General features: G+C 36.2%; 3 protein-coding genes across 3 annotated transcripts; 1 reads left to right on the top strand and 2 right to left on the bottom strand.

Annotated features, from left to right (window-relative positions):
• Window positions 1-22,422: 22,422 nt before the first annotated feature.
• On the bottom strand, window positions 22,423-25,629 carry LOC141906245 (uncharacterized). Its single transcript, XM_074795488.1, has one exon. The coding sequence runs from the start codon at window positions 25,627-25,629 to the stop codon at window positions 22,423-22,425; it is 3,207 nt and encodes a 1,068-aa protein (XP_074651589.1).
• Window positions 25,630-25,727: 98 nt separating this feature from the next.
• LOC141906246 (uncharacterized) lies at window positions 25,728-27,335 on the bottom strand. The gene has a single exon (XM_074795490.1). It carries the CDS (start codon window positions 27,333-27,335, stop codon window positions 25,728-25,730), a length of 1,608 nt encoding a protein of 535 aa, XP_074651591.1.
• A 3,499-nt stretch (window positions 27,336-30,834) lies between these two features.
• Window positions 30,835-116,675, top strand: LOC141905684 (coatomer subunit epsilon-like). Its single transcript, XM_074794658.1, has 9 exons — window positions 30,835-30,965; window positions 63,964-64,127; window positions 71,887-71,989; window positions 100,672-100,721; window positions 113,159-113,212; window positions 113,327-113,408; window positions 115,716-115,940; window positions 116,266-116,340; window positions 116,420-116,675. Exons 1-9 carry the CDS (start codon window positions 30,867-30,869, stop codon window positions 116,474-116,476), a joined length of 909 nt encoding a protein of 302 aa, XP_074650759.1. The 5' UTR covers window positions 30,835-30,866; the 3' UTR covers window positions 116,477-116,675.
• The last annotated feature ends 27,504 nt before the right edge of the window (window positions 116,676-144,179 follow it).

The raw sequence follows: 144,179 nt of genomic DNA on the forward strand, positions 1-144,179 counted from the left end.
TACAAGTATATAACACACTCCTATCCGTATGTTGGACTCACACTTGACATTCGGAGTAAGCGTTCGCTGTGGGGGAAAGGAGATCGTTCGCTGTGTCGCTTGAAGTGTTTATCGAGCTTTACGCGACCTTAAGGCTTTAGTATGGTGGCTGATAAGATAAAAAAATACGAATATGCAAATGAGGGCGACATTACGACAAAACGACAAAACTAAAATAATGCGAGAAAACAATGATTTTGATTTTGTCGCGACAATTCATTATTTTGGTTTTGACACACGCGACAATTCAATATTTTGGTTTTATCGCCCGCGACAATTCATTATTTTGGTTTTATCGCCCGCGACAATTCATTATTTTGGTTTTATCGCCCGCGACAATTCATTATTTTGGTTTTGTCGCCCGCGAAAATTCAATATTTTGGTTTTATCGCCCACGACAATTCACTACTTTGGTTTTATCGCCAGCGACAATTCATTATTTTGGTTTTGTCGCCCGCGACAATTCTTCTTTTTGGTTTTGCCGGCCGCGACAATTCATTATTTTGGTTTTATATTTTGTTTTTGTCGCCCGCGACAATTTTTTTTTTTTGGTTTTCTCGCCCGCGACAATTCAATATTTTGGTTTTATCGCCTGCGACAATTCAATATTTTGGTTTAATCGCCTGCGATAATTCATTATTTTGGTTTTGTCGCCCGAGACAATTCATTATTTTGGTTTTGTCGCCGGCGACAATTCATTATTACGGTTTTATCGCCCGCGACAATTCATTATTTTGGTTTTGTCACCCGCGACAATTCACCATTTTGGTTTTGTCACCTGCGACAATTCATTATTTTGGTTTTATCGCCCGCGACAATTCATTATTTTGATTTTATCGCCCGCGACAATTCTTTTTTTGGTTTTGTCGCCCGCCACAATTTTTTTTTTTGGTTTTGTCGCCCGCGACAATTCAATATTTTGGTTTTATCGCCTGCGACAATTCAATATTTTGATTTTATCGCCCGCGATAATTCATTATTTTGGTTTTGTCGCCCGAGACAAAATGTTGATAGATTTGATATAAATGATATTTTAAAATTAACATTAGCAGTTACTTTATCTAATTTAACTATTGATTATTTGGAAAAACAAAAATATATTCTTCCTATATACATGCATAATTGTTTTGCTAAATAAATGGCTTCTGCAATTATAACTATTATAGGATCGGCAATTGTTTACGCTTTAGCATTTACAGGTGGTGGTTATTTATTCAAGCATATTGATAAAAATGGATTATTATCAGAACAAAAAAGACATAACTTAGCATTAGAGAAATACAATAAAGCAGCAGAAGAATACAGAAAAAAAGAGGCAAAACTACATGGATTATATCAATAAAGAATTATATGATCAGAAGATTTCGCATAGAGATTTTCAATCAGTCGATGATGATGCAATAAGTTTATATAACGCGGTAACAAATAAAGAAAAATTACATCTACATAAACCTAAATTATCAGATTATTATACCCGAAGTAAAGAACAACAGAAATATGAAATAATTTGGATTTTAGGCGGAACAGTTATTGTTATATTTGTAGCATATAAATTTACTAAGTAATTTTTTTTGCTAAATAAATGGATGATAAAGTTGATAATATTGATATTATTCCTCATGATATAAATGAAACTAAATTAGAATTATATTTAGAAAAACAAATATTAGAATTTGGAAGTGACTTAAAGATAAAAAAGAAAAAATATTTAAAAAGTAAAATTATATATTATTTTATTATCAGTCGTTCAGTTACAATTAGTTCTGTAATAACATTTCTAGCAATATTCAGTCCATTAACACCTTAAGCTATATCAATTGGTGTGTTAGGTTTTAGTTCAAGTGTTTTAACTGGTATAAGTTCAAAATTAAATATAAAAAGTAATAAAGAAAAAATTAAAACTAATATGAAAGAAATTAATAAATTAAAAAATACACTAGATTATATAATAAGTTTAAATGGTTATATCACAGTTGAAGAACAAGATAAATTATTAAAAGAATTAATTAATTATTAATTTTTTAATTATATAAATGGGGTTTCCAAAAGCTTTCCAATATAATAGATCAATTAAATATAATATTCCTGCAATAGATTTTAACAAAAATATTACATATAAAAATTAAGTTTTAAATTCATTAACTAATTTAGAAATTTATGTTACTGAAACACAGTTCTTTATTTCTAAAATGGAAAATATATTTAATACATATGAAGTCACTTTTACTCGAGATGAATATCATATGTATAAAGTAAAATCTAATATGAAATATTGGCAGAATCAATTAAATTTTGCTGTTTATTGTGCAACAACTGGTTGTGGTATAAGTTGGAATGATCATTTAAATAACTTAGATAAAAATTTGAATTATTCTGATTTAAAATTAATTCGCACAATATTTAGATTTCACACGTATTTTCAAATCAGAATAATATTAAATGAATTAGAATGTCCTTTGCCCGGATCTAAATATTTTAAAGAATTGGACAATAATATTAATCTATCTAAGTTCTATAAAATATGTAATGAATTTAATATAAATATTAATTCCGATTTTAGAGCGCATGGTAAATTGCAAGGTATTGGTGAACAGTATGAAATAAAAAGAATTGATTATATGCATAGAATTGGAGCTTATCATAATTATAAAATTGATAATAATAATGGTTGGATTAATTTCATTTTAGAAAATAGTGAAGGTTTTACAAAATCAGACATACAAAGAATAAATCATTCAATTAGAACTTATTTAATTTGTATTCTAGGTGCACAGGATGAAACAAGATCACCAATAGTTGGAAATGATAACACTTCATTCGATGCGCAGAAACAGTTCAAAGTATTATTTGAAGATTCCATTCATAATGATAAAAATAGATCGATTCCAGAAAACATTGTAAGATATCAAAATTATTTAGATAAATCACATATTAGATTAAATTATTGTATAGGCCCTAATCTATTAATTATTTCTAATGATTTAGTATAAAAGATGGGAAATATAATTGGTTATAATAATCTAATTAAGACTGCAACAATAAATAATTTATTTGGATTGAATGATATAAATAAAAAGATTATTACTGCTCCAAATTAATGGAAGGTGAAAAAAAATAAAAAACACATTCAATCAACAGAAACTAAAACTAAGAATATAATATTAAATAATGATTCTAAAATAAAAGATTACAATACTACAGCAGATATAAAAAACTGATAATATTCAACATGACATAATTAAACTAAATGATGATAATAAATCCTAATGAAAATGCTAAATAAGCTATAACTTGTATAGGAATTGTAATCGGAGGAATATTATATTTTAAATTTTAATTTTTTATTATATAAATGGAAGAAGATATTCCAATGGATACTTTTGGTGACGCCCCCGGTATAAGTGATGAACCACAACCTGATTTTAATGAAACTAATATTGATAATGATGATGGATCAGAATATAATACTTATTTTGGTGAAGATGATTCTAGTGGGCCTATATTATATGATTATGATGAATTTAAATATGATACTGTAACAAGTGAAAAATTAATAGATTAATTAAGAACCCGCGATGAGATAATAATTAAAACTAGACCAGAAAGAAAAGATTTAATTAATAGATTAGAAAGAAAAGAAAACCCTGTATTGAAAAAAGAATTATTATACATAAAACATGGTGTAACAAATACAGTTATTGAAGAACTATTACCAAAAAATGTAACATATAACATTGAACCAGAAGATATTTCAGAACAAATTAGAAAAGATGATCCACATTTCATGAATAACTTAGAATTTAAAAATGATTCATTGTTTTATAAAGTTGAATTAAATAACGAAACTGTATCAATTCAATTATCTAAAATGGGACAAGAAGATCTGTACCATCCTGAAATGCGAGCAAGATCTACAATTGAAGGTTCAAAAGGCGGTAGAGAATTTCTCAGAATTATATGGAATGCACTCGATAGAATAAATGAAGAAGAACCAATTCCTAATATTGATATTAACAAATAAATCCAAATCCAAATCCTACTGATGTTGATCCAGAAATGGAAGAGTATGCAGATCGATTAGATAGATTAAGATCTTCAACACCCGAAACATCGAGAAGAGATATTCAACCAATTGATAATGATTCAAGGCAATTACAATTAGTAAAACATTTTGATAGCATGTTAGATACAGTTCATTCATTTGAAGAAGAGATCAATAGTGTTTTAGATACACCCGGTACTGAAACTGGAATAAATCGAATACAATCTTTACTAGAAAAAGGATTATTTGATTTAACCGATGATGAATTAGAAGCATTTCCTAAACAAGCACGTAGAGAAATTAAAGGTATGCAGGAATCAGCTGATAAAATTGCGCATGAAAAAAGTAAAAGAGATATTAAAATTAGATTTTTAGAAAAAGAATTAACTGATAAAAATAAAGAAATAGAACAATTAAAGTCTGATTTAGATCATCAAGTAATTGATGAAATAGAATATAGGCAAAAAGAATTACGTTTAGAAAAATAAAAAAGATGATTTAAAATATAACAGAATTACAAAAAGAAGAAATTAAATTATTATTAAAATCATATGATTATAATATTAATAGATTAAAAATTATTTTCAAAGATTTGTTGATTAAACCAAATTCTGAAATATCGTTAAAAGATAGAATAAAATTATTATTTACGTTAGAAGGTATAACAATTCTTTCAATTCTAACAGCTGTAACTATCGTGTTTACAACAATTGGTTTAGCTATATCAAATTCACTGAAATCTACTCCTACTCCCAATAAACCGGATAAACCTCCGAGTAATAATTCTATACAAGATAAAGTTAAGGATGGTTTAAAAAAATTAGCAAAATATTTATGGGAACTATCTAAAAAATCTGCTGCAGCTTCACCCGGAGTCATTGCATCAATTGTTAGTTTTATATTGAAATCTGCAGGAAACATTATTAACTTTGCTGCTGAACATATTATTTTATTTTTAATTACAGTTGGAAGTGCAATTATTTTTGGGTGAGTGAATATGAAAAAAAAAAAATAATTTATCTAATACTAAGTTAGTATTAGATAAAACAACTGTTTTATAGTATAAACTGAGAATGAAAATAAACCTGTAAGCATAATAATTGATTTAATATTCTGTTGATTTTTATATATTAGATGTAATAAGTTTAATATATTTTCACTCATTTTTATAGTCAAAATATATGAAATTAAAAGATGCTGTTTTAATCCTCTAAATCATTTTCTAAATTAACTTTTTTATTCTTTTTATTTCTGTGATTGTTTCCATTTAACTTCTTTAATTTTTTACTCAATTTATTATTTTCATTCATCAAATCCTTACTAATATTCTCATAGTATAAATAAAGCGCAGCCAATATTAATCCTCCTGCTACAAGATAATGTTTCAAATCACTTTTCCCAGTTGGAATGAAACCATCCATTTATTTAAGAGAAAAATTAAACAGTTTATAAAATGTTAAATATTTATATGTTTCAATTCAAATAACAATTAAACTTACTACTAATTCTTTATGCCGCTGAGAATTATATTTTTGCTTGTGCGTAATCAATTTTATCACCTGATATTCTGTTATATTATTCTTGATCATTTCTTTATCGAAAAATTCATTTGATATGTAAATATTTTCATCATTATGAATTAAAATTAGATGGCGCAATTTATTTCTAAAATATCTAGGATTAATGAAATCAATATTATATTCAGAATTATCTTTCAATAGTTCTAAACGCTCGCATTGCTTAATTCTCATATTGTTAAGTTTCATTTTTCTTAAATAATCAGATTCTTTACGTATATCACATACATTTATGAAATCATTAGAATTTATCTTTAAATATTCAGTATATTTTTTCATCAATTCAAAATCCATTTTATCAATTATTTCAAAATGATCGTGTGTTATCTTCTTTACTTGGAAAATAGGTTTTTCTAATTTTGATAAAATAAAGTGTCTATCAGGGCTATGAACGCCTATTTTTAACTTTTTGATGATTTTTTCTATCAAAGACAATTCAAAATAATTATTATTTAATACGTCTAATTGTAATGTTTTTATCAATAATTCTCTTAAATCAGTAGTAGTTTCATAAAAACCTTGATCTGTTAAAAGATAACTGAAATAAAGATCTGTTATACATTTACATTGAGTTGAAAAACCTCTAATTTCAAAAATTGTATTATTGTCAATTCCAGATATTTTAGGAGTATAATCATTTAATTTTACTTCAGGAATTATTTCAAGTTTTTTAAATTCTGTCTCAAACAATTCATTATCAATATCTAATTGTTGCTTTAATTCATTACAAATTTTATTTCTATTTTCATCTATATCTTCTTGTAATTGTTTAAGTTCTTTCATTTCTTCTAACTTTTTAAATTCACTTTTAGATAATAATTTTAAATCAAAATCTTCTTCAATATCAAGTGCATCTAATTTATAAAAAGCTTTAGATTTTATATTGTATCTCTTTTTTAAAGTTGTAAAACTAATTCCTGTTTCACGTAATTTAAATCTAAATATAAATTTATTCAATACTGTAAACATTGAATTAGTTGAAGATATAACAGTTGCTCCTTCAGTTTTAATATATTTTTTTGCTTCAATAATGAATTCTGATTTATCATCATTTTGATTAATTGTTAGGTATAAACATGGGATATTCTTAATTGTAAACATTGATAAAATAAGTAAAAAGGAGGACTCTTCAATATTTTTACTTATCCTAGATTTATATCCTATAAATTTCCTTGCTAATAAATCACCATAATAACAGAAATAAAAGCATTTTTCAATCAAATCATAAATACATACAGTCTGTTGAACCTCATCAAATAATGATTTAAGTTGTAAATATGTAGGTGAATAGTAAATATTTTCTTTTTTTAAGTATTGTTTTATTTTTTCCATCACTTTTAATCCTCTTTTAAATGAAATACTTGTTATTTCAATTCTAATCAATCCTGTTTCAATTGATTTTTCAAATGATTCTTTTAACCTCTCTTGATAGCAATTTATGTAACTCATTAAATTTGAACCGAAATTTATATTTACACCAGGAGATTTGAATTGACATGCTGTTTTATTATAGATCTTTATTTTATCATCCTTATGTAATGCTGAAACACAACTATTGGAAAATTCTTTTAGAACTTTATATTTTCTATTTTCGAACATTGATTTTATTTCATCTGAATTAAATGATCCTTTAAAATCTTGTGTCACATCTACATCTAATATATTGTAATTTTTTTCATTTAATAATTTTTCAATATTATCCATTTTCTGTATTAATTCATTTAAATTTTGATTGCATAATGAAATTTTAAATACAGCAATATAATCTGTTAATTTTAATTCTTGATTAATTCTACTTAATATATATGATTTTGAATTATCATCATGAATTGTTAAAACACGTGTAATTTTTATAGCTAAGTTATCCAATATAATATCTCCTTGATTAAAACATTCTTTAATTTCATAATGTGTTATCTTTCTCTGATTAATGTTTAGAAAAGTTGTTCTATTTTCTTTTATAATTTCTTTTTCTAACATGATTTTATATAGCATTATATTATCGCAAAATATATCTGATGTTTCAATTAATTCATTATTTTCAGATTTATAATACTTATTTATATTTACTCTTGAAATATCTGCTAAATTATTGTTAACAGTTAAATAATATAATATTGAATTTATATATTTATTACTCATGTCTTTCGCGGGAACTTTAATTAATCTTGTGCACATTTATATATCAAATTTTTATCAAAATAGGTTAAAATTCAAAAAGAGTTAGAGTTCGCTGAAACCTTACGCTTTAAAATATTTTTTTACCCTTATTGGGGATTTATCTATATCGATATTACATGTTGGGCAGTAGTACTTATTTGCTTCCATTTTAATACTATATTTTTTATTAAAATTGATTTTAAAAGTTCAATGATTTAAATGTTATTCATATATATGAATATTTTAAGAGTAATAGGGGTAATAGGCTTTCGGGTTAAAGGTTGAACGGGCGGGTGAGTAAAAAATGAAAAACATAAAAATAATAACAATTTCTACTTGAATTAGGAGTGAAACTCATAAAAATGAAAAATAAATTCGAGCGTGTGAGAATTTATTTTTCATTTTTATGAGTTTCGCGAGTAATTCAAGTAGAAATTGTTATTATTTTTATGTTTTTCATTTTTTACGAGCTCGACCGTTCGACCTTTGATCTGAAAGCCTATTACCCCTATTACTCTTGTGGATTTGATATGTTGGTTGATTTTGTAACCATAATTTTAACTCACTATATTTTATATCACCATTTTCTTTATCAGATTTAATTTCATCCCATAATTCTGAAACACTAGGATATGATACTTCACTTTCTGAGTTGTAATATAAATCTCTTAAATAGTGTTCTTTTTTCATCTTATTTTAATCCATTAATAATAATTTAGATTTAGTTTCAATGACTTTATGATTTGACTTATTTTCTGGTATAATAGGTTTATTATCATTGGAATCATCTTTATCATCAGATTTGAATTTTGATTTATATATTACACCAGAGAATATAATAATTGTGATTAACCCAATTGTAATATATAAGTAATTATGAGATTCAGCACAGCTGAATCTATCAGATGAATTATTATTTGAATTAATATCAGATAAAGTCTGTGACTCATGTATATCAGTTAATTTCTTTTTCTTAGCTTTTTTTAATTCTGCAGATCTTTTACCTAATTCTCTTGCCCATTTAATTTGTTTCTCGGATCTCGGATCTTCTTCTTAACGCCATCACTCATTTATTTTAGTTAATTTTTGTTCTGATTCATTTTCTGTTTCACCGTTTGGGTGTCGTACGGCGCCATCTGTTTCATTCTTACCTGATTTATATTCCATAGGCTTGATATTCGAAAATGTTATGACACCAGTAGAAATTAATGTCATAACCGATCCTAATTGGAATGAAGCATAACCAACCCATTTTTGTAATTCAGTCATAACTAAGTAGTCATTTTTCAAATCACTATATAATTTATTTTCATCATCAATTGACATTAACCGGTTACATAATTTAGAATAACATTTGACAATACCATCTGAAATAGAATCATTTATTCTAGCTAATCTTGACTCATCATAAATCTTAAAATATTTTATTACTTTATCTGGTTTCATAGAGTCTAATTCTTGAAAAGTAATGATCTTAGTTAAAAATTGTTTACACTTTCCGCTAGCAATTAATAATTCAAGATGGTGATTACAATATAAGTAGTATTCATAATCAATATTACAATTAATATTATTTTCAATTTTGGTCGGAATATCCTTATTGATCCGCAGCAAGATTTCGTAGTAGCTAAAAAAATGTTTGTAATGTTGATTTCCTGAATGCGTTGGTGGTTATTAATGGTTTCAGACAACAAACGAAGTAAGATGTAGTAAGCAGGTTGTTGTTTGATGCTTTGATCTATCAGCGCTGACCATAAATCAGCCTGGTGTAAAAATAATTCTTTCTCGGTTCTTCTGCTGCGTTATCTGGCAAACATTCAGAAATCTTTTTATAAACTTAAGAATAGACGGAACCGTATTTGGTCGGAACAATGGGTTGCATTAGTTATGCGGCTGGTGGAAGAATCACGCTGTTACTTCATGATACTCCCGACTACTTTCTATAAAAAGAAAAACGGAAGTATGGGGAGACATTTTTGCTTTATCCCGTATCGTAATCAAATTTATTTAGTATAATAGTTATAGTATGATTTTAAGAAAGATAATGGATCATAATGAAGTTCCGAATCAAAAGTATTTATAATGATTCAAAAAGAAATAATCAGTGGTACCGTAATTTGAGATAAATACTAAGTTTCGAAAATATATTTAATTTGAATATCCCAGATGTTAATTGAGAACAAAGTCTCTATAATCGCTAAAGTTTTAAGAAAATTAATTTGTGTTAAATGATAATACTAGCTCTCTAAAGTTTCTCTTGTTGTATACGTCTGTTGATAACTCGCAGAGAATAGCTGTTTTCTCAACGATGATAAGCAAGGAGTGAGTAAATCATTCCGCGTCATGACAGGAGGGTTGGAAGGAAAAAGTTAGTTCAGCAAATCAGTTTTGAAAATAATTTTAGATCAGCGAATCATTACAGCTAAATTCTATATGACAAAAAACAGTCATGACCGTTACGTTGCTGCTCCTTGCCAAAAGTCGAGTGGGAGAGTCGGTATTTTAAGAATGCCGATTCTTTCTATAAAAGGGACCCGCATCTTGAGAGAGCAGACACTCGGTAGACACTCGGGAGACACTCAAAAGACACTCGTAGATACTTGTTAAAAGCTGGTCTTGGACTTGATTCAGGATGGGTTACCAACAGTAGATTGCAATAGGAGGTTAGAGCTAGGATCTGGATTGTGTTAAACTGGAGAGCTGTGTTTAAAAATATTAAGGTAAATAAATTCATCTTGTATTGTTATATCCATTCAAAATTTCCGGTATTCTAGTTTTACTTGGGTTTGTGCGCGGACACGTTCTCTCGCCAGGGACCGATTATTGCTTTTATTAATTAACGACTAAGGAGAGGATTGTGACCGGCGTATCATTATTATCACTAATGCCAAAATCATCTAATGTTTTTTCAATGTCGGTATTATTCTTATTCGATTTCTTTGACATTTATATTAGAGAAAAAAGCGAGAAAAAAAATATTATAAGTATTATAAAATGATACTAGATAGTTAAGGTTAAAGAATTCTAGTATTAGTTATTGTTTTTTTAGTATTTTTTATTTGTGATATAAAGTATTCTCCTTTTGAAAAGAAATGCAAAAGAAAATATTAGAAATTAAAATACATGTAGAAATAATGGATAGTTGAAGGTATGTAATTTTTATTATATTTTATTTGAGATATATTAATCTTTAACCACTTCTTAAAGACTCAACGTATTGTTCATTATTTGGATCATTATTCCATTGATTAATAAATTTCTTTGCCTTTGTTAACTGGTCTAAATATAACTGTAAATCTAGTTTGTCATGTTTGATTTTATTTTCTTTCTTTTCAAGAGGTCTTAGATTCTTCCAATTCCAAATTAGTTTTTTATTGTATTCATCCTTCATGTTAAATTTAGATAAAGGCAGCACATGATCAATATGAAAATAACTGCCATAATTATTTATATTCATTTTATCATCGAATTGAAATATTATCCATGATTTTAGAAATTCATCTGAACAACCCAATAAACTAGATAGTGTTTCTGAGTGTTTGCCTTTACTAAATAAATTTGATAATCTAATTCTCAAACATTTTTTCAATTTAAAATTAAAATCTGTTTGATATCTGTCTTTATGATATTTATTTTGATACTCATTATAATGTTTTCTATTATTTTCTCGATATTGTTTATCTTTTTCTTTACATTTTTCAGTATTATTTATATAATATTTTTTACTATGTTGCTTTTGACAGCTTTTACAACTAACTTGCTTACCATCTTTAGAATATTTATCTTTATAATATTCTGATAATGATTTATTTATTTTACACTTCAAACATTTCTTATTGTTTATATTGATAGTTTGTGTACTTTTCATTTATATATCAAATTTTTATTAAAATTGATTAACATTTTAGAATCCTCTTCCATTTCTTCGACTAACGTCATCCTTTTTCATTCCTCGCTGCTTTGATAAGTCGTTTCGATTCCTTGATATCTAAATCATACCAGTTACAATATCCGTGTCGCATGCGGATATCAATGTCCGATTTTGCTTAATACGCATGCGCTAATCATAATTATATATTTATTATGCAAATAGAAACAACCGAACACAGAAAATTCAAACGCATTCGTATTAAGCAAATGCAGACATCAATGTCCGGTTTTGCTTAATACGCATGCGCAATTCATAATTATATATTTATTATGCAAATAGAAACAACCGAACACAGAAAATTCACCAAGCAGATTTACAAAATACATTTACAAGTATGTTCGGTCGTTTCATCCAATACATCATTTGATTTCTATATATAAAATCTATAATTACAAACATTTTTTCAATTTCCGGTAAATATTTAACTACATCAACAAATTTTAAACTTAATCATTGGAATTTTTGGAGTAAGTCTAAATGTTTTTGAAATTCTTATATAGTTTCTTCGTCGATCTTTTGTTATTCTTGTGGTTCTACGCCAATTTCTATTGGTTCGATATCCATTGCTGTCGATTCCTCAGAAAGAGTATCTTGAGTTTCTCTATCGCTTCTTGATGCGTGTGACATTTTATTAATCTAAAAGATATTAGTGGTAACTCTAATTATCTAAAAGATATACTAAATACACTTAAATATATTTAAAGGTTTCATATTTAGTAGCCCCAATAACAACAAAAACAGTACTTACATTTAGATTTAGAACTGTAAACCTTAACTCCGAATTGTGTTTCGATAGATAAATCCTAAACGTTCTGTATACACCATCTATTCAGTCCGGGCGCGCCTTCCAGAATGATCTTATGCGTCTGCGGTTTTATATACTCAACAGGCGCCGTGTGTCACTATGGCAACTATAGCAACAGGTGTTTTTGTAAAAATAAGAGACATGTATTAGGCCTATATTATATTTATTTTACATGTTGAACAGTAGTACTTCTTATTTGCTTACATTTTAATATCAAATTTTTTATTAAAATTGATTTTAGAAGTTATTCATATATTTTATTCATATATATGAATATTTTAAGAGTAATAGGGATAATGGGGTTTCAGGTTAAAGGTTGACGGGGCGAATGAGTAAAAAATGAAAAATAAATTCGAGCGTGCGAGAATTTATTTTTCATTTTTTATGAGCTCGACCGTTCGACCTTTGGCCTGAACCCCCATTATCCCTATTACTACTACAAACACGCAGGAAATGGTTCGATGTTAAAGATAATATTTCTGTAGGCGACTTGGTGATAATCCTGGATGATAAGAGTCCATCGCTGTGAATGGCCAATGGCGCGTATCCTGGCAGTGTTCCCCGGAGCTGATGGGTTAGTCCGTCGCGTCAAAGTGAAAACTGGGAAAGGTGAATATGACCGAGCAATTAGTAAATACGTTCGCCTCGAATCAACTTAAAGCGTTCGTGCAATGGAAGTACGATTTAATCCGTAGGACATACCCCTAAATTTGTCCGCGTTTTAGTAGTTACCTTTCGTTTTCGTAGGATTTATAATTAAAATAATTCATTTGATTAAACGATATAGTTCTGTTTAAATTGGTGGGTAATGTAATGTGTGTATGTATAGTTTAGTTATTTCAGTTCTGATCTGAATTTTAAGTCGACTCGCCTTGTATACAGATTTAGAAATTCTGACGTATGTATTTTCACGCTTTGTGAGTTTAAAGCTTAGTTGAGGTACAAAAGTCGAAATGTGCGCTTTTTGGGTGTCAGTCCATTCTGTAAGTCGGCAGGACGAGTGTCGTTCGCTCTGGAATAAATCTTTGCAGGAATAATGTGTTGTTAATTTTGTAATGTATCTAGGCGTTTGTCGACTTTTTGTGTAAATTTCTGTCAAGATTCAAGGATTTGAAAGCTCGTAGTTTACATTTTTGCAGCCAATTTCAGGATAAGTTTCGACTTATTTCTCTTTATAATTTGTCAACATTTATTTGCTGTAAGAGCGCTTAAATTTATCGTCTTTTCCGCATACTTCATAAACTTGAAACTTGTTCATTTATATATGAATTTCGTAGCTAGTTTGCATATTAATTAAGCATGTTGATTATGGCTTGTAAGCCCTGGAGTATTTGCGTAAACTTAGTATGTTTACAATTTGTATTTTGTAGAAACCGTGTATCATCGTCGAATTAAAACTGAATATATCTAAACACGCGTTTACTCTGTTCCTTACGTCTCGTTTCGACCATCCAATATAGAGATAGTGATTTAATACTTTCTAAAAGTTACAATGATTTGATTAACTTAAGAATTGAAAACAGACAATTATATTATTTAAATTTTGATAATAAACAAATTATCTATAATGAAAATTCATCAAATATTGGTATTCAATGTGATTTAGATAGTGAAAAATCATTTAAAGATATTGCAGTTCAATGTAATTTAGATGGTGAATTTAGAAAATTCAATCCTAATGAAAATGTATTGTTATTGCGGGGGCAAATATTTAAAATCACATAAATCAAAGCATTATCAGACAATTAAACATACCAATTATGAAAGGAATAATAATTCTATATTGAAATAAGATTAAGCTGTATGAGTAATTCAATATAAGATATTTCAAATTACTTATTGGAATGGTTATACATACATTTATATCAACTGCTCACTAGAGCAGTAACATGTTCAGCAGTAACGTGTATTCAACTGTGTTTAACTGTATTAAACTGTATTTAATTGCATTACATCTGTACGTCATGCTCAGTACACATCATGTGATATTTCACTATACATATCGATATGTAAAGGGTAGAGGGGAGTCACTTTGAGAACTACTTAAATGTCAACACCGAGTCCTACTGCTAGTCACTTCTTTCTGGAGAAAAGGTATTGACATAATGGTCCCTCGAGCCGAGAAAGAGATCAAAACTTCTTAGAAGAAGCCAGAGAATCAGAGAACAATGGCGGAGAATTCAGCTACCGAAAAATCAGGAGCTGGTGTACAACTTTCGACGTTCAGCAAACAGAAGAGTTGTGAACGCTCTTACCTCTGCATGTGATACAGCTATCAGGGAACACGACTTACTAAAGGCTAGTATTAATTTGAACAATCTCAAACGCAAATTCAGCCAGTTAGAGATAATTGATGCCCATTTATTAGACGAGATCCATTCTGATAATGAAATAGAACAATTTATTTTGGAAGCTGAAGATTATTTGAACAATTTGAATCCTCAGTGAATATAAAAGGCGCTGGAAAGGTGAATACTCGTTAAATTTGCGCGAATATCAGAAATGTAAGGGAGTACGGAATTAGTCAAAAAGGCTTTGGTTTCAGGTTTATTTTCATTTTCAGTTTACTCATTAAAACAGACGTTAGAATTCTATGATAACTGCAAAATTAGATACGCCGAATTAAAAGATAATATCAATTATATTTCAGATAGATTGAATAATATTAAATACTGTGAAATATGTAATAAGAAGTATAAAGATAAAAAATCATTAAGGAATCATTGGTATATTCACGAGCTAAATGAAAAATTATATAATTCAAATGAAGCAATAAGTTAAATAAGTAAGTATTAGATAAAGTAACTTATTGTTTTTTTATTTAAATCTTTTTGATTTCTATTCACGCTATTGGTTAAAAAGAATTGACTAGATTTAAAAAGAAATTAAATAAATTTAACTGCTAATATTATTCTTGTATTATCCTAGTCAAATGTAAAGAATTACAATATCATATTCGAATAAATTAAAAAAGGTTCTTAATTACTTCTGTGACTTAAATTTCAGAAATAAAGCATAATTTGTATTTAATACGTATCTTATACGTATTTGATACGTATTTAATACATTAATACCTAAAACCCTCCTTTTTAGTTAACTAATATTTTATATTTTCAGCCAATTTAATTCAATTCAGTCTATTGCTTAATTTGAATTATATAATTTATCAACCACTTAATGAAGATTCAATGTATTGTTCATTTTTTGGATCATTGTTAATGTTCCATAATTCAATAAATTTCTTTGCTTTATCCAGTTGATCCAAATACAGCTGTAAATCTAGTTTATTAAATCAAATATAATTTTCTACTTTTTCTAAAGGCCTTAGATTCTTCCAATTCCATATCAATTTATGGTTGTATTCATCATTCATGTTAAATTTAGATACCGGTAAAACATGATCTATTTGAAAATAATCTCCATAATTATCTATATTCATTTCATCATCGAATTGATAAACAATCCGGGATTTTAGAAATTCATCTGAACAACCCAACAAATTAGATAGTGTTTCCGAGTGTTTATCTTTACCGAACTTTTTTGATAATCTAGATCTTAAACGTTGTTTCAATTTGAAATAAAGATCTGTTCTACACCTTTCTTTATGATAATTATTTTGATACTCATTATAATGTTCTCTATTATTATCCCTCCATTCTGTCTTATATTCTGCTATATAATCTGGGTGATTTTCTCTCCATTGTTTATTCAATTCTTTACATTTTCTGGATTATTTGCTTGATATTGTTTAGTATTTAGTTTACTACAAGTTTTGCAATTATGTTGTAAACCATCTTTGCTAATATTACGTTTAAAATAATCTGTAAATGGCTTATTTATTTTATAATTAGAACATGTCTTCTGATATATATTAACAACAATATGCGTAATATTTATAGTTTGTGGCTGTTCCATTTATTATAGATATTTCTATTAAAATATCATTAAAAAACTTAATTTGAATTATATAATTTTTCATTTAGCTCGTGAATATATCTGTGATTCCATAATGATTTTTTATTTTTATACTTCTTATTGCATATTTCACAGCATTTAATATTATTCAATCTATCTGAAATATAATTGATATTATCTTTTAATTCGGCGTATCTAATTTTGCAGTTATCATAGAATTCTAACGTCTGTTTTAATGAGTAAACTGAAAATGAAAATAAACCTGAAACCATAATTATTAATTTCAGTTGCTCTTGATTTCTGTAAATAAGATGTAATAAATTTAATATATTTTCACTCATTTTTATAGTTTTAACTTTTTTATTCTTTTTATTTCTGTGATTGTTTCCATTGAATTGAATTGGATTGAATTTTCTAAATTCATCATCTAAATTACATTGAACTGCAATATCTTTAAATGATTTTTCATTATCTAAATCACATTGAATACCAATATTTGATGAATTTTCATTATGGATGATTTGTTTATTGTCAAAATTTAAATAATATAATTGTCTTTTTTCAATTCTTAAGTTAATCAAATCATTGTAACTTTTAGAAAGTATTAAATCACTATCTCTTTCATTTAAAGGAGTTTCAAGAATGTCAAGAAGAGTTTCATGTTTTCATCTAAATTACCTTTACAATTTAAAACTGTATTGAATATTTTAGGATTTTTAGCACCATTATCAAAAGTATCAATTAGTTCAGTAATTAAATATGTTTCATTTAATAATATTTGATCAATTATAGTAATATCATCAATTTTATATTGTCTTGCATACACCAAATTTGTTGCTGGGATATAATTTTTAATGTTAAACTGTGAAAAAAAGTTATTGGTTTCATTGATTTCGATTTTGAATTTGGGTTCTTCTTCTTCTTTCTTCATTTTTATAACAAGATTTTTATTAAAATGAATCTAACTCATTCAAATATAAATATTCAATGTTAAAATATGAATTATTTCTCACACTTTTATGTTTAAAAATTAAGAATCGTTAATTACTCGTTACTTTTAATATTTTTTTTAACTGTCCATTTATTTTACCTATTTTTTTATTCGAAATCAATGAAATTCATGTAAATAATATTCATTTATATGAAATTATTAGAAGTAATAGGGAATATGGGGGTTCAGGTCAAAGGTTGAAGGGGAGAGTAAGCTCGACCCTTCGACCTTTGGTATGAACCCCCATATTCCCTATTACTATTGTGGTTTGATGCCTTAGTGCAATTTAGGTAATGTTGAAACCATCCAGAAAAAGGAAGTGATATTGGAAAGATACAAAATGGCGACTTTTTGAATCGCAGAAGGGAGGGTTAGGGTTTAGGGTCTAGAGGGTCCAGGGGGTTAGGGGTAGGGTTAGGATGAGGCTATAAGTAGTTAGAAGTTGCGATTCCAGGCAACTTCAGCGATAGCGTTGGGGGTAAACGTTAAGCTAGCACTCTTGTGCTTGCGTGGTCGAATCCCAATTTTCGTAGATCTTAATTAATTTGTGGATGGTTTCAACATTACACAAATTACTAGGTTTGTAGTTCGAAGATGCGTCGTGCCGGACGGGACCCCAAAATAGCAAAGGGAACTTAAAGACCGAAGGAAAGGCATTAATTGTTGTAAGTATCGAATTAATCCGCTGATATTTACTCGGAATTCAAACAGCCTCTACGGAGTTGATACGGTACTTATCGACTTTTTAGGTAATTAGGGCTCAGCTTAGTCTGAATACCAGTCGTTGTTACCGGTTCCCTACAAACCAGTTGTTTGTTCAACGACGGCAAGGTACTAAACTAGGCTCGGCTGTTATAGTCATCCTGAAAGAACTTGGCCGAAGGGGGACATGCTTTCTTTATCAACCGTATGTGAAATATATTCAGTGAATTGTTGTGTTTATGATGATGTGAAAATGACTTAAGTCTGAATAAAGTTTATAAACTCCTTGTCAGTGTTTTGTGATATCAGATATTTGGATCCACCGCAGCATCTCTACTTATATTATCAATACAGATAGCAAGTTGAGACAAACTTGGGTAAGACCAGTAATTCAGATCAACTGGATATTCGCAATATTTTCCTCTCCTCATGAACCAGACATGATTTTTGCTTTTATTATACTAACAATAGAACCTGGATTGACTTTTCAATTCAAATCTCATCCGTTTTTCAAACTAACCATGATACAACAAATCATTCTGAGCATGTTGTGCTCATTCATTTTAATACGCATAACTTCTAATTCTTAAGAAATCCTCTGAGTTGTATCTCAGAAGAAAATCATCATCAGAACACACAAAATGACCTACAGTAGACAATCAACAGAATATTCGTAAATAGATAAGTATTTACTGTTCACAAGTTTTAAAAGACATTGAAGTGAAGTATTAGTGAAGTTACCTGTCGTATATTTTCACCACACTGAATTGACTGCTTATGTCCAGTATCACATTCACAATCATCAATCTTCTTAAGTGAACAAACAAATTGCCGTTGTCGTAGCCTCTGCAGGATGGATGGTGCTTGGTTTTTCCATCCCAGGTTCGTTGTTGTTGTTGTTGTCGATTGACGACAGTTCCTTTTGAGCAGGGTTGGTTTTGACGGGGTATGACTGCAGTTTAGGTGTCCCTAATAGTTGTACCTAAACTTACCATAACACTATTCTTTAATAACACTAGTGCCACCCAGTGGATAGGTGACCCAAACTGTAGTTAGACCCGGCATTCCTTTGCTTTAGAAGCGTTACTGGTAGTTTTAGTCGAGTTTCTTTCTTCATTGGTGTAAAAATCTACTTTAAAGAGGTCCACCATGGAAAGTAAATTGAGACACTCTAGAGGCGTCCATGTTACACGTTACGCGGAAGATGGCGAACGGGTTAAACCTGCTGATCTAATCTGACTGCGATTGCAGGTGGCGCACAATTGGACCTACGACAGTCTATCGCAGTCGTAGAGGCGTCGTAGAGACCGGCAACCAGTCTAATATGTTGGCGGTCTAATATGCTGTTTTGGAACTGACTATATCAGATGACTCAAAACCAGACCGTTCCGTCTACAGATAGTATAACGGATTAGCATTTTACATTAATATGTTGAATGACATATATATGGCACCCAGGATACAATTAAAGAGTATAGCATTAGGTATTGCAATAATTTGTTACCTGCAATATGTGGTTACATACTAGCGCCGTTCGTAAAAAATGTTTTTAGGACTGAATGTGTCTTAACATGTAGGCTTAATTGTCTCTGGTATTGATGCTTGAAAGTACCCTCTATATTAGTAATGTGACTATTGAATTCTGTTTATTATAATTACCGGTAAACAGTATATTTTAACTCACATTCAGACTGTAGAAATTATGATTCTAAGTAGTATTTTTTATTTAAACTTTTTGGTACGGTAGGGCCTACCCAGTGACTGTTGTTTGTCTGTTGTGCAAATCTATTTCACTGAAGCAAAAATAAATATATAAATAAATATATGCCAATATAGTTTTTCTTTTCTGTTTTCTCTTGTTTTTTCTTTCCCTAATTTACAAAGGCTTGCGTGGAATTTTGGGATTTGTAAGTCGCCTCCCTTCCCTCCAGGGAATGCCCTTTAAAAATCGGACCTTGTGTTCTATTGCCTCATTTTTTTGCAGTTGTTAGAAGATTGTCCCATTTCTTTTTTAACACTTTCTACATCTCTTTTTATATTGGGACTATGGTTGTTGATTGCAGCTGTTATTTTACACCATGCTTCCTTTTTATTTTGACTCGTCAGAATTGGTGACAACTTCCCTCTGATTATGCTTTTCACCTTTAAATACTCCTCCACAAGGATTTATTTCTCCTCATAGCTCCAATTAGGTAACCGTTTTTTCTGTGCCATGATTGCAACCCGTGCACTACAGCCGGTTTTTTTCTGGAATGATGGATATTTCTAACCCGGGTTTTTCCGAAACTAAGTCTGCAACAGTGTGTTTCATTGGCTATAACATTTTGCCACAAGTAGGCCAAGGATAAGAGTTATCCAAGAAGTTAGGATATCCTTAGCAAAGGAAATGCTTAAGATACTTTATGCATCATACTTAAAAGTCATCCTTAGGTAAGGAATTCCTTATCTATTTAAGGAAAGAATTTTCCTTAAGTTAAGGAAGTTTTATGCATACCGGGCCTGGTTTTCAGTCATCTGAAATAGCCAATTCCTTTTACATTAGCATGTTGAATGACATATGTATGGCGGACAATTCGACATTGTCTGCGCTGTCATCTACTGACTGTAGTGATTTTAAGGCCGCCGAGGATGCAATTAAAGAGTACAGCATTAGGTGTTGCAATAATTTGTTACCTGCAATATGTGGTGGTACATACTAGCGCCGTGCTTATCTCTAACAAATTGTTTTGAGGACTGAATGTCTCTTAACATGTAGGCCTAATTGTCTCTGGTATTGATGCTTGACTGTAGTAATTATGATTCTAAGTAGTATTTTTATTTAAACTTTTTGGTACGGTAGGGCCTACCCAGTGAAGCGGAATACCGGGATTCGGGGTAGCGTGCTCTGGCAAGTGACTACAAGAAATCTACTTCCGTTTCCGTAAAAATTCATAATGTCAAGTCTCAGGTCTCAACTCTCGGAATTTCCTCGACCAAGAGGGAATACAGGTAACTCTCGCTCTCTCTCTTCCCATAATCCTATACATTTAAAGAAAAAGTTGCATATAGGCGTCGCTTCTAGGGTTCGCTCACGTCACTAGCATCTGGGAGGTAGAGAAGCTAGAAGGGGAAAATTCTCTTGTTTCCTCCATGAGATTTAACGCGCAAAAATATATCAAGTCTTCCTCTGGTGAGTGAGAATACTTTATGGAGTCCCAATTCTCAATGATAAGACATAATGATAACACGGGTGACTGAATGTCTTCACAAATCACCCATGAAAAAGCGTTTGCATGAATGAAAAACTGTGACCAAAAGAATTAATAGGAGAATCATGAATAAGTCAAATAAAATAAAAATCCCCTAGCTTTCTCTCCGACTGAGGAGGAAATACAGGACTGCGTCCAGCGCTACAAGTATTTCCGGCCTCCTGTGGGCTGCACTGCCACTTATGAGGACCAGGTCCGTAAGAGAAGAAGAGAGTAAACCGGGAGAACACGTCTTTACTGTATCAGCATCATAAGACAACTAACTTTATTTCCTATAATGTAAACTAAACTAAAAAGAGTACATGTGGTCAAGTAATTACATAGATCCATCATCTTGACAGCTGCGGTTCAAAGACTACTTCAAAGAATACTTCGGCTGTTGCCGACACTGCCGGGGGGCAAAGGTGTGGTTTAGCATGTCAAGTCTGGTAGTAAAGTAAACAAAGTACATAAGTAAATCTAGCAAATACGAGGAAAATTAAAAAATTAAAAGTAATTAAAACGTTATACATGAATTCGAAGAAGGCAAATTTAAGTACAGTGAGTATAATGATAAGCGATCGTCTAATTTGAATTTCTAACAGGCATTGCGTTGTGTTTGTAACATATTTGATATAATTATGAATTCTAAAATCATATTAGTTTAATGTAATCATCATTTAAACATTAATCTACATTTCCTACATTTCCTACATTCATTGATAAACATAGTTCATAGAAATGTAATTTATGAAAGCATATTGAAGAAATTGATAAGCATTTAGATGTATGTAGCGGTATATATAATCATACGTAATTGAGAATTTCAGCAAATTAAGGTAACAGGCGTAAACAGTAAACATTTTAACGAGTCATTAATTACAGTCATTAGTTTCATAGATAAAATACCATTCTTCGTTAGATGATCCTCCAGCCGCGAAGGATGTAAAAATAAACACGCAGAAAGTTTTGTAACGGGAAATAGTTGTATATACGTACGCAAATAGTTTGTAACACGATAAAACGATAAAGTTCAGTTCAAAATATCGGCGGTCCATCGTTTCAAATTTTCTCTCGCAGCGACCGCGGAACGTCTTTTCGGGAGAGTGTCTTTATTTTGATCAGTAACTGGGTCGAAATCAGTTTCGGGTTGATCATCGGGTTGATGGTTTACTTCCAACGGATACAATTTGGTAATAGGCCGGTTCGTACGACCGTTTGCTGTTTTTATATCCGCAGCACGAATCAGTCCATCTTTTCCACGCAATAGTCTCTCGACGAGAGCCATTTTCCATTTAACGCGTTTGACATTATCCTCGTGAACTAGGACAATTTCACCGACTTTTATCTGGTTCGAGAGTTTCCCGGTGCCAGTGTGTCTTTCGCGTAATTGAACTAAATATTCATCGGACCATCTCTTCCGGAATCGTTCCAAAAGTGATGACAGGTATTTCGCGCGTTTTTGATGTTCAGACACCGCGGAAAGGTAGGTTGGATCATCGAGATCCACGGAAGTCCAAGTCGGCAATGTGGTAATCATGCGGCCATGTAGTAAATGAGCCGGCGTAAGAGGGGTCGGATCTAGCGGATTTTCGGTGCTATAGACATAGGTAATGGGTCTATCGTTGAGGCTAGCTTCGATTTCGACCACTGCGGTGCGGAGTTCATCTTCAGTGATGAACGCACGGCGTAGAACCTTCCTGAGGCACATTTTCGTGATGCCAACAAGACGTTCCCAAAATCCCCCGTACCAGGGAGCACGTTTCGGGGTGAAATCCCACTGGATACGGTTACCCGCGAAGTAACGTTGTACATCGGGAGAATTGAAGAGTTGCCGGATCTCCTTTGCGGCACATTCGAATGTACTTTGGTTGTCCGAAACGACTTGTTTAGGTGTCGAACGACGCGATACAAAGCGACGGAACGCGCGTAGAAAGGTTGCGGTGCCCATGTCCGTTACGATGTCCAGATGCACCGCACGAGTCGAAGCACACGTAAACAGAACGATGTAACACTTCGACTCGTTGTTTGAATGGCGATTTCTTACGAGAAGTTCACCGGTGAAGTCGATACCTGTCACCGTGAACGGCGGTGCATCTCGAACTCGTATTTCCCGTAACGGCGGCGCAACAGGTGATTGATAGGCTCGACCTTGCGCAAATTTGCACGTTGTGCATTTCCTAAGAATGCAATAAACATTTCTTCGAATGTTTAGTATCCAATAAACTTGACGAATTTGAGTCACGGTCACTGGTGTTCCGCAATGTTTCGCGCGACGGTGATAAAATTGGACAACCAGTCTGGTGAACCAATGATTTTTCGGTAACAGTACCGGAAACTTAGTACTGTCCGGAAGCAGAGCATTGTGGAGTCGGCCCCCACAGCGAATAATGCCAGACTCGTCAATAAACAATCGCAGTTGTTTTACTAGTGGCTCGTGCCTTTTGTTATTGTTTATTAGCTGATCCATTTCGATATGGAAACATTCGGACTGGATACTCTTGACCCATAGTATCTCTGCAGTATTAATCTCAGACGCGCTAATTTCTTCCGTTAGTCTAGACTGTTTATCAATTCTGAGATTGTTTACGTATCGACGTACGAGCGCAGTTTTCCGTAAGAGGCGTGTCAGCGAGCTGTGTTTCTCTATATCGATAACAGATCCAACGCCGTGTTTTTGCGCGCGTAGAATTTCCGGTTGTACGAGCACTTCCGCGCAAATTTCATCAGGCGCAGCGTTTAAGCGGGAAATTGGCCAGTCCCCATTTACCAACCACGACGGTCCACGCCACCAAATATCGGAGGTCTTCAGCTTATCGGTGGTGGTTCCCCTGGTTAGTAAATCAGCCGGGTTGTCCTGAGTAGGACAGTACTTGAATTTACTCACGGGCAGTGACAATATTTCACTGACTCGATTCGCAACAAAACACTGTAGTTTTTTGTCACTTTTCAACCACGAAAGAACTATTTCGCTATCGGACCAAAGTATCGCGTCGGTTATTTTGTAAGTGTTTCCCAGTGAATTAATTACGAACTTACACAGACGAGCACCGACAAGTGCCCCCATCAGTTCTAGGCGTGGTAGTGTTAACTGGCTGAGCGGCGCTACGCGAGACTTTGCCATGACTATAGACGATTTTCCGTGATGTAAATAAACGACGGCGCCATTGGCTTTCATACTAGCATCGGAAAAACAATTAATTTCATACGGTTCGGAACAATTACCTACGCATCCGGGAAAGAATTGACGGTCTATTTCGATTTCGCGCCTTACGCGATGTAAATCGGTTTCGAGGACTCTCCATTGTATTTCAAGTTCATCATTAAGCAGTTCGTCCCATTTAAGATCATTAAGCCACAATTGTTGAATAAATATTTTAGAACTTACATGAACGGGCGACAGATATCCTAGCGGATCGTATAAATTCGATACAGATTTAACCACTTCACGCTTTGTGGCGATATTCGCGGGTTTCTGGCCTTGTTTATATTTCAGAGTATCATCTGTTATGTTCCAAATCATACCGAGATTAACTTCTTCATTTCGATTTAGGGTATTGTTATTTTCCGCTAATTCGCGTAGAGCGGTGCTGTTGCTTGTCCATTCACATAAATTAAATCCACCATCGGACATAATTTTAACTGATTCGCGATAATAATCAAGAGCTTCGGATTCATTTTCAACGGAGGTTATAACATTATCCACATAGATTTTGGCCTTTAAATCTGAGGCGACGGGTGAATCATACTGTTCGAGGTGTGATTTCACAACGGCATTGAGAATAAAAGGAGAACACGCGGCTCCAAACAAAACAGATTTAAAACGGTATACGATGAAATCACTGTCGGGGTCGCTTGGATCACATAGCCAGAAAAACTTTGTGTAGTCGCGATCACGTGTATCAAGTTTGACCATCAGGAACGCCTTCTCGATATCGGACGATAAGGCCACGTGACCTGTACGTTGATGTAGTAGGATGGCCGCTAGATCATTCAGGAGGCGGGGTCCTGTTTCTATGCAGTCGTTGATGCTCGGATCAACGCTGGATTGGCGGCAACTACAATCGTAGACTATTCTAATCGGCGTGGTCTTCGAATCCTTTTTCACGGAATGATGGGGCAGATAGTGACCACGTGTTTCATCGTCGTCGTGTACGCGCTCTATGAAGTCGCGGGAAAGTTGATCCTCGATTATTCGGTTATAAACGTATCTGGTTTCGCTGTCTAGTCGTTTAACCATCGATCTGGTTCGCCTTTTAACAATGTTCAGATTCGTTGGGAGAGGATCGTGTTGAGATTTCCATGGTAGTTTAGCGATATAACTATTCTCTGATTTCGTCAGGTAGTTTTCACGGTAGTCGTCGAACGTGATTGTTTTTTCGGTGTTGTTTTCCGACGATTTAATACCCAGAGTCTCGATATCCCAGAACTTATTGAGTCCGCGCTTTCGCGTCGATAATCAGTTTTAACGAACATAGCTCGTTGCAAATTGTGTTTCGTTTGTCCGACGATCGGGCCAGATAACAGGTAGCCCAATTTCGAAGCAACGGCAGTCGGACCATTTCCGCGAACAGTTTCGTTTTCAACCAATTGCCAATAGTAATCAGCGCCAATCAAAATTGATAAATCGTAGGAGTAATCGGTGTAAGTGAGCGGGTTCGCTAATTGTAATCCACTCAAGTAATCGAGATTCTTCAGATTGTAACTATATGTTTGCATCGGAGACGAAATCGTATCGGTGACAAGAGCTTTTAAGTCCAGAATTGAGCCATTTTTTGTTTTCAATTTTACAGTGACCTGATCAAACAGTCTGCTACAAGGCGCGGTATCACCAAAGACGACGAGATTGATGTCTTCTGATGAGTCGATTTTCAGACATAGTTTATCAGCCATGTCACGGGTAATGAAAGTCTTGGTGGAACCTTCATCAAACAAGATGAACGCCTGTTCGAAATGGTCATCGTTACCATGGGCGACATCTGCTACTGCAGTTTTTAACAGTACAGGTCCAGCTGTTCGTATATTGGTGTTTCTTTCGGTCGGAATTGATTGATGACTCTCGGTTTTTCGGTCGGTTTCTCTCGGGTTGTTGAAAACCTCATGTAGAAGAGTATGATGTTTTTTACTTTGGCACTTCCTGCATGAGAAATTCGATCTGCACTCATTTAACTTGTGCATCCCAAAGCAATTAAAACATCTTCGCGCGGTTTTTATGATTTCGAGTCGTTTTGTAGGATCGGTAACGACGGTACAATCCCTGGCTTCGTGTGGTCTTCCGCAAAATAAGCATTTCCTTTCGCGCCGAAATTGTTGCCTGTTTCTAGGTTCGGTGCGATTTCGTTGATGACCACGGGTGAAGAGTGAAGTTTGATACGGTTGTAAATCGTGTGTTGCGTGGTCACCCATTCCAATTTCAAGTGCTTCAATTTCTCGACGGATAGAATTTCGTAGAGAAGTAAATTTCCAATCCTCTGACGGTGGTTGGTTTCGAGCGATTTGAGTTCGCACTTCGAGCGGAAGTTTGTTCATTATCATCGGTATGAGTAGCGAGCCGTACGATTCCTCGCTTGTCCCTAAAGCCTGAAGCCCGCGCACGTGACTTTCGATGGTATCGTAGAAGTTTCTCAAACTATCCACCTCGTAACGCGGTTGTTTCAATTCTAATAGTGCGGACATATAAGCATTCGTGATTTTTTGTTTTTGTCCGTACCTTTCCTTTAGTAAGTCCATAGCGTGTCCGTAGTTGTTGTTCGTGAGACTTAATCCTTCGATGGTTTTCAGAGCTCCGCCGTGCAATTGACACTGTAGATACTGGAACTTTTGGATCGGTGAAATGCTGTTATTTTGATCGACAGCGGAATTAAATGCATCAATGAAAGTTATCCAATTTAGTACATTCCCATTGAAATTCGGTAGTACTAATTTCGGTAAATTAGTACCTCTCATGTTCGTAGTTTGCGGCGGTGCGGGTGGCGCGTGATTTTCGTTCGTGTTGTCGTCTGAATCAGTCGGCGGAAGATTCTGAGTGACTGAAGCGCTGATCGGTTGAGCTACGGCTGAGATTGTCTCTTCTTTCGGATGTTTTGTGAGTTTTTTTGCGCCAGCATTCCATGATAAGTAATCTCTCTTCAGCTTGTTCCACGAAATCTTCAGCTTCCGCCATGGCAATTTCGAGTTCGTTTTCATCGGTCGAATCGATGATAGTTTGATCGAGTTCAATGATCGTTTGAATCTTAGTTTTTATTTTCGCTGTTTTCCGTTCGGCCAATGCCTGAAGTTCGTCACCTTGTAGTTTGGTTTCGATTTTGAGCTGTTCAAAACCGTTGAGTAATTTCACGAGTTGGCTCCGGTGCGAGCGTCTGCTTCTAATTGACCGATTCAGGTCTGGTCCAACCGAGTTATCTTGCGACATGATGTGATCTGTAGAATCCTGGTCACGGCACCAAATGTGGGCTGCACTGCCACTTATGAGGACCAGGTCCGTAAGAGAAGAAGAGAGTAAACCGGGAGAACACGTCTTTACTGTATCAGCATCATAAGACAACTAACTTTATTTCCTATAATGTAAACTAAACTAAAAAGAGTACATGTGGTCAAGTAATTACATAGATCCATCATCTTGACAGCTGCGGTTCAAAGACTACTTCAAAGAATACTTCGGCTGTTGCCGACACCTCCACAGCCGACTTGATCAGGCGTTTAGCTTCAAAAAGAATAATAGATACCAACTAAATTAAACGAGGAGCATTCACCAATATTTGGCCACTCCCACTAGAGGGTGCCCTCAATGCTTCCCCTTTTGGAAGACTTACATGATGCCCAAAACACTTCAACCCACAAGAGTATTTTTATGGTGTCACAGAATCCCAAAAATGCACACGCCAAAAATCCTTTCCTCAAATGATAGTAAATCCGACACCACAAATATAGTTTAGGGAAAAAGGCAAAGATTTAGAATTTTATGTATATGATAATATTCTCTTGAATACTATTTATTACTTCTTGGAAATATAATAACAATAAACAATATACACACAACCTCGAGGTTATCTCTTATTTACAACATTTTAAGTAGATAAGATGGCCAACCGGCCACCAAAGGAGGAGATTAACAGAGGCATATTGCCGCCCTTAATACAAGTGCACGACTCGCACCAGAAACCACTAGTATTAAGAATAAAGATTTCAGATAGTCTAACATTACGACTCAACAATAGTTACTTAAACCCTGCGCTCGTTTTACGCTAAAGAAAATGTAACTCTAAGTGCTCTTAATAAAGATAAGAATTTTCGCTATATTTAATCATAGTTCCAGTTAAGTATTTATTTAATTATCTTTCCTATTATGTTTATGTAAGAGATGGTCACTATTCCGAAAACTCAAAAGTTGAGGGAAAAATCAAGAGAGGAAATCGGAAAGAAGAATACTTTCGGGGAATAATTCAAAGGAGAAAGCCTCCTTGAACTCTGAAAGATTGTTTTCCGAAAACATCTTGGAAGAAAAACAACTTTGAGAATAAGGACCAAGAAATATTTTTACTAAAGAGAATCAGTGCTAAGTTAGTCAGTAACCTGTCTGTGGTTTAGTTTCACAATCGGATATTTTCACAAACCACAGTCAGGAATGGGAAGGTCATTTTTGTATGAAATCTTCGTCAGCCAGTTTGACTGACGAGTAATTTGCCTGGCATTTCATTGTCACTTAAGATATCCGTCTAATTTTTGTTGTAATCGACGCACAACAGATTCGTAGTTTGTCTGATACCTATAACACCTCACCTGACGATCTTAATCCATGTGCAAATCGGCCGTAAAGTGAGAGTAAATTTCCGTCGGGTCAACAGCTGCCATTTTGAAAATTACTGGCGGTGCTGGCACCTGTGGACTGAGGCCAGGACAACAGCACAAACTAAGGAACCAAAACGACGAAATTGAAAAAAATTAAGAAATCAACATTTATTCACATTTTTCTTTTACCAGAATTTATTATTTCATTATTTATTATGGAAAACACGAAGATTTGAAATATAAGTTGGAAAACCATCAAAAATAAAAATTGTCGTTTCGTCTTGGAAGTTTTATATAAATCCTTGTAGGTCCCCTTGTCTTATCAATATCATGCCACATGTGCAATACAGAGAAATGGCGGCCAATGGCGAAATTGGTGGAGAAATTAATTAATTTCTCAAAATAATGTTGATTAACCACTCGAAACATACATAAAATTGGATTATTTCGAAAGGTACCTGTGTTAGATTGTGAATTAAGCCATTAATTGTGGACTGAAGTGAATAGAAAGTATATTTTTGAAGTGTTACTTTTTTCAACCGTGTTTTGGTCCTTGTCATCCCTAACGTTGGTATAAGCCCATCCGATTATAAAAAGCTTAACACCAACGATTAGGTAACTAACTAGTGCTAAGTATGACTTACTAAGAAAATTAGATTAATCCCTCCCCCATAGTTCGAAATCTTAGTAATACACACCTAAGAATGTGCACCGAGACTAATTCATAAAGCACATTTTTGCCTTTTATGGAGCCCAGATTATGACATAACCCCATCTAATTGGCTAAAACAAAGCACCCCGAGCACGCAATGAACCGTATAGTGGCGCCATCTCAGGCACAGAGCACAGCATAGAAATATCGATTTAAGCACGGGAACATCGATTAAGGCATATTAACTTGAAAAATACAACCCGGGAGTGACCCGAACAGATAGATAAGGTCTTCAAGTACAGTTTTTGAATTCAAACTAAATCATACAATATTTCATTAAGATAGAAATAAAATAGTTTCTAATATGCCAGACCGAAGTCCATAGCATTTAACATTCTTGTTTCAGAATTACAAATACGTTATAAGGTTTTATTTTACATCATACAAACTTTTAATATGAATTTAATATGAATTTAATATGAATTTTAGACTGAACTGGGGAGGACTCTGCAGCTGGAAAATAAAAAGAACAGAACTAAGTGAAACGAATTTCTTTCCGCTACACCAGTGACTGTTGTTTGTTTGTTGTGCAAATTTATTTCACTGAAGCAAAAAATAAATATATAAGTAAATATATGCCAATAGGCCTATAGCTTTCTTTTCTGTTGTCTCTTGTTTTTTCTTTCTCTAATTTTAAAAAGGCTTGTGTGGAATTTTGGGATTTGTAAGTCGCCTCCCTTCCCTCCAAGGAAAGCCCTTTAAAAATCGGACCTAAAAATCAATCCAGAGTACACTGAGGTAGGCTAAGTGGGACATCGAATCCAATGAGATCTTCCATTTGTATATTATATTGATCAATAAAATTAAAGTTCAAGTTCATTTGTTGATGGTATAAAATCCGAACTACACGGACGAAACGAAAAATGGGAACCTAGTTTTGAGTCTCCTGAAAAAGCCAATTCCGATCCGGAGCCATCCAATATAGATAATTCCGCATTATAGCTGCTGTACAACAACGTTTTGCCAGCTTGGCACAAATGGCGTCTCAAGGCGAAGTTGACGAATTATTTGATGTGCGGAATGCATTTTACCTGGGAAACTTTCAGCAGTGTATCAACGAAGCCCAAAAACTAAAGGTAAGAAGCTTTTTTAATATGTAATATGTAATAGATGAAATGTAAGCAGTCAGGAACACTTTCCAAAAACGGCTTAATTCTGTTCTAGTTCTACTGTCTGTGAGACTGACAGTGTCAGTCTCACAGAGGGACTTGTCACGACTGATAATGGATGAGACCAATGATGGGGGTACCAGTATCCCTGCAACTGTATAATAAAATAACAAGGGTGGCAACAAATTTTCAATCTAACAATGACTTCTCCACTTCAATCGACTGTAATTCCAAAAATTCTCAACCGATTCACATGAAATAAGCTTTAGTACAACCTACTGTCTGTCACACCTACTCTCCGTGCGACGTTTTGGTCCGTAATTTCGTTAATAATCGGTTTATCTACCTTTATTATGCATCAATTTGTTCAGTGAGGAATTTGCATTCAGAAATAAACAACAATTTTCACTTAAGTTGTTTTTGTTTTCATTTATGAGCGATAGTTTACTCAGCATACGCTCGCGTAATGCTGAAAAATCCGCTCCGCGGACGCTCGGAAACGTTACAGTGACGTCATCACCTGCTCATTAGCATATCAAAATACAGTAGGTGGCGCCACGTGACGGGCCATAAAAGCCGTTTTTCAGCATTACGCGAGCGTATGCTAGGTAAACTATCGCTGATAGAAGAAAACACAAACAAATTTCTGCCAGTTCATGATTTATTTCTGAATGCAAATTCCTTACTGAACAAATTGATGCATAATATTTACAGATCAACCGATTATTAACGAAATTAAGGACAAAAACGTCGCACGAAGAGCATGTGTGACAGACAGTAGAAGACTTTCTGCTTCGAACGAGCCTTCAACCACCCTTCTCCGACAATTATCTCACAACGAAATCACCTTTTTTTGACGAGAGATAGCTCAAAATGGAGGTCTACCGATTATATGGTGGACAGCAAAATTCAACATTGCCGATATCGCCGTCGTTCGCTTTTTAGTAAGCGGCGCTGTAAGAGCGGTCTTGGTGTGTCTTCAACATTGCCGATATCGCCGTCGTTCGGTTTTTAGTACGCGGCGCTGTAAGAGCGGTCTCGGCGTGCCTTCAACATTGCCGATATCGCCGTCGTTCGCTTTTTTGTAGGCGGCGCTGTAAGAGCGGTCTCGGCGTGTCTTCAACATTGCCGATATCGCCGTTGTTCAGTTTTTAGTAGGCGGCGCTGTAAGAGTGGTCTCCGCGTGTCTTCAACATTGCCGATATCGCCGTTGTTCGGTTTTTAGTAGGCGGCGCTGTAAGAGTGGTCTCCGCGTGTCTTCAACATTGCCGATATCGCCGTCGTTCGGTTTTTAGTAGGCCGCGCTGTAAGAGCTGTTTCGGCGTGTCTTCAACATTGGCGATATCGCCGTCGTTCACTTTTTAGTAGGCGGCGCTGTAAGAGCGGTATCCGCGTGTCTTCTGTCGATATCGCCGTCGTTCGGGTAGCCAGTTGTAGCTTCGATGAACGTTGCTGAACATCACTGAATTTAAAACCATAAGTGAATCAACCGAAATTTTTGAGGAATGCTATGCAAAGCAATATTTTATTTATTGTATTACCCGTATTTCGTTATTTTATTTTTTAAAATGCAAAACATTGTTTAGAAAAAGTAATCAAGTTTCATTAAATGGAAAAAGATTAAGATATGTACAATGCGTGGTAAATAAATTAGAAAATTAAAAGATATTAACAAATATATCAACAGGAAGAGTTATACGAAGGTCGTTTTAATCTTCAGAGTCGTCGTGATCCTTTTTTCGGTGGTCGGCGGTCCTTTTTTCTCCTGCAGGGCCGAGATTGTCAACAAATGATTTGGTGGTAATAGCCAACGATTGCAATAATTTATCGATGTTAGCGCGCATTTCGTCGTCGACGGAGCGGTAATTAACTTTTCGAAAGAGAACGCTCACTCGTCCGCCGCGAGCCGGTCTCCGGTGCTCCAATGAACCCAAACCTAGATCTTTTAATCGTGAAAATTCGGCTTGCACTGTTTCACTAGGCATCCTCGTGCGGTTGACGATGAAGGACGCAGTAACTACTTCGCCTGGGGTGAGTAGTATTTTGGTAGCCAGGCGTGACGGCAATACATTTAAATCTTCCGCGATATTGTCAATCACTCCCGACAAAAACTGTTTATGCACAATGAAGTGATTCATCAACCGTAGTGCGCGTACAGCGGTTTCTTTAGTGATTACATGGATGAACGCCTGACATTTCTGTTCGGATTTTAAAACCGGGACGGCTTCATTATTTTAAATTTTCAGCAAATCCTGTACCTGTGCTACAAGAAGATCGTCCAAAGATTTGCCGGAATTTACTTGAAACAGTAACGTTGCGGCGTCGTTAATTGCTTGCAATACCATTGCTAATTGGTGCAACTGTCCTTTGGCTTTGCTATAAACGGCTGCTAGATACAGGTTTTTATAATGATTTTCTTCCAGGAATTCCTGCGTCTTTGCCCAATTATCTAACATAACTTCTTTGGCGCCGACGTCATATTCATATACGTGAAAACCATCAGCATGAGTGGCATGTACCGTATATGATAAGCTGAAAGGAAAAAGGCAATACCGTGGTTAAAGTATAATGGAACATTAGGCAGATACGTGAATTAATGGAGGGGTCTCGTCCACGTTTTTTTTAGATATTTTCTTATTGGTCAACGTTAAAGAATATCTTTCCGTTGCAAAGATGGAGTCTGCATGTTAATTTCTGTTATTGAATTGGGATTCTTCGGGAAAACAGGTTTCGGCAGGACCATCACAAAGCGGCTATATAATCTGTCGTCCTTGGCTACGCGTTCCTGATCGAGTAACTTGCACGTGGCATCTGGATGTGACATTCCGCATATGTTAAGAGTGGGTTTCTCTACGAGTATGGTAACTGGAAAACAAACGAGGAAAAAATTGAAGCTTAATTAATGGAATCTAATAAAATGTTAACGTATTAAATATCATATGAAATGAACGAAATAATATGTTTGATTTCAATCGAAATAACCATCCAATACAACCGTACGTACAACATGGTTCGAATTGTTTCATAAATTGCGATAATTTTGCTGAATGTGTAACAATGTTTGTGAATAGTTTTATAAGATATTTCGCAGTAGCGTCATATCTTTTTGCTTATAAATCATGATTTATATAAACTGTATTGCATCGAAAAAGAATCGTTATTGAAAAAACGGATATTTTCGGAATATTACTATCTTTGAACAAAAGAGTTTACCTTGGCAATTTTGTTTTTTCATCGAGGCCGGTCCATTGTACGCCGTACAATATATACTTCGGTCGTAATCGGCGGCCGCATTAGGTTTAAACAACCCTAGAGTCCCCGTCCAAGTGGTCATCTCATCCCAAAGCTGGATCAAATTTGGAGTCGTCTGCATCACCTTGAGGAGGGATTCGACTGTAGTTGCTTTAACGAAGGTTTCATCGATTAGTACGGAAATCTACCCAGAAATAGTGTGTTTATCTAAAAAGTACCCACCAAGATTGCTACATTGTAGGCAGTATATAAGTAAATTTCTTTTCATAATATTGCTATAAGTAATGCTTGTTCTATGTAGTAATTTAAATTCCCTATCGTTAATTGTTGTCTATGTTGGAAAAAACTGGTATTGAACTTACATTGGTTGATATGCGAATCTTCGAGTTTGATGTTTGTAACCGATTCAACTGCGATAACAGAATCTCGGACTAAATCCATAGCGCCGCTTTTATTTGTGCCGGACGATCCTATGGCCATGCAAAAGAGAATGTTGGGTTGCCAGTAAGATTTGAATGCATGGATCTCGGAACGATACATGAAGTGCGAAGCAGCAGTAATAGTCAGCATCAAAATGTATTCCAAAGGAAACGCGCGAGAGTTCGAATACTGTCTTAGGATATCCAGAGTCAAGTTGTCGGCTACATCATCGGGCAGCGGCAACTTGTAGCAGGCATCAACGCGGGCTGTGTACTTGGACTCCATGACTGGTTGGTATGATGATACCTTTGCGAGACTAAGTATTTATACCTATGGGAAAACGATGAACGTGCTTCAACGAATCAGTCAACAATTTTACAGAAAAATTGACAAACTCTAGTGGTAGTTCTTTATTTCATACATTTTTCGATTTGCCAGGGTCAAGATTGTAAACAGGCAACTTTGACAGGAAACGGTCATATCAAAATTGCGTAATAAGGAGAGTATTTTCGTGGTCGTTAGCATCCAGAGGAAGTTTTGACACTAATCTGAAGGTAGCCTTAATGGGTGCCAGATGACTGACACGAAAGTTGTGTTGATATAGTGCCAACAGGCAACCGCTGCGACCACTCATAACCTAATAATGGAAAAAGTTTCACAATGTGAACATTGTTCAGACAACGAATATCCACGAATAAAGAATATTTCAACGAATATAAAACTGCTTTCCTACACAAGAATATTCGCTATAAAAGTTTCAATATTATCCGAACGGCCATTATGATAACAATCAAAATTATAAAAACAATAATGATATGAAAACGATAACACGAGATATGAATATAAAAGAGGCGCTAAATGATATATGATATGTGATGAGATTGATACAATACATTTCTGTTCTACATCGCGTTCTGGGGATCAGCTGCGAGTTTCTCCTCATGATGAGAATCAAATCGAGTGCAAATTAATTTGTTACTACCAGTGATTTGGCTGCGGGTTTCAAGGAGTTAGTTTAACAATACCTATTTTTCTTTACCAAACTAACCGTGTATTTACTAAGATAAATCTTTAGTGTACCGGGGAGTCGTAGGCCTAAACGAAACACGCCGAAGAGATATAGCGGAGAAAAGCTGTTATGTCGACGAGGTATCAAAATAAAAAAATATATTACTTTATTCGGCTGCGGGCTTCAACCTCTATATCAATACCATCAATACTCTATATTTCCTACAGTACATACCGATCATTGTCAAATGCACAAGGTATTTACTAAATACAAGTATATAACACACTCCTATCCGTATGCTGGACTCACACTTGACATTCGGAGTAAGCGTTCGCTGTGGGGGAAAGGAGATCGTTCGCTGTGTCGCTTGAAGTGTTTATCGAGTTTTACGCGACCTTAAGGCTTTAGTATGGTGGCTGATAAGATAAAAAAACACGAATATGCAAATGAGGGCGACATTACGACAAAACGACAAAACAAATAACGCGAGAAAACAATGATTTTGATTTTGTCGCCCGCGACAATTCATTATTTTGGTTTTGTCACACGCGACAATTCAATATTTTCGTTTTATCGCCCGTGACAATTCATTATTTTGGTTTTATCGCTTGCGAAAATTCATTAGTTTGGTTTTGTCGCCCGCGACAATTCAATATTTTGGTTTTATCGCCAGCGACAATTCAATATTTTGGTTTTGTCGCCCGCGAAAATTCAATATTTTTGTTTTATCGCCCGCGACAATTCATTACTTTGGTTTTATCGCCAGCGACAATTCATTATTTTGGTTTTGTCGCCCGCGATAATTCTTCCTTTTTGGTTTTGTCGCCCGCGACAATTCATTATTTTAGTTTTATATTTTGTTTTTGTCGCCCGCGACAATTTTCTTTTTTGGTTTTGTCGCCCGCGACATTTCAATATTTTGGTTTTATCGCTTGCGACAATCCAATATTTTGGTTTTATCGCCCACGATAATTCATTATTTCGGTTTTGTCGCCCGAGACAATTCATTATTTTGGTTTTATCGCCCGCGACAATTCCTTATTTTGGTTTTGTCGCCCGAGACAATTCACCATTTTGGTTTTGTCGCCTGGATAATTCACCATTTTGGTTTTGTCGCCCGCGACAATTCATTAGTTTGGTTTCGTCGCCCGCGACAATTCAATATTTTGGTTTTATCGCCCACGACAATTCATTATTTTGGTTTTATCTCCAGCGACAATTCATTATTTTGGTTTTGTCGCCCGCCACAATTCTTCTTTTTGGTTTTGACGCCCGCGACAATTCAATATTTTGGTTTTGTCACCCGCGACAATTCATTATTTTGGTTTTATCGCCCGCCACAATTCAATATTTTGTTTTTATCGCCCGCGAGAATTCATTATTTTGGTTTTGTCGCCCGAGACAATTCATTATTTTGGTTTTATCGCCCGCGACAATTCATTATTTTGGTTTTGTCGCCCGAGACAATTCATTATTTTGGTTTTATCGCCCGCGACAATTCATTATTTTGGTTTTATCGCCCGCGACAATTCATTATTTTGGTTTTGTCGCACGTGACAATTCAATATTTGGTTTTTGTCGGTTGAGACAATTCATTATTTTGGTTTTGTCGCCCGCCACAATTCTTCTTTTTGGTTTTGACGCCCGCGACAATTCAATATTTTTGTTTTGTCACCCGCGACAATTCATTATTTTGGTTTTATCGCCCGCCACAATTCAATATTTTGTTTTTATCGCCCGCGACAATTCATTATTTTGGTTTTGTCGCCCGAGACAACTCATTATTTTGGTTTTATCGCCCGCGACAATTCATTATTTTGGTTTTATCGCCCGCGACAATTCATTATTTTGGTTTTGTCGCACGTGACAATTCAATATTTTGTTTTTGTCGGTTGAGACAATTCATTATTTTGGTTTTATCGCCCGCGACAATTCAATATTTTTGTTTTATCGCCCGCGACAATTCATTAGTTTGGTTTTATCGCCCGCGACAATTCATTAGTTTGGTTTTGTCGCCCGCGACAATTCAATATTTTGGTTTTATCACCCGCGACAATTCATTAGTTTGGTTTTGTTGCCCACGACAATTCTTTTTCAGTCCACTTGGGACTTTAGTCCCAGCGGGCTATTGCGTTCACTTTTCGTCCGTCTGTCCATAGACGGAATCCAGTTATTTTTGGAAGTTTTGAAGATGCTTCAAGGTAATGTCTTGATATTTGGTTTATACATGTATCTACCCTACACATCGTCAGCCCAAAAACCTGGCCCTGGCAGATTCAAGATGGCCGACTGGCAGCCATTGTTGTTTGCCAAAATCAGCACTTTTTAAACATTTTCGAAGTTTTCGTGGGAAATTTTGAAGACGCTTTGATCAATTACCTTGATCTTTCGGATGTATGTGAATCCCCCAGGGCCCATCAGCATAACAAAAATTGGGTCGATCGGACTCAAGATGACCGTCCCATGACCTTTTTTAGTGCCCAAAAATGTCAATTTTGGCCCGAATTCTGAGTCCTGTAGCTCCCTACTGGTTTGCCATTTCTCATTGCAATTTGTGATGGGTATTCTTTGGAAAGGGATGTTTTATACCTGAGACAGGTATTTTTGATCAGCCAATTATGACATGATTGGCGGCCATCTTGGTGTCATCAGTACTCATTCGTAGGTGGGAAAAAGTTCTTCCACATTATATTGATACCTAAAACACATTATTATTCGAAAATGGAATTATTAAATTCATGGAATCAGTTGTAAAGCTGAAAAAAGAAAAACGGTTATGCTTCGGTCAAAGGAATGATAGATAATTTGTTACCTAGCAGTGCGGGTTTGCGTAGAACGTGTGATTCAGCTGTTAGCACTGACCGAGGCTACAATATTGTAACCTAGGTCGGTTCACTGCACAACTTTTTTTGTAAACACTGACCGAGGCTACAATATTGTAGCCTAGGTTGGTTCACTGCATGACCTTTGCTTGCGATTACTGGCCCAACCCCAGTCGGTTGTTTTTACAGTATTTGAAGTACTGGCTAATTGGATGTAACCATATATAAATAGTATTTTGAAGATGTGGTGACAGAGAGAATCAGTTTTTTATTTCGTCTTGAGAAGGTCCTACAGTTCGCTATTCTGTGTCAAAATATGAATTGAAATATAAAGGATGGAGTTAGTTTGCTTTCCCGATACTGTATTTATCCTTTTAATCATGAAGGATAATTGTGTTATAGCAATTATAGTGATAACCTACGACAGTTTCAAATTCACGTATTAGAAAACGAAAATTATCTTTAAATTCCAAATTTCATTTGGAAAGCGGCGTTTCTGCGCACAATTCCTAAAATGTCAGAATTCCGAAAACTAGGGATTCACACGGTTAGAATGTTAACTAAATAAGTTTCGTCCGAGCAAATGTATACTATAAGAAACTAACGGCGAAACTTCACGGGTTGGTGCGGTCTGTGCGCTGCATGAACAGGTTTTTGGTATCAAATGTAAAATACCGGCCGTGTACATGTTCGGATTTGTACCGATACATTGAGTTTAGTTCAATTTTTGGATCATTATAGTTTAGGATCTCTGTGTGACGTCACTGAGCGCGCTGATCAAAAATAGTCTGCACACTGTGAGCATTACATGTTGCTTGGTTTTAAAGGACAGTGTGCTAATTGACTATATATGAAAATGGGCTTGACCAAAATTTTCTTCCTGACAGACGAATGTATAATCGCACTGATATAGCTGTCTTGCTAGGTTGAAGGGTGTTTGAAATTCAGTTAAAATTCAATTAAATATCATAATTAATAAAATCTTATTGACGGAAATTTACCGCTATATTTAGGTTATTTTTCAGTGCGTTTTAAAATTACATTGAATTCATCGTTCGAGGTTAATGATGGCGAAAAACAATTTAAATTGAGTCCAGTTGGGAGAATATTCCCTTACTTTAAGGGCAAGAAATTATTTACAATGGACTAATTTTCCGCTAGCAGCAAAACAACACACTGTTATCTGAACTGTTAATCATCACGTCATGTCTAGTTTAACAAGTAGATATATACTAAAAAATATGCGTGGTTTCCACGCGAGAACCAAAACAAGAGGGTTGTTAGTAGACATATTCAAGTTGGATGGTCATGATAATTTATAAAAACAGATGTAAGCAGTTGTAAACTTGTGAACAGAGGAAATATCAACATATATACACAATTGTGTCTAACTTTCTCCTGTCTGGTTTTATGTTAAATATATCCCGAACAAAGATTTTGTTTGAATAAATATTCAAATATCGATCCGGAAGAGCAATGCGGCCAACAACATTTTATTTTGAGTTAGAAAAAATGACCTGTTGACTCAGTAAGACGGCTTTTCGATTTACCGGGTGCGCACTACTATGTTTTAAATGGCTATGAAAACGGAGTCGAACCAAGAACAGCAATTAAGCTTGATGTATCGTTTCCCTCACAGATGACATATATCAGAATCAGTTTTCTCAAAATCTGTTTCTTACCGAAGTCCTTGACGTATCGGCCCCACTCCGCGTGGTTGCGCCACCTCGCGGGATTTACGCGAAGCAGCAAACACAAACATGGCCACTCTCTCAATTTTCAATGATAGAAATCGTGTGTGCATTTCAATTATTTCGGCTGTTAGGGTTTTAAGGCACAATATAAGTTGATGATGTGATATAGCGATGTTAATTAATGATAATTCCGCAGTGAAGCTAGTCACGAACGGTGCCGATTGAGTGTACAGCTGCCAAAAACACTGTAATGCGCGTAGTTGCGTAACTATTTGCAGTGAATTGCAGACGAAACATGAAGCCTTAACGGCCGTTTAAAAAAAAATTATACCAATCGCAATTGTAAAACAAGAAAATTAACTTTGACGCCTGCGAAAAAATGTTGAATTTCTGGTATAAGCTAATGTAGAATTGTAAATTTGAAATCGAAATTTCGGGAATTATGAGATTTGGCGATTGGGTAGATGGTACAGTCTTCGACTGGTCTAATTTTTAAAAAAATTGTCAACTTGTGACTTCGATTCACTTTTGCCTCTAAGCTGGTCTGCAACTTCATTGCCTCCATGGTTGAAGAAAGAGCTCTTCTGATGTCTGCTTCATCATGACTTTGAGCATATCGTGTAGCCAGCCAGCCCGGTCCTGGGGCCCGGTCTGGCTGTCACTTGATATCCTAGACTTGAGTCTGGGTTGAAGTAGACATTGTCATTTAAATAACTTATTCATGTTATTCTGTATGAATTACCCGTGTGTCTCGTATTTTCTTATTTTAAAATTTGTAAATGTATTGATTTTTGGAATTTTATCCCAGAATTTCAATGTAATAAGGATCAATAAAGTATTGAATTTAATTGTCACCTTATACACATGCCATCAGTGGACGCGGAGCCGTATATGACAGCTATACTATTATAAATTGCTAATCTCATGAAACGTCTCTGCATATGTCTAATATCGAACATATTTTCTAAAACATTTGAATATTGAAATTATTTTACACGTTTTTATATAGACCGCTTGTAGCCGCCGTTGAAATTCACGCCGGCCCAACTCAGATCGTAGATAGCTTCGTCATTCCACCGGCATCCCCATGTCAGGGTCTGACTTTTATATCAGACTTCCAAATCGTGTATACATCCGCCATTTAACCGAATAATCCGATTTACTTATCATTTCTATTTATCCCTGCCGCTCCTGATATAATCATACATCCTTTACTATTACAATACGTCTTCTCATGATATTCAATGCGATATAACATTTCGACGTTCAAATAGAGGTCATTATATAATCACAGGAAGCCATTCTACATCTTTATCAATAATATTTTGCCAAATAGCTTGTATGTGTACACATAAACCTGTGACGTTTTGCACATTGATTTACGGTTGTCGTTTGTAAAAGGACGCTGAATGGTTATCATTGTTTAGGTTTCATAATGGTAACGTTTTATAAGGCGTCAAATAAAAATGAGATAGAACCTAAGTTAAAATTCTGGCCATTTCTAAAATGTTATTACTAATTTTTAGTCAGTGCCGAACGTTTAGTTTTCCAACAATAATGAGGGGTGGTAGGTAGTCATGCAATTCAAGTCATCATTTATTACGCATTACTTCCGTGTTGTTGAAAATCTCGCGAGTCCTGGACCAAACCCCATTGAACAATGTGATCTGTGTGCTGGCCACAAATGCACACAGATTACACTACACTTCCCATTACACACTCCAGTACCCACAGCTTTCATATATCCATCCAAATATTTAGAGTGTCTTTCTTCCTGGATTCGTGCTTGAATATGTACATAAGATTTTACAAATGAACACAAAGAAATAACAAGAATTGAGGTCTCGGTTATTCGGTGACAAGTCGAATCGTTTGGAACTAAGAAAAATTCTCAGACTTAGAAAAGTCTGGCTTAATTTGAATTTCCGAAAAGTACGACTACTAATTGTTTCTGTTATCGGAAATTAAATCAACATCTACATCTAATGTATCTATTGATACGAAACGGTTTTATACATTTGTTGTCTAATACAAATTAATACAGGTCAGCAGAATTTAAGGGCTTTCACCGTTGAGTAGTATCTGTTATGAGGCCTGATCATGCACATGTGTTATATTAGAAATACAGACTTTTCAATTTTTTAGGCAAATGTTGCCTTAAATATATTCCCCGCGTCTTTATTTTCTTGAGGGATTTCTCTTGATTGTTAAAACAATATCAAATCATCTTGTCTCAAAAAGTATGAAATCTAGGCTGAAATATGTAGCCAATTTGGAATTGGATGAAATGTTCAAAATAAGCCATTCGACCCTGTTATCAAACATATCAGTGTTCTTTAAAACACATGTTAAATATCGGAGGATTTTTAAGCCGAGCTTCAAACATTTCGATTCCTGAACTAAAATAATTATGTGGCATGTGATTATCCAAGACTATATGACTATGAATATGTTTTAGGTGACTGTTTAAGGTGTTCCTTTTATCCGGGAAGGATTTGTTTCAATCTCACTTTTAAGATATCAACTATGAATAGTAACGGTATCGAGTGATCGCTGGCAGATTTAGCAGTTAAAATCGTCTCATTTTTTAAATGTTTGCGTTGATGAAGGCGATTAAAGGGACACATGACATCCACTGCATATAAAACAGTAGATAGTTTTCTGGAGAGTTTGGATGCTCTGATGAACTATCAGCTGTTGGTTGGTTAAAGCATAGCAGTGCTAAATGTCTATGGTTATAGTACATTGCAGGTGACCCAAATGATTCGCCTGCTGCCTGGATACTATAAACCTGGTACCTACGAGCATGGACTCTTTTAGATGGATGTCAGGACCTTATAGTACAGTGTTCATGACTATTAGACCCGGGTGACCCGAATTCCCCACCTGCCTGAAAATCTCATAGTGGAGGTAATGCGTATATCTTTTCTGCACACCGATCTCCTTGAAAGGTCAAAATGCTATTTTTGTGAAGAAGTACACGGACCTCTCCATCTGATACTTTTAACACAGGGTACATAAATATTTAAATAATACTTTTAAACAAGATTTCTTCAGAATAAAAACTACGTCCAAATATCTGGCTAAAGTACTCCCTGGCTCTGGATACTTTTTCTGATTCTCACATTCAGCACAATATGGATCTTTTAGACAAACTCAAAAATCTCAAACCTGATGGCTAAAAATTTATATCTTTCGACGCTATATCCTTGTTTACAAATATACCATTGGAACCAACTCTCAATTTATTAAGAAGAAAACTCCCGGACTCCAATCTTGATCTCCCGATTCCTGTAGATTGCTTACTTGAACTTTTGGAGCACTGTACAACCAATCTATACTTCCAATTCCAATACAAATTCTATGAACAAATTTTCGGTTTCGCTATGGGTAACCCATTATCCCCCATTTTGGCAAATCTTTTCCTTGAACATTTTGAATCCGAAATTCTACCCAATTACACTGGCTCTAAACCTAACTTTTGGATTAGATATGTTGATGACATTCTATGCTTAGTTTCTGATGATTTCGATCTTAACTCTTTTATTGACTTCATCAACTCTCAATATCCATCTTTTAAATTCACATTTGAATGGGAACAAAATGACCAAATTCCGTTTTTAGATGTTCTAATCCACAATAAATACACTAATTTATTTTTTTCAGTCTACCGTAAACCGATCAACGCTGAGGCATATCTCCATTTCTTTTCGTTTAATGCTAAATCAATCATTGGTCTCGCTCAAGGCCTCTTTCTCTGTGCACTGCGGATCTGCGATGAAATCTTCCTTTCGGCTGAATTTGACCACATATCCAAATTTCTTAAAAAATTGGCTTACCCTGATCACATTTTGAAAATCGCTATTTCTAAGGCTAAACGTACTTTCTTTAACTCTAAACCTCCAGAAAATAAAAAAAAAACACATTTCAAAATCCATTGTAGTTCCGTATGTACCTGTTTTGGAAAAGTTTCATCACTTCCATTATTGGATAAACGAATCATTTTCTCACGTATGAAAGCAAAATTAGCAAGACTTTGGTAAAAAAAGAATCAATCTAAACCTTTGGACTGCAGAGTTTTCAAAATTCCTTGTTTTGGCTGTGATAAAATGTACTTTGGAGAAACTGGTCGTGATTTAAAAACTCGAATTTCGGAACACAAAAAGGATATAATAAATCAAAAACCGGCTAGTGGTGTAGCCAATCATGTTTGGAACACTGGTCATCGTTTTAATTTTGATAAAGCCGAAATTATTTATACTTCCAGCAATTACACTAAACGCCACACAGTTGAGTCTGCCCTAATTACTCGTCACTCAGATATTAGTAAATAATGGCTTTTTTTCCCAACAATTCCATTACTCAATGCCTTGCCAAACACTAATTAGTTACTCACTCACCAATTTACTCAATTAACCTGTTCTCCTCTTTATGTATACCCCTGTTTTTAGTCAATATCTCAAACCTGACGATGATCTCTAGTGTGAGATCGAAACGTCGTGTTCTTACATTTTAGATTGTTTCAATTAATAAATTCTCGATTTTAGATTTCTTTTAATTTTTAAATAGTGGGTTTTTATCTTACGTCCGATAATATCATCATTTTTTATGCATGTTGCTTGCTAAAAGTCACGAATTATGTCATCTTATATGTACGCAGCTTAGTAAAAGTAACAGATTATTCAAGATGAATATTGGGAAAAACAACACGGAAAATTTGAAATTTTTGAAACGATTTAAGCTTTTCAAAATCAGAATATTGAAGTATTTTATTAAATTTTGCTGTTAGCAAGGGAGACATTTGCCTAGAGGAGATTTTTACCGGGGGATATTTACTGGGGGATTTTTCCGAAAGTAAAACATTTTAATGACAAAAATAATCAAAAATAATGTTGACCTATACTTGAAAAAGCTGCATTTCTTCCAATTGAATTTTCATTAAATTATTGCCATGAAATAAAGGCAATTTCGATTAATCTTAAAACTTCAAAACTTATCACATTATACAAACAGATTTAGCTCGATGGTTATCGGTTACAGTTTTATCGCTCTAATATTTCACATCCTTAAAGACCATATTCAGAATCTTTAGATTTTAACTGCCCTGAAAACTAAATAGCGTATGCATACAGTTTTGCACTACTGTTTATACGCTGTTTATATTGTCACCTATCACTGCAAATCTGAAGCACATGTCGCTATTTATAACAGGGAATCTGGCAAGCGAATTCACACTGAAAAGAAGATGCTTTTGGAGAGTGGCATGATCGCGGGGGGGGGGGGGGCAGACTTGAAATAAATGCCATGCCGCCATTGAGTAATTTAGATAAATGTTCGAGAATCTAGCTTTTGGAGAAGGGCCACAGGTGCATAAGGCACAACAGGGGTGTGGTATTTGAAGAATGAGATGCGTTTAGGTGCTTTCTGAGCACTTTCTTAGTTGAAATTAGGAATGGTATATGCTCACAATTTCAGGCATGTTTTATGTAAAAAGGATAATAACGATTACAATAGATTCAAGGAGGCTAAGAATATCTAATGTATAAAATGAAGGTTAAAATCTATCTAAGCCCACGAACTGTTGAAGAATTCCAGAATGTAACGCTATGCAGAAATACGACAATAACGGTTTTACACTGGTATCCTTTTTAACAGCAGGCGATGAAAAAAATTATGACTATCGCACATTTGAGCCTTAACGTAACTTTTTGTTAGTAGCCACTTAAGATTTGCGGTGATACTGACAACGTGGACACACTGAGAAACTAGTGGAAAATTATATTCTCACGCTATAGTTTGGGGTATAGTTGTATTTTTAGTGACTCGGTTAAGCTCTGAAGATAGTCTAACAAATAAAAATCGAGATTGGAGTAAATTAGTTAACAAATTGTCATTGGTTATGGATTTTACGACGAATCGAAATTTCCTTCTTTTCATGGCGATATTAGTTTAATGAAGAATTCGATTTTAACAAATGCAGCTATTTTCAAGCATGTCTGCATTCATATTTTGATTTAATTTCTTAAATTAGAAGCGTAATCATGAATTCAGGCTAACCTCTCATTATTGAAATGGTGGTTTATTTTCAACGGGGGTCTGGATGTCTTTGCATCATAAAATTAAGATGTGCATTTTGGAGTGTTCGAACCTCCCATGATTTTATATTAATTTCGCTGAATCGTTGATTTAAAGTAATCAAATATGCGGTATCTATAATGGATTTATGTGGATCTATCAGTGCATTCTAAAGAAATCTTCCGATCTGAGGCCGAATTTAATAGAAATAAGAAATTTCGTATAGTATTCAAGATTTCATTTGGATTATGGTAACGGCCTCTGGTGATCTTCACCGTGGGGTCATGAATGAAGAAATACCGTAATAGAACTCTTAATATGATAACATGTGTTGAGATGAAACCGCAACGTTTTGACTGTTGACTAACAGCCATTATCAGATGGAATGTAGACATTGCAGTGATTGAGCCAGATGACAGATGGCAGAAGTCAGATGGCAGTCACTGAAAATCCGAACGTTCTTGTGGTTTAACTTTGATAATTAAATGTCATCGTATAAAATTTTATTGCAGAATTTCTTCATTTATCGGATTAGTGTTCCATTCGACTACTTTGGGTGATTTAGTTGTTTAGATAGAAAATTATTTACTTGTCGGCACGGAAGGTATATACAACCATGTCAGTCGCTACGGGAGAGATTCTATGTATACCGGCATCTTAAATCGTACCTTATAGTTATATTGGAAAAAAAACTGATAAAGTACCTTAAAATTCAGCGATTCATTGGCATTTTATTTCATTGGCATCTTCAAATAGAGTTTTGAGGTGCTATGTTTATTACCATTAAGAGGTCATTATTTTTTTGGTCAGTGCAGTTTGTTTATTCGTTCATCAATCACTGTCTAGTTAGCCAGTGTAATTCCCCTGCTGACTGATAGCTGCTGCTGGGTTTTTGATAACCTATACAAACAATTTACTCAACAAAGTAGGAAAGCACGTGAAACTGAAATTTCAGCCTTGCATTCTTTTACTTAGACCAGAAGAGGTTTTTTTTTATCAAATTGGAATACCTGATTTCAAAACTACGTGAACATCTCAACTGAATTTATTTCAGTATTTATTCAATCAATAATGATAATTGATAGGCTTATTCTCACTAGCACGCTCAGTAAGTAATGGGTATTAGATTATAATATCATGCACTATTATTTTGACCTTATATTAGAGGTTGTAATATCATTTCAACCAAACTGTATAACTATGAAATGAAATTTCAGTTAAGGTATCAATTCTAATAAGCGATAAAAGGGTTCAATATTCATAAACGAACAAGCAGAGAACAGCGTGACAAAGTGATGGATTACTTAAAATGATTGAATCGAAATAAACAATAATTGTAGGTTAATTCTAAGTATTTTAGATACATTTTTGGGGAACATTTTTGTAGTCTTTCACCCAAGTAAAGAGATCTAAAGACATAATCCATTTCATGATTATATGATTTTATTTGTATTTTCGTCTCTCATATATCCTTGAAGACAAATTCATTTCCACAGAATCAAAGATTTATGACAGTATGAATGCACCAGCATGTTTTATAATCGCAAATATAAAACAAAAATCATAAAATTCTAAATTAGATCTGGCACAATACTTGTTTTAAAGCGTTTAATCCATAATGATGTTATATAAATCAATAGTTTTCCTATTGGTTATTCCCATTTTGTTGAGCGTGATATAATTTAGGGGTTCTTAGCAACTCAGAATCTAGGATTTCTATTGACAGAACTGTATTCAAAGCATACAGAGTTCTGTATACAAAGCATATGGGGTTTAACAGTACCTTTGACCCTGTCACGTATCACTGCAAATTTTTAACAGATGTGGCTATTTTGAACAGGAAATTACTGTGCCATCTCAAAATGGTCATTTTTCACTAGTTGACTTTGAGAAACGATGTGTTTTGAGGGAAGCTATTGTGGTAGGAGTTAGCACATCATATGTTTTACAACAGTCACTTTTCAGCAGTAAACTCTTTCAAATAGCCTATGGAAAACCAACTGAATTGAAAGGTAGACTATTTTGCGTCAGTTTATTTGTTATTTGTGATTACATCCAGCAGTCAAATGATTTCATTTCAAACGTTGCTCAACTTACAATCGTCACGATCTTTTGTATATTTTTCTGTCATATCTGAAACTCGGGTCCCCAGGGCGAATCGCTATTAAAGCTGTAAGACTACATCGAAATACCGATAACGTAAGCCAAAAGCCGTTACCGCTCTCCGCAAAATAGATTCGTTACCGTAATCCAACTGAATTTTTATAGAATATATGTAACGAAATTTATCAATGAATCGGTCAAATGAAACATTTTCTTTAGAATATGTAAATATGCATGGATTCAGCGTAAATTCAAATCAGCGAAATTAATATAATAATCAACGATTCAGTGATTCAGCGAAGTTTGAACACCCCCAAAACAATGCACATCTGACTCCAATTCTATATAAATTGTCATCCGATTCTAGAAATGTTTTCTTATTGTGGGCTGCACTCCCACTTATGAGGACCAGGTCCGTAAGAGAAGAAGAGAGTAAACCGGGAGAACACGTCTTTACTGTATCAGCATCATAAGACAACTAACTCTATTTCCCATAATATAAACTACACTAAAAAGAGTACATGTGGTCAAGTAATTACATAGATCCATCATCTTGACAGCTGCGGTTCAGAGACTACTTCAAAGAATACTTCGGCTATTGCCGACACTGCCAGGCGGCAAAGGTGTGGTTTAGCATGTCAAGTCTGGTAGTAAAGTAAACAAAGTACATAAGTTAATTTAGCAGATTCGAGGAAAATTAAAAAATTAAAAGTAATTAAAACGTTATACATGAATTCAAAGAAGGCAAATTTAAGTACAGTGAGTATAATGATAAGCGATCGTCTAATTTGAATTTCTAACAGGCATTGCGTTGTGTTTGTAACATATTTGATATAATTATGAATTCTAAAATCATATTAGTTTAATGTAATCATCATTTAAACATTAATCTACATTTCCTACATTCATTGATAAACATAGTTCATAGAAATGTAATTTATGAAAGCATATTGAAGAAATTGATAAGCATTTAAATATATGTAGCGGTATATATAATCATACGTAATTGAGAATTTCAGCAAATTAAGGTTACAGGCGTAAACAGTAAACATTTTAATGAGTCATTAATTACAGTCATTAGTTTCATAGATAAAATACCATTCTTCGTTAGATGATCCTCCAGCCGCGAAGGGAATAAACGCATTAAAGTAAACAGTCATTCATACGCGCGCGGAGTGACCACGAAGGTCAACGTTAATGTAAACATAAACACGCAGAAAGTTTCGTAACGGGAAATAGTTGTATATACGTACGCAAATAGTTTGTAACACGATAAAACGATTAAGTTCAGTTCAAAATATCGGCGGTCCATTGTTTCAAATTTTCTCTCGCAGCGACCGCGAAACGTCTTTTCGGGAGAGTGTCTTCATTTTGATCAGTAACTGGGTCGAAATCAGTTTCGGGTTGATCATCGGGTTGATGGTTTACTTCCAACGGATACAATTTGGTAATAGGTCGGTTCGTACGACCGTTTGCTGTTTTTATATCCGCAGCACGAATCAGTCCATCTTTTCCACGCAATAGTCTCTCGACGAGAGCCATTTTCCATTTAACGCGTTTGACGTTATCCTCGTGAACTAGGACAATGTCACCGACTTTTATCTGGTTCGAGCGTTTCCCGGTGCCAGTGTGTCTTTCGCGTAATTGAACTAAATATTCATCGGACCATCTCTTCCGGAATCGTTCCAAAAGTGATGACAGGTATTTCGCGCGTTTTTGATGTTCAGACACCGCGGAAAGGTAGTTTGGATCATCGAGATCCACGGAAGTCCAAGTCGGCAATGTGGTAATCATGCGGCCATGTAGTAAATGCGCTGGCGTAAGAGGGGTCGGATCTAGCGGATTTTCGGTGCTATAGACATAGGTAATGGGTCTATCATTGAGGCTAGCTTCGATTTCGACCACTGCGGTGCGGAGTTCATCTTCAGTGATGAACGCATGGCGTAGAACCTTCCTGAGGCACATTTTCGTGATGCCAACAAGACGTTCCCAAAATCCCCCGTACCAGGGAGCACGTTTCGGGATGAAATCCCACTGGATACGATTACCCGCGAAGTTACGTTGTACGTCGGGAGAATCGAAGAGTTGCCGGATCTCCTTCGCGGCACATTCGAATGTACTTTGATTGTCCGAAACGACTTGTTTAGGTGTCGAACAACGCGATACAAAGCGGCGGAACGCGCGTAGAAAGGTTGCGGTGCCCATGTCCGTTACGATGTCCAGATGCACCGCACGAGTCGAAGCACACGTAAACAGAACGATGTAACACTTCGACTCGTTGTTTGAATGGCGAATTAATACCCAGAGTCTCGATATCCCAGAACTTATTGAGTTTGTCGCTTTCGCGTCGATAATCGGTTTTAACGAACATAGCTCGTTGCAAATTGTGTTTCGTTTGTCCGACGATCGGGCCAGATAACAGGTAGCCCAATTTCGAAGCAACGGCAGTCGGACCATTTCCGCGAACAGTTTCGTTTTCAACCAATTGCCAATAGTAATCAGCGCCAATCAAAATCGATAAATCGTAGGAGTAATCGGTGTAAGTGAGCGGGTGCGCTAATTGTAATCCATTCAAGTAATCGAGATTCTTCGGATTGTAACTATATGTTTGCATCGGAGATGAAATCGTATCGGTGACAAGAGCTTTTAAGTCCAGAATTGAGCCATTTTTTGTTTTCAGTTTTACGGTGACCTGATCAAACAGTCTGCTACAAGGCGCGGTATCACCAAAGACGACGAGATTGATGTCTTCTGATGAGTTGATTTTCAGACATAGTTTATCAGCCATGTCACGGGTAATGAAAGTCTTGGTGGAACCTTCATCAAACAAGATGAACGCCTGTTCGAAATGGTCATCGTTACCATGGGCGACATCTGCTACTGCAGTTTTTAACAGTACCGGTCCAGCTGTTCGTATATTGGTATTTCTTTCGGTCAGAATTGATTGATGACTCTCGGTTATTCGGTTGGTTTCTCTCGGGTTGTTGAAAACCTCATGTAGAAGAGTATGATGTTTTTTACTTTGGCACTTCCTGCATGAGAAATTCGATCTGCACTCATTTAACTTGTGCATCCCAAAGCAATTAAAACATCTTCGCGCGGTTTTGATGATTTCTAGTCGTTTTGTCGGATCGGTAACGAAGGTACAATCCCTGGCTTCATGTGGTCTTCCGCAAAATAAGCATTTCCTTTCGCGCCGAAATTGTTGCCTGTTTCTAGGTTCGGTGCGATTTCGTTGATGACCACGGGTGAAGAGTGAAGTCTGATACGGTTGTAAATCGTGTGTTGCGTGGTCACCCATTCCAATTTCAAGTGCTTCAATTTCTCGACGGATAGAATTTCGTAGAGAAGTAAATTTCCACTCCTCTGACGGCGGTTGGTTTCGAGCGATTTGAGTTCGTACTTCGAGCGGAAGTTTGTTCATTATCATCGGTATGAGTAGCGAGCTGTACGATTCCTCGCTTGTCCCTAAAGCCTGAAGCCCGCGCACGTGACTTTCGATGGTATCGTAAAAGTTTCTCAAACTATCCACCTCGTAACGCGGTTGTTTCAATTCTAATAGTGCGGACATATAAGCATTCGTGATTTTTTGTTTTTGTCCGTACCTTTCCTTTAGTAAGTCCATAGCGTGTCCGTAGTTGTTGTTCGTGAGACTTAATCCTTTGATGGTTTTCAGAGCTTCGCCGTGCAATTGACACTGTAGATACTGGAACTTTTGGATCGGTGAAATGCTGTTATTTTGATCGACAGCGGAATTAAATGCATCAATGAAAGTTATCCAATTTAGTACATTCCCATCGAAATTCGGTAGTACTAATTTCGGTAAATTAGTACCTCTCATGTTCGTAGTTTGCGGCGGTGCGGGTGGCGCGTGATTTTCGTTCGTGTTGTCGTCTGAAATAGTCGGCGGAAGATTCTGAGTGACTGAAGCGCTGATCGGTTGAGCTACCGCTGAGATTGTCTCTTCTTTCGGTTGTTTCGTGAGTTTTTTGCGCCAGCATTCCACGATAAGTAATCTCTCTTCAGCTTGTTCCACGAAATCTTCAGCTTCCGCCATGGCAATTTCGAGTTCGTTTTCATCGGTCGAATCGATGATAGTTTGATCGAGTCCAATGATCGTTTGAATCTTCGTTTTTATTTTCGTTGTTTTCCGTTCGGCCAATGCCTGAAGTTCGTCACCTTGTAGTTTGGTTTCGATTTTGAGCTGTTCAAAACCGTCGAGTAATTTCACGAGTTGGCTCCGGTGCGAGCGTCTGCTTCTAATTGACCGATTCAGGTCTGGTCCAACCGAGTTATCTTGCGACATGATGTGATCTGTAGTATCCTGGTCACGGCACCAATTGTGGGCTGCACTGCCACTTAAGAGGACCAGGTCCGTAAGAGAAGAAGAGAGTAAACCGGGAGAACACGTCTTTACTGTATCAGCATCATAAGACAACTAACTATATTTCCCATAATATAAACTACACTAAAAAGAGTACATGTGGTCAAGTAATTACATAGATCCATCATCTTGACAGCTGCGGTTCAAAGACTGCTTCAAAGAATACTTTGGCTATTGCCGACACTTATCAATCATGGCAATTGCGCAATATAAGTATAAGGCTCTCACTTAAACTTCTTTTAAATCCTTAATTTGGAATGTGTACGATGTTCATTCCTACATTCAAGTCATTCCTCAATGATAGGAGACGTTTGACTGAAACACTTTTGGATTCCTCGTTAGTCAAAACTACAAATCAACCGACTGATATTGGACCAGCAATAACTTCAAAAACTGATCAAGTTAACTGACTGATCTTGGATTAGTGAATACTGCGAATATAATGCAGTAAACCTACCGAGGTTACAATATTGTAGCCTCGGTCAGTGTATGCAGATAAATCCGCGCAAGTCAACCGACCTAGGTTACAATATTGTAGCCTCGGTCAGTGTTCCTCTGATGAATCATACATTTGCCTGAACCTAGTCTGCCAGGTTACTTATTGCTTTGTCTTTATCCTGGCCCAATCATAACCGTATTTCTTTTTTTAGCTTTACAACTGATTCCACGAATTTAATAATTCCATTTTCGAATAATAATGTGTTCTAAGCGTATTTTGTTACCACTATCAATTAGAAACTTGTAGCTCATAACGTGTTCTATGATTGTGGTGAGTTTCAAGGTCATTGGTTTTTGTATATGGCCACCAGGGGGCGTTGAATAATACAATATCTTAGTATTTCTATATTATATTCGTATCAATGCATATTTTGTAACCACAATCAATTGCAAAGTTGTAGCTCATGACATCATCTATGATTGTGGCAAGTTTTAAGGCCATTAGTTATTGCAATTATATGGTCACCAGGGGTCATTGAATAGTAGAATAACTTAGTATTTTCTTATTATATTGGTACCAAGGCATATTTTGTTACCATGATCAATTGCAAAGTTGTAGTCAATGACATGTTCTATGATTGTGGGTAGGCCTACCTAGGCATATTTTTACCACGATCAATTACAAAGTTATAGTTCGTGACATGTTCTATGTTTGTGGTGAGTTTCAAGGTCATTGGGTTTAGAATATGGTCACCAGGGGACGTTGAATTGTAGAATAACTTAGTATTTCCTTATTAGATTGGTATCTATTCATGAAGTTAAATCAGAAAAGGAAGCAGATACTCAAAGAAAATGGTTAGGTTTTGTCATTTGTATCAATTAATAAATGAATTGTCGATACCCTGGGGTTGATACTATTTTACGGGCTTCTCACTTTATCTATGTCTGTAGAATGTTGCACGGAGAACTCCGAACACCAGGCGGAAATAGCCGATTAGCAATTAGCACACTGTGAGTTTGATTGATAGCGCTACGGATTGTGTCTATTACAGGAGTCCAAGCTCTCTTCTAGTATCACGCGCTTGCAAATGCATTTTGTTTCAGTTTGTTTGAAATAAAATTCAACATGGCCAGAAATATTTTAAAGAAATACCCGCTTGTTTTAATGCTTATATCGGATTCTGCAATGTAATAATACAGATTACAGAACGAAATCTTGCTTTCGGCTTTCATCACCGCTGGAATATGAGATGCTTCAAGTTTGCTGCACTACGAGCAACAAGTAAATACACTATTACTACATACACGTAAGTGTCTCACGTGGAGTGCGGCATTGCTGTGGCAACTCAGTTGGATTGATTATAATAGCTCAGACGAACAAGTGCCAGGTTTTTTTTAAAATTAAACTGGACAATCCAGAATTAGATCATGAATGAGGCAATTCTCTCAGGGAATTTTATGGGCTCATCATAAAATGTTAACTCTCGCCGGAATGAAATGACGAATTGGGCTCTCCGGTATAGCGGTACAAAATTTCAGTAAGGACCATGGGTCCAGCAGGATCAACTGAGTACATTTTAGTTTTGAGCAAAAAATCGATATGTTTGGTTTACCTTTGTCAGCAGTATGAGCTTGGCATTGAGCCAATTCATGTAAAATCGCTGAATAATCGTCGTAGCAGAAGATGAGCACTGTTGTTTCTGTTTGATACAATTTGTAATAAATTGTAATTTCTTGTGACCTGAAAATACTAAGCATCAAACTATAGGTATAGGTCGAGGACTGAATATTGTAGTGGTAAATTCCAGGATTTAAAACGATCTAAAACTACGCCCCGGTGTTTTAGCTTCCGCGGCCATACATTGGAAGAGGTTTCGTTTCCAAGACTCAATATTCAGCCACCCTCTGATATGTGACATCATATGAATTTTATTTGAATATTTTTTCATATTGTGAAAAATATTTTTTTGAAAATACAAAATAGTTGCCAATGCCTCGCCTACCTGTACCCTACGAAATTTTGGACGTAGACCATAAACAAATGTTTATCTTTGGTCTTATTTGACTACAAAATAATTCTTTAAGAAAGATGAAATACAATATAAACTTCTAGAACTTTGAAGCCACGAATTAAAAAGATATTTCAAGCAATGCTCTTATTCCAAACAACCTCTAGCTTTCAGGGTAAACCACACTTTGCCCATGGGCAATTTATTTTGAAGTTGCAATTACGTATAAACAGCTGATAAAGATGAAATCATCATGGTGCACTGTGTAGTAAGCATGTTTAACTTTGATGATATACATGGTAATGGGTTTTCCCTATGAGTCACAAGTACATGGTAGAACAGTTCTTGATATTGATGTCACTGGGAAAGCCCTTCTAGAGGGATTCCCAAGTGATGCCCTTCTGAAGGGCTTTCCCCGTGATGTCAGGAAACAAGGTGAAGCAACGATTAGTAGAATGGGGAAAAATTCAGTGAAGTACATTATCTCCAAGCACTTCCAAACAGCTTAGAGCTGATGGTCGAAACTTGCCATATCAATTCCAGTACCTATTTCCCTCCTAATGACAAAATATCAGTTGCGTATATCGATTGGTTACAATTTGTGCCTCAGAGAGCTAACAGAAAGTTACTCTCAGGACCATTCTATAAGGATAAACACAGTTGATCCTAAAAACCGGGACTGTCCCGGCAGGGACGTCTGGCATGTCTGTATAGGCCAGTATAATAAGATACACTTTCCTTGAATCTTTTATGTTGCGCACCCTGAGTGCGCATGCCATCAATTAGCCAATCAGAACGAGCCATTGGTAGAATAGCATTAACAGGAATAATGCCGCATTGGCAAAATACCCACTGCTATGATTTAATGCTTTGGGCCCAAATGCAGGGTAAAAATTCAATATCCAAATAAAATTGAGACTCTTAAGAGATAGTAAGTTTCCAGTTTCATTGACAACAATTCTTTTGCATTATACCTCATGCTCGTAATTCCAGGGTCTGTCTAAAGAACATACCTCTAACCGCCCTTTGGTTTTTAGAGTGGTGAAAGTGAGAGCAAATCCTAGTTCTCTACTAAGCTAATCATGGAAATTGATTGAGAACTAGGATTTGGATATTCTACTGGACCAGATATAGATGCTTTTCGTCCGCGTCGTCTTGCCGCCGAGGAAGCGTCCGTGAGAATCAGGAATATTCTCCAACAAGACGATTGACATTTTGCGCCCCAGAGGATGCGTATTATAATTTGTGCAAAGATACGTGTGATTAATTTGTGAAAGTACGAAGTTTTTGTGAAATCACGTATATTATTTGTGTTTATATTTTTTGTAATTTTCATTTTTCAGCCCGCAGAATGTTGAGGATTTATGTATTATGATTTATGTATCATATGTTCATGTATTATACACAGTTGTAACTGCTTTGCGTAGTTGACTGATTTTCTGTAACATAGTTCAATGAGCATGACTGTACGTACTATAAGTAGCCAAACTGCAAATAAAATCATTATTATGTATCAAGTCTATACCAGAGTTCGTGTCTGTAGTCTTGTTGAGGACCTAACCTAAGGGAAAACAGCACAAATGGATGCCAGTCGGCCATCTTGAATCTGATAGGGCCAGTTTTGGGTTGAAGATGTGTTAAGGGTAGATACATGTGTAACCCAAATATTAAGACATTGCATTGAAGCGTCTTTAAAACCTCCGAAAATAACTGGATCCCGTCTACCGACGGATGGCGGAACTGACAGACACGCACGAATGACGCATATCCCGCTAGGACTAAAGTCTCAAGTGGACTAAAAAGGTTTGATAAGGGCACAGCAAGCGCCGAAGGCAGGCAGTGCTGAATGAAATTTGGGCTTATAAGATTAGAAAATCATGAGGAAACAGATCGAATGAATTCTAATTTTTGCGAGAAAAAAACTTCCTTACTTAAATCTAGGTCTCGGTACCACTGTCTGCTAAAAAGATAACTATTTCGATTTTGACAAAGTGTCAAGAATTTTAATGGTTTAAATCTCTTTGTGAAAACATAATGTAACCAATGACATTTATATGGTGGAAACTGAGAGGGGTTTTTGCAATATTGAAGATTTTTGTTTGGTGGTAATTTAGAAATTAGCTCCATTTGAAAATAAAAGGAAGACGAGAAGATTGCAACGCATTTCTTAATTACCTTCTAAGAGAAAACAAGATAGAAATTCTAAAAATGGGCTTGCTGACATGGTTGTACTGAAAGCTTGCTTGGTGGTTTTGCATTTCTTTAGTGGAAATTAATCGAACTTTGAACTGATTACTTTTTAAAGAACTAAGAGATCGGTGTTATCTTACACCGTTACATGAAATGTTTCACCCGGGGACTGGGTATGGGAATGATTTTATTGTAGAAGTGGACCAAGTTAGTACAAGCTTCAAGATAGTTGATATTTTAATATTGTAGTGTCTTAACGGAATCTATCATCATGTTGATAATTGCTAGATTACTTATCGGATTGTGTTGAAATGATTTTGCTGTCATAGAAAAATTCGAGTGACTTCAGGTGAAGAGAAGCGAACACGAAAATAGATAGGAGCCACGATTTTTCTTTTTAAAATAATAAAGACATTAAGCAAGAATAAGTTGCATTTCCTTCAAATGACAATCTACTACGATCATCCGATAAAGTTTATTGCCACCATAGACTACCGCCCCCTGGCTCTTTGAAGAGACCGGGAACCAGAGAGGCTTGAGCTTGTCAGTTCCAGACATGTTACTGCATAACAAGACTGTTATTCTGTCTTTGAAGAGTTTGGTACCGTGGCACCTGTCAGTCTTGTCTACCATTGGTCTTGTTGGTAGTGCTTTAAAGAATAGCCCAGTCTCGTCACAGTTATAGATATCATCGGCGTTATATTCATCTATCAGGTCACCTAATCTCTCCTTCCACGTTGAAACGGTTACTAGGTTGATGCTCTCACTTTCACCACTCAGAAAAAACTGTCGCCCTCTAGCCATATTACGTGAGGCAAGCGCGTGCTGGCAGATCACTAGTATCTCACATAATTTGGGGACAGTGTCCGGGCGGCAATAAACTTAACTTCATATCTAAGGCAGGATGACGCAGTCCAGGTGCCCGGAGGTGGACATGAGACGTGTAGATGGGAGGGTTCTTACATTCTGATTTGAGCTGATAAGCATAACTGATAACTCGAATAAGCAGCATAACTGATAACTCGAATAAGCATTTAGTAGTGTATGATGCTTGCAAGTTGCACGGAACAGGCTGGCTGGGGATCTTGCATTTATTTATACCAGCGGTACAGGATTCCATCCATCAGGAACAACAAGGCAGTAAAACCTTATATGTACAATCTTTATTGTATCCTGGACTGTGAATAATTATCAAAAAATCATAGCCAGTATTCGTCTTGATTTTTATGAGAAAAAAAACAAAAAGTCAGTAAAGTCTATTCACAACGAGTTGACGTGCGGCTTTTTGACCACAGGGGTATCAGTTTACAGTAGTGAACTCTGTTGCAGAGTGCATGCTAAGCCAGTTAAGTGGCTTGTTGCTATGGTTTTGTACACAAATTCAGCAAGAGTGAATAACTAGCAAGAATTCACAAGACATGCAGTCATAGGGATATAGAAGAATTTAAGTTTATCTTGTTGTTTTATACACTCTTATTGAATGATGACGTAGAGTTGTTGGATGGCAAAGCCTGGCAGTGATCCAGATAAAATAGTTGCAGTTGTTAGAAAGGAGAGAATTTCGAGGATTTTGCTCATTTCACAGAATATTCAACGAAAGAAGATATATTCGAGTTTAACACATATCAAGTCACATATTTTTGTAATACATTTTCACAGAGCTCTAGGCATTTACACAACTGATATTTTTGTGGTTTTTACCCATAGAGAAGTGGCACTATATTATATCTAGATAATAAGATGGCACAGATTGAACTCCAATCTTCTACCCAGTCACTCTCTTTTGCGGATGCATCCATATTATATAGTTTGAATCCAATTCAGACGAAGAATCATCGCTGATATTTATAATGAATTTGTCAACCAAATCATTTGCATTTGAAGCTGACTTTTGTAATATTAAAGAACCGAGTGGTTGGAGATGCAAGTTATGTGTGTGTGTAGTTATGCACTCTTGGTGGACGCTGGGCTGCAGTGGGTCAGCGCAGCTGTGATGGATCATTAGTGTAGCAGCTATCTGACAGCTCGCAGCAGTAGCTGCTCTTTGATGTGGAGAAAAAGCCGCACGTCAACTCGTTGTGAATAGACTTTATTTGTTTGTATTTTTTTGACATTTTGTGGATGGATGGATTCTGACATGTGAAATTGCGATCAATATAATACCACGTTGCTAATACATTTGTATATACCCGAGCTGCTGTGTGTGTTAGTAATCACCTGAGCGAGTCTATATATAGTACAGTGACTTGGTGATGATATTTTTTTTCCATGGGACAAGCCGTCATTTGAAGACACGTCGAAATGTAAGATGAGGACGCCAGTAATATGGCGACTGAGTTTCAAGTCGTCATGAATATGTCGAATTGTTGTGAGGAAAATGGTTGAGAAAACGAAATATGTCGTCAAAACGTCTCAATATGTCGACATATTCATGTCGACTTGAAGCGATATATCGCGATATGTCGACATAAATATGGCGACTTTGTCAATTTGGAACGCGACAACTCGAGGCGCTTTATCGCTTCTGTACTTCCATATATATGGGACCCGTACAAAACCGTCGCAACCTTTTATCACGACGAAATTATGTTGAACAAACGTGATATATTGCGATTTATCGACATAATTAAGTCAATATATCGTGTTAATATCCCGATAAATCGTTATACTACGGAAGCGATAAGGGGCCTCGAGATGTCGCGTTCCAGCTCGACAAGTCGTCATATTTATGTCGATATATCGCGATATATGGCGTCAAGTCGACATGAATATGTCGACATATCGTGACGTTTTGACGACATATTTCGTTTTCTCGACCACTTTCTACGCGACTAGTCGACATATTCATGACGACTTGAAACTCAGTCGTCATATTACTGGCGTCCTCGTCTTACATTTAGGCGTGTCTTCAAATGACGGCTTGTCCCGTGGAAAATTGGCAAAAAAGCGAAATTTGTCGTGAAAAAGTCACGATATATCGACATATTCATGTCGACGTGACGCTATATATCGCAATATGTCGACATAAATATGGCGACTTGTCGAGTTGGAACGCGACATCTCGAGGCCCCTTATCCCTTCCGTATTATACGGATCACGCCTTCCACCAATGTCGACGTCTTTATCTCAACATAACCGCGTACCGTCGACACAATTATCGCTCCTTTAGCTAAAATGTTGTGATACGTATGGCAATTTATTGAGACAATATCGCAAAAAGTCGACATAAAAATCACGAACATAATGATTCTTAACGACCAATTGTTTATCGAAACTTCATAGCGGATAAATAAACAATATAAACACAAGGTATTTCCGTGATATTTTGAATTTATTCGCATTTTATATTTAGCGCCATTCTCACGAGATTATCAACAACCCGGAAATAAAATCCAAGCCCATCGCCAAACCCCTGTGATTTTAAGATAAAAAAAAAAAATCACAGCCTCGGAGTTATGTGTTTTGGAGCTAGAATGAATTAAGCCATTGCAATTTAAAGATAGGAATCTAAATTTTTCCAAAATATTCGCCATAATTCTAATTGTGTTGTTTCTAACCTACAAAGTGATAATTAGAGATAAATGTATACATCACCTAAGAAGCTTTCTTGTTCCTAGATTTTGCTGTTGAACCTTTGGTTAATTGTGTCGTCTTCTTCTGTGGTTTTGTATCTACAGGAGGTGGTGGTTTCGGGCTTGAACTTTTTTGTGATGACGAGAGTTCTGGTGCTTCCTCTTCGTTATCTTCTCGATTGCTTCCTTCCGGTCTCATGGATGTTGATGATGTCGCCTTTTAAATCTTCTTCTTCGGGGTGATTGGTGTCTCCATTTGAGAAGATGGGGATGGTGGCCTTTTCCTCGAATCATCGGTACTGGTTTCTGGTTATCAGCTTTTGACGATTCGGCCGATTCTTCACACGACATTGGTTGTTGTTCTGCTGGAGTTGGATTTCTTAACTAGTGAATCTTTGCCGCAATGGTTTGACGGTAGTGAATCTGTCTACACCGATCTGGGGTATGGGTGGGGTGCGTGCACGAGATGTTGCATTCCACCCACATGTGGTCAAAAGCATTACATATTACGCAGTAATCGGGTTGCCCTCTGTAGTAAACTCATATCAGCAAAAGACCATAGGCTTTAGTGGACATGGTCATGTGTCTTGGGATTGATGATTTTATGGCCACTTCTAACACTCTTTTTTGTCCATCTTTAAAGTTGGATTTACCGACGTTCGGGTGGTAAGATCCAGTTAAAATGTTCCCATATGGTTTGATGAGCCTATCTATAACATCATGGGGGCAATTTGCTGGAACCCCTTCGACTCTGACGATTGTAGGAGTCTCAAATGCCGATCGAAAACTGATTGTAGCATCACGATACTGAATTTTATGTTTCCTCAAGACTTTTCTCATACTTTTCCGGCGAACCGCAAAAAACTCCCAAGTTATGAAAGTTGAAGTCTATGATTTTCGCTACGCATTCGCGGGTGGTTGCATCATTCGTGAGGATTTTGCACATAGCTTCCAGTTCAAGTTTTTGTAATTGAACTCTAATTTTCGGAATTAGCAGAAAGTTCTGAAAGTCCTGTGCCATGGTCGTGTCATATTTGAAAGTTTTCGCATGTTGAAACAAATCCATAGTCAAGCCGTGTTCTAAAGAGAGCGCGCTGAAAGTACGTCTTATAAGTGTGTACACAGCGCTTTCATACATCGGCAGGCGCGCTCATATTGTCAGCCTCATTCATCGTCAATTAAGAGAAACTAATTGACAAATTGAGTGAATTAAAATCTCCTGATGAAGGGCCTCCGCTTATTGGGCGAAGCTTTATGAAATTCATGTATTTAAGGCTAAAACAACTGCCCTCAGCTTATTAGCCAAGTCGCCTTAATCGCTGGAAAATTCGGGTGGTTGTTTTGTCATGAACGCCTGGCTCGTAGGCAGCCTCTCTTTTGGGTGGGTGCGAATTTAGAGAGGGTGGTACTTATCTGATTTTGCGGTGGACCTACTGCGAGCGCCGTAGGCGCAAAGCTTCTTTAGGCGGGGTTTAGGGGGCCTCCCCCAAGACAATTTTGAAAATAGAAATGCATGTTCATTCAAATTTTAGTGAATAGTTCTTATAAAAATGTCACTGAAAAAATGTAATTAATCCTCGAAACATTTTCAGAATGGTCTCATAATCCAACAACACACTCTGGTGTCTCATCGTTTATGGAGACTTGCATATTTTTTGATAACAGTGTCTATATCTATATCGTAGTTATATGTATGTGAGTAAGAAATTTTCTTTGACAAAAAATAGTGAAACTCAAAATTTTATAGTGAGGGGGTGCGTTCCCCTGGGTACAGGCCTGTATAGACTAAGTTTTGGCGTGAAAGTTGTTGATGGTTTGCGCATTTGATTAAAAAAGTATTGATTTTCATATTTCAGAGGTAATGATAAGTCTTGATTTTGACCAAGGCCTGACAACTATGAACCCTGATTAAGTGAGAACTAGGTGTCAGACAAGTTGTAGACATCAGGACTCACAAACTAACATCTAGTGACATGTTTGAGAGACACATATCAATTATTGATCAACAGTAAACCAGGAAGAAAGACACTCTAAACATTTGGATGGATATATGAAAGCTGTGGGTACTGGAGTGTGTAATGGGTAGTGTAGTGTGATCTGTGTGCATTTGTGGCCAGCACACAGATCACATTGTTCAATGGGGTTTGGTACAGGACTCGCGAGATTTTCAACAACACGGAAGTAACGTGTAATAAATGATGACTTGCATGACTACCTACCACCCCTCATTATTGTTGGAAAACTAAACGTTCGGCACTGACTAAAAATTAGTAATAACATTTTAGAAATGGCCAGAATTTTAACTTAGGTTCTATCTCATTTTTATTTTACAAATGCGATTGGTATAATTTTTTTTTAAACGGCCGTTAAGGTTTCATGTTTCGTCTGCAATTCACTGCAAATAGTTACGCAACTACGCGCATTTCAGTGTTTTTGGCAGCTGTACACTCAATCGGCACCGTTCGTGACTAGCTTCACTGCGGAATTATCATTAATTAACATCGCCATATCACATCATTAACTTATATTGTGCCTTAAAACCCTAACAGCCGAAATAATTGAAATGCACACACGATTTCTATCATTGAAAATTGAGAGAGTGGCCATGTTTGTATTTGCTGTTTCGCGTAAATCCCCCGCGGTGGCGCAACCGCACGGAGTGGGGCCGATACGTCTAGAGCTGATTACAATGAATGCACATTGAGAAAATTTTAAATATTGAATTATATTTGATTGTACATTTAAATACCAGCTGGACCAGAGTACCAAATTTTTTATGGGTTATTGACCACATTTATCATTTATTATTTCTGACCACATTTGAAGGAAATATCCCAGCAAGTGGGAGTTGAAATGTCATTGTATAAATGATGATGAAATGAATTTATGTCTGACTTCTTAGCTACGGAAGTAGATGAGTTTGAGGTGTCCAGTAGATACCCACACAGTATTCATCATTTTATGGTCCCATAACCCTTGTAGATATTTTCATTTTAGTTGAGTAACCCGGACGCAAAATTGAGAAGAGATGTGATCATGTACAGAGCCTACCTTGCTCAGAAAAAATATGGCGTTGTTTTGGATGAAATATCATCGGGTTCACCCGATGAATTACAAGCAGTACAAATGTTTGCTTACTATCTGTCCGACTATTCTAAAAGGTAAAGTACCTATTGACTGCTTTGTATGCTGCAAGACGCAAATACAACATAACCCTTATGGCTAGTGACAGTGAGGGGGTACTCGACAAAAGAATAATTTTGAAATTTTGAGAATTTGGTGAGTTGAATAATGAAATCCATTAAATTAATCATAAAAAATCACAATGCAATGGTATTTTGATTGTTGTTGTGGTATTGTGTATTTTAGGTCACAATACCAGTGTAATCATTAATTTGGATGAGAAAACACCACTTCTGTTTGTCTTATATCCACCTGAAAAAATGTCACTTTCTTTTTGGGGACCTTCAAATTTAGGGGGGTGGTCAGGACCCCCTTCTAAATCTGCCCCTGATAGCATATGTGTGTTGTGAAGTTGGTCATTCACACATAACTCTAAAAATATGTTACACTAAAAATCACTCTAAAAATGTGAATGAACTTTTTAGCTCCGCTGTGAACGAAGGTCAGTGGAGCTAAAAAGTTGTTAGAAAGCGGAGCTAAACGGCTGTTGTCCGTCCGTCTGTCAACTTTTGCTACAGTTTGCTACTAGTGCTACAGTTCTTATCTCATCTTGACCAAACTTGGTGTGAACCTAATATGGGCCGAGGGCTAAAAAAAAGTTATAGAGCCGTTTTCCCAATTTGATCTCTAGGGGTGCTGTACGGGTGGCGCTTGTAAAATCTTTAAATCAATACTTGTTCTACAGTTGTAGTCCGATGTTTACGAAACTTGGTATGTAGATACAATGGGCCAAGGGCTTAAAAGTTATAGAGCGGTTTTCCTAACTTACTATCTAGGGGGCGCTGTACGCGTGGCGCTTTAAATCTTTAAATCTTTAAATGGGTAATTGTGTCCTGCGATTATAATCCGATCTTGACGAAACTTGGGTAATAGATACTACAGGCCAAGGGACAAAATGTGATAGAGCCGTTTTCCCAATTTGACCTTTAGGGAGCGCTGTACAGGTCACACTTGTAAAATCTTTAACTTGCCCGCTGCCCTACAGATTATATAATCTGGTATTGACGAATCTTGGTATGTAGATACTATAGGCCAGGGCCAAAAGGTTATAACGCCTCTTTTAAAATTTGACCTTTAGGGTGTGCTGAAGGCATGGCGCTTGTATGATTTTCAAATCACTTCTCCTAGAATTAATGTCCAATCTTGACGAAATGTGGTATGTCAATATGATGGGCCAAGGGCTAAAATGTTATTGAGCCATTTTCCTAGTTTGACCTCTAGGAGGTGCTGCACAGGTCATACTTGTAAAATTTTTCAATTGCTATTAGTCCTACAATCATTATCCGATCTTGACAAAGCTTGGTATGTAGCTACTATAGGCCAAGGGCTAAAAAGTTATAGAGCCATTTTCTGGATTTGAACACTGGTGAGCTGTGTAGGTGGTCCTTGTAAAATCTTTTCATAAAACAGCAGAGCAATATCAGCCAACAGGCTGCTTGTTTAATAGAATCCTGGCCATGGCACCAGATCCCTTAAAAAACAGGTATGAATTTAATTTTTACTAAAATTGGGCCTGCCAGGCTGGAAATAAAACTAAGAGTTATTTTGGGAAGGTGCTGGAAATAAAACTAAGAGTTATTTTGGGAAGGCGCTTCAATGTAATGTCTTGATATTTGGGTTACACATGTTTCTACCGTAGACACATTTTTAGCCCAAAAACTGGCCCTGTCATAATCAAGATTGCTGACTATCATCCATTGTTTGCTAAAATCACTTCTTTTTACTCATTTTTGAACTTTTTGAGGGAAACTTAGAAGACGCTTTTACCAATTTCCGTGATATTTCATACATATTCAAATCCCCCAAGTCCCCTTCAGCATAAGAAAAATTGGGTTGACCGGACTCAAGAGGGCTGTCCTTTTAGTGCTTTTTGGCCCGAATTCTGAGTCCTGTAGCTTCCTACTGGTTCGATATCTCTCATTCAGGGCTGCCAACCCTTCCGAATTATTCGGAATCCTCCCGATTTGCGTGAAGAAATTCCGACGATACGATCGGGTATACAAAATTCCGACTTTTTTTTTCTTTTTCGGCGATGTCCGATTTTCCACCCGCCAGCGCGTTGTAACACAATATGATGATTTGGTAGAACAGAATTGAATAGGTGGGGAATTTATATGCACGCCCGCGGTGGATGAGTGCGTGGCTATATACTGTGTACGTGGGTCAGGCGATAAACAGCGCTTACTAGCGCGCGCGTGCGTGCGTGTGTGTGTATGAGAGTAGCTGTGTTATTGATTTTACCTACGCATGGCGTACGATTATTTCGTAGTAGGAGAGCAGCTTTTTAATTTGTTTCAAGAATAAAAATAAATTTCATTCGTTTTAAAATACGTTGTTTTCAATCATTTTTGTGAAAATATTATGACATGTGGCAAAATGTGATTGTTATTGTCAAATTGCTCCGCATCGTTTCGGAGAAGAATCAGTTTACTGCGGTAATTAGCTCGTTTTCGCAGCGCGATTAGCATTCGAAGATCCGGGTTAGATTTCAACGTGTGGACTCTTTGAAATGTTTCGGTAAGCAATTGCTTTGCTAGTTTGAACCTTAATGTTGTCACTCTTGTGTTAGTTTGATTTAAAAAGATAATTTAAGATGCTTTTGAGCAGTGCATCTCAAAGTAAACTTTTAGTTCGCATATTTGGCAGATGGCAGCACCATCGAGTAGCATGTAGATTTAGAGACTTTTTACTGTTTGTATCTTTCAGTTCTGTACGTGGAGTCTCTCTTGGACAGTATCGTGGAATTGATGCTGGAAATGGATATATTCGCATGACAGCTGTATAGTGTTATGTAATTCGTTTGACAATTTATGCCAGTTTTATGTTCTTATTTTTTAGTCTATTGTATATTTTTGATAAACACTGTTGATTTTTATCTTTCATAAAATAATAAAGAAAAAATACATTCTGTAGAATTTGCTGATTTTTTATTTTGCTAATAATTCCATATTTTCATATCCAGCTTTCATATATTACACGTGAAAGGTATTCCTAATTGAAAGCAAAATATTCCTACTTGGAAAAGTCACAATTTCTTCGGTTTCGATATATTCCTATTGAAACCTTCAATATTCCTAATTAATCTGCCATTCATCCCTAAATGGAATTTTGAAAGGTTGGCAGCCCTGCTCATTGCAATTTGTGATGGGTATTCTTTGGAAAGGGATATTTGATACCTGCAGTGTTTTTATTGATAGCCGGGTGTTTGGTCCAAGACCCTTTAGACCCAGCTGATTTTTTCAATCCGACATCGTTCCCGAATGGCTTTTGTCGGCTCTCAGCACGACTGTTTATTTTGCTGGTTAGAAATATTTTGTTAATGCATATATACTTCGGCTGCCGGGGAATGACAAGGCTGTTGCTACAGGATTCCATTTGTAGCGGGCCTTGCAATCATTGAATTATCAAAAGGGAAATTCTAGGCCTTATAATCAGCATTGGTCTTCAAAATCGATTTAGGGCCTTCAATTTTAAACCGTCGCAAATCGGGGGGGGGGGGGTAGGGGGTTTGTTGTCGGCGTAATATCTGGGATACTCATTCTGGATCAGGCATCATTAGCGATAACAAAGGCCTACTGAACCGTAAAAGCGTTCTATTTTTATAGTGCTACGATCTCTGATCAGAACGTGTGCGTGTGTGTGTGTGTGTGTGTGTGCGTGCGTGCGTGCGTGTGTAAATACATGTAAAAAATCAATAATCTTATACGTGAAACTTATTAGCGGGCGCATAACCCACCACCGCCTCTACCTGGCTGCCTGTTTTAAGCATTCCGCGCCGTGTTTTTTTTTATGGGTTTCGTCGTCAGACGAACCCATCTATGGCATCGTCGTCATGTCTGTCTGTCCGTCTGTGGATGTTTCTTTATGACACGATTTAAGCTGTTTGTGTGGACAATTCTGTAATTTCACACAGGTATTCTCTACTTGATGTAGATGGTGCAGCTTGGTTTATATTTGATTCCGATGGTTATAAGTGCTCTAATTTGGTTAAAAGATAATTACAGTTACTCGCTAGTTCAAGCCGCTGTATAGCGCGTTGCTACGACGACGCTCAATCAACATACTGGTACTCGCTGTGTTATACTGAACACGTATATACCTGTAGATATTGATCGTACTAGTACCAGTTTTAGATAGCGCGCGCGCTGATCGGTCTTAACACTTCTCGGAACTGCTGTGCTAAATGCTGAGAGGCCAAATCTATGCGCAATCATTTATTGGGCTCGTCACATTTGATAGTGAATGGATAAATAACCGGTGTCAATGACGGTCGCTACTCCTTATCAGTATAACTCATCAGTATAAGAAATAATTCTTTCGAGTTTTTTTTTTCAATCCCCGAAGTTGTTGTTACTATGTTGACCTCGCCGTTTTATAAGCTTACCGATGATTCTTCTAGTATTTTCAGGGTCACAAGACATGACGAAGTCGCAAAGTTTTGTACAAATTTCACGAAACAAACAATTATTTTGGCGGCACCTGATCTATTGATTAATTATGATAAATAATGTTTATTTCATTAAAAATTTGTTTTATTCAAACACTACTTTCATCGCACATAGCGTGATCGGTAGGCCCTACTATTCTACTGTAGGCCATGACTCTTTCATGTGGTAGGCCTATTACAAATGATACAATCCGCGTGTCCGTGAATAAGTGACACGTGGTGGGGCGGGTTGTGAGGAGCATCGAAACTAATCCGTCACAAATAATAGATAGAAAACAATACCTTAAGAGGTTAACTTTTATTAACATCATTACCAAATCAAAACCTGCACATCCTATCATAAATAGAAATTCTAAGAATTTATTTCAAAGAATAATAAATTACGTCTAAATATTGGGATTCGAACTCGTAGCATCGATTCAGGTGCCTTTCCCAAAGTGGGTATCCCGCGGGGAAAACCCATTACTATTTATATCGAGAATCGCCTTTTTGACAGCGAGTTCGGTGAATGAAACGGAAACAATTACACAGAAACCCATCATGGAAAGTTTCTTTCTGGTTTATACAGGGGTGCTATTTATTAGCGGTTAGCTTGTCACTCATGGATCATTAGATCATAGACAGGTGTTCTTCTGTAGACCTAGGCAAAAAAACACAAAGATATAGTTAAAGACAGAAGGAGTAATTTTAAACTACCAGGTATGCATCCTTTGTTTTTGAACGAGGCCTTAAACTTTGGCCAGCCGGTACTCGAGTTTGTTCCGTAGAAAAGACTGCAGCAGGATTTTCAGAATTTATTTGCAGCTTTTAGATACAATATTAAGATCATATGATAAATAAAAACAGACACTCGATTGAGTCGTTAATTGTTTACCTTACCGGGTCTTCAACATCACAGCAGGAGAAACGTCATTGCAAGTGTTTAAAGATTCACCGTCCACTGAAAACGCGAGCAGTCTTCCGAAAGTTGATTCTTTCATTCCAGTGCAGGACTGGATTCTTCATTCTGAGGCTATGCTACTTGCATTCATTGCTGACAAAAGCTAGCCATTTAGCATTGTTCCGGATGTGATAGATCTGACTAAAGCCTTAAGTAAAGACAGAAATGCCCTGTCACACTTGAAACTGTCCAGAGGTACAGCATCGTACAAAATGAAACATGGCTTGACCAAGACATTTTCAGATCAGGTGAATGGAGAACTGAATGAGAACCTTTTCTCTCTTAACATCGATGAAGCATCGAGCTTAAATCTGAAAAAAGTTCTTTCTATTATGGCCAGTTTTTATTCACCAGTCGAGAAAAAGATCGTGTTTCAGCATGTCTCGTCTCTTGAAATCATCTCAGCGAATAGTGATCTCAGCGAATAGTGAAAGTATTTATAACGAGGTCATTGGTGAGTTGGACCGTCGGCAGATATCTTATGATCGTTTTATAGATGAGTGGTGGCAGGTGGCTAAGGGACATCCCCACCTTTCAAAAATGGCATTTGCTCTCCTAAGTTGTTTTACATGCCCATTAGTTGAAAGTTCATTTAGCGAAATGTTGAATATTATGGATACCACATCCGACCGGTTGAATGTATCAACATACAGTGCGTTACAGACTGTGAAGTATTCATTGGCTGGAAAGTCGGCTGTGGATTTTTTCTATAGAGATGACATTCCCCGCGATCCCATCCATCCCAAGGTTTGAACGTAAACATGACAACAGCTGCACAGGTTTATCACCAAAAACTCGAGGAAAAAAGAAGGAATCTCATTTAAAGGCGATCCAAACACGGACAACTGAAACAATCTCAAAAACGAAAAGCAAGAGAAACGAATATCGAGACGGCATAAAGAGCTAGGATATCCGATACAGCAGCCGCCCAGGCCAAATCAAAAAGGGCTGAGCGGAATGCCATTCTTCAGAAATTAGCAGAGAAGCGCTGGCGGAACAGTAGAAATTGAATCTCGGCTAATATTCTTTGTATTAACGGCTAAAATGCGTGTTTGTTTTGTTAGAACTATCTATTCAATGCGTGAAATGCCAGATGAGAGATGAATAAACAATGGTTTCTAAAATGAATTTAATCTAAATTGAATCTAATTGAGTCCATGGTTAAACTGATAATTGCGGAACCTCAATCCTGTGTATTGCTGTGTATTATTTTATGTGGCATCATATACTGTATATGGCAAATTAAATCATTAGATATCTGTTTTTGTGTGAGGAAATAATATTTCAGTTCATACCCTTATCGGATTTTCATTTTGTTATCGGTTGTCCCGGAATTAATTTCAGAAACTGTGACTTAATATTTCGAAGGCTCAGAAATGAGAATCGTATCCCATAAGCAATGGACCGCGCCCACGTTGAAATAAGAATTCCGGAGTACCGATTGCTAGCGCCACGATGTTCGCATGCCTTAACATATCATGCATCAGTAACGACTGCTAGCGCAACTGCGTTTGTATAGCGATCACTTTTCTCTATTGCAATTTTGGAATAATATACATGTATCGTCAGTAAATTATTAAATGTTTTCCATTATCAACACCCATGTTCAAGTACCTGTGGTAAAAATCAGTTTCCTGATAAAATGTATCCAAATTTTTTCGGATGACCTCAGGCCAAACTCCCCTTTTGTTCTCCGAAAATTGGAAGAATAAGAAAAAGTGGCCGAAAATTATTAACAACAAAGAACTGCATAAAAGAATGGAATACTGTGCCCTGGAGTGATATCATAACCAGAAGACGACTAACTTGGCCTGGACATCCGATACGCCTACCATCTGAAACGCCACGTAAAGTGTAAAGCACTACGAGAGTCCTTGAGACCAACTGAAAGACCCAGAGGACGACCCCGTAAAACCTGTCTGTCAAACATTAAACAAGATCTTTCTATGATTAGCATAAACCTTTACAATAGAACAACAGATATTGAACCCCTAAAACAAATTACAGATCGTGAGCAGTGGAGAAATAAAGTACACAACATCTTGGCGCAGCAGCGCTTGCTGATGTGACTGATTGATTGATTGCACTTCCAACTCAGACAGTTGAAGATAATTTTGTGACATTTGATGGATGGGTTATCCTAGAGTCCTTTGTTAAATGATTAGATTTTGGGTCCTCAGGTCAAAGGTCAATGTCCCCAGAAGCTGTCCTGTATCTTTTATTTCCTGCCTTCATGGACAGGTGGACATACTCTCAGGGTTTATTTCACCTGATATGGGGCATCAGTCATCTCCACCAGTCGCATTCGCCCAACCAGACTGGGTAATCTGATTGTGTGAATATTTTTCAGGGATTCTATCATCCGGGATCTTGATAACAAAATGAGTAGCAGTGTAGACTTGAGTAATAGCACTTTCCCATTAATGGCTGCATCTATTTATTATCATGAACAGGTAAGATTGAAAACAAAATTTTTTTAAACACGGGATATCGACAAATTCAGGTTCTGGAATTTCTTGTTAGATGGTGCTAGTCAGAACCGGAAATTGGAACCTAAATCTGCCATGTTCTAGTTCATTTGCAATAAAAATCTTGTGCTTCAAGTTTTTAGTTAAGAGATATTTTACTTACCATACATCGTCACGCCTAGGCCTAATCATTTAAGTATGATATCCTGACAATATCTTGGTTTCGATAAAACCTCACTTCAAATGCTAGAGATGGCAAAAATATCTGTTTTTAAAAGCCAATCAGAAAGCAAAGACTCCTCTATGATTGGCTTAGCCTCAGAGATCAGCAGGTGTTCACGTGAACCCGTGGTATAGTCTACTGTTTTACTTCCGGGTTTTATTTTAAGATCTAAAATTGTATTTCAATATTGATATCTGTGAAATCATTTGTTGATTTGGTTTTTGGGAGGAATATTTTTTTGCACTACAGAAAATATCATTGACAATTGTGCAAAGTCCGGGAAAATAGCTTTTTCTCAAATCGGACGGATGACCTTGAAATGCTAATTAGCCATGTGCTCAAACTGCAAATTCAATCAAATTTTATACTGCAAAAAATATCAAATCCAATTCAATTTTACTTTATTGAAAGGTAAATCAGCAAATCCAAAACAATTTTGTTTTATTGAGCAAATTTTAGAAGGTCAATTCTGTTCCGCATTCATGCAAGTCGGTTGCGATATGACTAGTTCGTGCAAGTTGAACAAATAAAAACATCAAATCCAATTCTATTTTTTTTCATTGAGCAAATTTAAGAAAATTCAATTCTATTCAGCATTAAAATCAATAAGACCAAGGGAAAAGATTTATCTGAGGTATTTGTTCCTGCCAGATCCAGTCGCTGTCTGTGCTACTTTTATATTCTACGATTGTATTGTGTAAATTATTAGGTATTGACTCGGAGCTGGGAGTGTATTTTGACAAATTTAACCCACAGAATGCATCATCATTTGCCATTTTATGAAAAGCTGACAGGCTGGCCATAGTGCCTCTTGGGGCTCTTGTCTTTCAAACTACATTTCATCAGCTCCTGTCCAAAATTATTATCAGAAGCATTTATTTGACAATTGTAAAATCTCTGGCTGGAAAGTATTGGCACTCTTCCAATTTGCGCCTTTCATAATCACATCAAGGGACCCCAAGCTGTATACATTTTTTAAACCGCTGCTCTGCGTGTACTATGCGCCGACCACACACTGATATAGACCCGAGCAGTAGACAGAAAGTTTTTGATCCACCGCGAAAGCATGTCAGTAGAAACTGGTTTATAAGGCCGGGCAAAACTAATCAGTAACTTAGAATCTGACCTAAATTGCGCCATCAGATGAATATATCTCATGAGGTGCTTCAGCACACATTAATGTGGTGACCTGGTATTTTGGTTTTTAACACATCTCGTATGGCAAACACAGTTCATCGTTAATGTCCAGGCACAAAAATCCAATTAACTCAAAGTCTGTAACCTCTGACCAGAAGCCAGCGCCAGCAACGTAACAGTTTTAAAAGTCAAATCCTTCAAGCTAAGTTCAAAGCTAATGTACTCGTGTACCTTAGAACAACAGACACATCCCACATTTTCGAACATCTCAGAAGTGTCAGTCGCGCTTCAAAAACCCCCTTCATGAAGCGTTTAACTAACGGGTCGTCACTCAGAGTGGGTCCCCCGATAGCTGAACAAAAACTGGATACTGCTGAACGAGCGGTGTTTAAAGTCCACAGACGAAAAATGCGATCAATACCCCTCGCATTACACATGGCTGTCTACTTTAGAGTGTCACCCTTGGAGTTAAAATCAGTGATGGTTCTACCAACATGTGCATTAGACTGGGATACCACAGCTGTTTGTTCCAGTTTGGTACCACCACTTGACCCTTCTTCGCGGAACTTTTCATGGGTGTCCCCAGGGTTTTTTTTTGGGGAATTCGTTTTTGGGAATGGAGGGAGTCTGGGGGTCCTTCCCCACAAAATGTTTGAAAATTTTGTGCAAGCAGGCACGTTTTGGTGCAATCAGAGGCGGAAAGGTAGACTGGTTCCTGTTTACTTTGCATGTGCCGCCGTTCGTCAACATTTGAAAATACAAAAAAGGGGGTTCGTTTGAAGCACCGAACTCCCCCTAGGGACCCCCACTGCTTGGTTTTTGGGAAATGCTTGGATAACACTGAAAGGATGGAAACAATAGAAATTTAAATTTCCCAATGACATGGAAAAAGCATTAATAGCTAGTGCATCAGGATAGATATAGGATACGTACGCCTATAGGATACATATGGCTTCAATTGAAAATTTAGCCTAGACGGAAAAAGGTCAATCTGTATTTCACAATCCAAAACATTCTGGATCAATTTAAAGACAATCGGATTCAATTATCCATTCTTATTACCCGCTTCTCGGTCGGAAAATGTTACCAATTTGGGGCTCCTCTCTGCCAAGGAAGTTCAATAAATGTTAATTTTATGCCATTCACAATACTCAAAACTTCTCTATGTCTTGTTATTTTATTCCATTCCTCCAGATCGGTTAATGCCATTTTGCTCAGAGGGGTTTTTGAGTCCCGGCCTCTCAGCAGTTTGTCAGTCATACGGGTGATGCAAACAGCCCTTTTCACAATGGCTCCTTGTAAATGTGCCATCCTCAAATCTCGCTTAAGGAGAGTCTTGTTTAACCCATTAGCACTCAAGCCGCCCATATCCGCCCTGCCTATTACTCCTCAAGTGCCCACATCCGCCCGGCACTTTTTTCGTATGCTGAACCCAATATTTCGGATTTGAACCCAATAGCTTATGATGAACTAGAAACCTAAGTCCTTGAAATACCAGACAGAAATCAACATCCTCCCATTTCAATTTCTTGAGTATTTCGAATTTGAACAGGTCACATCTGAGCGCTCACTTCAAATCCAAGTAAGTTTGGATGAATTTCGGGGGCCAAAAGGACATGATTTTGGTGGCCCACCTCATCAAATCTTACATCATAGCCTTGACTATTTACTACAAAGCCTTGACTTTTTACTACAAAAAAACACTAACTTGCAAGATGGCCGTCCTATGACCTTTTAAGTGCCCAAAAATGTCAATTTTGGCCGGGATTGTGGGTCCTGTAGCTTCGTACTGGTTTGCCATTTCTCATTGCAATTTGTGATGGGTATGCTTTAGAATTCTTTAGAAAGGGATGTTTTAGACAGGTATTTTTGATCAGCCAATTATGATGCAATTGGCGGCCATCTTGGTGTCATCAGTACTCATTTGTAGGTTGGAAAAAGTTTCTCCACATTACCTAAGCATATTGTGTTAATATAATCAATTGGAAAGTTGTAGCCCATAAAGTGTTCTATGATGTTAGTGAGTTTCGAGGTCATTGGTTTGTGTATATGGCCACCAGGGGGTGTTGAATAATACAATAACTTAGGGTATTTCTATATTATATTTGAACCTTTGTATATTTTGTTACCACAATCAATTGCAAAGTTGTAGCTCATGACATCTTCCATGATTTTGGTGAGTTTTAAGGACATTAGTTATTCTATATGGTCACCAGGGGGCATTGATTAGTATTTCCTTATTAGATTGGTACCCAGGCATATTTTGTTACCATGATCAATTACAAAGTTGTAGCTCATGACATTGTCTATGATTGTGGTGAGTTTTTAAGGAAATCAGTGATTCTATATAGTCACCAGGGGGCTTGAATAGTAGAATAACTTAGTATTTCCTTGTTAGGTACGTACCTAGGCGTATTTTGTTACCATGATCAATTGCAAAGTTGTAGTTCATGACATGTTTAGTATAGTATAGTAGTTTATTTGTCACCATCAATATGTACAAGATTAATAATAACAATAGTAAATTACAAACAATGAGGTGACAGGAGCCTGAACAGAGCCATAAAGGCTGTATATCCAAAAGGATGTTCAGACACCTTGAACACAAAGAACAAATTAAAGAAAAGAACAAATGAAGAGGGATGAGTTGATGAAAAATTAAGATAAATTTAAATCATGCAGACGTGTATGAATTAGGATAGTATTTTGTATAAGTATCTATTTTGTATCAATATTGGTTAAAAATATCTCTTTTGAACCTACTAACGAGGGTGTTTATAGTTGGAGCGGACTTAATGAGTAAAGGTTGACTTTGCCAAATTGAAGGAACTTTACAGAGGAATGACTTATTCAAAATGCTGGTTTTGTGCAGGGATGAGAATTCCCCGCGGATCCGCGGTTTCCCGCGGATTTCAGTATTGAAAAATATCGATTTTCCAAATAGTCCAAAAATGATGTAAAAGTATGGGGGGGGGGGGTTGATGATCTCACTCAATTGGTCCGGCGCGATTGGTAATCAGGTGAACCGTAAAAGCGTTCAGTGCCTGTTTTACTTATCGTCACGTAAAAGTATCGCATTTCAATGCATATTCATTGCAACACAGTGATTTTGTATGTACATTTGTACTACGATGAGTGTGTAGCCTATGTGTTTTATCGATCGGTTGCAGACACTCACGCACAGCAACAGTAGTAACGTATATAGGTCTACTTACTGTTGCTGCGTGTGTGTGGCGAACGCTTTCGGATATTATACACTACTTGGTGATGATTTTTAGTGAGCATTCATCGGCGCATTTTTACTGCAATAATTCAGGGCTCGACCCGTAATGCATGAGATGCTGAATGTCATCAAATGAGGATGTACCACATTGGAACTAGCCATTACCTTCCAAAATATAATAGTCGTTCATGGGTTCAAGATCGCTCTAAGTGCTCGGAAAACGTATTAAATTTCTAAAATTTTCTTGGGGGTGGGCCCCCAAACCCCCCCGAAATAGCTTCGCGCCTTAGGCGCTCGCTGGTTCGCGTATGTCACTCGAGAAAAATAACCCGCGGATTTTACAGGTCGGCGTTCTCATCCCTGTTTGTGGGCTTGGATTCTAGGGTGGTTTCGAGCTCTAGTATTATATCTATGATTAAAGGAATTTCTATTGAATAAATTTACAATTGGTTGCGGAAGTTGGTTATAAACAAATCCATATGCAAGTTTGATAAGTTCTAAGTTTATCATATCTTCAAACTTCAGAATCGTGAACTTTTTAAAAAGAGGTGAGGTAGAGGCGTTGTATTTAGCACAACCAATAACACGGATTGCTTTCTTTTGTAATTTGGTTAAAACATTGACTTGCTTCTTTGAGATTAATGGGCCCCAGAGAGATAAACAGTATGCTAGATGAGAGTTTATGTAACTGAAGTAAAGCAATCGCTTTGACCAGCTTGGTAAAAGATTTTTCACACATTTCAATAGGTAAATATTCTTATTCAGCTTAGAACAAAGAGATTTCACGTTACTTTCAAATGTAAGTTTATCATCAATCCAGCAGTCCTAAAAATCTATGCGCATGAACAAACTCGATTTGGCTATTTTCAAATTTTAAAGTGGGATTGTCAATTCTTAGATGATGTGGTTTAATACAAAGTCCAGCAGATTTTGTTATATTGAGCGTGAGTTTATTTGCCCTGAACCAATTCATAGCAATTTTGAAGTCGTCACTTAGATGTTTAGTTATTTTTTCAGTCTTTCCCTACAATTAGAAGTGTGTCGTCGGCAAATAAAATAGCTTTGAGGTTGTCTAGATTATGACTAAGATCGTTTATATACAACAAAAATAGGAGTGGCCCCAAAACCGATCCCTGCGGAACTCCGTAATCAACAGTGTTGATTTCCGATTCAAAGCTATTATATTTGACATAAATTTTCCGTCCATTTAAATAACTCTTGAACCAATCATATGCAATTCCCCGAATTCCATAATGATAAAGTTTGTTTAATAAAATATCTATGTCAAGTGAATCAAATGCTTTAGACAAGTCAAGGAATATTCCAATTGCTTTGTCATTATTATCCAACCCACTTATACAATTCCCTAATAATTCCATAATGGCATGAGTGGTGCAGTGATTGTGACGAAATCCATATTGACTATTCTAAATGTTATTAGATTTGATTAGGAAGCGGTAAAGCCTAGCGTGCATAATTTTTTCTAGAATCTTAGATAATACAGGTAAGAGAGAAATCGGTCTATAGTTAGTTTGCTCCTTTTTTGAACCTCCTTTATGTAGCGGAATAACTTAGGCTACTTTCATATTTTCAGGTACATGCCCTTCAACTAAAGACTTATTGAATACAATTGATAACGGTTGACTGATTTGATTTGCAATGAATTTCAGAAAGTAATTACTTAAGTCATCGTGACCAGAGCTATTCTTATTAGGCAAATAATTGATGAATTTAATTATTTCCTCGGGTCCAGTTGGAAATATAAAAATAGAACTTGTATTAGAGCCATCTAAAAAAGATTCATAATTTTCACTCGAATGACGTATCTTCTCAGCATAGGATTTACCAACAGAACTAAAAAACTGACAGAATGAGTTGGCAATTACAAACGGGTCCTTGACTGGTTGACCTTGAATATCAAAAGTATCACTTATAATAGAACTCTTGTCATTGTGTTTACCTATAGAACATCTTAAAATATTCCACAGTTTTCTACTATCACGTTTAAAGGTTTCCACTCTGTTAGAATAATAAGTTTTTTTGCAGCTCTTTTTAAATGATTGTACTTGTTTCTATATGATATATAATTTTTGTATTTTACACTACTCTTATCTGTACCAATGATTGCTTTATATAATCTGTCGCATTTCTTTGAGCATTTTAAAAGGCCGGGAGTCATCCAAGGTTCAATGATTTTGACTGATTTGAGTTTCTTAGTTTGTTTTGGGGCAATTTCATCCAATATATCATGCAATTTGTTTATTATGAGATTGTAGCCGTTTTCAGAATTCATAGTTTCAAGATTATTCCAATTAAACTTAGTCGTATTCTGTTAATGTTTCCTTCATTTAGGTCTCTGACATGAATTCTTTCTTGTGTTATTGTTTTATGAGTAACTTTTTTGATTGAAAGTACGCATGGCAAATGGTCAGAGGAATGTGTTAATAAGATTGCAGATTTTGCAGAACAAATATCTTGACTAACATAGATATTATCGATAAGTGTTGCTGTGTTTTTAGTTATTCTAGTAGGTCTTATAATAGTTGGTAAAAGGCCATTGTTTACGTTGATTTCAAAAAACTTATTTGTATTATGATGACTATTTATTTTCAAGTAATCCAGATTTTGATCCATCCCTATCACAACTGACTTATTTTCAGAGTCTAGTGTATTTGTTATGAGTTGATAATAATCACTTAAAAACTGTTTTTCACTTTTACCCGGCACGCGATAAATTTCTCCAATAATCAAATTTTTAGAATCACAACAATTAATCTCAATGAAACAGCTTTCAAAAAATCCTTCTTTGAATATACTAAGGTCATCCCTGGTATTGAATGAAATACTATCTTTTATATAAATACAAACACCACCACAAGCCATTGACTTGCGATGTTTCTCAACCATAACATACCCAGGTATCTTACAAAGGGACTTATTATTATTGGTGATAAACGTTTCACATAGTAAAAGTACATCAATTTCGAATTGTTTCCTCTTACAATTATCGATCAATAGCTTAACATCATTTAACTTGCTGAAGACACTATGAATATTGTGGTGAACTATATTAAATTTTGAATCACCTGTTCCAATAGATCCAATTTCAGATACATCTAGATAAGGACAATCAGATCCGGTTAAACTAAAATCTTCGTCTATTAGATTATTCAAGTTAAACTGTTCCATAGTCTCAAGATCACTCATCCGCTTATCAAAAATATTATTCAAACACATTGATCAGCATTATAAGTCTCGCAGTAGTAATGTACTATTCTTATCCTGCATGAATTCAAAAACATGATATAATGAACATGTAAAATGAACGTGGTCATAGCTATTATGGAACCAGAATAAACAATAGAATTTCCGTTCTATATGACGAGTCATTGTTTTCGCAAAACAATTATTGGTTGGCGCGCCCAGAGTTTTCGAAACTAAGCGAACTCGTTATTTTTTACCATTCAGGATTCTACCAAATTCCGCGTAACCGTTTACGTTAAACTTTTTCCCATTAATGATCGCAGTAATCCGACCGTCAAACGACCATGACGCGCTCACGTTTTCATGGTTGTATAAGAACTTTAGAAATTCCGCTCTACATTTTGTGAGATCCTCGCAAATACGGGTTTTCGTACCTTTGAGGTTACGCCTTTGTTTGAGTACGCGTTCTTTGTCCAGATGTCTACCGAACTTAATGATGAGTGGTCGCGGTACTCGGGGATCGATAGACGGTTTACCAATCCTATGCGCGCGATCGATTAGATTGTCTGAAATTAAAATATCCAATTTTTCTTTGAAAAAAAATGAGGTGCATTTGGTAACTGAATCTTCATCGATACTCTCCGTTAAGCCAAAAATCCGAACTGAATTACGCCTTGTGTACATTTCTAGTTCTTCTGCGTAAGCTTCGAGATCTCTAGTTTGAGCCTGGCTGTTGGAACCTTTATTTTCCAGTTCGACAATTTGTTGCTTGATGAGATTTACAGAAGCACTCATTTTCTCGACGGCTGTCTCCATATGACTTTTGAGATCGTCCTGTGATTTCCCGAGATCAAACATAAGAGAATCCAATCTGTCCATCTTATCGTTTATAATGATCGTTAATTCCCTCCTAAACGACGAAAGCACCGAGTTGACCAACGATTCTAGAATACTGCGGACACCTTTGCTGTTGAGGACTTCTAAAATCTTTACATCCAAAAGTTCGTCCTGTAGAGATCGTTCGGAAGGCAGGGTCTCAAAAACATCATCGGCTGCAGTTTTTTCGTTTTCATTTTCATAGACTGGTTCTTGATGAGAACGGGTTCTGGTTGAGTGTCTTTTACGATCCGGTTCATTGGATGCGTTGGAACTTGCAGAGCCGGAGCTGTTTCGACTTTGTTTACGTTTTGTTCTGCCCATTGTCGGATCTGGCTTGACAACTATGAGCAAACACGAGTACGAGTCACCTCTTAGCGCAAGTTCACGTTATATCGCCATGTATGGCGTCGGATTCAAATGAATTTTAATAATAAATCCATATGATCGATTCGTAAATAATGATCACCGATATTTTGTCGATGTGCTAATTACATCCTCATTAGCGTTTTGGAATCCTTAACGATTCAGTGTGAAAATCCATCCGGTTCCAGTGAAAGAACTTGCTAAAAACTCATGTTTAACGGAACCAACAAAAAACGTGTCTGCCCCCGGCAAAGCCTCGGCAGTGAAATGTTTTATAATTGTGGTGAGTTTCAAGGTCATTGGGTTTTGCATATGGTCACCAGGGGGCATTGAGTAGAGTAACTTAGTATTTCCTTATTAAATTGGTAACGAGGCATATTTTGTTGTCACAATCAATTATAGAATCGTAGCTGCTGACACGTTCTATAATTGTGGTGGGTTTGGAGGTCATTGGTTTTTATATATGGTCACCAGGGGGCGTTATATATTGAAATTGTTAGATTGTTGAGCATTTGAAACCACTGCCCAAATGGGCATGGTGTCCCTGGACCCCTAGTTTATGTAGTGTGGTCTTTGGGAAAGCTAAAATGGGCTTGTCTTTTCATGTAAAGATATATTAACAGAAAATAAACATTATCCCCACATAGCCTATACCATCTTAACTATTTAAAACTTGTTACATTGTTACAATGTGAATCTGTCTATAAAACTTTGAATACTGGTTCATTCTTTTTCTACTGTGTCATGAAGGTATAAGGCCCGTGGGCCTCTTGTTATGCTACAGCTGAGCTCTGCCATAAAGCCTTTTCTTTGGCCCATCTGGTTTTTGTCAATGGCCTGGCTGATTGATAATCATTTGTATGCTTAAAGAGCTTATGCCATCAAAATCAAATATTGTGTAAAATTCATTTTAAAATGTGATGTATTCACAAATTTCAAATATGAAACTGGTTTGAATTATAGTTCAGCCATTACTGAGAAATATGACTTTTAAATCGGCAATTTCAGCACGTGCTCACTGTTATTATTTATCTTAGCAGGTGCGTGTTTTTTGAAGTCATCTCTGACAAACGCTCGCAGCTTCCAGTCATTTCACTAGATATTTCATGCAATATTTTATCATTTGGGAGTGATTTCAATTAATAAACTCTTACCGTTGTATAGTGTTGCTACTGTTGTATATGACATGATAATCGTATATAAGTGAGTAGCGCTGTAGGTCAGTGAATACGGTAAACAAATGATGTTTATTTTATCGATTATACATAGGCTACGCATACTAGCGCGCTCACGTGCTTGTTAGCATTGGTTGACGTCTATGACGTCATGCCAATGCTAGTAAAATGGATGGAAAATAGTAGTACGAAAAAATAGCGCCGACTCTTCTCATTTTCATAGTAACTTCAAATTGTCACTCCGTTCACGTAAAACATTAGAAACAGCTGAAAATGATTAAAAAAAAATGTTTCAATTATTCCCCACAACATAGCGTCGCCAGATTTCTGATTTAATGGTCCAAAAAGTTATTCGATCGCATTTTTCTCATTCATTATCTGGTAGATGAGAGCAGGTTAAACAATCGCGTAGCAATATGTCCGCATTGACATTGGCAGTAAAGAATGGGGAACAGCCTCTTCTGAATAGAAAAACATAAAATTATGTACCTCCGGTTTATAAATATCACAGTGTTTTGATATCACTGTTATTCCAACTATCAGTATTCATGGGATTATTTGGGATTAATTCTCAGCGTCAGAATACGTATTTCTAGAGCAGTGGAACGACAGTGTAACGTCGTTAATATATTTGTGACTTTCTTAGTATCACTTGTGATAGGGGAAATCTAGCTAAGTAGAGCGACAACCAAAGAAACACGTAAACACCTGAAATTCCGAGAGGAGAAGCAATGTTAGTTTATTGAACCATCAGATGAAACTCTATGCAATAATACATGTAGCTATTTCATATAAATCACAATTAATCAATTTACTAAATATACAATCGTTTAGCTAAACTTACATATAAATATATATAAATATTTTCATATTAATAATATAATAATACGTATTTATGGTTTGGATATCGCAAGCTCAAATATCAAAATAAACTTTATAAAGAGGCCTGAACATATAAAAATAATAAGGTTTAGATCTTACCTGAAATTCCGAGAGGAGAAGCAATGTTAGTTTATTGAACCATCAGATGAAACTGACCATTTTCGGACAGTTCTCAACCTTGATGGTTTTGGCTCCTCCCCTTGGATCAGGGCACATACTCAAAATCTCATTGGCTAAGGGTCTCGTTACCCTGGCGATCTGTGTTGTGTTAGTTTGTGAGCACCAAACATTTGGAGTAATTATCAACGTATTGTCTTAAAGATTTGCTCGACTAGTTTTGTCGAGCTGTGAACAATATGTGTCCAGACAGTTCGTCTCTCTTTTAAAACAAAGGACAGATGTCATAAAGTTATATACGCTTTATACTAGATGTAACTTGAAAGAAATACACTTTCTAAAAAAATAATAATTCAAGGAAATTGTCATCATAATTAGAAAGCTGAACTAACGCTGATTAAAACTATGTCCAATATGATGTATGTAACATATATAATTGATGAATAACGTATAGAAATGAATTAGTAAAATAGAGCTTGTTATATCCTCCCCTAGTATATCTTTGGCTTTCGTCCCCGAAAGCGCGAAGAAAAAATGAACATTATATGTGAAAAGTTTATAGCGAACACAACATTACGCGAACACACTGAACGCAAATATACCATAAATGAACCATAAGGATAAACATGCAAAATATACAAGTGAAAAGAAAGCAATTGATTTAAAAATGCCATAACATAATGCGTTAGGCGTATATAATATTTTTTTTTTTTTTTTTTTAAAGAAACTAACCCCATATTTAATATTTATACATGTATTAATGAACAAGATATCATAAACATTGTAGCTACTAGTGGCTATACTGTTGCCGCGGCTTCTTAGGAGCCTATTAACATACATACGTAGTAATTAGCATATTATTTTGGTCAGTATCGGAAACAAATAGCGCAATACTGAAATTACAAGTACTGTACTGACAGAAGAAGTTTTTCTGTTTGACATAATGAGATATTATTTTATATCATTCATTTGTTATACGTTTGATTTCATTCAGTACCTTGTAGCTAAAGATAAATACACATATTATTATTTGATAACACAAAGTCATACATTTCGTTACCATAGTCACATTAATCGTTTAACATTCTGGTACATGGACCATGCATCAATTGACATAAACATACAGAATAATTTTGAAATAACACGATGTCATAATAAAGTAATAATAATGAGATCTAACATACGTGTGGAGCAGTATATATACATCAACTAAGTATGTTACTTGTAAATTTCGACTAAACCACTTCGCCTAAAATTTGATGACGCTGGCGCGGTGTATTGGTATCCTGCCATAATTCAGATATGACATGCTTATCTGTTAGCGGAGGGCGAGATAATAGGATAGCTCTATTCTGATGAATAAGGACAAAGTGAGCTGAAAACGTAACTTTCGAATAAATGATACGGCGCGCGTGGAGGGCTTGAAAGAATGATAGGCGCAACTTAGTAGGAACGGCGTAAACGATATCATTGATTCTGTTTTGTACCAAGAAATTACTCCAGACCGCAAGCAGTTTATAATTAGGGCCGCTAGAGACTGTTAGATCGGTTATTTTCGGTGTGGTAATATGTAGGAAAGTAGGACAAAGTACAAAATTCAATATAGGAATATGTATACAAGATGACGTATTTGACAACTCTAAGACAAGCGTAGTATGAGGTCTATATATAAATGTCATATGCAGTTTCCGAATAACCGTAATAATACCAATCAGTAGCAAAAGTGCACACAGGCCATAAAGCGCATATTGAACAAGAGTGTGTACATCTATAGCAAGAGTGTTAGAAGTGGTTTCAATTACTCGACCTTTGAAGTGAAATTCAGGAATATCTGTGGCCGCTTTAGCCGAATGAAAATTTTGTAGAACAGCTATGGCCGTGGCCATGGATCGTAACCGGAACTGCTGGTAGACTACAATCAAAAATAAAACACCGACGCAACCAAGCGCTGCCGAAGCGATGTAAGTGTCCCAGCCCTGACCAGACATGTCTATAGCAATGTCACCTGAGGCGAAGGAGTCAGCTAAAGTTTTGTATATATTATTATCCGAGTTTATAGCTTTGGCTATACGTTTCAGACTCAAGTGTTCAGATTTATCATTAGCTAGCAGCGAAGTCATTGAATGATTGTAAATATTAAACTCGGGAGGTGTGAACACCATAGGTTTATCGTATCGCGTATTAGCATAAATAGTCTGATGTAGCGTTTCGTCGAAAAAAGATTGTATGACTGCTAAATTGATCGGATGAATCTTAGTTATGTTAGATTTAGGACGACAAGCATTTAAGCGCGGTCTAAGTTGTAAAGCCTGAGTGTGAACTCGACACAGACATGGAATATGTAGCATACAAAAATTGCAGCCTTTAAGTTGTTTTTCTGATTTATCACAAGACAAGCGTATAGACGGAATTTTATAAACGAGCAGTTCCGAAGGATTAAGTTCCATAATAAGTGGTTTTACATTGGATAATTGTACCCGAAAGTCACAGAGATCAAGGATCTTGGATTTGCGACCTATGAACAACAATGACGAACAAGATAATTCGGTAAAAGACGTGAGCGCTTTGTTTAGCGGGCATTGATAAGCTGAGCCTATTTTAGTACATGATTGTAAATCCGATGATGAGAAATCTGAATAAAACTGTAAATCTTTGGAGGCGATAAAGTAAGGAGGCAGATCTAGTAGCTGCGTGGAATGATCCGAACTATCATTTATCGGAACCGGAAAAGAAGTAATTTTATATAGTTGTAGACTAGGTTCCAGTGACGTAATAGGAAACTTGATACCGATAACAATAGCTGAGCCATTTCTAGTGAAGACGATCTCGGCCAAATCATAATAATATTGAGGATCCTTTTCTGCCAATATAAAACCATGGTAATCTGAAGCAAGTTCAGCATTAATCCTAAAAATGGTGTCTTTGATAATATTTTGCGGTATCAGAGCTGGAGATAATTTACCTCTAAGTAATTCGTATACAGCCTGCTTTATTTCAAGTAATTGTAATTCGGCCTGTTGACTTGCTTCGACATAATTGGTGTACAAGACATTAATTTCTTCGGATGCTTTGGTAAGTTCATTTGTTGTATCCTGGAAGCGTGTGTACAAATCGGATATTGCTTTGTGATTAGACTTGATACCCCTAAATGCTAGATCAGTACGTTTGGACGAGGTTGCCATATACGAGGATAAATGCTTGCCATGGCGCTCAAATGTGGAAGCCATTTTTCGAGTGCGCTTATTGAGGGCATTGATGTGTTGTGCAAGGAGCTCTACATCATGAAGGGTGGCCGTGCCAAAAAGAGTACGCGAAAGCTGACCAATGAATCCTAAAATAGCAGTGCGACGGCTTCGAGACTTTCCCATAGGTTTAGCCTGTACAGGGACCAAGTCCTGTATCAACTTATCTGTATGCTCGATGTGACTGTTTAACCTAGTCAGAAGCTCATTTAAATGAATGGCAGTTTTTCTTCTGAGGGAACAAACCGGACTCTCAGCGACACAATCTCCAAATACAGGCAAATTCATAGGTTCAGGCAACGAGAAGCTGAAAGTTTGAAGCCAAAATTCATTTTTCTGACCCATTGTTCCCATATGTTGAAATATCACTCCATAATTCAATGGTTGTTCGAACGCGTGACTCGTATTGACGAAAGTAAAAACGACCAGGATAAAAAACAAACGGACCAAGACACCTGAGGGAAAAGAAAAAAATATATATAAGGACAAGATAAGTAGGCGAAAAAGAGCGGTTGACGTCGGACCACTTAGCACAGTTGAACCCTACTAGTTCTTATACTAAATATAATGATTCAAATCCTACATGTCAAGGCACACATTTAAGTTTACGAGACACAAATATGGAGATAATGGGTTCAACATTGAAAAGGTCGAATCAGCCTGAATCGAAGTGTATATAATCAGTTTAATTTATTTTCGCAAATATGAGGTGTTAAATTTGATTGAATGGGAAGAAATTTACTTTTGATGATGTAGCCAAACAAATTAGGTTTATAATGAGCTGAGAGCACTGAGATTTAAGTCAAGTCAGCACTGAGATTTAAGTTGTGGCTGTTCTTTTGAAACATGAGCGCTTTCTACGTTTACCATCTAGCGTATGTGTACGGAAGTATTCCCGTTTTGCGTCCTCATTCAAATCGGTATCGGAAACCCAGGAAGGTTTGGAACCACACGACCACTTAACATAGAAAAGCCTTTTGCCTTGCGCGTGCTTCATTCTAAGAATTTTATCGATGTTGTAATAAGTATCATCGGGTTGTGACACTGCTTGATTAGCCTTTACAACTGTACTCTTAGGTTCAGAATTCTTAACAGTTGGCTTTCTAACTGGAGGCAACTGTTCTTTCGGTTGTGTTTGTTTACTATCATCATCCTTAGACAAAGACTTATGTGGTTTGTCAGGCTCATTTCGCAGACTAGGATAATCCTGCCTGTCAAAATACGGTTTTAAACGCGCAGCATTGACTGGCGATGGATGATGTTTGTCATCAAAGCACAATCGCAGTCTGTAAGTGAAATTCTTACCGACATGAGATATATAATAAGGCCCTACAAACTTGTTAGTGAGCTTACGCGATCGACCTTTAGCTACTTTTTCGTTCTTAAGCAACACTTTGTCACCTAATTTATATCTCGGTTCTTGAACTTTTCTGTCATAAAGTCTCTTGTTCTTAGCCTGCGCTGCCGCATTTTGCTTATTCGCTATCGACTTAACCATTTCTAATTGCGTCTTGAGTTTGTCAATGTGTTCTGTTACAGGTTTAGGCAGATTTTCTTTTGGAATCAAAGATGTATCTATAGGCAATGGCATCTGTTTGCCGAAAACTACATGATATGGCGCAAAACCAGTTGAGGCATTAGGCGAAGCTCTCAGAGCCATTAACACACTGGGTAGAATCTGAGGCCAGTCAGATTGATCCTCTTTGATATGAGCACGGAAGATCTGACCTATCGATCGATTGGTTCGTTCGCATGCACTATTTGTTTGAGGATGATAGCTGGAAGTGGCCGTGCGAGTGACCTGAAACAACTCACAGACAGACGAGACGAGACTAGACATAAAATTTCTACCACGATCTGATACTAGGGAGCGTGGAGCGCCGTATCTGGAGAATATTTCGTTGTATAGTACCTTAGCTACTTCCGATGCTTCTTGAGATTTAAGTGCAAAGGCTTCACACCACCTAGAATAACTGTCAACTAAAAGCAAGATATGTTTCTCACCAGAGGGAGCCTCTGTCAAAGGTCCTAGAAAGTCCATATGCCACCGCACAAAAGTATCCTCTACCGGCATGTTCGTTAATGGCGGTGGTTTATGATGGGTACTTGATTTTGCTGTTTGACAACGGTCACACGACTGCACATATTGAGTTACATCGCGGAACATATACTGCCAGTAATATTTATGACGCATTTTATTGTATGTTTTCTGTATACCATTATGCCCTCCACCTGCTTTACAGTCGTGGTAGGATAGCAGGACATCCTGCCGCATGGCTTTAGGAACAACTAACACTGGAAGTGCATCTGGGAAATCCCGAGATTTAGGAAAATTCCTATACAATAGACCGTCATAAATATGGAAAGAATCAGCGTGTGCTATCAAGCGCTGGGCTCCAGACTTGTCTTGAGGAAGCGCACCTGACTCTAAATAATCAATTAAGGGTCTGCATTCGAGGCATGAACGTTGAAGGTTTTGTAAATCAACACTATCCAAAGCATTGACACAGATCGGCAAACTGGTGTTCTCAGACGCATAAGTGAACTCAAACTCGAGCGTCTCACGAACTGCAGTTGAAGCAACATTGCTAGGCGAAGGGAAATCATCATGATCTGAATCATCGACAATATCAGGATATGGCCTACGAGAGACTATGTCCGCATTTACATTCTTCTTCCCAGGCCTGTGTACAATGTTAAATTCGTAAGCCTGTAACTTAGTTGCCCACCGCGCTACACGGGTATTTTGATCCTTTGCTTTACTGATATAGGTTAGAGACATGTGATCGGTGTATATAGTAAACGGTTTATTTGATAGATATTCTCGATATGTATCGATACCAACTACAATCGCGAGCCCTTCCTTATCTCTCGTATCCCAACGCCGTTGTGTAGGTGAGAGGGATTTTCCTCCATATGCAATGACACGTTCATGTCCCGCATCATCTCGCTGACCCAAAATGTAACTGATAGCTGTATCCGAAGCATCCATACAAAGGAAAAATTCTTTGTTGGGATCAGGATAAGCTAAGATAGGCGGCGAAACTAAATGAGTTTTCAGCTCCAGAAAGGCTGCTTGATGGTCCGTAGTCCAAACAAACTTACTGTCTTTCTCTAGAAGCGGAGTGAGCCGAGTTGTTATGAGCGAATAGTTTTGAACAAATCGCCTATAAAAATTGCAGAGTCCTAAGAACGCGCGTAATTCTGTCTTGGTAGTGGGTGCTGGGAATGAATTTATCACCTCGCACTTGGCAGGATCAGCCTCTACCCCTTTATCAGAAAATATGTATCCTAGAAAATGTACTCGACTTTGCGCAAACTTGCATTTCGATGGCTTCAACGTTAAATTAGCTACTCTGAGTCTATCAAAAATTAATCTTAAATGTTCTAAATGCTCCTCAAACGATTTCGAGTAGACTAGAATGTCGTCCACATAGACTAAACAGAAGGACCAATGAAATCCTCGCAATACCTCATTCATAGTCATTTGAAAAGTAGCCGGACTATTTTTCAACCCGAAAGGTAACCTCTTAAACATGTAACAACCTGCCTGACTCACAAAACTACTTTTGTGCATGGTCTCGGGGTCGAGTTTAAGTTGCCAAAAACCCGAGGTCATATCAAGGCTTGAGAACAGAGTCACGTTAGACTCACCAATTGAGTCAATTACGTCTGGAAGTGAAGGTAATGGAAACGCAACAGTTTTAGTAATACGATTCAATGCCCTATAGTCAACAGCAAATCTATATTCGCCGTTTTTCTTTTTTACCATGACCACAGGGGATTGAAAGGGTGAATTTGAGGGTGCTATTATATCGGCTTGAAGCATTTCATTAATCTGTCTTTCCTCCTCCTTTCTCATCTCTGGAGGTTTCCGGTATGGGCCTTGAGTACACGGAGGATTATCCCCTGTATCAATTTTATGTTGACCCATACTTGTATGACCTAGTTCATGCAAATTGGTTGAAAACCTATCACGATATTGTTCCAGAAGAGATTTTAATTTCGATTTTTGTTCTTCATTTAGATTCGAGTCTGATAAATCAAATTCTATCGGGTCTACTGTAGGTTTCGAAGCCTCGGGTGCGAACTTCAGAAAATCGCTAGTATCATGAGGTGGTAGATTGACTGAAGAAACAGAAGCAGTACCCTGCCGATCTTCTAAGGGCGTAAAAGGACATGATTCATCCAAATGTGAGACATGTGCTATAACTGTACCTTTCTTGACCGAAATCGATTTTTTAGTAGGATTGATTAACCTCATACGGGATGAACCTTTCGTAACTTTCACAAGACACCTAGCTCCACTAAAATTATCATTAACTAATTCGGGCAATGGCGAAAGTAAAACTACCGAGTGATTTAAGAATTTAGGTATTTCTACAGGTATATCTATTTCTGATTTAGGTGGCAATCGGATATGACTTTTTGTTTTAGCGGTAGGTCCCTGTATTGTAATTGGTAACACATGGATTCCAGTGTCCTCATTCTGAATCAAAAAGCATTTATTTTTGAAATCTAATGTTCCGCCCTTTTCAGTCATAAAATCCAAACCAATGATTAAATTATGATGCAGTTTATCGAAAACGTGAAACTTAAACGTTTGTGGATTATGAATCCCTGGAAACATTATGGGCAAATCAATGACACCAGCTACGGGAATATGCTCACCACCCACGCCGACAACTTGCTGAATATTTGAGGGATTTAGCTTACAGTTAGCATACTTAGTTTTGTTTAAGAAATTTCTAGATATACAACTTATACTGGCTCCACTGTCTAGTAATGCTCCTACACGTTGATTACCTATAAACACCATGGTGACATTACGCTCTAAATGAGCCACCAATGCGATGTCGGCTTGAGGGTGCCCATCCAAAAATTCAGTTTCCTGGACAGGCGCGAATTCCTATGCGTGATACGAATTGCTATACGATTTTATACAAACTTTTTCTAAGTGACCTGGCTTTCTACATTTCGTACAAAAATGATCTTGAGCAGAACACTCTGATCGAAGCCTGCATTGGCCACCACAATAAAAACACCTACCATAACGGTCCTTCTTTACAGGATAATCGTTTGGTCGCCTGCGTGATGAGTTTTCATGGCTGTACGCACGTCGTGGATTGACCTGCGGATTACTGTGTTGACGCTGGTAGTAGTCGTCTCTCCGTAACTGCATTCCGTCGATGCGCTTTTCGAGGCTACAGATCATATTTACGATATGATTGAACTCCTCCTTGTTTGTCTGACTAGTTGCTGCTACTGCTGCAGTAGGCTGTGTAGCCATAGTCGCTTCCAATCGTAAGGCTATTGCCCTAAGCTCCAGCAACGATTTTGGCGGGTTTACTACGACATAAGGTCTGAGCTTCTCGTTTAACCCATTTATCGCAAGATGCACCACCTCTCTGGTTCCACAGGACGATTCAGTAGCGGCTTTTTCCACGCGGTCTAGATAAGCCTTAGTGGATTCACCACTGTCTTGTCGCATACCCGACAATAGCACATCCATCACGGGCCGATACCGTGATTGCAGAGTTTCTTTAAGCACATCAATATCCTCCTGGTCACTATCTGATAGTGCGCTTATCACAGTTTCAACCGACGGAGATAAATTTGAAATTAAGTAATATGGTTGTAACGACACTGGGACCTGATTGTGTTTGGCCCATCGTTCAAACTGACGCAACCAAGCGTCCACGTTTCCCACTCCGTCAAATTTTGACACATTCTGTTTGATATTAATCCTAGGACTAGAATCCACACTTTGCTGAGTATTCAGCATCGCGGCCGCCGTAGTGTTTATATCTCCTTGTGTACTGGTGGTGCTCATATCGTCTCGAGCACTTTCGTTGTCAATTTCAGATACAAGTTCTCGTTGTGGATGACCTGTTATAGGTGTGTTGGATCTACCACGAAGTTGGTAGTCTCTATGGTTTCCTGGTTGTGGCATCAGAATCGGACGTTCTCCACCAATTGTAACGTCGTTAATATATTTGTGACTTTCTTAGTATCACTTGTGATAGGGGAAATCTAGCTAAGTAGAGCGACAACCAAAGAAACACGTAAACACCTGAAATTCCGAGAGGAGAAGCAATGTTAGTTTATTGAACCATCAGATGAAACTGACCATTTTCGGACAGTTCTCAACCTTGATGGTTTTGGCTCCTCCCCTTGGATCAGGGCACATACTCAAAATCTCATTGGCTAAGGGTCTCGTTACCCTGGCGATTTGTGTTGTGTTAGTTTGTGAGCACCAAACATTTGGAGTAATTATCAACGTATTGTCTTAAAGATTTGCTCGACTAGTTTTGTCGAGCTGTGAACAATATGTGTCCAGACAGTTCGTCTCTCTTTTAAAACAAAGGACAGATGTCATAAAGTTATATACGCTTTATACTAGATGTAACTTGAAAGAAATACACTTTCTAAAAAAATAATAATTCAAGGAAATTGTCATCATAATTAGAAAGCTGAACTAACGCTGATTAAAACTATGTCCAATATGATGTATGTAACATATATAATTGATGAATAACGTATAGAAATGAATTAGTAAAATAGAGCTTGTTATAACAGCCTACTTTTGACTGAAACCCGTATGTGATCGTGCGGGAACGCCTTTACTAAAGGTAAAACCATTTCATGATGACACGAAACATCGAACGGTAAACGGTAGGCTACAACCATGATACGATATCACCAATAAAGATAGATCATTTTAATTCAATTTTACCAGAGTTGTTTATTGGAGGAAAATTATCATTGTTAAGTACGCCGAGAACAACCATGTTGTATTATCGATTGTAAAATTCGATTCGGCTATATTCTAATATAAGTTTTCTTTTTAGGACGCCTTTCCCGCCTGCTGTGCACTCTTACGCACTCGGCAGAGATTCGCTTTGTAATGCGCGCCGGGAAAAAATACCTTTATTATCTTTTCCATGCGTTAAACAACAGTGATTGAATTTATGCGTTGTTTGTCGTAAATTGCAACACTTCAAAGGCCGTACCGTCGTGAGGTTAAATGAACAATCCAATAGGAATAGTCTTGGGAAACCAAGATCCAAACGATGTACGTAAAGCCAAACAAACAAAAAGACAAACAATCATCAGCCGGCCTCAGTGACACCAATGCCGGCATCGCTCTCTTCGACGTTTTGCATGCGTACCTGCATCAGAGCTTGGAGCTCTAAGATCAGAGGGTCTTGCAATTGCATTCAGAAAAATCGTTCTGTTTTTGTTTTCATTATTCAGTGGGGCCTTACAGTTCATGCGTAAAAATCGGTTTTTGTATCCAAATCTTGATTGATATAAATATCTTGGCTGGGACATGGATGGAAAACATCAGAATAAACTAGTTTCATCTTTTTAACAGAATCGCATCAATGAGGTTTAACAGTACAAATAGCCTAGGCTAAATCGTTCGGCAGAAAATAAATTCATTTTCAGGAATAAAATCGTACTAGACAAATAGACCTTTAAATCTGTGGTCCTCCCAATCAACATCGTCATAGAAGATTTGCCGGCAGATGTAAAACATTGTAACCACTTAATACCACAGTATAATCTACCAATGCTTCAAGGCCCACGGGCCTCTTGTGTTGATTGTCATAGTTAACATCATAAATAGCACCACCCGCGGGTTGATTATGAACTATACGCACAGAGTGAAAGAAAAATGGATGACAATTCCGCTAACTATTACGGCTAATTTGTGCTCCTTTTTTCAATAAGTCACTTCTCAGGTCGTTATATGTATACTTAAGTTTCTTCTGGTTAAAAAATCGTGGAAAGTACAATTTTGATGGCATTTGCCCTTTAATCATTCGTATGCTTAATGCACTACCCTTAAAGCTATTTCTAGCACACTCAAATGCAATTTCAGTAGTCTATGATTTCACTGCTAATGGGCGAATTGAACGGATTAAGCAAAAATATATTTCGTAATCAGTTTTTTTTATGGTGCGCGAAGTTGAAAGCCGTGGGTTTCATATCTTTTTTTAGAAATTTACCAAAAAGTTTCAGAAATTCAATTTATTTGAGCAGATTTTTTTATGCAGCATCTTTAACTGTCCAAAATTACACATGTGAAAATTTAATGCTATTTGCGTCGGAAGAACTTCATATCGCCATGATCTGGCGCTTTGTTTGGAAGTAATTGGCTTTCAAAGATGAAACCACTCTAAATCTTGGTTATATAAAAGCTGGTGCGCTACACTTCATAAACAAAATGGTGGCACAATTGAATAGGTTGATCATTTTTTTGCGTGAATACTGATTCTCAAGGCGTATGACATAATGATTTATGAAGTGCAATATGTTCGATGATTCATCTAGTCTTGATATCCCGTGCATAAGGTAACGTTGCATCAAGATATCTGACGAACATGTGGTTTCAAAATGCAGAAATTTACTTTAGTGTTCGCCACACGGCTGATTTACTAATGATAGCATCGAATTGTAGAGTCTGATATATTTACAGGACTGGAATACTTGTTTTATCATCATTAATTGAAATCATTTTATTGACGTTCGCATCAGCGATACGTTTTCGAGTCTGATTATTTGTATTAGATTGTTAACTGCGGCACAGCAATGAGCAATCCTATCATGAATTTATCTAAAACCATGTCTTATGGTTAATTATGTTTCGTCATTAACCGGCACTGGCCTCAAATTTGAAGAACTTGGGAGCTTGTCCTGATTGGTCTGTATGATAATGAAAAACCTGAAAGGGTTAAGAAAGGGATGTATTATACCCGTGACCGGTATTTTTGATCAGCCAATTATGACGCAATTGGCGGCCATCTTGGTTTCATCAGTACTCATTCGTAGGTGGGAAAAAGTTTTTCCACATTATATTGATACTTAAAGGCCGACTCAAATGGAGGTCAAAAAACCCACCGGTTGGTACTTGAGATTTGCAGTGCAGGCCACATGCCACTAGCAACTAGCAAGCGGTAGTTTGTTTATCGTGTTTACTGGAACACATCTGGCTCACACCAGTATCACACAGTATCACACAGTATCACACAGTATCACAGTGGAACATTAAAAAAAACTTTTTTCGTATACGTTTGATATCATTTTGGTCATAGTAATCTTCTTAATTAGAATTCGCTGATTTTGTAGATGTTTTTTTATAAGAATTCCTCCAGTAATAATGGAGTTGAACATAAAATCTGTATTTTCAATTTATTAAATTTTTGTCCGATTTTGATGGAATTTTCACACATTGTTAATGATGAGGAGTTAAGATGATATATTAATTTTCAGTTTGATACAACTTTCAGGTCAAAAGTTTTCTAACCCCCAAAATTACGCACTAGAGAGCTGCAACTGTTTTGTTTATATAGGTTTATGACTACAGGTCACTGTGCTCTCTGTGGTGAGGTGAATAACTCCTCCCAGCTTGTCATTCAAAGATTTGAAAATTTGAAGAATGCACTAAGTAAATTGCTAATTTATGCACGAAGGAAGGCTTAAACTAAATTTTAAGCCATACATATAACTATATTACATGTTTACACATATCCCTGACAAAAAGGAGGGTCCAAATCGGTTAACTGACAGAGATATTAGGGAAATTCCAGTTTCAAGGGTGGAGCTCTTGACTGCTCCATGGGTTCAGAGATACTGCCATGTCTGACAGATGACGGGCCTTTTATACTTGAAGTCAGCCTTTAAGCATATTTAGTTACCACAGTCAATTGCAAAGTTGTGGCTCATGACATCGTCTATGATATCCTTGTGTAAGCTAAGAGCACAGTGATCTGGAGCTAGGCAGTGCTATCTCATGTGTCCGTAGTGACCTATTTGTGGTGTGGAATAATTGATTTTAGAAGGACTACAACTGTAGATCCATAATAGAAATATGAAAAGTACCAGGAATCGAACTGTCTATCAAAATTGGGTCATCAAGTGCTGCCACCATGTGATACTGGCAACTAGTCTTTACATCGTCAAGTGTTTCAAAATGTTTTTTGATAACTTTAGGACATTTATTGTGATTTCGTATCCTACGTAACCGTTGGATATCATATTTAAAGGATTTATCGTGACGAAATATAGTAAGTAAAAATGGCGAACCTCCCTTGAGGACGACGTGGTCAACTGAATTAAAATTAAATATGAGCGAATAGGATTGGCTGTTTTTATCTCGGGCGAAGCCCGAGATGTTGTAATGGGTCCAAAATTGAATTTTTGCTAACAAATGAGGTTATAACTTTGACACGAAGTCATGCAATCTACTAAGTTTATGTTCAAAATGTAGCTTCATGCGGTTAAAATCTGTTGGAAATGAAATTTTGAATATCACATCCATTTAAGAGAAATCGACGAATTTGTGGCGATTTTTAATGAAATTTCAAGGAGCATTTTTTTTTCATAAAACGGCTGTAAAATAACCGCTCCCTGGGGTTGGCTGAGCTCCCGCTGGCAATCAATGTAAGGGCATATTCGATTGACGCAGACAAACCGGTTGTTTAATCTTCTCATCTATTAATCTGCTCGGTTCTAGTTTCTCATTTCCCAGTCATGGGAGAGTCTTATATGTTTATTTTTGATTTGATAGCCGTAGTATCGATTCCGTCTCCCCATATCTATTTCATTATGCAAATAACCAGAGATTCAATCGATACGCTACTTCGCTGATGATTATGCGCGCACAATCAAATAGTCCCAAACCTCGTGTATACGGGATATCGACAAATTCAAGTTCTTGAATTACTCGTTTGATGGCGCTAGTCAGAATCGGAAATTGGAACCTAAATCCGCCATGCTCTAGTTCATTTGCAATTCAAATCTCTCGCCTCAAATTTTCAATGAGCGATATTTTACTTACTATTTATCGTCACGCATAATCCTTGAAAAATGTTATCCTACCGCTACGTTGGATATGATAAACCCTCACTGCGAAGGCTAGATATCACTATAAATGTTCAAAATTTTCAAAAAACATTTTGCTACGGCTGACTATGTAAAGACTGGTTGCCTGGTGGCAGCACTTGACGGCCCAATTAAGATTGTTGGTTCGAGTCCTGGTATTTTTCATATTTTTATTATGAATCTACGAGTTTATTCCTTCTAAAATCAATTTTATTTCATAATATTATTTCATATTTATCAGTGTTGCTGCAATAAATTAACCTTAGAGTCTTGAACTCAACAACAAAGTGATGACACCCGGCATCAGTCGTTACTTCCATTATCTGCTTCGAACGTCATCGCTAAATTAGTTATTTTTGGTAGTTTTTTGACATTTCTAGTAATCTTTAGCTTTCGAAGTGAGGTTTTATCGAATTCAACACATTGTCAGGATATCATACTCAAAAGATTATGCGTGCCGTTATATAGTAAGTAAAATATTGCTAACTAAAAACTTGAAGCGAGAGATTTTTATTGCAAATGAACTAGAACATGGCGGATTTAGGTTCGAATTTCCGGTTCTGACTAGCGCCATCAAACGAGTAATTCAAGAACTTGAATTTGTCGATATCCCGTATTGCCGCGAAGATTGCTGATTAGATTCGATGATATTGTTCACCGAAATCAGCAGATTTTACACATCCATGAAGTGTTCAAGGAAAACCTTACAGATGCATCAATCAGGTGGTGCCTATACATTACAAAGATAACATTCTGCGCCCGAGATATTAAGATCTGTGGATCTCTTGTTTTTGATAAAAACGGCCGACCGACCGACCCACTGTCGACGTATGAGCTATATATGTTTGAATTCAAGTGTGCATCGTGTGAAAACATGGCTTGACATGTGGCCTAGTTTAAGTTTTCCAGGAAACTGGCAGTGTTCCAATAAGCTGCTATTCATTCTAATAGTGACTATATTAAAACTGGTAACATAAAAGCGCGCACATATTCAATGTACTGTTTCATTTTTAACACAGAGATGACAAAGGACAAAGTTATAATTTTTGAATAATTCTTGAAATCTACGCTATTAGACAAATTTCCCGTGCACTACGTAGATGATTTTTTGTGACATATATTGAAAATATAAAATAGTTTCCCCGCCGCGCCTACCTGTACCCTACAAAATCTTAGACGTGGACCGTTAACAAATGTTTATCTTTGGTCTTATCTGACTACAAAATAATTCTTTAAGAAAGATAAAATACAATATAAACTTGTGGAACTTTGAAGTCACGTATTAAAAAGATTTTTCAAGCAATGCCCTTATTCCAAACAACCTCTAGCTTTCAAGGTAAACCACACTTTGCCCATGGGCAATTTATTTAGCTCTGCTGTGACTGAAGGTCAGTGGAGCTGATGGGTTAGAGTGATTATCCGTCTTCGTAGTCTGTCCGTCCGTCCACTTTTGTTTCAATTTGCTAGGGTTCTTTTCTGATCTTGACCAAACTTGGTATATAGCTATTATGCAGAGATGAGAATTCCCCGCGGATCCGCGGTTTCCCGCGGATTTCAGTATTGAAAAATATCAATTTTCCAAATAGTCCAAAAATGATGTAAAAGTATGGGGGGGGGGTGATGATCTCACTCAATTGGTCCGGCGCGATCGGTAATCAGGTGAACCGTAAAAGCGTTCAGTGCCTGTTTTACTTATCGTCACGTAAAAGTATCGCATTTCAATGCATATTCATTGCAACACAGTGATTTTGTATGTACATTTGTACTACGATTAGTTTGTATGTATTTTATCGATCGGTTGCAGACATGCACGCACAGCAACAGTAGTAACGTATATAGGTCTACTTACTGTTGCTGCGTGTGTGTGGCGAACGCTTTCGGATATTATACACTACTTGGTGATGATTTTTAGTGAGCATTCATCGGCGCATTTTTACTGCAATAATTCAGGGCTCGACCCGTAATGCATGAGATGCTGAATGTCATCAAATGAGGATGTACCACATTGGAACTAGCCATTACCTTCCAAAATATAATAGTCGTTCATGGGTTCGAGATCGCTCTAAGTGCTCGGAAAACGTATTTAATTTCTAAAATTTTCTTGGGGGAGGGCCCCCAAACCCCCCCTAAATAGCTTCGCGCCTTCGGCGCTCGCTAGTGCTGACGGCTACGCCGTCAGCTGGTTCGCGTATGTCACTCAAGAAAAATAACCCGCGGATTTTACAGGTCGGCGTTCTCATCCCTGATTATGGGTCAAGCGCTAAAAAGTTAAAGAGCCGTTTTCCCGATTTGATCTCTAGGTGCGCTGTACGGTTGGCGCTTGTAAAATCTTTGAATCGCTACTTGTCCTACAATTACAGTCCAATGTTTACGAAACTTGGTATGTAGATACAATGGGCCAAGGGCTAAAAAGTTATAGAGCGGTTTCCCAAATTATATCGGTGCGCTGTACGGGTGGTGCTCGTAAAATCTTTAAATCGCTACTTGTCCTGCAATTACAATCCGATTTTGACGAAACTTGGTTAATAGATACTACAGGCCAAGGGACAAAATGTTATAGAGCCGTTTTCCCAATATGACCTTTAGGTGTCACTGTACAGGTCACACTTGTAAAATCTTTAGATCGCTACTAGTCCTACAATTATAATCCGATCTTGACGAAACTTACACGAAATGTAGATTCTAAGCCTATGGGCCTAGGGCTAGGATTGTCCTGCAATCATTGTCCGATGTTGAGGAAACTTGGTATATCCATATTATGGGCCAAGGTTATTGAGCTGTTTTCCCAATTTGACCTCAGGGGGTGCTGTACAGGTCACACTTTCAATTGCTATTAGTCCTACTATCATTATCCGATCTTCATTAAGCTTGGTATGTAGATACTATGGGCCAAGGGCTAAAAAGTTATAGAGCTGTTTTCTGGATTTGAACACTTGAGCGTGCTGTGCTGGTGGTCTTTGTAAAATCTTATCATAAAACAGCAGAGCTGACAGCTGACAGGCTGCTTGTTTCAGGATAGGAAAACGAATTTAACTGAGTATTTGTTCTTACCAACCATAATCTGCGTTAGTTGAAAAATTCAATTGCACTGTGTAAATCACATTCAGCAAATATTGTGCACATTCGCAAATTGAGGTAGATTTATGATGAAGACGATGGATGTGCTGACCGTAGTGCACCAGGCCTACTGGTAAAATGAACCAATTTGCACGATTAAGAGTTGTAAGATTTTTACCAATATTGCAAACAGGAACAAGTGCTCCTTGTGTTCCCATCTGGGTACATCTCTGGATGTAGCTATTGTTTGGTTATAATTTTACACCACTTTTCAGAATTATGACAGTGCTTTGAGAGTGTTGCAACAGTCTGATCAAATAGATTGGTAAGTATTAACATGTATTAGAATTTCCAACACAACAATTGTTACTCTAGTATGTGACCACTTTCCAGTTCCTATATTTACTATAAGTAGCCTTTCGTTTTTGTGGTCAATTTTTGTCTGTCAAGACCGAATTCAATGATTTTGTCACCCCAGTTAAGCCTTTCAGTACTGGCCTTATTCCAACCCACTGTACTGAGCCAGAAATCGAAAATTTTGGTCATTTTACTTAAACCCCTGGGATAAAGATACCCTTAGTGGTTATTAAAGGTGTTATTTACCCACAGAGGGCAACATAGTGGCCAAAAATCTCAAATGAAATTCGGATATCCTACCAATTGCTAAACAAAGCCTGCTCTTCTATTCTAGGAATACGATGTTTAGGAGGGTTAAAGTGCAATAGGCCTAAGCCTCCTGAAGATTTTTTTGAAAAGCTGTTAGCATTCGTCTGAGCCGGCAGCTTTATAAACCGTAGTTTTCATTTGAGTTTATTCACCATTAATGAAACTGGTATTTTATTAATCCCGGATGACTTCAGTTATTTCGGAGCCCTGGATGATATAAGATCGTTATTTCGTTCGGACAAAAACCTTTTTGTCAAAACAAAATTTCTCTTTGGAACTTTTAAAACATTCAATGCAGTAATAAAAGCTCTAACCCTATTGAATTTCTTGGGAATCAGTTGCTTATTTATCAATTTAGTTATTTATTTGTTGTTGGAACTACATTTCGTTTCGGAAGAACACATGCCTTTTTACGACTTCACACACGTACTCGATACAGACTTGCTGCTATGTGATGTATTGATCTGTTCATGTATATGAAAGCGCGCCTTGCGCGTGGCTTAGTTAGAGTTCCTGGAAACTGCAGATGATTCAACTGCCAGGGTTTGTTGCGGCTGGCCGTGAAAAGCAGTGAATTTTTATCTTAGACCTTTAGCGGAATAGTCCTATGATTTTATAGAAGGGCAGTAAAATTGGGAACTTGGAAATTGTTCAATTTATGAAAATAAATTGTCTAACAAACTGTGTAGGCTGCCTACACCACAGTGGCTCGTATTTGAAGTTTTGGGGTGAACTGTAGCTTAGATCATCCAGTACCCTAGTACCAGGATGATCTAAGCTACAGTTCACCCCCAAATTTCAAATACGAGCCCCTGTGGCCTACACAGTGTATTGAAATCGTCACACCATGAACGTGATGAGTCTATTCAGTGGGAAAACCCGCTTCCATGTATTTTCATGATGAATCCTCATGCAGTTGTGTGTAATGGAGATCTAGACAGTTTTTCATGAAAACTTGTGGATTCAATCGAGGGGGACATCTTAGGCTTTTTGGTTAACCTTTGTCAGCGATATGATGTTGGCATTGAGCCAATTCATGTAAAATCGCGGTACGTTTTTTAATGTGAGCATTTGTTTCATTGGTTCTCGGCTTAAACGACGTATAATCGATGCGATTGAAGACATGGCGAACCTCCGTCGATGACATGATCAACTGAGTTAAAATTCTTCGAAAAACTATTTTATGCGGGAAAATTCTTAGCTCTCATGTATAAAATTGCAATGACCTCGATTGGGGGGCGTCGTCTCTACGAGCAAATGGGATTGGCTGTTTTTGGGATATGCGGCGCTACTAAAATAATTATGGGAAAGCCATAGAATGGTTTACGTTTCATTGGACTAGGTGCCGTATACGTGCAAATTTCAAATGCTCATTGCTGGTGAGGATGTAATTATTTCACACATCCGCCATAGGTATTGTTTCATTTTAATACCCGGTGATTGTTTTGATCGACATTGAAGTGTAAGCGAACATTCACTTACACGAGGCCTCTACGTGCGCGCGGAGTGCTACACGACACACACACAAGCTCGTGCAGTACACTACTAAAGGTGATGCTGTAACACGTGCACGTTTGACATGAAAATAGGCTGAATAATCGTAGCAGAAGATAAGCGCTGTGTTTTCTGTTAAGTAGAATTTGTAATAAATTGTAATTTCTTGTGATTGGAAAATATTGGCTCAAGTAGGTCAATAAACTTTCGGGGTCATGTAGCTCCTCGAGGGAATACTGGAAAATAGTCAAGAATTTAAGACGTGATGAGAGAATGGATCTACCTCACGAGATAACTAATCCTGATAAGTTCATCAATCACTTTTGTAAGCTAAACCAATCTAAAAACAAGTCAACTGATGAAGCTAATTTGAATGATTCAACGCAAGGTACCCCGAATATCTTTACTGAACTGGACTTCCCAATTTCTTTAGATGAAGTAGAATGTGCTTTGACTGCTCTGAAGAATGGCAAGTCACCTGGCTTTGATGGGATCACAAACAAATTTTTGAAATATGGAAAACAGTTTTTACTGGCACCATTAGTGAAATTATTCAACTTTATATATTCAAGTGGCTGCTTTCCAGATGAATGGGCAAAAGGGTCTTGTGGTTCCTTTAAATAAAAAATGGGATATTAAGAACCCAGACAACTACAGGGGCATCACCCTGAGTAGTGTCTAGGTAAACCATACTATTCAACCTAATTTTAAATAAGCGACTTCTCGGAGCCATTCAAGAAAAGGATATCATAGCCAAAAACCAAACAGGCTTCATGCCAAGATGTAGAATTACGGATCATCTATTTACATTAAAAAGGTTAATCGATAAAAAACCGTCTGCTAATAAGAATTTGTACACTTGCTTTATGGTCAAAACTGATTTAGGGGCTATCAAGGAAATATCCTAAGCCCAATGCTTTTTAGCCCACTTGGGACTTTAGCCCCAGCGGGCTATTGCGTTCACTTTTCGTCCGTCCGTTCGTCCGTCCGTTGGTCCGTTCGTCCGTCCGTCCGTAGACGGAATCCAGTTATTTTGGGAAGTTTTGAAGACGCTTCAAGGTAATGTCTTGATATTTGGGTTACACATGTATCTACCCTAGACACATCTTCAGCCCAAAAACTGGCCCTGTCAGAATCAAGATGGCCGACTAGCAGCCATTGTTGTTCGCCAAAATCAGCACTTTTTACACATTTTTGAACTTTTTGAGGGAAATTTTGAAGACGCTTTGATCAATTACCTTGGTCTTTCGGATATATGTGAATCCCCCAGGGCCCATCAACATAACAAAAATTGGGTCGGTCGGACTCAAGATGGCCGTCCTATGACCTTTTTAGTGCCCAAAAATGTTAAATTTGGCCCGAATTCTGAGTCCTGTAGCTTCCTACTGGTTTGCCATTTCTCATTGCAATTTGTGATGGGTATTCTATGGAAAGGGATGTTTTATACCTGAGACAGGTATTTTTCATCAGCCAATTATGACGCAATTGGCAGCCATCTTTGTGTCACCAGTACTCATTCGTAAGTGGGAAAAAGTTTTTCCACATTATATTGATACCTAAGCGTATTTTGCTACCACAATCAATTAGAAAGTTGTAGCTCATAACGTGTTCTATGATTGTGGTGAGTTTCAAGGTAATTGGATTTCGTATATGGCCACCAGGGGGCGTTGAATAATACAATATCTTAGCATTTCTTTATTATATTCGTTATTTTAAGGACATTAGTTTTTCTATATGGTCACCAGGGGGCGTTGAATAGTAGAATAACTTAGTATTTCCTTATTATATTGGTACCTAGGCATATTTTGTTATCAAAATCAATTACAAAATCGTAGCTGCTGACATGTTCTATGATTGTGGTGAGTTTCAAGGTCGTTGGTTTTTGTAAATGGTCACCAGGGGGCATTGAATATTGAAATTGTTAGATTGTTGAGCATTTGAAACCACTTCCCAAGTGGGCATGGTGTCCCTGGACCCCTAGTTAATCTATATATAAACGACGTTGTGTCTTCATTTAATGATGATTGTGATCCTGTCAAACTACGTGATACTCTAATTAACCGCTTACTTCATGCTGATGATATAGTTTTAATCTCTCAGTCGTAGGAAGGTTTACAAAGATGTATTGATCAATTAACAGACTATTGTAGCAAGTGGAAACTAGATGTTAATATAGAGAATAGTTAAGTGATAAATTTTAATAAAAGGGGCCAAATTCCTATAAATGTTAATTTCAGCATGGGGAGTGAAACATTAGAAATTGTCAAGGAATACAAATATCTTGGGTTAATATTTTCAAGCTCGGGCAGTTTTGTAAAAGCCAAAAATCATCTTTTCTGCTCTGCAAACCGAGCTCTGTTGTCGATACAAAAGATGATTGGAGTGAAAAATTGCTCCCCCGAAGTGTCACTTAAACTTTTTGATACCTTAGTGACTCCTATCTTGCTGTATGGGTGTGAAATCTGGCTTCCTAGCTTGAGTTTATCAGGAAAAATAACAGTTTTCCACTTGAAGAAACTTTTGAAAAGTATGATCACCTTAATAAACTTCTATTCAAATTTTGCAAATTTATACTGAAGGTCAATAGAAAACCTCCAATGCTGCCGCTTTTGAAGAGCTTGGTTAATTCCCTCTATACATAACAGCGTGTCTAAGAATCTTCAACTTTTGGCAACACATGAAGAAAGTGGATGGACTAGCTCACGTAGCGTATTCAGATGTTAAACTAGGTCGCCAAAATAATAATGATTGGAACAGTTTTCTGACATCTATCCTTTCAATTCTTAATAGACAGGCCCTTTTTGAATGCGATGAACTTTCTCCAAATATTACTGAAATTAAGCATTTGCTACGTGAGCATTATAGAATATATTGGGGTTCGAAAATACGCGTCAACAAAAAATTGGCCGACTGCTATGCTCTGGTCAAACAGGAATTTTGTTTGGAAAAATATCTAATACTCAATATTCCAAAAGACTATATATCTGCCTTGTCCAGACTAAAAGTCGGCGCTCACTTGCTACTTATTGAGAGGGGCAGGCGTAGAAAAATACCCAAGGCAGATAGACTTTGCACCGTATGTAGGGAAGTTGAAACTGAATTCCATTTTATCATGGTGTGATCTAGACCAATTCAGGATTTTACTTTCTAATCATCTATTAGCTAGTAATGTAGGCAAATTTTTAGACCAAGGATTTAAAGGCTTGCACACGATTTAATTCTATATCCACTTTTTCCATACATGTAAATATTTTGAGATTTGGTAAGTTGCATTTGTTTCTATTTCATTGTTGTCCTATGTTTCAAAAATATTTTATGAACACCATGCGTTACAGTACCGTAGACAGAGCTGTTGTAGATTGTATCAGAAACGTTCCCATATATACACCAGATTTAAGATATGATATATGGCTACATTCCAGGATAGTTTTCGTTGGTTCAGATTAGAGCATTGAGGTCATGTGATCAATGTCGGCCATCTAAGATTCGAAAAGGAAAATTTCTGTAATTGAATCCTGGAAAAAAATTAATCCTCAAGAAAGAGCCAATTCCCATACTGAAATAGATAACACTTCTTTTCATTGATATGATGTCATTAGAAATTTATTCAAACGAATTGAGCCAATTCATGTAAAATCGCGGTACGTTTTTTTATGTGAGCATTTTTTTCATTGGTTCTCGGGTTAAACGACGTATAATCGATGCGATTGAAGACATGACGGACCTCCGTCGATGACATGGTCAACTTTGTTTAAATTCTACGAAAAACTGTTTTTGGCGGGAAAATTCTTAGCTCTTGCGTATAAAATTGCAATGACCTCGATTGGGGGGCGAATGTGATTGGCTGTTTTTGGTATATACGGGGAATTCCGGCACTACTAAAATAATTATGGGAAAGCCATTAATGGCGAACGTTTCATTTGACTAGTTGCCGTATATGTGCAAATTTTAAATGCTCATTGCCGGTGAGAATATAATTATTTCACATATTGCCATAGGTATTGTTTCATTTTAATACCCGGTGATTGTGTTGATTGAGAGTGAACGTTCACTACACAAGGCCTCCACGTTGGAGTGCTAGTGCACACAAACACACGCTCACAGACTACTATATGGTGATGCTGTAACGCTGCTTGGCGCGTTTACGCTTGGTATGATAACAGGCTGAATAATCGTCGTAGCAGATTAGCGCTGTGTTTTCTGTTTGATAGAATTTGTAATAATTTGTAATTTCTTGTGACCTGAAAATACTAAGCAGCAAACTATAGGCATAGGTTGAGGTCTGAATATTGTGTAGTGGTAAATTCCAGGATTTAAAACGATCTAATGCTACGCCCCTATGTATTAGCTTCCGCGGCCATACATTGGAAGAGGTTTCGTTTCCAAGACTCAATATTCAGCCACCCTCTGATATGTGACATCATATGAATTTCCTTTGTATATTTTTTCATATTGTGAAAAATATTTTTTTGAAAATATAAAATAGTTTCCCTGCTGCGCCTACCTGTACCCTACGAAATTTTGAACGTAGACCATGAATAAATGTTTATCTTTGGTCTTATTTGACTAAGATAACATAAAATATAAACTAGAACTTTGAATTCACCAATTAAAAAGACTTTTCAAGCAATATCCTTACTCCAAACAACCTCTAGCTTTCAATGTAATGTGCCTTTTAGGATGTTTTGCTATTTGAACGTCCTTTTTTATGGACTTTCGCTTTAGTGAAGTCCATTTTGTTATCGCATATGAAACTTTCTTCCTTTGGTACAAAATAGCTTCAAAACAAGGCTTAGTTTCTCTTTGGAACTTTGAAAACATTCAATACAGTGATAAAAGCTCTAACCCTATTGAATTCCATCAGAATCATTTGCTTATTTATCAATTTAGTTATTTATTTGTTTTTGGAACTATATTTCATTTCGGAAGAACACATGCCCTTTTACGTATATTCATGCTTCACACACGTGCTCGTTACTGACTTGCTGCTATGTGAAGTATTGATTTGTGCATGTATATGAAAAGCGCGCCCTGCGCATGGCCTAGTTAAAGTACTCTAAAAACTGCAAATGATTCAACTGCCAGGGTTCTTCGTGGCTGGCCGTGAAAAGCAGTGAATTTTATAGAAGGGCGGTAAAATTGGGAACTTTGAAATTGTTCAATTTACGAAAATAATTGTCTTCATACACAGTGTATAGAAATTGTCACACCATGAACATGGAGAGTTTCTATTTGAGTCAGTGGGGAAAACCCGCTAGCATGTGTATTCATGATAAATCGTCATGCAGTTGTGTGTGATGGAGATCGTATCAATAGACAGATTGAAACCATGAAATCATGAAACCTTCTGGATTTAATCAAGGGGGACATCTTATGCTTTTTTTAGCCCACTTGGAAATTTAGTCCCAGCGGGCTATTGCGTTCACTTTTCGTCCGTCGTCCGTCCGTACACGGAATTCAGTTATTTAGGGAAGTTTTAAGACGCTTCAAGGTAATGTCTTGATATTTGGTTTATACATGTATCTACCCTAGACACATCTTCAGCCCAAAAACTGGCCCTGTCAGATTCAAGATGGCCGACTGGCAGCCATTGTTGTTCGCCAAAATCAGCACTTTTTATACATTTTCGAAGTTTTTGAGGGAAATTTTGAAGACGCTTTGATCAATTACCTTGATCTTTAGTTTATATTTGAATCTACCAAGGGCCCATCAGCATAAGAAAAATTGGGTCGATCTGACTCAAGATGGCTGTCCTATGACCTTTTTAGTGCCCAAAAATATCAATTTTGGCCAGAATTCTTGGTCCTGTAGCTTCCTACTGGTTTGCCATTTCTCTTGCAATTTGTGATGGGTATTCATTTTAAAGGGATGTTTTATACTTGAGACATGTATTTTTGATCAGCCAATTATGACGTAATTGGCGGCCATTTTGGTGTCGTCAGTACTCATTCGTAGGTGGGAAAAAGTTTTTCCACATTAAATTGATACCTAAGCATATTGTGTCAATATATTCAATTGGAAAGTTGTAGCCCATAACGTGTTCTATGATTTTGATGAATTTCAATGTCATTGGTTTTTGTATTTGGCCACCAGGGGGCGTTGAATAATACAATAACTTAGTATTTCTATTTTATATTTGTACCTATGCATATTTTGTTACCACAATCAATTGCAAAGTTGTAGCTCATGACATCTTCCATGATATTGGTGAGTTTTAAGGACATAAGTTATTCTATATGGTCACCAGGGGGCGTTGAATAGTAGAATAACTTAGTATTTCCTTATTAGATTGGTACCTAGGCATATTTTGTTACCATGATCAATTGCAAAGTTGTAGTTCATGACATCGTCTATGATTGTGGTGAGTTTTTAAGGACATTAGTTATTCCATATAGTCACCAGGGGGCGTTGAATAGTAGAAATTCTTAGTATTTCCTTGTTAGATTGGTATCTAGGTATATTTTGTTACCATGATCGATCGCAAAGTTGTATTTCATGACATGTACTACGATTGTGGTGAGTTTTATGGTCACCAGGGGGTGTTGAATAGCTGAATAACTTAGTGTTTCCATATTGAATTGGTAACGAGGCCTATTTTGTCATCACAATCAATTACAAAATCATAGCTGCTGACATGTTCTATGATTGTGGTGGGTTTCAAGGTCATTGGTTTTTGTATATGGTCACTAGGGGGCGTTATGTATCGAAATTGCCAATGTTTAATTTTGATGCTGATTAAACATACACTCATGAAAATTTAGGAAAGTCTGTATTAAGAATTTCGTTTCTTGTTAGAATATATGATAGTCTTTGACTCTTGCCCTTAAGAGCACTTCTGTAATATGATTGAATGTGCCCTCTTTTTAGCCCACTTGAGATTTTAGTCCCAGCGGGCTATTGCTTTCACTTTTTGTCCGTCGTCCGTCTGTCCGTTTGTAGACGTAATCCAGTTATTTTGGGAAGTTTTAAAGACGCTTCAATGTAATGTCTTGATATTTGGGTTACATATGTATCTCCCCTAGACACATCTTCAGCCCAAGAATTGGCCTTGTCAGAATCAAGATGGCCGACTGGCAGCCACTTTTTGCGGGAAATTTTGAAGACGCTTTGATAAATTACCTTGATCTTTCATATATATTTGAATCCCCCCAGGGCCCATCACCATAACGAAAATTGGGTCGATTGGACTGAAGATGGCCATCGTATGACCTTTTTAGTGCCCAAAAATGTGAATTTTGGCCCAAATTCTGAGTTCTGTAGCTTCCTACTGGTTTGCCATTTCTCATTGCAATTTGTGATGGGTATTCTTTGAAAAGGTATCTTTTATACTTGAGACAGGTATTTTTGATCAGCCAATTATGACACAATTGGCGGCCATTTTGGTGTCATCGGTACTGATTCATAGGTGGGAGAAGGTTTTTCCATATTATATTGATACCTAAGCATATCGTGTTACCACAATCGATTGGAAAGTTGTAGCTCATAACGTGTTCTATGATTTTGGTGAGTTTCAAGGTCAATTGTTTTTATATATAGCCACCGGGGGGCGTTGAATAATACAATAACTTTGTATTTCTATATTATATTTGTACCTATGCATATTTTGTTACCTCAATCAATTGCTCATGACATCATCTATGATTGTGGTGAGTTTTAAGGACATTAGTTATTCTATATGGTCACCAGTGGGCGTTGAATAGTAGAATAAATTAGTATTTCCTTATAAGATCGGTACCAAGGCATATGTTGTCACCATGATCAATTGGAAAGTTGTAGTTCATGACATGTTCTATGATTTTGGTGAGTTTCAAGGTCATTGGTTTTTGTTTATGGTCACCAGGTGGCGTTGAATGTTGAAATTGTTAGATAGTTGATCATTTGAAACCACTTCCAAGTGGGCTGGTGTCCCTGGACCCCTAGTATAAAACTGGATTGAATATGTGAGATCTCGTGATCTAAAATTTTTTATCACAAATCCAATAAGTCCGAAGGAAAAAACCCTGAACAACGATCACTTTATAGTAAGTTGGAGTGAACAAGAAGAAATGTAGGTAGGATTCACAGTTAGTAGGTTTACGAAAAACGGCGACACCTAATCTTGAGTTAGAATTATGAATGAGAACATCGAGAAAAGGCATTTTTCCATCAACTGCCCACTCAAAGGTGAACTTCAAGGAAGGATAAAGGGAATTAAGTTTTGTCAAAAAAAATTCAAGGTTGAAATCAGTTGATACTAAACATAAAATGTCATCAACATACCTCAGCGATAGAAGAGGCGCGAACCCGGTGTATAGGGGTAAAATTTCTGATTCAGTATGTTCTGAGAAAAGGTTAGCTAAAATCGGTGTGAGGGGGTTGCCCATAGCGAAACTGTATATTTGCTAAAAAAAAACGCCATCAAATTGAAAATAGGCTCTTCTAGCGCATAATTCTAAAAGATCAATGAGACAGTTAACTGAGATAGGAAAATTCAAATTTAAGGATGGAAGTTTACGTTTGATAAAATCTAAAGTGGGTTCCAGAGGGATGTTAGCAAATAGAGAGACTGCATCAAAAGAGATGAACTTGTTGCTATTAGGGATAATATGACGTTATCTTTGTAATAAATCCATATCGTGTTTGATATGAGAACCAGAGAACGAACCAAGTAAGGGAGAACGCATTTTGGCAATTGATTTGGAAAGATAATAAGAGGGAGAGCCCCTGCTTGAATGGGGTTAAATTAGAAAGTGGGGTAGTCTCGCATTCTTTGGTTACCAGACATAATTTTGATTTTTCTGGAGCCAATATTATTTTTCCCAACAGTAATCTCACCAAACGTTTAGATCGGTACCCAGGCATATTTTTTTACCATGATCAATTGCAAAGTTGTAGTTCATGACATGTTCTATGATCGTGGTGAGTTTCAAGGTCATTGGGTTTTGCATATGGTCACCAGGGGGCATTGAATAGTAGAAAAACTAAGCATGTCCTTATTAAATTAGTAATGAGGCAGATTGCTGACATGTTCTATGATTTTGGTGAGTTTCAAGGTCATTAGTTTTTGTTTATGGTCACCAGGTGGCGTTGAATATTGAAATTGTTAGATTGTTGAGCATTTGCAACCACTTCCCAAGTGGGCATGGTGTCCCTGGACCCCTAGTTTGAGATTAATTCTGCCCTTAACAGGATTTTTCAAGCCCTTTCTGAATTTTTGTCAAATTAACGTTCCCTTTTTGACAATATAACATGCTGTTTCTGGCAATGTAACGTGCCTTTTGGCAATTGATTCAATATAATGTGCCCTGTTTGGTAATATAATGTTCCCTTTTGGCAATTGATTCAAATTCTAATTCATTACAGGGCATTCACCTTGGAGATACGTCTGGAGGTCGGATTTTGTGGGCCGGACGGTATTTTCATGAGAATTTTTTTGAAAAGGGCACTTAAGAAATTTAAGGGGTCGCCCTTGGGGGAAGGGAGTGTGTATATTCTGTACACAGGGCATTCCTCTCAACTCGAATCCTATTATTAATAAGATTTTCCACTTAATAATTAAGTAGAAAATCCGTTCAACCCAGCAAATGTTTTTTTCTGTCTCCTATATTAACCCTTTCAGTGCTGACTAATTAATACCCTCTAGTGCTGAAGATAATTTGAAAATTCTGGAAAATTCCACCCTAGCGTGTTGAATAACGGGAATAGCACTATAGTGCGTATACACCCTGGCGTGGTATATCGTTAGTTACTAATATTTCACTATGTCTGACAGGTGCTGCCATCTTTCAAGAGAGATAATAAGTAATTACTAATTAAATCAATACACCACAATGCGGTGTACTAGCAAAATCCATCACTGATTTATACACTGCACTGCGGTGAAGACGCACTGAAAGGGTTAACCATACATTTAAATTCACTCTACTCGAAATTGCTCAACTCAAATATTCGTTCAACTACTTTTGACCAAAGTAACGTTTAAACTCTCAATTCTAATATCTTAACGACCTCCTGGCAGCAACAACAAGTGTCCTTTAAAACAAGCATGTGTTTACTGCTACTAGTAGGCTACCGGTAGTAGACAATACATCCATCGCTCATGGAGACATTCATTCAATCGTAGGTACACAATCTCCAGCTTGGTTAACGATCCTAAATACCCGATACACTTATTAAGAAGTTCACTATGGTAATTTGGCAAGCGGCAGTTCATGATCGTTCATGTTTCTTCGCACCATCATTTTGAATCTCGATTTTGAATTTTTGAATTTCGTCAAAACCCCAACTCGAATTCCGCTCAACTCAATGATTTCTTCAGGTCCCCATGAATTTGTGTTGAGCGGAGTCTACGGTATGTTCTACTGGCTTCCTGGAAGGTGTTGCGTACTGAAAGGGTTAATGCAAAGCAAATATTACCTGCTGGCCGTAGTACCCTTAGGGCTCTTGTTGAGAACTACCCATAACACTACCCTGATTGTGCTATTGAAAACTTTGACAACGATGTTCTCAACAACGCTAACTCAATCAATTGCCACATAAGCTTACCCTAAAGCATTCTACCTTTTTTGCAAGGCGCTAAATAAGTGTATTTATATCTAATTAATTTGTTCACTCTTCTTTTAGCATGGCTCTTATGGTTCAAATTTATCTTAGGATTGACAGAGTTGATCTTGCAAAGTAAGTTGTTTTCATCAAATCTGTGAGAGTTGAATTTTATGCTGGCAGCATTCACGATTATAACTTATAACTTTGACCATCAGTTATTAGAAAATGTTTTTTAATCAACTTCAGGAAAGAGTTAAAACAAATGCAAGACAATGATGATGACAACACATTAACACAGTTAGCCTTGGCTTTGTTTAATTTAGCTGTGGTATGTAAATGAAGATGTAATTATTCATAATATTATGTTTGAGTAGTCATTGTGAAAGCATTTCTTAATGGAATTGCACATTAGCAGAGATGAGAATTCCCCGCGGATTTCGGTATTGAAAAATATCGTTTTTCCAAATATTCCAAAAATGATGTAAAAGTATAGGGGGAGGCTATGATGATCTCACTCAACTGGTCAGACGCGTTTGGTAATCGGGTGAACCATAAAAGCGTTCAGCGCCTGTTTTACTTATCGTCGCGTATTGCATTGCAACACTGATTTTGTATCTACTACGATGTGTATGTATTTTATCGGATCGGTTGTCGACACACACGCACGGCAACAGTAGTAATGTATATCGGCCTACTACTGTTGCCACTCACGTACTGGGTAAACGCCTTCAGATATTATACACTGTGTGATGATTTTTAGTGAGCATTCATTTGTGCATTTTAACTGCAATAATTCAAGGCTCGAGCCGTAATGCATGAGATGCTGATTGTTATAGAATGAGGATGTGCCGTATTGGATATAGCCATTAACTTACAAAATATAACAGTTGTTCATGGGTTCATGATCGCTCTTAAGTGCACAGAAAACGCTTTTAATTTCTAAAATTGTTTTTGTCTGTTTTAGGCAATATTTTAAACAAGAAATCAGGGTATCTCAAAACCAAGGGAACTCTCATTTTATTTGACCAAATAAATTGGCCCTTTTCACCTTTTTTGATTTCAATTTCAAATCAATTTTATTTATTTATCCACGTACAAAGGAATATACATGTAAAATACCGATATCAGATAATATAATATCAGACAGTACAAGTAGGTTTTTCAGACATAATATCAAAAGGATCTATGTTTGAAATTGAATTGAAATTGAACTTTTTTGATTTACCATGGCATTTTCATGCATAAAAACTGCCCCTTAAAAATAAATGAATTGCCCTCTTTAAACTGCCCTTGAAAGAGAAGCCAACTCTTTTGATTGGGCCTACAAAGAATCTCCCAGTTTCCAAACATGTTTTCAGAATGCTTTAATTTGTTCTGACCTTGAATTTGAATCCCGTTAAATGACCATTAGATAGCATTATTTTTAGGCCAGCCGTAGGCTGAGCCTATTACTATACAAATGGAGCGAATTTAAATGACATGGTTTCCAGAGTAAAGGCTCTTTGATTGTGCAACTGAGTATATATTCATACAAATCTTTCATTAAAGCATTATCCATCCTCAAAACTCGTATGAAGCTGATTTTTGAAAGAGGGCCTCGGTAAGATTGATATGAGCTTTTTCGCGAAATTCTGAACGCAAATATATCTACTTCAAAAAACCAATCGGAAAGCAAAGACTCCTCTATGGTTGGCTTAGCCGCAGAGATCAGCAGGTGTTCACGTGAACCCACGGTACTGTCTACAGTTTTATGTCCAGGTTTTATCTAAGATCTCTTTCTTTAAGACCTAAAATTGTATTTCAAGATCGATTTCTGTGTTTATTTGGTTTTTTGGGGCGGAATATTTTTATTTACATTACCGAAAATCTCATTGACAATTGTGCAAAGTCCGGGAAAAATAGCTTTTCCTCATCAAATCGGCCGATGGATGACCTTGATATGCTAATTATCCATGTGCTCAAACTGCAAATTCAATCAAATTTTACTCTGCAAAAAGATATCTAATCCAATCAATTTTAGTTTATTGAACAAATAAAAACATCAAATCCAATTCAATTTTGTTTTATTGAGCTAATTTCAGAAAAATTCAATTCTATTCCGCATTCAAATCAATAAGACCAAGGGAAAATATTCATCAGAGGTATTTGTTCCTGCCAGCTCCAGTCGCTGTCTGTGCTACACGATTGTATTATGTAAATTATTAGGTATGACTGAGCTGGGAGTGTATTTTGACAAATTTAACCCACAGAATGCATCATTTGCCATTTAATGCAAAGCTGACCGGCTGGCCATAGTGCCCATTGGGGCTCTTGTTCATTGATTGTGTTCAAAAAATTTGTGTTTTGTATTTTTTTTTAGATTTTTTCATTCTTGTATTTTATGTTGGAACCTAATGTTATTGCTTTTTGGCGCTAAGAAAAATTCTTTTGTCAGACCGCCGGCAACGTCCCTGCTTTGATATGCACTCCCTATGATCTTGGCATTTTCACTTATGTTTTTTTTTAGATAAACTTGTATTATTGGTTCCTTTTATAAATTGTGATATTGTCACTTTTTGAAAAGATCGTAAAATCTCTGCCATTTTGCTTTTCACTCACACTTATACAACGTCTTTCACTTATACAATGGTTTTAGGGAGGAGACAAACTGCAAGATGCATACTATATTTTTCAAGAAATGGCTGACAAGTATGGACCAACACCAATGTTATTGAATGGTATGGCATCATGCTACATGGCCCAAGGGAAGTTTGATGATGCTGAAGGATGTCTGCTAGAGTCAATAGATAAAGATAGTAATAATCCGGAGACTCTTGTCAATATGATAGTTCTTTCACAACATTTGGGGAAAGCCCCAGAGGTGCGTTGATTTCTATTTTGAAATAATTGAAATAAATTTTACCTTGAATTTGATTTATGAGATCTATGGCCTGGATGGCTATGTCTAAGCAACTAATGTCACACTATGGGGGTGGTTGCTACATGTAGTTAAAAGTCACCATCCATTTGCATTCAATAGATGGATACTTACCATTAGGTAAAGTATCTATGTGTAGAAACCTAAATCATGTGCTTTTACATAGCAGATGGTAATACATGGCAGTAATCTGATAGATGAGCCTTGACATTCATTCTGAAAATCAATGATGATTAATCTCATAAATTTATGGTTATTATTTTGATAGGTAAGCAATAGGTATATATCCCAGTTGAAAGATTCCCACAGGAGTCATCCATTTGTTCAGGAATATCTGATAAAGGTACGTGGTTCATGTTGAGAAAATTGCATAGAAATTATCATTTTAAAAGCTTTGTGAATTTTACGTTTAATTGCTTCAGGAGAGTGAATTTGATCGAATCACGCGTAATTATTCTCCAGCGGTGGCATCGTCATGAACAGAAAACGATAGCGATGCAATTTAAGCCATCACATCACTGGATTATCTGCAAACCTTGGTGGTCTATACTATTAAACGATTAATGACATTTTGATTAAGATTGACAAGTTCCAACTTTAGTGTGTTGTTTATGTTATGTAAGTCAATGTCATGGCAAAACATTAATGAATAAATCAGTTACTCGGAATCAAATGAAATTGAAGTGTTTTAATGTCAGTTTTGCTTTGCCTTTTAAGAATGCCTATCATCCCATTTACTACAACAAAATTTAAACTTGCAAATGTCTTGCTCTTATTAACTTTTCAAAATAATTTTGCTTTTCAAACATTAATAGTCTCCGAACGGTGGCGATGTCTGCCCTGGATATCATCTTGATGTTGGTGATAGGCTGTCTATAGTCTGTGCCTGTGCCTTGGCGATATCCTAGCGAAGGTTGTTCCTTTTTTTGGCGAATTCTTGACGATCAGTTTTTAGGCCAGCCGTGGGCTGATCCTATAACTATACAAATGGAAAGAATTTAAATGATATCATTCCCAGAGCTAAGGCAATTTGACTGTCCAACTGAGCATATATTCATACAAATCATTCATCAAAGCATTATCCATTCTCCAAATCCTACGAAGCTGAATTTTCAAAGAGGACCTTGTTAAAATTTATATGAGGTTTTTTACGAAAATCTGCTAAACGCAAAATATCTGTTTCAAAAAGCCAGTCAGAAAGCAAAGACTCCTCTATGATTGGCTTACTACATGATTTTTTTACCACAATCAATTGGAAAGTTGTAGCTCATAATGTGTTCTATGATTGTGGTCAGGTTCATGGTCATTAGGTTTTGTATATGGCCACCACGGGGCATTGAAAAATACAATTACTTAGTATTTCTATATTATATTTGTACGTGCGTATTTTGTTAGACAATCAATTGCACAATTGTAGCACATGACATTGTCTACAATTGTAGTGAGTTTTAAGGTCATTACTTATACCGGAAAAGTCGTTTATTAAAGCTTAGTAGTTTATTAAAGGTTAGTGTCAACAAATGGTCCATTACAATCACTCTAATTTATGTGGAGAGATGCTCTTAACCGGCAAAACCGTGGTCTGTTTCGTGTTATTGTTGGCCTACGTAACTGACCTTGCTTGAGCGTTCGCTGCCGGCACGCCGCGTTTAAAGTTATGAATAAAGTATTATATAACTGATTTTTAATGAAATACAACAAATAAACCTTTAAAGAAAGGTACCTAGTGTCTGACATTCCACTGAAAAATTGCGGATTGATTCACTGCATAGTTTTTTCATAGTGAGCATTTTAGTATATGAATCAATCAAGATTATTGACGGACGCGGGTGTGGTTGTATCAGCTGTTGAAGACGTTCGATGTAAACAATGATTTTAACCACGTGTGCGATGAAAATATGGACATCAAACCAAGAAGCACTGAATTTTTTAATTACATGTGATTTGAATAGGCATCTGTGCTGGTTTTTCAAAAAGTCCAATTCAAATTGACTCCTATGTATAGGCCTAAGCCAGGCCCTCTGGAATTGAATTGAATTCGACACAGTAATTCACCTGTAATTTGTGATGAATCTTTTTGAAAATAAGCTTGAAGATTGGGTTTGGCATTTTCCACGGACGACGTACATCGTATTGTCAACGCCAGCTTTTCTGATGGCAACAATGATTCTGAATCTGACGAGCCAGTGAATACGCCGGAAATGTCTTCCAAATCGTCTGACACCAGTGACGAAGAACCACAGATACCAGATGAGCCGACGGTCAATCATGGGCGTGGGCGTGGACGTGGGCGCCCTCGTGGACGCTCTCGTGGACCAGATCGTAGTAGTCGGCCAGTCACGGACAATGATTTATTGTGGTCTGACGTCTCGGATCGGACCCTGGGCCGTCTCTTCTACGGTTCAAGCCGCCGGGCCCGGCCGGTCCTACAAATATGGAAGGTATCGTCAACGTTAATGATCCGCTGGAATATTTTCGTCTATTTTTCAACGAGGAAATCGTACAAGAGATCGTCGAAAAATTAGCTTCTGATAATTTGAAACGGCGTTCGTGTTTGAAGAAGTGGTACGATACTGATGCTAGCGAATTCCTCAGGTTCCTGGGAATCTTACTACAAATGGGAGCTTTTCGTCTTCCCACTGTCCAGATGTACTGGAGCCTGAAATGGTTTCATTCAGTTCGATTTTTCCGTGACGCCATGCCGAGAGATCGTTTTTTTTTAATGTACCATATGATGTTGCATGTTTGTCATTCAAGTCCAGAGGATGCAATTCGCGAACGCCGAGACAAGATAACGCCGCTGTTGAATAAGTTGTGCGAAAAATTCAAAGAGCATTACATACCCTTTCAGGAACTATTGATGGATGAGTCCATGATTGGATTCAAGGGTCATATCGCCTTCAAGCAGTATTGCCCTAAAAAGCCAACTAAATGGCGTCTGCTAGCCCGCACTCAAGCATATCCCCATACAGGGTACCTGTAACTTGTATTGCGGGCGAGACGAAGAAATGGTCATCGAACCAGGTCTTACGAAATCATCGCAAATCGTCCTTGATATCGTGCGACCCTATTACAGGTCACCACATATACTGTGACCACCTATACAGTAGCCTTGATCTGGCGGAGAAACTGTACGACTGCAAATGCCATTACACCGGTACGATCATGGTAAATCAGAGGGGGCTTCCTTTACCAATCAAGAATTCGCGCAACTTACCACGTGGAGAGATCGCAGTCTACCGAAAGGGAAATGTGTTAGCGCTGAACTGGCATGATAAACGTATTGTATCAGTAATCTCCACATATAGCAAAGGGAATGAACACATTGAAGTCGTCATGCGCGGCCGCAGGGAACCGGTTCGAAAGCCAAGTGTTATCAACGATTACAATAAGCATATGTCAGGCGTCGATCTGCATGACCAGTACAACAAGTACTATGAAAGTTCTCGCAAAACGGTAAAATGGTGGAAAAAGGTGTTCTTTTGGCTCATCGAATCATGTATCACGAATGCGTATATATTATGGAAGCTCAACAACGAGGACAAGCCGACTTATATGGACCCCTCTCGAGAGGCTCAACAGAAAGTACCATTGATTGATGTATACAGTCAAATCGTCAAAATCGTGTAAAGTGTGCTCGAGTTATGCGACCGGAGGCATGCGAAAACAGACAAAATTCTACTGCGGCAACTGTTCTGATCATCCGGCTCTCCATCATGTTGACTGTTTCCACAAGTACCACACACAAAATAATTACAGGAACTGAAAATAACAACTGTAAGACAAATGCATAATGTAAGATGAAACGGGATAATAAATGAATTAGTGAACTAGTTTTTATTGCTGTCTTTTTACAACTTGATTTTTTTTCAAATTTCAGGGGTCAGTCTGACCCCTGATTTTTTCGGGGGTTACAAACACCCCCAATATTCATCAACACCATGAGAAATTATTTATTTCAGCTCAATAGAGGATAATCAGTGAAGGAGGAGACTTGAAAACAGATAATGACTGAAAAGAAAAAAAATTATGAAAATTTGGATTTTTTTTAACCTTTCATTGACCTTGAGATTTTGACCTTCATTGTGACCCCAGGAGCCCAAAACTTGTTTCTAGGACCAGGAACGATATCATGTTCAATAAAATGGGTAAGCAAGATCAGTTTGTGTCTGCTTTCTTTTATCGCATGGCCAATTACGGAAAAAAGCTGCCCATTTTTGTACGATTGAACCCAGTATGACCCCTCTTTGCCCCCTCCCATCACACCCCTGAGGAGAAAAGTTTTTCAAATATAAATTTCTAGATAGAGTAAGTCATCCTGAAATAGAAAATGTATGGTCTTACAATGTTTAATTGAGCTGAAAGCTCTCAGAAATGTTTAATCATGAGATTAAAACAATAGCTAAAATTGATGGCGCAAAATCTAGCGATCTGAAAATAAGAAATTCTGCATGGAAAGAGTTAATAACTTTTCATAATTTTCTTTATTAATGATATGTAATTTAGCAACTGCGTGTCACAGTGTTTTTCTCCACGCAATCCGTGTGAGGTCTGATGTAGTGGTGGGACATGCCACGGGTGGTCCCGTGCCTCAGAGTCCACTACCGGAAAACAGCGGATTCCAAAGAAAAAAAGACAGAGGGAATGTAAACTAATAATACAAGAGTGACCTAGAGGCTAATTCAGGAAATAGCTTACATTTCTCATTTTACACTCATTCATAAGACATGAATCACAAATACTTCCTAGACTTAATGTATATATATTATTGGCACATTAAGCGCAGCACCAAGCCACAATAAGTGTAAAAATATACAGCCAACAGCTAAGCTAAAACTACATATCTCTATAGGAACCTGAAACTGACCTATATTAATATGGACTTTAACATAACTGACCAATGCCAAGGTCAAGATCTACACGTGTGGAATACTTATTTCTTTATGAAATGCCAACATGAGTATTCTATGACCCAACAAATTACACAGGAATAAAAACAATGCTTTACCCAACAGAGGTGCATTTACCTATAAGACAGAGGGAATGTAAACTAATAATACAAGAGTTTATTTCACGAATGTCGAGAATGCCTCTTCTTTCTAAGAGGACATTTTACAGAGTGGCACCCTCTATAATCAAACAGGCTAAGTATCAACTGAAACCGACATGAACCCACTCTGCCACACTCTCCTCTGACTTAAAAAAATCATAGTAAACATTGCGAAAACATTGGGACTATCTAGAAAACAAAAAACAAATATAGCTGCATAGCAGCGATAACGGGTTTTCTGCACAGTCTTGAATCCTGTTCAACGGTGGATTTCGACAAAGCATTTGATAAGGTTCAACATCAGCCATTACTAAACAGGCTATTAGAAAACGGTATCAATGATAGGTCGCTCAAATGGCTCAGCAGTTATCTCTGAACGAAAACTTGTAGCCGAAATCAACGGAATCTTGGAATAAGTCGGTCTAACTAGTGGAGTCACGCAAAGTAGTATCCTAAGTCGACAAGAAAATCTTGTTCGAATGAAAACAATTCTGTTTGATCGAACAATACGCTTTTTGTTTGAACCAAAATTTTCTTCATTATGACAAAAATGTGTTCGAATAAAAAGCTATGTTATTGTTGAAATGAAGAACTTTCGTCCCGGCAAAGAAATTTGGTTGAGCGAAAACAACTTTTTTGGAACAAATGTTTGAATGAAAACAATTCTGCTCGATTGAACGAAATACTTTTGGTTCGGAGAAAAAACTTTTTACAATAGACTTGTTTGAACGAAAAACTTAATGTTTTTGACAAGAAAATTCTGTTCAAATTAAAACGATTCTGTTCGATCGAATGATTGTTCGAACGAAAAAACTTTCGTTTGGACAAAAAAAAGTTTGTTCAACTTTGTTATAACGATTTTCAAATTGGTTCAATCGAACAGAATATTATTGATTCGAACAAAATAAATTTTGTTCCGACGAAAGTATTTTCAAGCAAAAGGTCTTATGAACGAAAAAAAAGATATTTCTGGGGCTCCGCAGTAACTTAAAGCCGGACGTAGGTCGGCCTTGCGACGCGATGCGATCCTCGCGGTGCATCGCAAGTTTCACTGCAAGTCGGTTGCGATACAATTGTCAGCGACTGTGTGCGACTAGTTTCTGCCAGTCGCAAGAGCGCGTAGGTCGGTTGTGACAGCCGTGTCGCGTCGCAGAAAGTAGAACACGTGCGACTTCTTGTGACTGGCGTTGCTGACAGTCGCAACCCGTCGCAAGGGAGCGTAGGTCGATGAGTCGCTGCGACACAATCGTCGCTGGCGGTCGCAGTGAATGGCGTCGCAGTGAGTCACAAGCCTTCGCAAAGGCGACCTACGTCCGGCTTAAGTCATAAGCAATTAATGAAATACCTGTTTCATTTATGATGAAAAAACTCAAATGAAGAGTCTGGCTTATAAAGCTGTCTGCTCAGACGAAATTTTCAAAAAAAACTCTTTATTTCTGCCAATGAAATTAATAATTGTGATTGATTGTTGCAAGTCAGAACCAGTTAATCACTAATTAACATGCATTTTAATAAATCTGATTCCTCCTTTACAGTGAACTTAGCTTTAACCTAGTAGAGGCTACTAGCCTATGTAGGCCTATGAATATGCGTAGACCTAACATCCGGACAGATTGGTCATAGGCCTATTGAATAAGAACCCTCCTAAATATCGTAAATTTTGTTTTGAAGTTCAATCATCCAATGAGTCCGTCAATAAACGCAACAATTATACTGTGTTTGTTTGAGACAGTAAAGGTCAGTTCCGGTAGGCCTAAGCCTTAAGGTCGCGTAATCTTCAAGCGACACAGCGAAGGATCTCCTTTCCTCCACAGCGAACGCAAATTCCGAATGTCAAGTGTGAGTCCAGCATACGGATAGGAGTGTTATATACTTATATTTTGTAAATACCTTGTGCATTTGACAATGATCGGTATGTACTGTAGGAAATATAGAGTATTGATGGTATTGATATAGAGATTGAAGCCCGCGGCCGAATAAAGTAATATATTCTTTTATTTTGATACCTCGTCGACATAACAGCTTTTCTTCGCTATATCTCTTCGGCGTGTTTAGTTTAGGCCTACGACTCCCCGGTACACTTATGATTTATCTTAGTAAATACACGGTTAATTTGATACAGAAAAATAGGTATTGCTAAACTAACTGCTTGACGCCCGCAGCCAATTCACTGGTAGTAATAAATTAATTTGTACTCGATTTGATTCTCATGATGAGGAGAAACTCGCAGCTGATCCCCGGAACGACGATGTAGTGACACACGTCGATTCGTCGATGTTTACGGCTCGACAGTGCTTTTAAAATCTAAAGTAGTAAATTTCCTGTATATCGGTAATACGATTTGAATGGGAAAATGGGCTATTGTTAAAATTAGTTTTTAAAAACCGCGACAGAATGTGCAATCTTTGGGTAATAAATTTGTTAATTTATGCTTGAATTGATAATTGATGTTACAAGAAACGTGCGGTAGATTTCGGGAAGAGGACTTAGAAAAACATGTCGGCTCTTTGAATGGGGCTCAATTTACGATGATTCTTCAAATTACGCACGGGGTATTTGTAGATCGAAGTGAGCTGAGTGATATCAGACGGATTGTATCGACAACAGCGGCAAGGTAACAAAGCCTTTGTTCTTTTAGTAAAAATAGTGTGGAAGAAAATAATAATAATAATCATGCGGATATCAATAGGGTTTTCTGTTATTTCACAGAAAACCCTATTGATATCCGCGTGATTATTACTAAAAATATGCTAACAGCAATACTAAAGGATATCAAAATACATCACATGTAACAACACTACTTAATGTACCTGTACCACTCATACTATAAGTTAACCGTGTATTACTAGACGTATATTCGGAACCAGTCATAAGTCAACTAGCTGCAGACTAATTCCTAACATGTCATCACGTCAATCGTCATCTCAGATGCCTCAGACATGTCAATACCGGTACTCGTTTTATTCTCGTTTTGTCTTTTTTGCCTTCTTTTACTTTTTTTTCTTTTTAGCCCACTTGGGACTTTAGTCCCAGCGGGCTATTGCGTTCACTTTTCGTCTGTCGTCCGTCTGTAGACGGAATCCAGTTATATTGGGAAGTTTTGAAGACGATTTTAGGTAATGTCTTTATATTTGGTTTATGCATGTATCTACCCTAGACACATCTTCAGCCCCAAAAACTGGCCCTGTCAGATTCAAGATGGCCGACTGGCAGCCATTGTTGTTCGCCAAAATCAGCACTTTTTAGCCCACTTGGGACTTTAGTCCCAGCGGGCTATTGCGTTCACTTTTCGTCCGTCGTCCGTCCGTCCGTTCGCCCATCCGTAGACGGAATCCAGTTATTTTGGGAAGTTTTGAAAACGCTTCAAGGTAACGTCTTGATATTTGGGTTACACGTGTATCTACCCTAGACACATCTTCAGCCCAAAAACTGGCCCTCTCAGAATCAAGATGGCTGACTGGCAGCCATTGTTGATCGCCAAAATCAGCACTTTTTACACATTTTTGAACTTTTTGAAGGAAATTTTTGAAGACGCTTTGATCAATTACCTTGATCTTTCGGATATATGTGAATCCCCCCAGGGCCCATCAACATAACAAAAATTGTGGTCGGTCGGACTCAAGATGGCTGTCCTATGACCTTTTTAGTGCCCAAAAATGTTAATTTTTGCCCGAATTCTGAGTCCTGTAGCTTCCTACTGGTTAACCATTTCTCATTGCAATTTGTGATGGGTATTCTTTGGAAAGGGATGTTTTATACCTCAGACAGGTATTTTTCATCAGCCAATTATGACGCAATTGGCGGCCATCTTGGTGTCACCAGTACTCATTCGTAAGTGGGAAAAAGTTTTTCCACATTATATTGATACCTAAGCGTATTTTGCTACCACAATCATTTAGAAAGTTGTAGCTCATAACGTGTTCTATGATTGTGGTGAGTTTCAAGGTAATTGGATTTCGTATATGGCCACCAGGGGGCGTTGAATAATACAATATCTTAGCATTACTTTATTATATTCGTACCTATGCATATTTTGTAACCACAATCAATTGGAAAGTTGTAGCTCATGACATCATCTATGATTGTTGTGAGTTTTAAGGACATTAGTTTTTCTATATGGTCACCAGGGGGCGTTGAATAGTAGAATAACTTAGTATTTCCTTATTATATTGGTACCTAGGCATATTTTGTTACCATGATCAATTGCAAAGTTGTAGTTCATGACATGTTCTATGATTGTGGTGAGTTTCGAGGTCATTGGGTTCTGAATATGGTCACCAGGGGGCGTTGAATAGTAGAATGACTTAGTATTTCCATATTGAATTGGTAACGAGGCATATTTTGTTATCACAATCAATTACAAAATCGTAGCTGCTGACATGTTCTATGATTTTGGTGAGTTTCAAGGTCGCTGGTTTTTGTAAATGGTCACCAGGGGGCGTTGAATATTGAAATTGTTAGATTGTTGAGCATTTGAAACCATTTCCCAAGTGGGCATGGTGTCCCTGGACCCCTAGTTTACATTTTCATTTCATTTTACATTTTAAGTTTTCGAGGGAGATTTTGAAGACGCTTAGATCGATTACCTTGATCTTTAGTTTGTATTTGAATCTACCAAGGGCCCATCAGCATAAGAAAAATTGGGTCGATCTGACTCAAGATGGCCATCCTATGACCTTTTTAGTGCCCAAAAATGTCAATTTTGACCAGAATTCTAGGTCCTGTAGCTTCCTACTGGTTTGCCATTTCTCATTGCAATTTGTGATGGGTATTTTTTGGAAAGCGATGTTTTATACCTGAGACAGGTATTTTTCGATCAGGCAATTATGACGCAATTGGCGGCCATCTTGGTGTCATCAGTAATCATTTGTAGGTGGAAAAAAGTTTTCCCACATTATATTGATACTTAAGCATATTTTGTTACCACAATCAATTGCAAAGTAGTAATAGGGATAATAGGGGTTCATACCAAAGGTCGAAGCGTCGTAAAATAAATTCTCGCACACTCGAATTTATTTTTCGACCCTTCAACCTTTGTTATGAACCCGTATTATCCATACAACTATATTTTGCCTGAGACAGGTATTTTTGATCAGCCAATTATGACGCATTTGGCGGCCATCTTGGTGTCATCAGTACTCATTCGTAGGTGGGAAAAAGTTTGTCCACATTAAATTGATACCTAAGCATATTGTGTTACTATATTCAATTGGAAAAGTAGCCCATAACGTGCTCTATGATTTGGGTGAGTTTCAAGGTCATTGGTTTTTGTATGTGGCCACCAGGGGACCTTGAATAATACAATAATTTAGTATTTCTATATTATATTTGTTCCTATGCATATTTTGTTACCACAATCAATTGCAAAGTTGTAGCTCATGACATCTTCCATGATTTTGGTGAGTTTTAAGGACATAAGTTATTGTATATGGTCACCAGGGGGCGTTGAATAGTAGAATAACTTAGTATTTCCTTATTAGATTGGTACCTAGGCATATTTTGTTACCATGATCAATTGCAAAGTTGTAGTTCATGACATCGTCTATGATTGTGGTGAGTGTTTGAGGACATTAGTTATTCCATATAGTCACTAGGGGGCGTTGAATAGTAGAATAGCTTAGTATTTCCTTATTAGATTGGTACCTAGGCATATTTTGTTACCATGATCAATTGCAAAAATGTGATTCATGACATGTACTACGATTGTGGCGAGTTTTAAGGTCATTGGGTTTTGCATATGGTCACCAGGGGCGTTGAATAGTAGAATAACTTAGTATTTCCATATTAAATTGGTAACGAGGCATATTTTGTTATCACAATCAATTAAAAAATCATCGCTGCTGACATGTACTATGATTGTGGTGGGTTTCAAGGTCATTGGTTTTTGTATATGGTCACTAGGGGGCGTTATGTTTTGAAATTGTTAGATTGTTGAGCATTTGAAACCACTTCCCAAGTGGGCATGGTGTCCCTGTACCCCTAGTTTTTTATATATACACATACTAAATGTTCAGCGTTGGATGACAGACAGTAAGGACTGCAAAATCAATGGATTTGAAGCGATGGCGGGATCCTCGGCCACGGAGAGTAACATAGCTTTAAGCTGCCAGTCAGAAACTGTTGTTGCTCCTACTACATAATCCTGTAATTTAACCGGAGGCTTTCGAACTCGGGTCGAACGTTTGGGAGCATCCAGAAATTACGTACCTCAAAATCTCCCATTTTTCTGACCCCCTTCCCCCTTGTACCACCTTTGTACCAAATTCACTGACCCCTCATAGGTACGTACCATGGTACCCATGACCACCCCTTCCCAATTGTATTGATGCAAAGAACACAAATCAAAACAAAATATAAAAAGTATAAATACCTGATTCCAACAAGTGCTTGTGAGATCGATACCGGTACCTGGTATGGGGAATTCCCTGTTGAAGTCTACTACAAGTCACTTGAACAAGTCACTAAAAGCCGATAAAACATCAGTATCAGCTATTTTCATTTGAGTTTGGTGCATAAAGTACGTACCAAGATTGATTAATACCCCTCCATCACAGTGCATACCTTTTTTGCTGACCCCTCCCCCCCCCCAATTAGAGGTACGTAATTTTTGGACGCTCCCTTTTACTGGAACCTCCGGGGATGTCTCTTCCAATTCTGCATCATTTACGTCTGATTCTGCATCATGTATATCTAAATCTGCATTATGTACATCAAAGTTCAAGTTATTTACATCTAATTCTGCATAATTTACATTCATTTCCTGATTAGGTGAGTCCACTTGAGGCAGTGATGGTTCTTGAATTCTGTTGTCTCTACTTTCCAGGGTCACTCCAGGCTGAATAATACTGGTTTCATCTTTTGTTTTGCTCTGACTACGGTTATCCTCAAGGACTGGTGATCTGAGCAAATTCTCAGAAGTTAAGATCTCATGATCTTCATTATGAGTTGATAACTCCGGACAATTTTTCGAAATGGTGATCAGTACCATTTGATCATCTGAACTGTTATCAGATGGACTGTCAAAATCGTTGGTTTCATCTACGGTTTCTTCCTTAATTGATTTACCTTCACCCGTCCTTTTCATCACTTTTTCCTTTACAGATTTAAGATGCTTCGATTCAAGAGCCTCTCTTAACGGAAATACCAGGGGGAAAAGCATATTTCGAGGCAACGTCCGTCTTTTTTCTGCTCTCTTCACCCTGAACAACAAATACTGGAAAATCCTCATCGGGTTGTTCAATAATTATATACAGTTCTGTCTCCGAGTGGTCAGCTAGCTTCTGTCTACCTTTTAGGCCGACATTTCGAACTAGTACAGTATCACCTACTGCTAGTGCACAACCATTAACTTTTTCATCATAATAATATGCTGATAGGGCTGATTTCTTTTGTAACTTTTCGTACGCTTCCGACCAAACTTTGTGAAGGTTCTTTTGTAATTCTTCACTAAATTTGGTCTTGAAACGATGAAGACCAAACACTTGATAGACTGGAATGATTGGTTTTCTGCCATATAGTAACGTATAGGGTGCATAACCGGTAGATTCATGTGGAGTACAATTGTACTGCCAGACAACTGTTTTCAGATGATCTTTCCACTTAAGCTTTGATTGTGGGTCGAGAAGCCCTAAGGCCGCGCCAAAAGAAACCTGCTTCTCGGGCGAAGCAATCTCCAATGTGGGTAGGTAGGTAGGGGACTTAAATGCCAGCCGTAGGCTGAGCCTATTACTATACAAATGGAGCAAATTTAAATGACATGGTTTCCAGAGTAAAGGCTATTTGACAGTGCAACTGAGCATATATTCATCCAAATCATTCATTAGAGCATTATCCATTCTCCATCCCCTATGAAGCTGAATTTTGAAAGAGGGCCTTGTAAAAATTTATATGAACTTTTTCGCGAAAATCTGATCGCAAAAAATATCTGTTTTAAAAAGCCAATCAGAAAGCAAAGACTCCTCTATGATTGGCTTAGCAATCATAGCACTAATCTTAGATCAGCAGGTGTTCACGTGAACCCACGGTATCGTCTGCCGTTTTACTTCCAGGTTTTATTTTAAGATCTAAAATTGTATTTCAATATCGATTTCAGTGAAATAGGAGTATTTTTATTTACACTTCAGAAAATATCATTGACAATTGTGCAAAGTCCGGGAAAAATAGCTTCTCAAATCGGATGGAAAACCTTGATATGCTAATTAGCCATGTGCTCAAACTGCAAATTCAATCAAATTTTATTCTACAAATATCAAATCCAATTCAATTTTACTTCATTGAACAAGGTTCAACAGCAAATCCAATTCAATTTTGTTTTATTGAGCAAATTTTAGAAAATTCAATCCTATTCCGCATTCAAATCAATAAAACCAAGGGAAAAGATTTATCTGAGGTAATTGTTCCTGCCAGCTCCAGTCGCTGTCTGTGCTACTTATGTAAACACGATATTAGCCTGGAATTGACTAAGTCTATGAGCTGGGAGTGTATTTGGACAAATTTAACCCACAGAATGCATCATTTGCCATTTTATGAAAAGCTGACAGGCTGGCATTAGTGCCCCTTGGGGCTCTTGTTTTTTCTTTAAAAAAAAAAAAAAGATTTAGGGTTTTCTTGAGAAAGTGGGTAGGTAGCCGTAAATGATTTTTAGCCCACTGGGGACTTTAGTCCCAGCAGGCTATTGTGTTCACTTTTCGTCCGTTCGTCCGTCGGATCATAGACAGAATCCAGTTATTATGGGAAGTTTGGAAGACTCATCAATGTAATGTCTTGATATTTGCCATTGAAGTATTTTAGGCATTGTGGCACAGACAGTTTGTAGGTTTGTGGATAGGAAACTCTTTTTCCTTCATTTTGAGCATTTCAAATCTGATATTCAGATGTCTAATGACTGGCTGCATACTTTGCAAATAAAACACCTCGAATTCTTGTTTAGATAGAAATAGCTCCCTAACCTGAATAAATCGATAAAACAAAACAAGTGTACTTTATACAAAACTCAATATTAGGTACAGGATATCAATTGTGAGAATAATATGACAGGATTAAACAAGAAAATTAATTTAAAAATATAGCTGCAAAGCAGCGATAACGGGTTTTCTGCACAGTCTTAGAATCTTGTTCAACGGTGGATTTCGACAAAGCATTTGATAAGGCACAAGATCAGCCATTACTAAACAGGCTATTAGGAAACAGTATCAATGATAGGTCACCCAAATGGCTCAGCAGTTATCTCTGAATGAAAACTTGTAGCCGAAATCAACGGAACGCCTCATTTTGGAATAAGTCGGTCTAACTAGTGGAGTCACGCAAGGCAGTATCCTAGGTCGTCTTCTGTTTAATGTCCTGACAAATGACATACACAGTAATCCAAAATATACCAGACCGAGTAAATTTCCAAAACGAACTTAACACGCTGTTTGACCAAAAACTTAATGTTCCGACAAGAAAATCATGTTCGAGTGAAAACAATTTAGTTTGGTTGAACAATACGCTTTTTTTGAACCAAAACTTTCTTCATTCTGACAAAAAATGTGTTCGAATGAAAAGCTATGTAATTGTTGAAATGAAAAACTTTTTGTCCCGGCAAAAAAATTTGGTTGAGCAAAAAGAATTTTTTCGACAGAATGTTTGAATGAAAACAATTCTGTTCGATTGAACGAAATACTTAATACTTTTGGTTCGGAGAAAAAACTTTTTACAATATACTTGTTCGAACGAAAAACTTAATGTTCTGACAAGAAAATTCTGTTCAAATTAAAACGATTCTGTTTCGATCGAACGATGTTCGAACGAAAAACTTTTCGTTTGGAAAAAAAAGTTTGTTCAACTTTGTTCTAACGATTTTTCGAATTGGTACTATCGAAAAGAATATTATTGGTTGGACCGAAATAAATTTTGTTTCGACGAAAGAATTTTCAAAGGTCTTTTGAACGAAAAAAAAGATATTTCTCGGGCTCCGCAGTAACTTAAAGCCGGACGTAGGTCGGCCGTGTGATGCGATGCGATCCTCGCGTTGCATCGCAAGTTTTGGTGCAAGTCGGTTGCGATACGATTGTGTGCAACAAGTTTCTGCCAGTCGCAAGAGTGCGTAGGTCGGTTGTGACAGTCGTGTCGCGTCGCAGAAAGTAGAACACGTGTGACTCCTTGAAACTGGCGTTGCTGACAGTCGCAACCCTTCGCAAGGGAGCGTAGGTCAATGAGTCGTTGTGACACAATCGTCGCTGGCGGTCGCAGTGAATGGCGTCGCAGTGAGTCACAAGCCGTCGCAAAGCTGACCTACGCCCGCCTAAACTCATTAGGAATTAATGAAATACCAGTTTCATTTATGATGGAAAAACTCAAATGAAAAGTCTGGCTTAAAAAGCTGTCTGCTCATACGAGATTTTCAAAAAAAATCTTTGCCAATAAAATAGATAATTGTGATTGATCGTTGCAAGTCAGAACCAGTTAATCACTAATTAACGTGCATTTTAATAAATCTGGTTCCTCCTATACAGTGAACTTAGCTTTAACCTAGTAGAGGCTACTAGCCTATGTAAGCCTATGTATATGCGTAGGCTTAACATCCGGACTGATTTGTCGTAGGCCTATTGAATACCAACCCTCCTAAATATCGTAAATTTTGTTTGAAGTTCAATCCAATGAGTCCGTTATTAAACGCAACATTTATACTGTGTTATTAAAGCCATTACTAAACAGGCTATTAGGAAACAGTATCAATGATAGGTCGCCCAAATGGCTCAGCAGTTATCTCTGAACGAAAACTTGTAGCCGAAATCAACGGAACGCCTCATCTTGGAATAAGTCGGTCAAACTAGTGGAGTCAAGCAAGGTAGTATCCTAAGTTGTCTTCTGTTTAATGTCCTGACAAATGACATACACAGTAATCCAACATATACCAGACCAAATAAATTTCCAAATCGACCTTAACATGCTGTTCGACCAAAAAACTTAATGTTCCAACCAGAAAATCTTGTTCGAATGATAATAATTCTGTTTGATCGAACAATACGCTTTTGCTTGAACCAAAAATTTTCTTCATTCTCACAAAAATATGTTCGAATAAAAAGCTATGTAATTGTTGAAATGAAAAATTTGGTTGAGCAAAAACAATTTTTTCGAACGAATGTTTGAATGAAAACTATTCTGTTCGATTGAACGAAATACTTAATACTTTCGGTTCCGGAGAAAAAACTTTTTTCAATATACTTGTTCGAACGAAAAACTTAATGTTCTGACAAGAAAATTCTGTTCAAATTAAAACGATTGTTCGAACGAAAAACCTTTCGTTTGGACAAAAAAAAGTTTGTTCAACTTTGTTGTAACGATTTTTCCAAATTGGTTCAATCGAATAGAATATTATTGGTTCGAACGAAATAAACTTTGTTCCGACGAAAGAATTTTCAAGCGAAAGGTCTTTTGAACGAAAAAAAGATATTTCTGGTGCTCCGCAGTAACTTAAAGCCGGACGTAGGTTGGTCTTGTGACACGATGCGATCGGTGCAAGTCGGTTGCGATACGATTGTGTGCGACTAGTTTCTGCCAGTCGCAAGAGCGTGTCGGTTGGTTGTGACACAGAAAGACTGCTGAAAGTCGCAACCCGTTGCAAGGGAGCGTAGGTCGATGAGTCGTGGCGACACAATCGTCACTGGCGGTCGCAGTGATTGGCGTCGCTGGCGGTCGCAGTGATTGGCGTCGCAGTGAGTCACAAGCCGTCGCAAGGCCGACCTACGCCCTGCTTATCGTGTCGCATCGCAAGTTTCAGTTCAAGTCGGTTGTGATACGATTGTGTGCGACTAATTTCTGCCAGTCGCAAGAGCGCGTCGGTTGGTTGTGACAGTCGTGTCTCGTCGCAGAAAGTAGAACACATGCGACTCTTGTGACTGGCGTTGCTGAAAGTCGCAACCCGTCGCAAGGGAGCGTAGGTCGATGAGTCGTTGCGACACAATCGTCGCTGGCGGTCGCAGTGAATGGCATCGCAGTGAGTCACAAGCCGTCGCAAAGCCGACCTACGCTTGCCTTAGCTCATTAGGAATTAATGAAATACCAGTTTCATTTATGATGAAAAAACTCAAATGAAAAGTCTGGCTCATAAGGCTGTCTGCTCAGACGAAATTTTCAAAAAAAATCTTCATTTTTTGCAATAAAATTGATAATTGTGATTGATAGTTGCAAATCACAACCAGTTAATCACTAATTAACATGCATTTTAATAAATCTGATTCCTCCTTTACAGTGAACTTAGCTATAACCTAGTAGAGGCTACTAGCCTATGTAGGCCTATGTATATGTGTAGGCCTAACATCCGGACAGATTGGTCGTAGGCCTATTGAATAACAACCCACCTAAATATCGTAAATTTTGTTTTGAAGTTCAATCCAATGAGTCCGTTAATAAACGCAACAATTATACTGCGTTTGTTTGAGACAGTAAAGCTCAGTACTGGTAGGCCTAAAGCCACGTAAAACTCGATAAACACTTCAAGCGACACAGCGAACGACCTCCTTTCCCCCACAGCGAACGCTTACTCCGAATGTGACGAGTCGAGCATACGGAAAGGAGTGTGTTATATACTTGTATTTAGTAAATACCTTGTGCATTTGACAATGATCGGTATGTACTGTAGGAAATATCGAGTATTGATGGTATTGATAGAGGTTGAAGCCCGCGGCCTAATAAAGTAATATATTCTTTTATTTTGATACCTCGTCGACATAACAGCTTTTCTCCGCTATATCTCTTCGGCGTGTTTCGTTTAGGCCTATGACTCCCCGGTATACTTATGATTATCTTAGTAAATACACGGTTAATTTGGTTAAGAAAAATAGGTATTGTTAAACTAACTGCTAGAAGCCTGCAACCAAATCACTGGTAGTAATAAATTAATTTGTACTCGATTCGATTCTCATGATGAGGAGAAACTCGCAGCTGATCCCCGGAACGACGATGTAGTGACACACGTCGATTCGTCGATGTTTACGGCTCAACAGTGCTTTTAAAATCTAAAGTAGTAAATTTCCTGTATATCGGTAATATGTTTTGATGAGGAAAATGGGCTATTGTTAAAATTATTTTTTAAAAACCACGACAAACTGTGCAATCTCTGGGTAATAAATTTGTTAATTTATGCTTGAATTGATAATCGACTTGACAAGAAACGTGCGGTAGATTTCGTAAAGAAGACTTAGAAAAACATGTCGGCTCTTTGAATGGGGCTCAATTTTCGATGTTTACGGCCCGACAGTGCTTTTGTATCGTCTTCTGTTTAATGTCCTGACAAATGACATACACAGTTATCCAAAATATACCAGACCGGGTAAATTTCCAAAACGACCTTAACACACTGTTCGACCAAAAAACTTAATGTTCCGACAAAACCACGGGCGACAAAACCAAAATTATGAATTGTCGCGGGTGGCAAAACCAAAATATTGAATTGTCACGGGCGACAAAACAAAAATAATGAATTGTCGCGGGCGATAAAACCAAAATAATGAATTGTCGCGGGCGATAAAACAAAAATAATGAATTGTCGCGGACGACAAAAACAAAATATTGAATTGTTGCGTGCGACAAAACCAAAATAATGAATTGTCGCCGGCGACAAAACCAAACTAGGGGTACAGGGACACCATGCTCACTTGGGAAGTGGTTTCAAATGCTCAACAATCTAACAATTTCAATACATAACGCCCTCTAGTGACCATATACAAAAACCAATGACCTTGAAACCCACCACGATCATAGAACATGTGAGCAGCTATGATTTTGTAATTGATTGTGATTACAAAATATGCCTCGTTACCAATTTAATATGGAAATACTAAGTTATTCTACTATTCAACCCCCCTGGTGACCATATGCAAAACCCAATGACCTTAAAACTCACCACAATCGTAGTACATGTCATGAAATACAACTTTACAATTGGTCATAGTAACAAAATATGCCTAGGTACCAATCTAATAAGGAAATACTAAGCTTTTCTACTATTCAACGCCCCCTGGTGACTATATGGAATAACTAATGTCCTTAAAAACTCACCACAATCATAGACGATGTCATGAACTACAACTATGCAATTGATCATGGTAACAAAATATGCCTTGGTACAAATATAATATAGCAATACTAAGTTATTGTATTATTCAACGCCCCCTGATGGCCACATACAAAAACCAATGACCTTGAAACTCACCAAAATCATAGAACACGTTATGGGCTACAACTTTCCAATTGAATATATTGACACAATATGCTTAGGTATCAATTTAATGTGGAAAAACTTTTTCATAATTATCAATTTCATTACTTAAATTATCAACAACTTCACTTTTATTATTATCAATTTCTATTAGTTTAGTTTTATAATTTTTGAAAATAGGATCAAATATCAAAGATATATTACAAGGGTATTACATAACATAAGCCATCATTATTTTCATGTTTATCAATGTATGGAATATGTTTATATACTTTACCTGCCTCCATTTATTAAATAAATTTTTATTAAAACTAAAATTTTAATACATAACACTATTGAATTGAGAATTTACAATATTTAATTGCGCATCAGATATAATATAAATGTGCATTTTGAAATTTAAACTTCCTTTTTTCTTTGTCATGAATAATTGTATTCCATCTTTAGTGTTCTGTAGTTTTTTCCCAGAACCATGTAATAAATTATCTTCAGTTGTTCTAAAATCTAACCATAATGCGTATTTATTACCGGTATAATAATCAATTTGATTAATATTTCAATTTTCAAATGATTTTACTTTTTCATTCATAAAATGTTTTCTAATTTCTGGTCACTGATCTATCATTCTCATTCCCTGGCAAAATATTTTATTTGCTATACCTTCAATAGTTATTTCTACTTTTGTTATTTCAGGATTCAACCTGTATTGCACCATTAGAATATGTTGCAATGGTAAAAAATATTAATATACCTTTAATAGATCTTCTTGGGAAGTTGATATTCTCATTAATTATTTCATCACTTGTATTAATAGTTACAGTTTTAAATTTATCAATATAATCATATAATAATGAAAATCCTTGATTGTATTGAGTTTGAATTATGCTTGAAATATTTTCATCAGTTACTGTATCATATTCTAAACATATATTCGATAATTTATAACCCATATCTTTAACAACGCTAGATAATACAATTTCATTAATAGGAGAAAATGTTATTTCAAATATAATATCTTCTTGAATTGCATATTTATATGAAGGCGCATAATTATTTATCAATTCAGTCTAATGGAATTTTATATTTGCTTCCATAAATCTTTTTTATTAAATTATCTGCGGTACGAGTTACTATTGCGTCATTAGCTCCTGATCTTAATTTATTATGGTTTTCTGATTCGATATCATATTATTTCTATTTTCTTTGGTTAACCATAAATCTTTATAATGCATAAATAAATTATAATCATCTAATGAAAAAACTGTTTCTGGTCCAATCTTTACAGTTAATTTTTTAATCAAATATCTTCCAACATTATCTACAACATAATTATTATCATGACCAGTTACTTTTATATCAGCTGATAAATAAATACTATTTGGAACATAAAAAGTATTTTGTGTTAATCGAGGAATTCTAACATATAAAGTTTCATCACGATTAATATTAGAAGGATTAGGAGTAATTATATGATGAGATCTTTCTGCCTTAATAGCATTAGATATTCTAGAACTCTTAGAAGGATTTATGTAACTCCCACTCATTTATTTAACAAAAAAATTAATTATTTATTTTTTATCATATTCACTAACCCCAAAATAATAGCACTAACAATTGTAATTAAAAATAAAATAATATGTTAAGCAGCAAAGTTAATATTTCCACCAGATTTTGATACAAAACCAACAATTGATGCTATAACTCCGAGTAAAGCTGCAGCAGATTTTTTAGATAGTTCTCATAGATATTTTGCTAATTTTTTTAAACCATCTTTATCCTGTATAGAATTATTAATTGGTGTTTTATCCGGTTTATTGGGTGTAGGCGTAGATTTCAATGAATTTTAAAAAGCTAAACCAATTGTTGTAAATATCATAGTTACAGCTGTTAGAATTTTTTATTGTTATAACTTCTTAGTTAAATAATAATCTCATTCTGTCTTTCAATGATATTTTAGAATCTGGTTTAATTATTAAATCTTTAAAAATAACTTTTAATTTTTTAATATGATTAAGATCATATGATTTCAATAATATATCTCTTTCTTTTTCCTGTAATTCTTTGTTATATTTTAAATCATCAATTTCTTTTTCTAAAGCTAACTTTCTGCATTCATATTCAACTTCATCAATTACTTGAAGATCTCTATTTAATTCTAATTGTTTTAATTCTTCATTTGCATTACTTAAATTTTTTTCTAACATGGTTATTTTAGAAAATTTCATCTTAATATTAGCAATTTCACCAGCTGATTCTTGCATACCTTTAATTTCTGTACGTGCTTGTTCAGGAAATATTTTTAATTGTTCTTCATTTAAATCAAGTAATCCTTCTTTTGATAAAGATTGCATTCGATTTGTTCCAGTTTCAGTACCAGGTGTATCTAAAACATTATTCATCTCTTCTTCAAATGAATGAACTGTTTCTAACATGCTATCAAAATGTTTTACTAATTGTAATTGACTTGAATCATTATCAATTTGTTGAATATCTCTTCTCGATGTTTCTGGTGTTGAAGATCTTAATTTATCTAATCGATCTCCATACTCTTCTATTTCTGGTTCAACATAAGTAGGATTAAAATTTGGATTTTTAAATGGTGAATATTTGTTAATATCAATACCAACATTTGGTTCTTCTTCATTTATTCTATCGAGTGCATTCCATATAATTCTGAGAAATTCTGTACCACCTTTTGAATGTTCAATTGAAGATTCAGGATGGTACAGATCTTCTTGTCCCATTTTAGATAATTGAATTGATACAGGTTTGTTATTTAATTCGACATTATAATACCATGAATCATTTTTAAATTCTAAATTATTCATGAAATGTGGATCATCTTCTCTAATTTGTTCTGAAATATCTTCTCGTTCAATGTTATCCATTACATTTTTTTGTAATAATTCTTCAATAACTGTATTTGTTACACTATGTTTTATGTATAATAATTCGTTTTTCAATTCAAGGTTTTCTCTTCTTTCTAATCTATCAATTAAATCTTTTCTTTCTGGTCTAGTTTTAATTATTATCTCATAGTGGGATTCTAAATAATTTTTTAATTTTTTATCTGTTTCAGTATCATCTTTAAATTCATCATAATCATATAATATAGGCCCACTAGAATCATCCTCACCTAAATTAGTATTATATGCTGATCCATCATCATTATCAATATTAGTTTCATTAAATTCAGGTTGTGGTTCATCACTTATACCAGGGGCGTCACCAAATTTATCCATTGGAATATCTTCTCCACCTTCTGCCATTTACATAATAAAGAAAATTAAAATTTAAAATATAATATTCTTCCTATTACAATTCCTATACAAGTTATAGCTAATTTAGTATTTTCGTGGGATTTATTATCATTATTAACTTTAATTATTTCATGTTGAATAATATCAGTTTTTATATTTTCTCTAGTATTGTAATCTTTTATTTTAGAATCATTATTTAATTTATTATTCTTAGTTTTAGTTTCAGTTGATTGAAGATATTTTTTACTTTTTTCACCTTCCATTAGTTTTGGAGCAGTAATAATCTTTTTATTTATATCATTTAATCCAAACTTATTATTTTTTGTTGCAGTTTTAATTAAATTATTATAACCAATTATATTCCCCATCTTTAATATTAAACCATCAGAAATAATTAATAAATTGGGTCCTATACAATAATTTAATCTTACATGAGATTTATCTAAATAATTTTGGTACCTAACTATTTTTTCTGGAATCGAACTATTTTTGAATGGAATCTTCAAATAAAACTTTAAATTGTTTCTGCGCGTCAAATGAAGTATTATCATTTCCAACTATTGGTGATCTTGTTTCAACTTGGGCACCTAAAATACAAATTAAATATATTCTTATAGATTGATTTATTCTTTGTATACCTGATTTCGTAAAACCTTCACTATTTTCTAAAATAAAATTAATCCATCCATTATTTTTTTGTTGTTGTATATTATTATAATATTTTGGTAATTCATTCCAATTTAGTGTTCTTATATCTGTATTTGTTATTATTTTACCAAATTCTTTAGTATATAATATTCCTAATCCACCCATTGTACCAATTTTGCTCTAAAATCATTATTTGCACTAATATTAAATTCATTACATATATTATAAAACTTAGAAATATTAATATTATTATTTAGTTCATTAGTATTTTGAACCTGGTAAAGGGCACTCTAATTCATCTAATATTAATTTTATTTGAAAATATGTATGAAATCTAAAAAGTGATAATATCAATGGTAAACTTGGTTTATTTAAATGATCATTCCAACTTATACCACACCCTGTTGTTGCACAATAAACTGCAAAATTTAATTGGTTCTGCCAGTACTTCATATTAGATTTTAATAACCATTGTTTTGCCTCATTTATATTTTTAAAATTAATTACGTAAATATTGAATATATTTTCCATCTTGGCATTGAAATTATTCGTTTCAGTTACATAAATATCTAAATTAATTAATGAATCTAAAACTTCATTTCTATATGAAATATCTATATTAAAATCTATTGCAGGAATATTATATTTAAAGGGTAACTGACACTTTTTTAAAGATTTTCTACTTTTTACACTAAACGATATATTATAGTATACAATAAGGCTAGGTGATTTCATAATTGGAAAAATCTTTTCAATCTAGTCAGAATAGATGATTTTGATGTTCGCGCACCTGTTCAGTGTATACATTGCTTCTGCTGAACGCGTGGTACTGTGTCTATTAATAGAACTACGTCACTAAAGTAACGGCTCGGAAATGATGTCTATAGAAATGAATAGGAAATAAGCTACAAGAGCAATTCAACTTAATTTTATACCTATTTGGCATTCGAATTGAGACAAAATGCCTCTTGATTTTGAAAGTCTACATATTAATGATTATAATTAGCTGTTGAACGGACCATATCCGTTCAAACTAAGCGCAAAAATAGGATTTGAATAGCAATCCATGGCATTTTCTAGTAGACAGCAAGGAACATGGATGTTTAAATCATCGTTTTGTAATATCATTTAGTGATAGTAAGTAAGATCATGGTCAGATCTAAGAATATTTTCACTTATGAACTGATGATGAAACTTAGACAGAATAAGCCGCAAGAATAATTTCCAATTCTTTTCTTGAAATATACCTCGTATTGGTAGCGGCTTTGGTCACAAAATAAGAATATTTCCTCATCCATCCTATTTTAAAACTTAGAAATAATGTTTGTGAAGGATTTGTGATGTAATCTATCAACACTCTTCTGCAGCGTGTAACTTTAATCGAAAAACATTAATCCTTTGAATATTTGTTGTAAAAGCTGTAGAAATTTATGAAAGTTTTTGTAGAGTTTTGAAGTGTTAGTTTTCAAACTAGGCCTACTTAGTCTTAAATGACTTTGAAAAATAGTAAATAGTAAACGAATATGAATCTATTTATTCTTTAGCGAGATCGAAATCTGTGATCACATGAGACACTGTAGTATGCTTGTGGTGCTGAACTATTGGTGAACTATGGAGCAGCAGTAACAGTGCTGAGAGCTTAGCATAGTGTACTTTAAAATAGCTTCATAGCAGCGGATTGAAATCTGCATCTTCAATTTGATCGATTTAGCCTATTCAAATTACTCATTGATTCTTTGAAATAGGTTTATGCAATAGACAATAGATCCTTTTACCTCCCTGGCCAGTTTCAAAGCGGTAAAACAATCTGGCATTGAGATATAACAGAAAGTACACGCAGTTTCCTCAAAATTCAACGCATTTCTATAGACGCTATTTCTCAGCTCTGCCTGTAATGACGTTGCAGCGCGCACCTGCTGATTTAGCCGACGCTGAACAGTAAGCGATGTAAACAACAAAATGAGGTCAAAAATCTTGTTACAAAATCACAAATTGCGCGTTAACTAAACATTTTGGAACAGAACGGTTGAAGATGAGTGTATAGATCAATAGAATACATCATATTTTGAAATAAAAAAAAGTGTCAGTTACCCTTTAATTGATTTATTATTTTGAAAAGCTTTTGGAAAACTATCTACCATTTATATAATAAAAAAATTAATAATTAACTAATTCTTTTAATAATTTATCTTGTTCTTCAACTGTTATATTACCATTTAAACTTATAATATAAACTAATGTATTTTTTAATTTATTAATTTCTTTTATATTAGATTTTATTTTTTCTTTATTACTTTTTATATTTAATTTTGAACTTATTCCGGTTAATACACTTGAACTTAAACCTAACACACCAATTGATATAGCTAAAGGAGTTAATGGACTGAATATTGCTAGAAATGTTATTACAGAACTAATTGTAACTGAACCACTGATAATAAAATAATGTATAATTTTAGATTTTAAATATTTTTTCTTTTTAACTTTTAAATCATTTTCAAATTCTAATATTTGTTTTTCCAAATATAATTTTAATTTAGTTTTATTTATATCATGAGGAATAATATCAATATTATCAACTTCATCAACCATTTATTTAGAAAAGAAATTACTAATTAGTAAATTTATATGCCACAAATATAAGAATAACTGTTCCACCTAAAATCCATATTATTTCATATTTCTGTTGTTCTTTACTTGGGGTATAATAATCTGTTAATTTAGGTTTATATAGATGTAATTTTTCTTTATTTGTTACTGCATTATATAAACTCATAGCTTCATCGACTGATTGAAAATCTTTATGTGAAATCTACTGATTATATAATTCTTTATTAATGTAATCCATATAATTTTGTCTTTTTTCTCTATTTTCTTCTGCTGCTTTATTATACTTTTCTAAGGCTAAGTTATGCCTTTTTTGTGCTGATAATGATCCATTTTTATCAATATGCTTAAATAAATATCCACCACCAGTAAATGCCAAAGCGTTAACTATTGCCGATCCTATAATAGTTATAATTGCAGATGCCATTTATTTAACAAAAAAATTACGCGTTTATATAGGAGGAATACATTTTTGTTTTTCTAAATAATCAATTGTTAAATTAGATAAAGTAACTGCTAACGTTAATTTTAAGATATCATTTATATCAAATCTATCAACATTAACACTTCCCATTTTAAATACTTTTTTTAATACCATTGTATAACCGACAGTCCCCACTGATAATAATGCTCCATTATATAAACCAGTTATTATCCACTTATTATCACTCATTTATTTATCAAAAAAATTACTATCTTCAAAATATTTAGCTATCTTATTTATGATTATTTCAACATTTATTTCATTACTACTCTTATGATTATCATATATTTCAGTTAATATGTTTTTAATATCATCAATAATGAAATCTTCATCTAATTCATAAATCTTAAAGACTCAGTAATCTTTTCTACATCAAAAGTTTCTTTATTTATTGTTTTTTCATAATCAAATGTTGTGTCATTAAAAAATGCAATATTTTTAATATGAGTTATTACATCATTAATGTTAAATTTCATTTCTTTCTCACGTTTAAAATCAAATTTAAAACAGATACTCGGTCCTACTGTGATATTTATTTATTTAATGAAAAAATTACTCTCTACATCTTATAACTAATTCATAGATTACAGGAAAGTTATTCAAATCAATTAAATAACCATTATGATTTCTTATTTCTAATTTGAAATTTTTGAAATGTGGAATACAAGGTTTAAAATCACATCAGCCAAATTATAATTTATTTGCGTTCCAAATTGTTTAACATTTTTTAATGGTAAAACAGTTAACAAACCAGAATTACAAATTGTATCTTTAGTTGCTTCAAATGTTTTTGTAGGATTAATTAAATTGCAATAAACATAAAAGTGTGTAAAAGGCATTATATTTGAATTAGCGTCTACGTTTCCTGTAACAGTTTGTGGGTTAATTCCTAACAGTTTAGCTAAAGGTTTTCTTACCATAAATGCATGTTTGCTTACATCATCTAACTTTATTTTAATTTTATCAGAACTATCACTTTTTATAAATCTAATTGAAAATTTATCTTCACTTTTAAGTTTTAATCGTGCTCTTCTGTTAATTTCTTGTGCTAATGTTTCTAAATTATATAATCCTGGTTTTAAAAATAGATGAAACCATTTACTTATATTTCTAATATGAATTAAAAAGGCTCTATGTTCAAGAGTTTTATCCGATACATTATGAAAGGAATTACATAAACTTACATTTACTAATTTCAAATCTGCACAATTCTTAAATTCTCTTTCTAATTGTACTAGTAAATTATGTGATTTATAATTTGTAAGTCTTCTTGAATCAACAAATATATTCTTTTAATTTATCTTTATCTTACATATTTTATTCGAAATCTATTTCATGGTGCCTTTTTTCATTCTTACCCTTATATATGAAATAGAAATCACCTGAACATAATTCTTCTAAATCTTCACTTGATAATCTATGAAATCTATCTGGTAAATATGTTCTGAATTTATATGAATTTCCCTTTAATCCTTCATATTCTAAGTGGATAACTAATTTACCTCCATATTTGTTAGTAACTGTATCAATATTTGTAATTAAATATTTCGTATGAATGGTTAATTCTGTCAACTTCTTAAATTTATAATCCACAGATTTAGCATTTGTGATATCTTTTATTCTATCTAGAAATGATTTGTTGTTCTCACTGTGTACTTGTTTACTCTCCATTTTAATAACATATTTTTTATTAAAACTGAATTGACTTGTAATAATCCTTTTCATAATCTCATTCTCTTTTGTTTCTTCTCTTTTGAACTTTAGTATTCATCTAAATTGCAACCATAAGCAACTGTATGAATTCCATCATCTAAAATCTATCTTTTATCATCGAAAGGATTTAAACTAACCTTTCTATCTCTTCAATAAACATTTCATGATCTTCTGATCTTAAACATTTCATCTTATGTTTTCTAACTTCTTCATTAAATAT

Source organism: Tubulanus polymorphus, chromosome 5 (genome assembly GCF_964204645.1).
Source record: "Tubulanus polymorphus chromosome 5, tnTubPoly1.2, whole genome shotgun sequence".
In the NCBI taxonomy this organism is placed as follows: domain Eukaryota; kingdom Metazoa; phylum Nemertea; class Palaeonemertea; order Tubulaniformes; family Tubulanidae; genus Tubulanus; species Tubulanus polymorphus.

Coding starts and splice junctions, on each gene's coding strand:
- LOC141905684 (XM_074794658.1), top strand. CDS start 30,867: ATGGCGTCTCAAGGCGAAGTTGACGAATTATTTGATGTGCGGAATGCA. Junction 64,128..71,886: donor CTGTCCGACTATTCTAAAAG/GTAAAGTACCTA, acceptor AATATTTTTCAG/GGATTCTATCATCCGGGATC. Junction 113,409..115,715: donor CTTTGTTTAATTTAGCTGTG/GTATGTAAATGA, acceptor CAATGGTTTTAG/GGAGGAGACAAACTGCAAGA.
- LOC141906245 (XM_074795488.1), bottom strand. CDS start 25,629: ATGGTTAAACGACTAGACAGCGAAACCAGATACGTTTATAACCGAATA.
- LOC141906246 (XM_074795490.1), bottom strand. CDS start 27,335: ATGAGAGGTACTAATTTACCGAAATTAGTACTACCGAATTTCAATGGG.